Here is a 144,179-nt window from a genome sequence, read left to right as displayed (position 1 = left end):
TACAAGTAAACATTCCTGTAAATTTAAGACTTTTATTAATTGCACATATACAACTTGCCTATAACATTTTCATTCTAATTTCTCTTTTTAAGGCCGCTCAAATAATATATATTGCTTAACACTTAAATCCCTTCGCACTGCTGTGTCAGCGTTTTTTGTCTCGTAAATGTGCTGATCAAGACAAGCAGCGTACTATTCCATCCCCCCACCTCCGCAGAATGGGCACAAAGTTCTCCCAGTTCCAGCCTTCATTATCTGGGAGTGAAGTGCTGGAGTTTTAGAGGGGAAATAATAGATCGTTATTTGGAACACATGCATTTCATGTGTGTTCCGTTTCTACAATAATCTGTGTACACACATCGTTAAACAGAAACGTTTTTCATATTTTAGTAATAAATAACAAAATGTAGACAAACTATATAATGTGTGAAGCATGAAGTCCAAAGATCAAATAAACACTTTCACAAAAGGTTCAAGCATGATACAACAGTTTCCGTGGCACAACAGTATGAATTGCAAATTTGTAATCGAGACCGCGGTTCGATCCTGACTGCCTTGTATATTTACTGTTTTGAGTAGTGAGCTGCTTTTATTGTTAATATTATACAATAAACAGATACATTTGACTTGCGTCTGTAACAGCCGCTGTAAATTTATTGTATTTGTAAAAGTTAGCGTTTTTTTTTTTCCCCCACTTTTATTCTCTGTCACAATCACGATACAACACCCCCCGCAACCCCATTGCATTTTGGCAAACAGGAGGGGGCGCGAAATCTTCAGTTGTCCCCGGGCGCTGAAAACCCTAGCTATGCCTCTGCATTTCGGAAAACATTGTGGCACTGATGCAGCATTTTTTCATATTATTCATATTCATTCGCATATCATCTTGCAGTTGTAATCAGTGACCAGTGTTTTTTTTTTTTTCTCCTTCGGTCTTGCCCAGTCTCCACATTTTGGTGCATGGTGCTGTTTTTTTGTACTCCAGGACATGCAGAGGAAAGCATAGTACAGAGAAGGTCACTTCAGCGCTATATGCAGTCCATCCATCCATCCATTTTCCAACCCGCTGAATCCGAACACCGGGTCATGGGGGTCTGCTGGAGCCAATCCCAGCCAACACAGAGCGCAAGGCAGGAACCAATCCCAGGCAGGGCGCCAACACACTGCAGGACACACACACATACGCGCACACACACACACACACCAAGCACACACTAGGGCCAATTTAGAATCGCCAATCCACCTAACCTGCATATCTTTGGACTGTGGGAGGAAACCCACACACATACGGGGAGAACATGCAAACTGCATGCATGGAGGACCCGGAAAGCGAACCCAGGTCTCCTTACTGCGAGGCAGCAGTGCTACCACTGCGCCACCCGCTATATGCAATCATCAAATTGAAATGTTAACACTTCCCACACACCCAAGGACCGTCCTTCCTACATTTATGACATGTGTACCTGTTGCAATGTACACACTTCTCTCTATGCTGTGGTTCCTAGTACACTGAAGGAGCGCCTGACGCTGACTCATTTTGCTTTTCTGGGGGAAGTGGCTATCTTGGAAAAGAAGCTTGTCTTTGTTGCATCCTCCTTTTCCATTGCCTTTTCTTATAAGAAGCGACGACGAAGTTCCTTTGCAAGTTGAGCCATGAACACTCTTCTTTTCTCCGTGGACCTCATACATGCCTTGCACAGTACATGTGCGTTGATCACTGCCAAGTCAAGCTTGTTATAGCACAAGCAACCGGCCACCTGCGTGCTCCTGCTTGTACTGATTAAGCTCACACCTTCTGGTGCATGATGTCAACACAGCATGGAAATTGTTGTATCATCCTTGAACCTTTTGTGAAAGTGTTTATTTGATCTTTGGACTTCTTGCTTCACACATTATATAGTTTATCTACATTTTGTCATTTATTACTAAAATATGAAAAAATGTTTGTTTTAACGATGTGTGTACACAGATTATTGTAGAAACGGAACACACATGAAATGCATGTGTTCCAAATAACGATCTATTAGATAGATAGATAGATAGATACTTTATTAATCCCCAAGGGGAAATTCACATACTCCAGCAGCAGCATACTGATAAAGAAAATATTAAATTAAAGAGTGATAATGCAGGCATACAGACAGACAATAACTTTGTATAATGTTAACGTTTATTATTTCCCCTCTAAAACTCCAGCACTTCACTCCCAGATAATGAAGGCTGTAACTGGGAGAACTTTGTGCCCGTTCTGCGGCGGTGGGGGGATGGAATAGTAGGCTGCTTGTCTTGATTGGCACATTTACAAGACAAAAGACGCTGACGGAGAGGTGCGAAGGGATTTAAGGTGGGCCAGGTTTACAAGTTTTTTCGTAGGCTTTGGTAATTCTAGTGTTAAAATGTTGGTCTGGAGAAGTATGGAGAATATTTGGATACTTTTTAAATGGGGATTGTTGGTTTCAGTTTCCCTCAAACATGCATACAGCTAAAAGGTTATTGATGAACAGTAACACTTATTGTTTTTATCTACATGTTAAATTAAAAAATATTGCTTTGAAGGATTAATATTCACATAAAAATTCAGAATAGTTTGGTGTTTGTTGCTCACTTCTGTTTTTAAACCTTGTGAGTCATTTAATTAAGGTAATTGTTTTCAAAATCAGATTGCCTATTAATAAATTGGGATTCTTTCATCAGTGTGTTCATTCTAAAGGAAAATAAATGATGGTTGTGTGTTTGGGTACTATATTTTAGCTTGAGTTTGACTTTGCAGGCCAGGTTGTTACCCAGAAGTTCAGTATTTCTTCCTTTACATCATGTTTAATAGCCCATATAGTAATTAAGAGGTATTTTTTTCTTTTTTGGCAACAGTGTTTATTTATATGCCTGTTGTGATTTGTATTTGATCACAACATATTAATATTCCTTTCTTGTCAGTGCAAAGAGAGGATGCGTCCTGTAAAAGCAGCTTTAAAGCAGTTAGATAGACCAGAAAAAGGTCTTTCAGAGCGAGAACAGCTGGAGCATACAAGGCAGTGCCTAATAAAAATTGGAGATCACATTACTGAATGCCTAAAAGAATACACTAACCCGGAACAAATTAAGCAATGGCGAAAGTAAGTAAACCTGCATAATTTTTATTAAAAATGCTATTTTTATAAATCTATATATTTTATATTTAAGACTAAACCTAATATAATGAGTTTTACTGCTGCCTAGATCACAGTGCATCATTGTGATTTAAGTTTTTTTTTTTTTTTTTTTTAATTAACATTAAAGCAGAGTTGTCCCTATTGAGTATATGAATTTCTATTAATATACAACTTTAATCATTTTCTTCTAGAAATCTTTGGATATTTGTGTCAAAATTTACAGAATTTGATGCTAGAAAATTGCACAAACTGTATAAGCATGCTATCAAAAAAAGGCAGGAAAATGCACTGGTAAGTACAGAAAATAAAAACAAGCAATTATGATTATAATGTTTACTATTTTTAATAGAGGTGCAGCAACTGGGTTTCTTTTGACCTATTCCATTTGTCTTTTTTTTTTTTTTTTTTATGAAAATCTTTCAAGCTTAATTTTATTGCCAGTTGTTTGTACAGCCATTCCTTTTGGCATGTTAAAGAAGAATAGGGTGATAAAATTTCATTTGTTCCGTAGTTATTGAAACACATTTTACAGCTATGAGCACTCTTTAATTAACAACTGAACTTTCAAGTACAGGACCATTATTTTTACATGATTTGGGGCAAGTTGCTAGTCATACACTTTTTTTAAAATCAATATGAGTCTATCGATCAACCCATTTTATATACTAGTAAGTTAAATTAAACTGCTTATATATTACTTAGCAGTCAGAACTGGTTTCTGATTATTATATTCTTTTTCATTTCGTTGCACTGTTCTTTTTACTGATGAAGGCTGCACAGGTTGAAAAAACCAAAGATAATTTCCCTTTCTTCTTCGGCAGTTTCAAAGTTTCTGCCAAAGAATTCCCAGTTGGTGAGAACTTGTAAAAAGTTCTCTTATAGATATTTGGATTTGTTGATTTTGGTTTTGCAGTGTAGATGGGGCATTCTCATTAGATGCACAAATGAGTATAACTTCCTCCTTTCAGTCTGAGCATCAGTGGTTATGCACAAGCACCCTCTTGGATTAATTTGTTTCCCACCCTATCTTTCAGTGCCGAGGAGGAGACACTTTTTTTTTTTTTTTTTTTGATCAATGAAAATCTAATAAAAGTCAAATTCTACCATAACAAACTTTATTTTAATGAAATTGTTTTAACTGATGTTTTTGGTCCTGGCCAATTTCCTGTAGTGATGTTATTTAAAAAAAAAAGTTATTAAAGTACATTTTATATGCAAAATTCATTATAAGGAAGTTATTTCTCTCTATTATAATAAAAAAAAATCCTGGGATGAGATGAAACTTTTTAGCCTTAGACGAGATGTGACTTTTTCAGAGAGATACTTTCACGTCCCAAGCGACAAGACTTTGTGCCAAGAGATTTAACCATGCCCGGGGTCCGAAAACAAAAGACAAAGAGTAGATGACAAAGTAAAACGTTATAAAGAATTCAAAAACGACGCAATACAGCTGCAGGAAAGGTTAGAGATAATGAAAGTACTAAAATTCGAAAGTCTCAAAAAAATGATAGTAAAGATCGCATTAGCGCAAACAAACGGAATTTATTTCTCGTTGAAATAACGGAACAGCAGAAAGAGATTGAATATATTTTTCAGATTTAAACTTTAAGTCGGAGACTTGTAGATCATCTAATTCATGTTGCCATCAGGGAAAAGTAGTGTTTCTTCCCAATGAAGAGGCGTATCCGCGAGAATTACAATATTTGTTGCTTGGTGAAAGTGAAATCCACATACACGAGTGGCAGAGTCGTGAAGTGTCTGGCGCGTAGCACAAGCCGGTTGGGGTTTTGGGGTTGGCGACCGAATCAAGCAGGGGGCAAAGCCTACTAGTTTCCTTAAAAAAAAAAAAATGAAGCAGAAAAACATGCATATAGTTTTTTTTTTTTTTTTTCTTTATGTAGTTGGCTCAAAAATTATGATTCAGTAGCTCTGCTGAACAGCTAATTAAATGGCATGTTTGTCACTTGGTTTACTTGATAGTCATCATACACTTGCAGCAGAGCAGAGCTCGGTAAGGATTACTGCAGACTTGAGGCATTGTGGGCGTATCTAGGGGGCAGGATAAATGTCAATGCAATTTTACGTTGGCTGTACATATAGAGCTCTGGAGGTTTGCCAGAACTATGTTCTGTTGCTTATTTCCAGGTTTCTCAAGGTGTGATTTGATTTCATCGAGTACATTGGTCAGATTGATGATTAATTTTTGACTTGGCCTTCAGCAAAAGTGCAGACTGCTGAGCTTCCCTCATGTGTATGCTGCATAACCAGTTTTCAGCATGTTTATAAATTTGCTGAAATTAGATCCTATGAACACTTGCACGCCATATCCTTTAAAAAAAAAAAACAGTTTAAAGTCTTTGAGTTCTCTGTTTGCAAATTATATATATATATATATATATATAGATAATATATATATTTATATAATCTCCAGTGATTCCTATTTATGAATGTGACCTTCATTTACTAGAACTTCATATCATGAACTTTTTTAAAAAATAAATAAATAAATATGCGACTCACAAAAGAACAGACGGCAGCTGCTGGAAGCCGGTCAACCTGTTTGGCGAAGTCACCTGAGAGACGGTGTATATGGAGGTTAAGGGGCACACATTATGTACACCAAGGAGTACTGTTAATGTAACTCAAGCAGTGCTTGCTCTGGACACCTAGGGGGACATTAACCCCTGGACCATAAGGTCTAATAATACTGACTGCGCTATGGACAATGAGGGGTGCCATTAATAATAATAAGTTTGTAACTTCTTGCTATAGTTGATGCTAGCAAGAACAAAACGGACGTTGCCATTGAGTTCAGCATTCTGCAGACAGCTTTGTGCCGAAAGACCACGCTGTGTTCCAGTTCCATTATAATGAAATCCTTGTTAAAACAAGTTATTTTTTCAGGCCCTGGCACTTAGTTCTAACAGAATTTGACCTGTGTTACATCATTTAAAAACTATAGTTAACACAAACAAATGTGATCTTGCTTCTAAAGGATGTATTTTTGTTTTGCTTTACCTTTTAGGCAGCTGATCAAAACAACAGTGGTCAGAACACTCACAGCATTAAACATACAGGTAAGCCAGCTTTATTAGCTTAATTTAAGGTGAAAGGCTTAAGCAGAGTACTCTGTCCTGACTTTTTAGAATCACAATTGATGATTTTTGTGACATTTTATGACTTTAAAAATTTCGGTTAATCATGCAGTTATTTTTCAGTTTATATCTTTACTAATTATTATTTGAATACCGTTGAAATGAGCAGATGTTCCAAAATAACTTAATTGTTGATATAAATTTAAGAGATATTTGTGTATTTAAATAAGCAATATTCACCAATACAGTATATACACACTGCAGAGAAAAAACTGAATTCCAAACTAGGAGTTTAATTAAAACTAATTATCATTAAATATTGATAGTTATCATAGTTCAGATAACTTGTGTATTTTATAAATTTTAAAGAATAGAAGCTACTTCAGTGTGATTACCACTGACATGATCAGTAACCAAGGTTTGAAAAAAGAAAAAAAGACTTTTCAGTAAATTATAAACTGTTATTGCACAAGTGAAAATTGAGTCATATTGGTTAAATTGCTGGAAAGTAAATAAACCCAATTAGGAATTTTTGAAGAGACACAATAAAGATACAAATTGAAATAATCTGACACTTACATGAAACAACTTTTAAAAGAAAAAATGCTGAACTTGCTGCTTGAGCCAACATTTAACCACAGTTGTTTTAAGCAGGTGAAGTAATGTTGATTAGCTACATGTAGTTGGAGGTAAAAATATCTTACAAATTAATAAGAGGAAGATTTCTACAAACTGATAAATGGAATATTTTCTAGTTTATTTAAAAATGTTTTGGGCAGATATGTTATTTATTCTGATTTAAATCACTCAAATTTAACATTATTTAATGTTTTGTTTAAAACATACATCTTAAGGCCATTGTAATGGATGGCATGCAGAGACTGGCATCCTGGCCAGGGTTCAACAAGGACTGTTACCCTGCTGTGAGGCCGGTGCAATAGAAGGGACCTAGGGAGATGAGCACCAATAAATATTTTCTCCCCCAGTATGCTAGGTGGTGGCCTCCCTGGATTAGGATTGCCACATGGAAGCCTGCAGGCCATGCCTGGACTTGTAGTCCCTATTTTTTAGGACTTCTGATTGACCTGGAAGCACTTCCGTCAGGCTATGCCCTGGCACCGGAAGTACTTCTGGGTCCAAGAAAAAAGAGACAGCTCGATCTTATCCAGGCGAGTTGGAGGAAGGAGAGGAAGGATTTGTATTGGTTTATGTCACTTTTGGAGGCTTGGTGTAAAGTATTTGCTGTGAATAAATATTTCATTTAAACTGGAACTAGTGTCTGTTAGGTTGTGCCTGAGGTTTGGGGTGCTGCAACTCTTCCTGGTGGTCACACCATATTTAAAGTTAAATCCTTGTTTATTTACGACATTTTCACATCCTTCATTATAAGGGATAAAAAAGTACAATAGGCTTTTTAATTTTTGCTTTTGGTAGAGAAAAATTTGGCAAAGTAATTTCTCAAAATAGATAATGGCAAGACTCATGCTCGTACTACCTGACATTTTTGGTTTTTTTTTTACTTAGAAGTAGAAAGGCTGAAAGAGAACTCACACCATGATGACAGCAGTAGAGATAGCTACACATCAGAAAGACACCACTCATCTCACTACCATGATCATCATAAAGGCAGACATCCTGGAGATTCTTACAGAAAAAGTGATTTAACAAGAAAAAGACCATATTCAGCATTTAGTAATGGAAAGGATCATCGAGATAGGGATCACTATCGTCAGGACAGCAGGTAAGCTGCTTAGGGTAAGGGTGGGGTGGTGGTGATAATTTATCCTAATGATTAGTTATCAGTTCTTATTATTTATTTATTTTTAAATTTATAAATGCAGAGTTAGTCTCAATTTATTACGATTCAGGGTTTCAATGTAAAGTTTCCAATGTTTGTTTAAATGTGAATTGTTAATTTCACATTGGTTTACAAGTATGCTTAATATTATAATACAGTTACTATTTGAGTATGTATAGTTTTGTGGTAGATAGTAGATTTATTAGAGATCAAACTTTTTGAATAAAGTTTCAAAAATAAAGCAGTCCATTCATAATACAGTACTTAGCACACCTATTTCTTCTTATTAATGTCCCTGTCAGTTACTTGCGATTGGTTTATGAGGTTATTTCTATCTTCTAATTGCAGTGGTTTTGCTAGAAAATTTATGAAAATTTTCAAGAACTGTATTACTTCATAACATGCTACAATAGTCTTGTTCAAACTGTCGTTGTAACACTAATTTATCAATTTGGAACTTAAAATATGCTGTTCAGCTGTTAATATTTATTATTTAATTGTATACTCTACCATCTGTGTTAGTTTACCAGTTCAGCTGTTAATATTTATTATTTAATTGTATACTCTACCATCTGTGTTAGTTTACCAGTTTAATGTTAAAGCAATATCTTATCTGTTTGTTACAGGTACTATAGTGAAAACAAAGTCAGAAAGCTAGAAGATCACAGAAGTAGAGACCACAGATCAAATATAGAGGGAAGTAATAGGGATCGTGCTCCTGCAGACCATCGATCATACTCGGATCACAAATCTCATTTGGACCACCGATCTAGCTCAGATTATGGCCATCATAAACCTTCTCGAGAATACAGATATCATTCAGACTGGCAAATGGACCACAGACCTTCTGGAAGTGGGCCCAGGTCTCCATTGGGACAGAGATCACCGTATGATTCTAGATCTCCACTTGGACACAGGTCTCCTTTTGAGTACTCCTCAGACCACAAAAGTACCCCAGAGCAGATCTGGAGCAGTCGGAAAACATAACACTTGTAGAAACTTCAAAATGGAACATTTCTTAGCCATAAACAGCTGAACACAGTAATTGCCTTATGATGACTTGAAAATGCTGTGGAACAGCTACTTTCAGCGGTGTTTCTGCTGCTGTTCTTTCCAGGTTGTAAGGTGTAATATCCAATTTAAGAAGAGTTAATATTTTTATATTTAAGATAATGCTGCATCGTGTTGAAGTGTGGCAATTTTTTCTTTGCGCGTCTTTTTAATGATATTTGCTACTACACAACAAACTTGAACACTGCCCCTTCCTTCCCCTACCACACTGAATAGCAGAAAATAATCTGAATTTTTATGTGGTCTTTGGTTTATTTAAGACTGTTTTGCAATGAAGACTTTTTTTTTTTGGATGGAGTAAATGTTTGGAAACGTCTGACATTTATAATGCCTAAGAACATAAACTGGGTTTTCACAATGACCCAGAAGACTATGGCATACTTTCCAAAGTACCTGTTTACAGTGCATTTTGTGACCACATTGATTTTTTCATTAAGCTTGAATATTTAAATTGTGTACGTACAACTGTAAAATAGTCAAGATGTTTTTGTCAGTGATGAATCTAAATACTTTTTTAAAGAATATGTGCTACTGTAAATTATTGTAAAATAGTGAATTGAATGAGCTTTCTTTACTCTCAGGCTTTTTTGTTTGTTTTCTCTTTCTCCAACAACTCAGGCTTTCTTATCACAAGCATCAAATTTCATCTAAATAGTTTCACAGTGAATCCCAGATCAGAATGTAACACTGGAATATTAGTTACCCCTCTGTCATTGTATAATAGGTTTATTTTTTTCCATTTGGATCATTGTACAAGAAAATTTTAAAGAGGTGAGAGAAATGCATTATTATTTTCTCTTCAGAGCTATAATCTTATGCTATATTTAAATGGCTATTGACCAGCATCTCCACAAAAGGTGTACGTAATCAATTAACAAGGCTACAGTTTTGTAACATTTTCATTTGTCTTTTAAATATAGGCAATAATAACACATTCTATGCAGTTTTTAAAAAATATTTAGGGCAGAGATACTGTTAACAGGGCACTTGGATGCATATAGATAACATCTACATGGCAGATATAAGTTACACCAGTTTGCATGAATTTGGGTATGTGTGTGTGAGTGTGAGAGTACACAGCATATCAAGTTGGTAATGGACACTCTTCCTTAGTATTATAAATTGTTTCAAAACTTAAATTGGATTTTTGTAAGATGCATAATTTACATATATGTGCACATGTGAAATTCTTGGTGTGAGGTACCATTATCACATTTCAGGATTCATGATAAAACTTATTTATGATTTTTTTTTTTTTTTTTTTATATAAAGATCATAAGCCACTAAAATATATCTCAGGGATTAAAGTTAGTGCAAAACTGAGGCTGCTGTATACCAAACAAAGTGATCTAGAACGCATTATATGTACGGAAGTAATTTGATGCGTTATCAATGTTCTCTGAGTTGTCACTGTGAACTAAATTAAAAGTAATTAAGAACCAGGGTGAATCTTTGGAGTTCCATGGTCGTGAGAAGTAAATTATGAACAAATGTGCAAGTGTATTGTATTTTGAAATCACATTGGGTATTGCATCTGCAATGCAAAATAGAGATATAAGTCTTTCTAATATGGCTTGAGAAAACAAAACTTGCATTAAAATATCTCTGTAAATAAAATGTATTAATTGCAAGTTATTTATACATGTATTGTCAGATAAATTGACTTGGTGACCCTACAGTAATTAAAGTAGTTTTAACATTTAGTAACTGAACTTTTTTTTTTGTCATTTTGACAGGTTGTGTTCTAAGCTGCCTGGAGTTGGATGTAAGCATTATATTACAACACAGTTGTATCTCTACAATACATGGACATTTCAGTCCTTCAAATCAGGTGCTACTCTCTGAGAAAATGGTTGCACTGCAAATATAAAACGAGTAAGAATTCTGACTGTCTTCAAGTGTTGCTCCAACAATAATGCGTCTTCAGAGTATATCGTTTACAAGTAGTTCAGCAATAGTTTGAAGATGTGGTTAAGCATACTTAAGCACAGGCACTGTCTCAAACTTGGCTCCTGGATGACTGCACATTTTCACTCTGGCTAATTTCGAAATATTGCTGTTAATAAAACATGTAAGACAATTGTTTGACCAGTTAGTGCTGTGATTAGAAATATTGAAAATTATGGATGTTACTTTTTTTTTTTTTTAACCTGCAGAAGATTAGTAGTATTCAGTCTTTCTCGCTGATTTTTTTTTCCCCTCCCAAATATTTTTTGAAACAGATTATTTGTGATGGATACTAGGGATGTTCCCATCAGTTTTTTAAAGCTGGTGCTGATCACTGATTCCATGTTTCTTGATCGGCAGATACCGATGCAGTTTTTATTTTTCTCTTTATCCGTTTAAAAAAGTTTTTTCTCCAAACTCCTGCATAACCAGAAAAACATTTTTTTTGTCCTATATTAGTGTATTTTTATAATTAAACTGCAGACTAAAGGTGTTTACTGTTCATTTTTTGTTTACAAAATAAAATTCTGTAGGGTTATTGTTCAGTGACCATAAAATACTAAAGTACAATTTCCTTACAATACATATTTTAATAAAATATGTACAAAGTATTTATCCATAATACATATGGAATAAAAGGAAATAAAATGCTTTTCATAATTACAAGCTATCATAATGTTTAGTTTTTTTTTTTCTGTCATGTACCTATCTGAATCAAGGCTTAATTAAAAAACAGTTTTCACTGTTTCTCCAACAACAAATCTATGATATTTATTCTTGCACAATCAATTAATTGATATTGGCAATTAAACACTTCTTAAATGTACATATACATGCACTTACATGTTTAATCACTTTAATTCATTAATTGCACTACAGCTTTTTGTTGTTATGCTATACCATATTTGTACAGGTGTTTTGTTTTTATTCAGTGTATTAACTACACATTTGTAATTCTAGAGGTATACTTATAAATATGGATTACCATTTTAATTATGTAGTACTTGTTTCTTACCATACATATGCTGTATGAAACATAGCAACAAATAAATACGGTACAAAGCTTTTAAAAAAGTCTATTGTTTACTAAGCAGCAAATTCAAATTTGTTTTTTCTTTTTTCAAATAAAAGTGTAAGCTGCTGCATTTTAAACAAGCACACTGTCCATACTCAAGCTGTGCCCTATGTAAAGGACAAAATAGTTCTGAATTCCTTACAGTAGCTTTTTTTGCCATTTGTCTATTTGCATAGGACGACTTCTCCAATTCCCTTTTTTTTTTTCAGTTTATTATTCTGCTTTTCACATTCCACTTTCACATATCCTTCTTTAATTTATACAAGTCACCTCATGTTCACTAATAAAACAAACATCCGCACACTGCTCTTTGTTTATACTAAAGGAATGTTGATGCAAAAGGAAAAAAAAAAAGACGTGCACTGGCTCAACTATTATGTTATACCCTGCATAAAGGAGCACAACAACTAAATTACTGTAAAGCTTAGAAACACAGGGGATGAAAACACCTATTTTTGGAAAATCGGCTGATTTCAGTTGGTGGCCGATCAATCCCTAATGGATACGCCGGCATCCACAAATTGTTATTTGTATCCAATTTGTTAACCTGCAGAAGACAAAGAACAGTGAGTGAGATCAAATTTAGGCAAACTTGTTTGTTTAGCAGCAATAAATGAGACTTCTAATTAAAAAGATTGGCTGGAACAAAAGCATCCAGGTACTCCAAGTTGAGAACCCTGCTTAACTGAGTGATTGCTTTTTGTAATTTCGGTGAAATACTCTGTGCAAATAAAATAAAAAAAAAATAAAATATATATATATATATATTCGTTCACTCATTCCTCAGTAAAACTGCAGTGTTTTGACTGTTGAATTAGGAAAAACAGTTAGCAGATGCCCACTTGAATTCATACAATTAAAAGTAGCACATATAAAATGCAATTTTTTTGATGTGAACTTACTATCAATAGCTACCACACTATTCTTCCAGTAAATATCCTGGCTGTAACAACGGGAATTTGGCTTTGAAATTTTTAAAACAAAAGCAACCTTCAGTTCTGCAAAATTCTAAGCTTTTAGCAAATGTAAGAACAATGTTGTGTTTTCAAGTAAATGGCTTTAGATTAAGACAATTTAACATGATTTATATATATATATTTTCAACAGCACTACTTTTACGTATCTGTAAAATTTTTAAAATATTTATTCAGGCTTTCCTTTTAACCTCCTTCTTTCTGTACTTTGGTCTCTTTAAGTAATAATTATATATGTACTCTGTTCTCAACTTTTAGTACAAAAGTCTTATAACACTTCTTAATCTGAATTAGAATAAACAATTCAGTTCCTTTTAAACTTCATAATTCATACCCCACACCTTTGGAATAATGAAATCTTTGGGCATTTTCCAGCACTATTATGCCCTATTAATTTGCAGAGTTAACTGTACACTGTCAGATTACCCAGTACTTCAATAAAAATATCACTTCAGCCCGTACCTGAGGAACCCACTTGTTACAGTTGCACATTTTTTGTATGATGTTCTCTATTTTTGTAGATTTTACACTGTGCAGCAATTGTGGTGTGTTTGTACAGGTTAATAAGATTTTTCTCTTTCACTCACCACCTACCCACAGACTTTGGTTTGGTTGTCTGTACTGAGCTCTGAGCCTTATAATAATGTCAATGTTATTCGGGAAAACAAAGATGTAGGGGAACTAAAAAGCTTTTTTTAACTGTTTAGTTCCTTTGAGAAAAAGCAGATTAAGTGAACTTCTGGAATATCCTGATCTTCATCATACTTTGTGGTGGTCAGATTTTCTTCTAGGTTCTTGGGGTCATTATTGTCACACATACAAAGTAGTTAAATTTTGACATGCTCAAGTATCATGATTAATGAGAATAACTTCCATATGTCAAAACGTTTGTCTTCCATACCATAAATAATTATCAGCTTGGACCTAATTTTGCATAAGTGTGCACACTTTCTCACAGAAATACAGCAGGGAAGCTTTTTTTTTTTTTTTTTTCCCAGTTTTTGTGTTTTTAAGTAATTGTTGCACATTGTATCATGGCTCAATTTAAATGTTTAATGTGTTCATGGCACAAGCAGGACTTGCCAAGCTATTCCGTATACCACAGCACCAAAAAGTGACTGCGGTTTAGTTACTGTTTTTTAGCTAATGAATATGTAAGTGTATATGTAATGTATATTTGGTAATTTAAAATATAATGCAGTTGCACTGATTAAAAGAAAAATGTGAAATTCTGCTTTGCATATATTTGCAGCTTTGTTTTGTGTATTTCATGATGTCTTTAGGCTAAGTGAGCAGTAGCTCAAGAATATTTAATGCGGGGTGACGTGACAACAAAATCAGGACAGCTATGTTAAAAGCATAGGAGTTTTCTCATATAATGGAGTACTCTGCCCAAAAGAGCTTATCCATTCATTATTGCTGCACTAGTGTTTGGAATGCTTCATATGATATGCTTTAAAAAAAAAAAAAAAAGTCTGCAAATTGGAACTTGTGAAAATACACAAAAATGTTCTATTTGAATGCCCAGATGCAGAAAGAAAACACACATTTTTGGTTGATTTATTTTATTTTACAAGAGAAGGACAGTGATTTCCTAAGCATAAGAGACTGAAATTGCTTTACCAGAAGCCTGGGCATTTATTTGCCAGTGCACCAAAGTGGTCTGCTTCTTTGCTACCTGACACATAGACAACAACAATAGGGCGAAAGTCTTAAACTTCTGGGTTGTAGAAAAAAATCAAGGCAACATTTATTTAGGCTTTTGTCCAGCAATCCTCCAGTAATTAAGATTTTATATGTTAAATAAGGCGTCTGTCGTCTTAATTTTTATGAGCTCTTCTTTTCTTCAAACATTATATGTGCTGCAGCTTTCTTTGCTAGAAGACAAAATATGAAAAAACATTAATAGCTAACAAAGGATCTTCTGATCTTAAGTCAGTTTTGCCCAGGCCATAAATAAGACTATAAATGTATAACAACCTAACTTTCAATGCCCTCATTTGCAGGTAAAACACCAAAGTGGTAAAAATTATACCTTCACCTTCACCATAATTGGATTATGCTTACTATGTGGAATTAGTCTTGTTAAGCTCGGACATTTTGCTTTTCAGGACACCTACATGCTCATTTTATGGTGTAATTCCCCATCCCATAAATATATTTGTGTGGCACAGTTATTTTGAACATGCAGTCTATGGTACTCAAGGGAAGAATAAAAGGGAATTCTGTTTCTTACACTGATGGACCTCGCTCTATGGTATCAACAGTGTGTTATAGTTTATAAATGTGCACATTTAAGGAAATGCCCCTGCCATGTGCACATTTCAGATCAAGACAGACTCTTGCTTCATACGTGAGTAAGCTGATTTCACAAAATCTTAAATGTTTCCCATTATATGTGGAATATGCTACTGTTAACCTTGATATTGACTTTCATTGCACAGTCTTTGATAGATCCTCTGCAGTTGCACTTATTTTGTTTTTTCTACTCTTATTTAGTATGAAAGGGAAAAAAATACTATCTTGTAAGTACCTAATTAACTAGTATGTGCAAGTTAGTGTATGTTGTTTTGAGCAGTTACTCCAGTTAAGGTTGAGCTCAGTGTACACAGGCATCGGTAGTAACACTAAGCACCTTAAAAACAGAACAAAGGCTATTTTATAGCAATTCTGAGATGATGATATTCAGTTGGCAAATTTAATTTCACAAAGGTAGCCTTAAAGTTGGGGAAAAATAATTTACTTTAAAAAAAACACATATTCTCAGTAAGTGCTGAGACTTGCTAACAAAATCAATTTTTAAAAAATGCAACAACAGTTTTTATTGTATGCATAACTGATGATAACCTAAACAATACTGGTACTCACTAATTCATGTAGCACTACTATACAAATGTTTGATTTTTTTTCTTTTTTACTATTGATTTTAAAGTACTATTTTTCAGCTATTAAGCAGAAATGATAAGTGAATAACTTGAGTTACATATAACATATGTCCAGGTAGTTCATGGTGATCATATTTTCTGTAATTTGTTGATAGATAGATAGATAGATAGATAGATAGATAGATAGATAGATAGATAGATACTTTATTAATCCCAATGGGAAATTCACATTACACTGGGGGTAAATGAAATTCATAATGGTTGGTTACCTTTCAGCTTTTAGTTAGCCATCATTACAACATTACCTCTTAAGTAAACTATTCATTTCTATTAGACATTCAGTGGTCAAATATACATCCTTTCTTTTTTTTGTTTCTTTCAGGTTTACCATTACTCACAAAAGACAAGTCCACCCAACTGGTGGGTAACAGATAACTGGCTTAAAAAAAAAAAAAGTAAGAAGCTCATTTAGTGCATTTGTGTTACTTACATTCTCACTCAACATCTCTTTGCTTATGGAGACAATGAAATGTTAGGCTTCTACATCTTACAGCATGTTAAATATATCTCCCAGGTTTTTGTTATTTTTTGCAATGACACAACTGGTACTGCCAGTATTAGTTATGCAATTAGACAAGTAGGACAAAAAAAATGTTAATTGAAATTTCTGATGCAGCTGACTACTTCAACACTTGAATGCATTGTCTGTATGTGTGTGTATGTACATATATAAATGTTATAAAATATACATAATGATCCTGAATCTGGTCAAGGTTTTTTATAAATCAGCTGGTAGTTTGTTTCAAGCATCTTGAAAAACTTGCCGTATTTCTTCTTCAGACTCTGGCCGTCTCATTTACTTCTGTCTCACAGGACAGCTTTGTAGATTCTGAGATCAAGGCTGTGCAGAGGACATTCCATCTGTTGCAAAAATGCTTGTTTGTTTCTTTTGCTGAAGATAGTTCTTTATGATCTTGGCTATGTGTTTGGGTCAAAGTCCTACTGCACAAGTTTGGGACTGATGAGGTGCTTCCTTGATAGTACTGTGTGATGGATCTCCTTGTACTTCTAGGCTTTGGCGGATCCATTAATTTTGATATCAAAGTTATTCAAAAATGCAGTCCTAAACTTTGAAAGGAACACTTACTGTTCTTCATTGTTAGCTGCAGACACTCATCCATGCATTACTCATTGGCTCTTCTAAGGGTAAACTGTGTCCTGAGCTAGAAATCTCAAAAGTTTTCCTCATTGATTAGCACTCCAGTGCTTGTTTTTTTAGGTAGGCCTTTTGCTTGTGTTTCCACTCTGGAGGAGTGGCTTTTTTGCATTAAGAATTACATGATGACAACATCTAAGAAGACTGCTGGAAGATGTAGAGGAGTATATGCAAGTCCTAGTGATTTCTATGAACTTGAAACTGATAGCAGTACTGGATGACTTGTATTTCAAACGGTATGATGCACTCAATTTTCAGTGCCTACCAATCTTTTGGTCCTCGGTCTTGCCTGTTTCTTTGTTTTTTCCCCAGAAGAACCTGAATAGCGTGTTGAAACTCTGTGTGCTGTGAAATATTTACTTGGAAGAGACCTTATTTATGCAGGAAAACAACCTTGTGTCTTCTTGCTATGCTCACGCTTACTGTGCCATAAGAATTGTTACTGTTTAGACTTCAATTACTGTGTTTTTTTCTCCATAAGATGCACTTTGAAAACCCCCAGTAGAAGGGTGGAAATGTATATGCATCTTATGGAATGAATATTGCATCACAGACCGTGATGTGTATTTCCTTACAAAAGTAGACATCCAGGGGTAGAGGGTGACAATCAGTTGTTAATGGTGACAAAACTCACCGTTACGTTACAGGCATTTCCTCTCTGCTCTGCTTAATCCTTGCATGTGCTTGAGTTACGAAATGTAAACAAAGGCAAGATGGCATCGACATCTCACGAGGGAGCGAAGCGAGTGCCGAAAACAAAATACTCAGCAGACGATATTTTGCGCATTATCGCTGAGTCGGACTCTTTATTTTTTCAGTATCTGATTTTGTTGAGAGTGATCAGGAGTGAGGAACTGGCATCAGCTGATCAGACACCAGCTGTGCGCATTTGCGCAGCCAGTGCACCTACGGCAAGGTTCGTGTGGGAGGAATACCCAGACATTGATCCGTGGGAGCCAAACTGGCTACCAGACTTCACAAGACAGCATGGCTTGCTGTTGGACACAACAGATTACCAGCCGCTTGACTACCTCAGGCTGTTCTTTCCTGGGGCTGCCTTTCAGATACTGTCAGACGTGACAAACAGGTATGCAGAGCAATTGTTTGAATCGCGGGCTGTGCTTACACCGCATTCTCGTTTTTCAAAGTGGAAACCCACAACAAAAAGACGAGATGAAGGGCTTTGTGGCATTACAAACAGAGATGGGACTAGAGTGGCGATATAACTTCAGGGAACATTGGTCCAAATGTGCTTTGTCCCCTGATGACTTTGGACAGGTTATGCCGCGTGATGATAGGTACGTGCACCTGCAAAGTGAATGTGAGCAACTGAGCTTCATAAATTCTGACAACTAGTGAGGAGGAGTTCTTGGGGTTTCCATAAAACTAGAGTGCTTGAACCTTAGTTTCTCCTCATTTGTTAATGACAGTGATGATGGTTCTTAATACCTCTGTTGACTTTACATGGTTGAAGTATTATTCTGCTATATTTATTAAATATATTAGTACACCATTTGGTTCAGAATATTTTTTTTTTTGCTTTCCGCCTCTAAACCTAGGTGCATCTAATGGTCAGGTGCGTCTTAAGGAGCAAAAAATACGGTAATTATCTGCCACACATTCAGCTTTTAGTATGGCCGCCTCCGTCAGTATGATTTCCTCAACATCAGTTTCAGTCAATCAATTCATTTTGTCAGTGATTATTACCACCTGTTTGTTCATTTTGGTCTACTGGGCTATAGACAAAGTAGTCAAGGTTTTATCTGAAAAATGACCCATTACTTAATAAGCTGTCTTGTTTCATAAAATGACCCATTACTTAATATGCTGTCTTGTTTCATAAAATGACCCATTACTTAATATGCTGTCTTGTTTCATAAAATGACCCATTACTTAATAAGCTGTCTTGTTTCATAAAATGACCCATTACTTAATATGCTGTCTTGTTTCATAAAAAGATCTTTTGTGTAACATTTACATTTTTTAAAAGTGTTTAAAAATGTAAAGTTTGCTCTTTTCTACTGACACATGCAGATGACAATAACAAAAAAGCTAAGGTAAACTTATCTAACTTACTAATCTGAGATGAATATGTATTTTACAGTACTGCGCAAGTCCTAATCAGTATATGCTTCCTTTAAGTTAGGCTTTAATATATTTAATTATTTGTCTGGATGTTTTGGTGACTGTATAAAGATCTGGACTGTCACAAAGTTTTAATTTACCAAAGGACCTGTGGCAATTTTGATGCAGTTTTTCATTCATTTTATATACAAGCTCATTTTTCCCCATTTTCTGAGGGTTTAGAGCTAATTACTACATGATTTACTAGGAAGTACTGGAGTATCAGACACCTCCGTATAGTAATTCAGAAAATGGAAATGTAGTGATATTAAACTATTTGAGGAAGCCAAAAAGCGGTTTTCATTTAAAATGTGCATAAAGAAAGCAGTGATTTTAGGCATGTCTTACAGTATTTGTGGAATATATTGCTGGACTATCTAAACATTTAGAATAAAAATCCTGAGGTTTTAGGAGTATTTTTGTAATCTCACCTTCATTGGTAACAGTATCTGCAGCCCCTGCAGCCTTATCTTTCAGATCCTTTACCACACGATCCATGTCATGCTCATGTTTCAGAAAAAAGGGGCGAATGACACGAGTGTAGATCAGGATAGAGCCATTGGATGGTGTGGGGGCCATACACCATATCAGGAATGCACACTGAGAGAAGGGTGGAAAAGGTTAGAAACAATTAGATGGTGATCTGAGAAATACCTATTAATAGAAAATTTCTGAAAGTCAACAGTATTACAGATTAATAGTGGTTACATCCATCATTAAAAGAAGACTGTAGAGAGAAAATCTATATAGGTGATAGTGGTCTTGATAGTCATAAACATTATCGAGTACATCAGTGGTTACTTCTGCAGCAAGGTCCAGCCCAACAGAGACTTCAAGCCTAAAATTTAATTGTAAGAGGGATGTAACGTGTCACTTGGATAATGAACTAGCTCCTCCTGCTGGGTCAAGTTACCCATTTTTTGAGGCATTGACTTGATGATGCTACCAAACAACAAAGTGTTGCACAGCTAAAAAATAACTTGTGTATAGTAATATATACAGTATTTTACATATCTGGCATTCTTTGAAACATCACTAAACGAGTGCTTGGATGGCCATTGGGCCTAGATCAGCAAGACTTCCGTTTTTCTGTTTCCCTTAAGAATCTTAGTCTGAAAGAGTTTGTCCAAAAAAAAAAAAAAAAAAAATCATTTTGGGGTGGAGCATTCCTTTGAAATCCTGTTTATGAACCTTTCATATATACTTTCTACTAAAAAAAACTGAAGATTACTTTTTTTTTCTTGGCCACCACTACCAAGTACATGGAGGTAAGTAACGTAAAAAAAATATTGGGTGGAGGATTCTTTTAATATCTGTATGGACAAATATGTATGCCAACTTCTCGTCCTAGGTATGTGTCTCAATTAACTGTATTCTTCATTTTTTTATATTTTAGAGAAAAATAATTTCTTACTGCAGTAACTTGTTCAGAGTCTGCAACGTGTAAACCAGTGTTTCCCAAACTCAGTCCTGGGGACCCCCTGTGGCTGCAGGTTTTTGTTCCAACCAGCTTCTGTTTTTAATTGAACTCCTGGGCTAATTAAGTGATGTGTTATTTCCCAAGTTCTGTGTTTAGGGAACAATATAGAAATTAGAAAACTAAGTTTCTTAAAAAAAAATCTATATATATATATTTATATATATATATATATATATATATATATATATATATATATATATATATATACACAGTGGAACCTCGAGATACGATCACCTCTGTATACGAGAAATTCAAAATACGAGGAAAGTATGAGCGAAAAATTCAGATCTAAATGCGAGCATTGGCTTGCGTAACGAGCCACGAGCTAGGCTGTGGGTATAGCTCGCGGCTTAGCGAGGGGGCGTGGTAGCAGTAGCGAACCGCAGGGCGATCTGTGGTGTCTGCGTTTCTCACTTAAGTGCACAGGTGGGAAACGGCCCACATCCATGATTGTTCCTGTGGCTGATGTGCTGCAGCTGCCATGTCCTCCCCGCATATATAGAGAAGCGCGAGCCGGTTAAGGGGGAGAAGAAGTAAAAGAAAAGAGAGGAGAGAGAGCGCAGGCAGGCAGGCAGCAGGAAGTCGGTGCGGGAGAGCGAGCGAGTGCAGGCTCGCGTGTAGCTGAACAGTGAGCTGAGCAGGCGAGCCAAACAGCTGAAGCAGGACGGTGTAGAGAAGGTCAGCTGCATTAAGAGTGTCTCGCCTGTTGCAGAGCCCGCAGGTGAGACGCTAACAGAGAAGAAGCACCGGGGATTGTCATCTGTTTTTTAAAGACTGCATCCTTTTGACGTTTTAACCTCGTGTTAAAGGATTGTTATTCTTGTGTATTTTAAACCTCCACTTCACAACTGTTTTAAGGATTATTTATTTAAAGATTTATTGAATGCTCTACTGCACTTTGGACACCTGTTTTGATTCTTTTAATAATCAGTTATATTATTTACCAGTGTTATTTATTAAAGGTAGACTACAGTATATATAATTTATCAGTGTTATTTGTTAGGAAAATTGATTTTTATGTTAATATATTTGGGGTGCGGAACGGATTAACTGGATTTCCATTATTTTCAATGGGGAAGTTTGTTCTAGATACGAGAAATTCGCTATACAAGCTCAGTGCTGGAACGAATTAAACTCGTATCTAGAGGTTCCACTGTATTAAAATGCACCAAGCAATTATAAAGGAATAATGTATTTTTTTTCTTTTTAACAGTATTTTCATCTTGATTTTCATTCTACGTTTCTATGTCTTCTAATTGTTTAATTAATCCATTATTTACTAATTAGTGGGTCTGACTCTAAAGTAGTTGCAGCTTTTGATTATTCAGTGTTGTTTGCCTGGGTGCCTGCTCTGCTTGTTTTAAGTTGTCATTATTAAGATACAACGAAGGGGGAAAAACTGCACAGAGAAAGGGCAAAGTATAATGAAATCAACAAAAGAGAGTTAAGCATTTAAATCTATAGCAAAAGCAGTAATATTTCTAAATGTCTTATAAATGTAAAAAATCATGCTGCTATGTTTTTCTTAATGTCGAATAAAAGAAAGGAAAAAAAACAGCTAATTAAATGAGATCATTGCTATCAGGTGTTGTCACTGATTAGGAATCCGGTTGGAACAAAAACCTGCAGCCACAGGGGTTCCCCAGGACCATGTTTGGGAAACACTGATGTATACTGTGCTTCATTACACGCATCACTTCTATTTAACATAAGACCAATTGGTTTGCACGCTTGGGACACTTGGTCCTACTCAATTTAGCTATGTATTCAATCTCTGAAAAATCACTTCAAGTGACCAGCCAAACACAAGAATGAACATTTACAATCTGTAAATTATAGCTGAACTGTCAGTAACTTTACTGACTGGTTTTGACATTACATTTGTGGTTCATGTCATTGTGGTTTGTGTCCTATGAGGTTTTTCTCTTATTTTAAATAAATTTATAGGTAATTTATTGTCACAAATATGATCTGAAATGTTGTGTGGGCAGTCAGAATAAATGCTGTTGAAAGAGCTGGATCTGTTGCTAATAACATTATATCAGAGATTTAAAAAATGTAAGAAAATGTAATTGTTTTTCTGAATCAAAGTAAGCTATCCCACCTGCCTATGTTGTGTCCCAGGGAAATGTAGTCACCTTGGATGCATGTATATTTGTATACTATCAGCTTAAAGTTTTAGAACACCCCAATTTTTATTGAATTTAAGTAGCTGAAATCTAGTGAATAAACTGAAATGGTACAAAGTTAAACAGTAATCTACCACAGGTTAAATAAAATGTAGATTATCAAAAACTGTAAAAGGTAAATTTCAGAGTTACACAAAAAGACCCTTTTCAGGGAACAAGTAATGGGCTAACAGCTTTTCTGCAGAAAGTTAAGGTTGAAAGTTGCTGTGAACAGTTCCTTCAGGTGTCCCATTTGTTGATGACTTATAAATCCTTTGTATGTACACAGGCAGTGCTGGAACAAACTGTTGTTACACCCTCTGAATGATTATATGGACAATATGGCACTCCATGTTGCTATTATAATGGGAAGAAAGAAAGCAATTAACAAAGGAAGAAAAACCAACTACTATAACCCTTAAAAGTGTAGGTTTTTTAGATAAATTGCAAAGACGGTCAAGGTGTCCATGAGTACAGTTTCCTACAACATCAAAAGGAACTTGGAAACTGGTGAAAACTCTTGACAGGAACTGGTCTTGCAGACATAAAACCATAACAAAATCAGAAGACCGGTTTCTAAGAGCAGACAGCTATGTGATAGATGCCTCATAGGACAACAGCTTCAAGGTAAGCTGTGCAGTATTTCTGTTTGAAGTTGTTTATACTTTCTGTGCATTCATTTTGGAATATATTGAGACTGATGGTTCCTGGCTCAGGCAAACCTTTTTGTTTTATTTTTTTATGTTTTTTTTTTTTAATTACTTTGCTATTTTAATAATGGCATTCTTACTTCCAGTCGACTTGTCAAACCTTGCTGACACTTGCTTACTTCAATCGCTGCCCTTTAAGGCACCTATGACACAAGCTGTTCTAGGTCTCGTTTATTACACTTATCTGCGGGAATGCCAGCTGATCCAGCACCTCTAGCTCAAGGTCACTGGACCATAGTGGCTAGCCTGCACTGTAGTAAAGAACTGGAAGACCTTGCCCAGATGTCCTTTAGAATATAGTGTGCACAGTACACCAGCACTAGAAAAGTACCAAAAAAACCCAGTTTTAAAATGGTAGTTACCAGCATTTCAGGATTTTCTGTATCGAAAGTAAATGCCAGCTTTCCCCTCAATCCCCTTTTCCCTCGACGCTTGCTATTGCTGCTGTTTTGTAGACTTAACAAAATGAAACAAGATGCATTTATGTGATCAAAACTTCACGGCATATCAGTTTATTGCTGACCTCCAACAAGTGGTCTCAAAACTATTTCCCACAAAGAAGGAAGTAGTGATAATAGGGGACTGTATCATTAGGGGGATTGAAGCAGAAGTTTTAACACAGAGTCTTATACACTGTTGCCTTCCTTGTGCACAGGTAGAAGAGTTTCCTGATTAAGTAAAGTAGATAGGCTCTTCGCCACAGCACAGTGGACCATTGTCCATGTTGGAACAAATGGCATGCGTAAGGGGAGGCTGTTGGTTCTGTATTCCAGATTTAAACTGTTAGATGCCAAATTGAAGAGCTGAACTGACAAGGTAGTCTTCTTTGAAGTTTTGCCTGTGTCACGTGCCAGTCTAGTGAAAATTAAGGACATTAGAGGGCTTAAAGCATGACTCAAATCTTTGTATAGGATAGATGGGTATAGTTTTTTGGGAATTGGGACTGCTCCACTGTGACAGGTTATATTTGAACAGAAGTCCCACCAATGTATTGAGGAGGAATATGAGTAGGTTAGCTGAGGATTGTTTAAACTAGGGAATGTGGGGCAGGGAGTTTAGGACAGGCCAAGTTTAGAACCACACAAAGAAATGAACAGTTAATGTAACATCATACAAACAGTAATTCATTTTCTGGCCCAAAGTTAAACTGCCACAGTAGAATAAGCAATACATTAAATATTGCATTCCTTAATGCTGCCAGTATTAAGAGTAAAATAAATTAGTTGGAATTATATATAGCTGGGTAAATAACAAAAACTGTAACATAGATGGAGACACGTTTAGGAAAGACAGGCAAAACTAAAAAGGTGAGGGAGTCACCATTTATGTAAAACAGAATTTAATTTTAAAGTTTAATAATTAGATGGTTAACTACAGCTTAATAAGGATGTTTGGATTTGACTAGACAGCATTAGGGTCTGAGGCCTCATATAAGGATTGTTACAGATGACCCCCCCAATTAAGACAACAGTTTACATTTACAGCTTTTTGATAGCATTAAAAATGCAACTTTACAGGGTGAATATTATTATCATGGGGACTTTACAGGTACAGTAGCGCAATAACAAGACAGGACATAATTAGACATTTAGATATAATCAGTGACTTTAACACGGCATGTTAAAGCACCAAGTGGGGCTATGTCTAGATTTTGTATTCTGAGGATAAACTGGAAGAGGTAAAGGTGCTTGGGCCATTAGGATCTAGTGACCATAATATATTTCACTGTGTTTTGGCAAAGTGCATATTGTAAAACAAAAACAGCTGAGTTTAAATTTAGTAGGGCAAACCTGGAGCAGATGCAGCAAAGAAATATAAACTGGGTTAAGAACTTTTAAGTATGGAGGCAGCTCAGGAGAGGTAGGGCAGGTCTAAAAGTGTTTTACATATATCACAGGACAATTTCAACTGAAAATTTAGAGGCAGTAAGACCTTACAGAAAACTCTGAGGACAGCCGGAGAAGAATTTTGCAGAAAAAGAGAAAGATGACACAAAGAGATTCAATATCCATCCATCCATCCATTATCCAACCCGCTGAATCCAAACACAGGGTCACGGGGGGTCTGCTGGAGCCAATCCCAGCCAACACGGCACAAGGCAGGGAACCAATCCTGGGCAGGGTGCCAACCAACCGCAGGACACACACAAACACACCAAGCACACACTAGGGCCAATTTAGAATCGCCAATCCACCTAACCTGCATCTCTTTGGACTGTGGGAGGAAACCGGAGCACCTGGAGGAAACCCACACAGACACGGGGAGAACATGCAAACTCCACGCAGGGAGGACCCGGGAAGCGAACCCAGGTCCCCAGGTGTCCTAACTGCGAGGCAGCAGCGCTACCCACTGCGCCACCGTGCCGCCCGAGATTCAATATTTTTTGGTAAAAATGGTCAAAGATGAGGTGGAAAGTAATAGGAACAATAAAGATGAGAGAGAATATAAAGACCATGAAATATCAAATGCTTTAAATTTGAACTTAAGTTTATAAGCGTGAAGAAGTGGATAACCTTCCAAAAATAACAGATACCTGGTGACTTGGATATTGTATAGGGAGAAGTATTGTTTGGATTAAATAGGCTGAAAACTAAAGAATTTCCAGGTCCAGATAACATTTATCAATGACTGCTTAAGGGACTTATTGAGTACATACCTAAACCCTTGGTGCACATTTTTCAAAAATGTCTGCACACTGAGAAAATTCCTCGGCAAATATCCCATTGTATAAAAAGAGTGATCAAGCTAATCACTAAAGTAACAATAGGGCAGTAAGCTTAACCTAACATACATCACAAGTTAATGGAAGCAATTATTAAGGAAAAGATTGAGCAGCACATATCTAGTTTCACCAATATGCTGGAATTCTCTGAGAACGCAACTAAAGCATACTATGAGAGGTGCGTGATGATATTTGTTGAAAGACTTTTGATAAATGATCAAACTAAAATATGTTGGAATTCAGGACACTGTCTCTGTAAAAACTGGCTCAAATACAGGAAACACAGTAATGATGAGGGGCACTTTTGAAGAGTTAGGTGATGTTAAAAAGGGCGTTCCTCATGTATCAGTGCTGGGGCTGCTGCTGTTTTTAATATATGTGAACAATCTGGACAAGAATAAAATCAATGAGCTGGTTAAGACCGAAGATGATACCAAACCAGGTAGAAGGGCAGTTAATGTAGAATCAACTAAGTTGTTGCAGAGGGACTTGAAGAGCATACAGGCATGGGCAGATCTGTGGCAGGTAAAATAAAGTAAGTAAATGTAAAGTATTACATTAAGAAAGTAAAAACTGTTAGATTTGAAAACACAATGCAAGTACAGTTAAAAGTACAACTTACGAGAAGGAATTATAAGATTCGTAGTAGGCTTGTCACCTACTACATCCAGACAGTGGACCGAAGCATTCAAGAAAGTTAACAGGATGTTAGGTTATACAGTATGTCAGGATGTGTGGAGTACAAGTCAAAGAAGGTAATGCTTAAGTTATTATTAGGCACTAGGGAGGACTTGCCTGTAGTACTGCGTTCAATGTTGGTCTCCAATGAGGAAAATCATGACTAGGCCAATTCAGGGACTATGAGATATGAGGAGAGACTGAAATAGTTGAACATTTTCAGTTTAAGCAAACGGAGACATCATTGAAGTGTATACAATTATGAAAGGAATTTGTATATTAGATCAGAGTTGTTACTTTAAAATATATTCTGCCGCAAGAACACAATGACACAGTTGGAGACTTGTTAAGACGAGTCATCACATAAATACTATTTTTTCTTCATGCAAAGAACTATAGATGTGTGGAGAAAATTGCTGAGTAGTGTGCTAGAGAGTATGACTTTAGGGACTTTTACATCTCAGCTTGATTTTATTTTGGACAATCTTCGTGAAGTAGGATGGACAAGCTTCTTGGGCTGAACAGCCTGTTCTCATCACGATTCTCCTAATGTTCTAAAAGTTGTTCACCCACTGCTTGTTCCCTAAAACAGGCATTTGTGTATAACTCTGATAATGACATTATTTTTCTGTTTTTTTGTTAACCTCTGACCGTTTACTACTTACCTTTGTACCATTTGTGTTTATTACTTGGACTTGAAATAAATAATTCCAATAAAAACTGGTGAGTTCCAAAACGTTTTTTTTTACATACACAGTGGATGTTATTTTATACTTTACAAATACAGCATGTGTAATGATGTGTTCAGTATTCCAAGCCTTTCCAATAGGATGGTTACTAAATTAGAATAGATGGAATTTGGTATACAAAAAAACAATTACCTTCCATTTGGAGCTCAGCTAGGTGAAAAGGTTTGTTTAAAGATTTAATTCTGCAACCTATTTGTTTCCAGATTGGCTCCAGAAATGAGTGACCGAATTCAGTTTTTCTGACAAGGAAAAGAAACATTTTCTAGAAACCTTTTTTAATTAATTCCCTGCTCTGGCTTTTCCCGCTATATTTCAGCAGCACTGGGAACAGCCAAATGAAGTCAGGATGCTCACACATGCTTCAAATCTTCTTCTTGGTTTAACAAGTACAATTTACAAAAAAAAAGTGTGGATCCTGGGATAAGCGGTTTGGTAGCAATCAACTCCCTCCACTCTTGTTCCAAGGTTTATAATATAGAGGGGACATGGACAAGTTTTATTTTATACAGTCTTTTACTCCACTGCAGTATGTTTTTACATTTGCAGTCAAACACATTTTATGTAACTGAAGCACAGGCAACTTCACTGACCAAATCAACTTCAGGGCATCAGGGAGGCATCACATACTAGTCTCTCTTTTACTTAGTAAGTAACAACATTGTAAATGAGATCATTATCATACAGTTTATGAAACTTTGTAATTAGGTCGGTACTTTATGGTGATCAGCTTCACAGATCTAGTGTTTCAGGTTCAAATCCCATGCAAACACGTTACTTCATGTGGAGTGTGCCCTTTCTGCCATTGTCTGTGTGGGGTTTCCTCTTATATCCCCAAAGACATGCAGATTAGATTGTCTGGCAATTTAAAACTGACCCCAGTATGAGTGTGGTTGTGTGTTGGCTGGCGTCCTTCAACATCTGCAATAAGATGCTGCAGATGTTCTATCAGACAGTTGTGGCAAGCGCCCTCTTCTACGCAGTGGTGTGCTGGGGAGGCAGCATTAAGAGGAAAGACGCCTCACGCCTGGACAAACTGGTGAGGAAGGCAGGCTCTATTGTTGGCATGGAGCTGGACAGTTTAACATCTGTGGCAGAGCGAAGGGTGCTCAGCAGGCTCCTATCAATTATGGAGAATCCACTGCATCCACTAAATAGTATCATCTCCAGACAGAAGAGCAGCTTCAGCAACAGACTGCTGTCACTGTCCTGCTCCACTGACAGATTGAGGAGATCGTTCCTCCCCCAAACTATGCGACTCTTCAATTCCACCCGGGGGGGTAAACGTTAACATTTAACATTATACAAAGTTATTGTCTGGTTTTCACCTGCATTATTATCTTTCTTTAATTTAATATTATTTATTGTATCAGTATGCTGCTGCTGGAGAATGTGAATTTCCCCTTGGGATTATCTATCTATCTATCTATCTGAGTGGGCCTTGCAATAGACTGACATCCTATCCTGTACAAGACCATTGTGATCCCACCTTGGTTTAAGTGGGTTTGAGACTGACTGACTTGCATAACATGGTCCTTAAATAGTCCATTGAAGTACAGATCCCAGTTGTTAGTTCCAGTGATACTTTGTGTCATGCCGTGCTTTTTTTCAGCCAAATCATGTGATGGTGTTTATAGCTAAAGATCTCTGAACTTTATAGTGACACACTAATAAATTACAAGTGGCTCCACTTTGGAGTCAGCATTTAAGACAAGGCAGAAAATGCATTAGTTTACTATTGCCTCATGTGACTGGAAATGTTCATGTGACTTACTCTCTGTCAAATTTTATTTTTGCACAGATTATCACTGGTGCTCAGCAATAAGTTACCATTTATTTTCTTCTCGTTGTCTTTTCATACTAAGTAACCTTTCTTAGCCATGGGACAAGGCCTAGTAGTATATGCGGAGATGGTGCTGAACTGGCTTCCTGATGGCATCTGAGACACTTGACTACTTCTGTCCATTAACAGAAATTAAATATTTCCAAATTTCACATCAGAATCGGATTTCTATTCTTTTTTTTCCCCACTTCCTCTTAGCTGTAACCTTAAAAGTTACTAAGCAGGTTATATGTCATATATTCATTTTGTGTTTTTATTAACGTGCTGCTTTGCATTTGACAGTTTGTACAGAACTGGGAGCCTCTGTTATGAAAGACATTATTCAAAGATATTTTGAATACATAGGCTTTATCTCGGGGGAAAAATGCATTTTACTCCTGTATTTGAACAAAGACATGGCTTATCAACCCCGATAAGAATATTTTCCAGTTACTTGTTCTTTTAGGAATTGCAGAGTTTGGTGTCCTTCGGCTGCATGAACCTGCATTATCAGTTTTAATTCTGAAAGGTAATTCTGCATTAGAAGAAATTAAACAGGAATACTATACCTTGCCAATGTAGTAGAAGGGAAACCAAGACAAGAAGATGTCCGCAAAGAATTCTGCAACACTAAAAACTCCATATACCACCCAGTAGGTCAGCCATTTTGTGTCATCATCTTTGTTTATGCTTTCAATAGCTTTGATTCTAAAAGGCAGAGACAAAACATGTAAATTAAGTCTTGCACTAGCAAATATGCAGCAATTCTGTGTACATCACCAACCCAGAAGTCATACAGTTGGTACATGTTCCTCCAATCTGCAGGTTATCTGTGTCTTAGTATGAGTATCAAAGTACTGTTGGTACCGAGGCTCTTTGTAATTTTTCCTGTGCTTATATAGTGAGACGTAAAAGGTGAATTGTTCTTTGTTCTATTGCTATGTCTTTGTTACATCTCCAGTGGATTAAAACAGCTACCCTGAGTTAGTATTTATAAAGTGGGACAGCATGGTGGTATGGTGCACCACCTCAAGCATTCTGGGTTTAAATCACACTTTCCTTCACTTTTTTGTGTAGTATCTATATACAGATCAAAACTAAAAAGTGTAAAGCAGAGGTCCTTTATTTACAAAAACTCAATCAAAAAATCGGTGTCATCTCATCAATTAAACATAGTTCAGATGGTATACAATAAGATGAATAAAATAACTTTTAGCTCTCTGTTATCAGTCCCTCTACTCAATTCTAGGATTTTTCAGTCCTCCTACTCTTCACGTCCTTCTTTTTAACAATAGCTCAGAACATTACCAGCTGGTCAACATCCCAGTTAAATAACTACCTCTGGTGTCAACCTCTCAGTTTTGCATGGGATTGTTGCAACTAATTTCTGCCAATGTCAACTCTGTCCTCTCAAATAAGGAAACATGTCATGACAGTGGCTATGTGCCACAGGAACTCTATATTTTAAATGATCCCTGGTTCGCTACTGACTATAGACAGATGAACCCCTCTCTCTCTCTTTTTTTTTTTTTTAAATAATATTGGCCACTTTACTCAAACATGAAGCATCTCTGCTAATTTGCTTTTACCACTTTGAAGTTGTTAACTAACACAGGGAATCTAAAGTGGTTTTTTCGTTGGGGATCTATGCAGCGTGGCACTGTAGGCCTTCTAGAACCTTCAGGATGCCATCATACCCCTGCACCACACACATCTACAGTACTACCAAATTAAATCCTGTATTACATGGCCCATCATACCTCCCTAAAGAGATGCAGGTTTGGTTAATTAAGAATTTCAAACTGGCTACTGTGTGAGTGTATGCTGATGCCCTGATCTGGGCAGATTTCTACCTTGTGTCCAGTGCTGCCAGTGTAGATGCCAGCCCCTTAAGCCCTCAGTTGAACTTAGTGGGTTATATATGTGTGTATAGGTGTTTGAGGGAAAACTAAAACCCTGGCTTGGGTCACAACACACAAACCCTCTGATGGTCTTATAGGACCCGCCTGTTTTACAATCCTTTTCAAGATGCTTAAGTGACTACTTAGACTGGGATAAAACTGCAAAATGATTGACATTTTCTGACTATTTCTTGTATTCCTATACTCTTCCTACATTAACTTACTGCTTTTTTGTTTAAAAGCTATCACCTTAAAACTGCCTTTGCATAGTACTCACTTTCTTGCATTTCTTTTCACATTATGCTCCAAAGTCAAAAAAACATTTTTTATGACTTTTTCTTTGTCACTAGTCCACACATTAAGGTTAAAGTAAAACAAAATTACACACGATTTTGCAAATAATATAAAGAATTAAAATGTTTAGATTTGATTATTATTCAGCCAACTTTTTCAGACACTCCACCTTTTTCAGATCTTCCAGAATATTTTGGAATGCTTTCTATTCTTCAGTCTAAATAAGTATATTTATATCCTATGGTCTTAATTTATAAATAATAAAATTTGTAACAGTGAGCAGGAGACAGAATTAAAAACAGTGTTACCAGTGAAACATGTATAGCAAACAGTGGGATTTGCCAATGCATGTAATTGTTTGCTCTGAATGGTACATACGCTTCAAAATTTGCGTACAGAATACAATTGCTGGTTGTATGTTTTGCACAATTTGAGTAATGAAAAAAATGTTGACACTGTTCACAAAAAATGACTTTCTGAAAGAAATTGGCCTTCCACCATAATGAAATTGAACAATTCAGCCTCAAGAGTGAAATATCTGTAACTGTATTGTACGGAGGACAGATGGAATATCATCAAACATGTCAGATCTTCCCACAAACTAACTGATGATTACTTCCACTGCTCATGAATGACTTTTTTTTTTTTTTTTTTTTTTTTACAAAACATGGTGCATTAGACAGTAACCCTTGTAAATATAAAATGATCACAGTCTCAAAAATGCTTCCATCAAATTTTGTACACCTTTTAATCATCTTCAATTTTTACTTAATCTTTTTTCAAAAGAAAACCCGTAGAGTCTCTTGGGGTTTTTTTTTTTTTTTTTGTTTAATAAAGTTTTTGTCTTTTTACTGTTTTAATAAGGATGCCAAATCTGATCAAGATCAACTGGTCTGTTCACAGGTTATATGTGCCACAGATGCACACACAGACTCCTTACCAGAAATGGTCAAATCATAGTCAGAAATGCCTTAAACTTGGATATCTTTAAATTTCAGTCCATTGCAATACATTCTCTAGTGCTGTGCATTGAGAAATAAAAAGGCCATTAAAGGTGCTGACTTGAAAGTGGTGAGAAACGGTTGTTTTTATTTGGTCAATCTGAATAACCCTTGTTATACTTTTGCTTAAAGTATACTTTATAACCAAAGGTTTCTGAGACATGGAAGAGAAGTATTATTTGAGAGCAGAGGTGGGGGTAAACATTCTACGCTGTATACAGTAAGGATGAAACAGCCATTACTAAGGACACATAAGTATCACATGTTATTAGCTAACCCACTTTCAGACCTCACACAACATCAGCAAATGTGACAGGAACGCTACACAAAAACTTCCTTTTTTTACATTTGTCAGATGCAAAGTTTAATACTGCTACATTTGTATTACATTTTAGCTTGACGCTCTCAAACAGACAAAAATATGTTAATAAAAAAGTGTATCAGACAAGTGGTATTTAGCAAAACATTTTTTAAACCATTCTCCTAAAAAGCAACTCTAAACTCTAGACGAAACTCTAAGTCAGCAAGAGGATTAACATATCACAGAGTAATTAGCAATGAATATCACATATAATACAGTTCTGTTATCTGCAATCCACTGATGCAGACCTAATGTTGGCAGGTAAAAATAATGTGTAAATATACACATTATATGTATATGGATCAAACCAAGTTTTATAAACATTTATTCATCCTACACATAGCATATGCTAATGAAGCCAGAAATACTAATATATTAAACTGTTAACAATTTCCTAACACAATGGACATTGGATGTACAGTATCTCACAAAAGTGAGTACACCCCTCACATTTTTGTAAATATTTTATTATATCTTTTCATGGGACAACACTGAAGATATGACAATGTAAAGTAGTCAGTGTACAGCTTGTATAACTGTAAATTTGCTGTCCCCTCAAAATAACTCAACACACAGCCATTAATGTCTAAACCGCTGGCAACAAAGGTGAGTACACCCCTAAGTGAAAAATGTCAGCTGTGCACTGACTACTTTACATTGTATCAAAGTGTCATATCTTCAGTGTTGTCCCATGAAAAGATATAATAAAATATTTACAAAAATGTGAGGGGTGTCCTCACCTTTGTGAGATACTGTATCAGAAATAACATTTAACTAATTGACTATTTTTCTGTATACGAAACTTCTACTTGTTTTTTGCCAATGTTTAAAATTAATATTAGCTCACTGGAGCATCTTTCTTTAGAATATGTTGCTAACAATTGCCCATCAGTAAAATATTCCTGACACAGATCAGTTCAGTTCTTGGTTTTCCTACTGACTGACCTATCTTTTGTTGATGGTCATTGGAAAACTATTCTTTTGAATTCAAACAGTAATTAGTAGAAATTATAGGAATTTTGAGTATAAATATAATTTAACCTGCAGCACATTCTGTAAAAATGGTAGCTTCAAACAGATTTATAAATTACGCTTTGATTTGTAATGTTGTGCCGTTACAAAGTTTTGGAGGGTTTAGAACAAAAAACATTACACTCTGAATCGTTGTTTACTTTAAGTTATTACATACAGCATTGATGTTCCAAGCAATTAATTGAACGTGTAAGTACTGTACAGAAAAGAAGAGGTGAAAAGAAATAATACTGTGAACTATGTATAATGAATAGTTCCTCAAATGTTCCGTCAGCTGAGGACCCCTTTACTGAGCTTCATAAACTTTTAAACTGATCATGGCATGCCGCCGCTCCTGTGTTGTGCTGTACGCAGTGTACCAGCACTTCCCTGCATCTGCTTTGCAAACCAGAGTGTAGTGGCACATTGTGGTGTTAACCTCCAAGGGGACATCAGAGTTCTCTGCAATACTGAATGTATTTTACCACCCACTCAACCCACTTCTGTTCTTCAAAGTATATGTACGGTATGTAATCTTGCTCAATAATCCAAGGAGGTCAAAGCCCCCCTGCTCATATATCTGTATTTTATATTGCATCGCAAGTAAGAAAAAAGCCGACAGAATAGGGACTACTGCATGTTTTTGTCCTTGCATTTCGTTTCTACTCGTGGCCTTAACTTCTGTATACAGGCAAGCTCCATTTCTCTGCAAAATTCTTTCTCAGTGCTCACCCAAAAAGGACAGAGGGCCTTACTGTAGTCTACTCACTAGTACTATTATCAAACTATAAAAGAACACAGGTCGACTAATTTTCTTTTTTCCATAACATCACCAAATTTCAATAAAATTCATCAAAGCACCAGCTTCTGGCAATGTTCCTGAGGAATCTTAGCCCATTCCTCATGAGCAATGGCCTCCAGCTCACCAATATTGTTGGGTTTGCGTACTGCAACCGCCTTCTTAAATCCCACCAGAGGTTTTCTATGGTGTTCAAGTCAGGCGACTGTGACAGCTACTCTAGAATCTTCCATGACTTTTTCTGAAACCAAGCCTTTGATGGACTTTTTGAGGTATGCTTAAGAACACTGACCTGTTGGAAGGTCCAGTGACGCTTCAGCTTCGTCACAGACAGCATGACTTTTTATCCTAGGATTTCTTGATACTTGACTGAATCCATCTTGCCCTCCACATGCTGCAAGTTTCCAGTGCCAGAAGAGCCCCAGAGCATCACCGAGCCACCACAATGCTTCACTGTAGGCAGGGTGTTCTTTTCAGCATGTTTCATTCTTCCTCCTCCAGACATGCCGCTGATCCATAGGCCCATAAAGTTCCAGTTTCGTTTCATCACTCCACAAAACAGAATCCCAAAACTTCTGTGGCTTATTTATATGGTTTTGAGCATATTGGAGCAGAATTTTCCTGTGTTTTTGGGTCAGTAGTGGTGTATGTCTTGGAGTTTGGGCATGTAGACTTTCAGCATTTAGTATGTGCCTTACTCTGTAAACTGAAACTTCAGTGCCTGCTGCCACCAAGTCATGCTGCAGGTCTTTTGCAGTCACTTGATGGTTTTTGGCCACCTGCCACCTCCGACATCTAGTGGCAGCTGTTGATAGCTTTCTCTTTCTGCCACTTCTAGGTAGTGTAGCCAGTGTTCTTTTAATTCTGAACTTACCAAGTATGCCTCCAACAATATCTTTAGGAAAATTCAGTGCCTTTGATATCTTATTTTGTCCAATTCCACGTTTGCAAGGTAATGTATCTCTTAACTTTTTTGACAATTCTTTTGACTTACCCATCTTTCCAAGATGCAGTCAAACATCACTGTGAACACACTCCTAGCTAGTCTAGGAATTTAAAATGTTGCATCAGGTGTGCTTGAAACAACACCTGATTTACAAATGTGTACTCTTATGGGGTATTCTGTTCAGGACGTTGAATAATTCTGAGACTCTAGTAGTCATTAAAAGTGGCACTTTGTGTTGAATGTGGAGAAACCACTTGTAATATTAGTTGTGTTGAGCTATTTAAATTGATTTTGTTTGATTTGTTTATTGCAAACAGCTATACACACACACATATATACAGTATATACCAGTAACGGCGCACTGCATGATAACATGCAGTGAATACACTTGACTTGAGCATTCATAGTTTTCTTACTTTTTCACTGTACGTTTAGCATTCATTTGCTCAGAGGTTGATTCGCTTGCTGCTTCCTGAGCAGTTCTTCTTTTCTCCACCCTCGCGGCTCGCTTCTTCTCTTCTTTCGTCGGTATCTTTTCACGTTAAAACTGATTAACACTAGAATTACCAGAGCCTACAAAAAAACTCGTATGTCCGGCCCACCTTAAATCGCTTCTTAAATCCGTTCACACCTCTCCGCCAGCATCCTTTGTCCTCTAAATGTGCTGATAAAAGACAAGCTGCAGGCAGCCGGCTATTCCATCCCCCCACCGACTTAGAACGTGAGCGCACTTTTCCCAGCTCTTGCCTTCATTGATTATGTGGGAGTGAAGTGGAGTTTTACAGTGGAAATAATTGATCGTCATTCTAAAGTAATCTGTGTAAACACATTGTTAAAACAGAAACTTTGTCATATTTTAGTAATAAATGTTACAAAATGTAGTAGGCATAAACTATAGAATGTGTAAAGCCCGAGTTCCAAAGATCAAATAAACACTTTCACAAAAGCTTCAAGGCCAATACAACAGCTTCTGTGGCGTAGCGCGTTAAGATTTGCCTCTTAGAGCAAAACAGCTCTGCTGCCTCTCAAATATGAGTTCGAATCCCCGCTAGGGATAAAATGTAGCTTTTTTTTTTCTTCTTCTTTTTAACCTGAAACGGACATAAAATTTATAAATTGGTATGCACTGTCAGTTAATGAGATCGTTATATTTTCATGTGGGATGCTCCTTTTAAAATATTTTTTTTTAACAATTGAGACTGCAATTTAACAGTTATAAGGACAGTTGTTCCTGTTTTTTTAAGATCCATAACACACAGACAGACGAGCACTGCGTAATAGGGAGACAGACAGGCAGAGATATATAAATAAACAGGGAAGGCACATGTACTGAAAGAAAAAAAAAGATCAACGTGCGTTGTTGTTACTTAGAGAGTCAGATGGTGGGGAGGGGTGATGTTAGAGCACGTGAGCTCATTCAGTGCAGCAGGAACAACGCACGTTGATCTTTTTTCTTCGTTCAGTACGTGTGCCTTCCCTGTTTATTTATATATCTCTGCCTGTCTGTCTCCCTATTACGCAGTGCTCGTCTGTCTGTGTGTTATGGATCTTAAAAATAACAGTTATAAGGACAGTTGTTCCTGTTAATTGCAGTCTCAATTGTTAAAAAAATATTTTAAAAGGAGCATCCCACATGAAAATATAACGATCTCATTAACTGACAGTGCATACCAATTTATAAATTTTATGTCCGTTTCAGGTTAAAAAGAAAAAAAAAAAAAAAAGCAACATTTTATTCCTAGCGGGGATTCAAACTCAGGTCTGAGAGGCGGCAGAGCTGTTTTGCTCTAAGAGGCAAATCTTAACGCGCTACGCCACAGAAGCTGTTGTATTGTCTTTGAAGCTTTTGTGAAAGTGTTTATTTGATCTTTGGAACTCGGGCTTTACACATTCTATAGTTTATGCCTACTACATTTTGTAACATTTATTACTAAAATATGACAAAGTTTCTGTTTTAACAATGTGTTTACACAGATTACTTTAGAATGACGATCTATTATTTCCACTGTAAAACTCCACTTCACTCCCACATAATCAATCAAGGCGTGAGCTGGGAAAACTTCGCTCACTTTCTAAGTCGGTGGGGGGATGGAATAGCCGGCTGCTGGCAGCTTGTCTTTTATCAGCACATTTAGAGGACAAAGGATGCTGGCGGAGAGGTGTGAACGGATTTAAGAAGCGATTTAAGGTGGGCCGGATATACGAGTTTTTTCGTAGGCTCTGGTAATTCTAGTGTTAAGTCAGTGTTTGTGTTGCAATTGCTTAGTTCGTTTTCTTTAATTTTTCACTTAGATAGATAGATAGATAAGCTGGCACTTAAATCATTCTTGAGGCAGATTGAAGACTTAAGATATGAAGAGGTAGGGGAAGTTACGGTGAAGGTGGTAGGAGCGAGAACGCATGTGCCACATGACCACCCTGCTGGCGGCTGCCGAGAATTGATTCTACAATAAAATAAAAGTAAAATGAGGAATAACCTTGGAGGTCAGTCGTCACCCCGAAAGCGGATAGTAGCAGTTACGTAGTGTATGTTTACCAAATTTCAGGTCAATAGGTCAAACGGTTTGCGAGCTAAAGGTGATTTAAAATCCTAGACAGACAAACAAACAGCCACAGTAGCGTATTATATATAAAGATATATATACAGTGTGTATACACACACACACAAATGCATACATACATACTGTACATACAGAATGAGAAAGACTAGCTGTGTTACCTGGCTTCACCTGGGAAATTTCATATAACAATGGCCATCAGTTATAGTGCCATCGGTTAAACAAGTGTAGCGGAATGACTATGTAAATAAGTACTTTTCTGCATGTAATATTTGTATTTCTTTTTCTTCAATGGCTAATATTATTGGCAGGCAATGTGGTTGAGGCTTTGGACCTAGGACTTCAAACCTTGAGGTTTGAGTTCAAATCCTACTGATTAGGGTTGTCACGATATTGAAATTTTCAAGTTTAATGTGATACAAAGTATTCAAATTCAATACACAATGCAGCATATAATGTAACAAAGAATTAAATAAATTGTAGTTCTGTATGCATTAAAATCTTTACATTGATGAAAATAAAAGAATATTTTGTCATTAAAGCATAGAAAAAAATTAGAGTATGGCCCAATCTAAAAAGTAAAGTTTGCAACCACCCACAGTGATAATCTTATGGATTTGAATTTTGAGCAAGGTTGTTTCCCCAACAGCATAAGGAAACTGCAAAAAAAACGGCCCTGTCATCAAAGTTTTAAAAAAGAAAGAAAAAAAAAAAAGTCAAATCACAATCATTGCAGTGCTTTTTGTGATGCAGCTCAAAGAAAAATTCACCATGCTGCTGTATTCACACAGACCCCTTCCGTGAAGCAGCCATCACAGCCAGCCAAATCCAATCAAGTTTCACTTTAGTTACCTTCCCACAATTCAGTTTCTACTATACACGGAGTATATGAGCATATGCAGGAGTGGTACCATATTTTATTTACGTTTACTTATTTGGCTGATGCCTTTATCCAAGGCGACTTACAACATTTATAATACAATTGGTTATATTTCTTTTGGTTTTCCAATTGGAGCACAGGCAGGTCAAGTGACTTGCTTATGGTCATAGTGTCAGTAGTGTGGATTTGAACCCATGACCTCAGGTTTTGAAGTCCAAAGTCTTAATCACCACAGCACACTTATGCAAATAAGCACTAAACAGTCATAGACCTTTCCATTATACAGTAAATGTGATTAAAAAATGATTTTAAAATCGTACATAATGTAGTAATGAGCTACTGCAGCACGCCCTGGGCGAGGGTTTAAAATCACATAAGTGACAGAGCCCTATTTCTAAAGAATAATATTGCCTTTGAATGTCCAGTGCAGAACAAATAAAAATATGTCCAGACCCCTGTCTTAATGTGTTAAACATTTAACTAACTACAAAAAAGTCACATCCCTACTTCAAACACAACAGTTTACAGGTTTATACTGATTAATGTTTCTGTAATTTAGAAATTAGATACTATAAGAAACAGAACTGCAACTTTAGCCATTACCATTGGAGCCTCTCAAAGATCAGAATGAACCTGAAGTGCATTCATAATGTTGACTGTAGAATCAATACCATGAATAATGATCTGACCATTTTCAAAATTGTTTCAGTACTCAATTCTTCTCAAAATTTTGATAGTTTTGGCAGCCCCAGTACTGACACTAACTTCACCAGCCGGTGCTCCAATTCCAAAAACAAAAGAAATGTAACCAATTTTATCTGAGATGTTGTAAGTTGCCTTGGACAAAGGCATCAGTCAAATAATAAGTAGAAATAGTAATACAGTAATCCCTCCTCCATCGCGGGGGTTGCGTTCCAGAGCCACCCGCGAAATAAGAAAATCCGCGAAGTAGAAACCATATATTTATATGGTTATTTTTATATTGTCATGCTTGGGTCACAGATTTGCGCAGAAACACAGGAGGTTGTAGAGAGATAGGAACGTTATTCAAACATTGCAAACAAACATTTGTCTCTTTTTCAAAAGTTTAAACTGTGCTCCATGACAAGACAGAGATGACAGTTCAGTCTCACAATTAAAAGAATGCAAACATATCTTCCTCTTCAAAGGAGCAAATAAATCAATAGGGCTGTTTGGCTTGTAAGTATGCGAAGCACCGCGGCACAAAGCTGTTGAAGGCGGCAGCTCACACCCCCTCCGTCAGGAGCAGAGAGAGACAGATAAAAAAATCAATACGTGCCCTTTGAGCTTTTAAGTATGCGAAGCACCGTGCAGCATACTTAAAAGCTGCACACAGAAGGTAGCAACGTGAAGATAATCTTTCAACATTTTTAGACGAGCGTCCGTATCGTCTAGGTGTGCGAACAGCCCCCCTGCTCACACCCCCTACGTCAGGATCACAGATAGTCAGCGCAAGAGAGAGAGAAAGAAAAGTAAGCTGGGTAGCTACTCAGCCATCTGCCAATAGCGTCCCTTGTATGAAATCAACTGGGCAAACCAACTGAGGAAGCATGTACCAGAAATTAAAAGACCCATTGTCCTCAGAAACCCGCGAAGCAGCGAAAAATCCGCGATATATATTTAAATATGCTTACATATAAAATCCGCGATGGAGTGAAGCCGCGAAGGGCGAAGCGCGATATAGCGAGGGATTACTGTAGTATTAGGTCACTGGAGCTGCTTACTCTTGAACATGCTATACACAGTTGTCTGTGAGTAAAACATTCCTGGATTATAATGAATTCCTACTTTTTCCTGCTTTTCTCGGCCTTTGTTGATGGTCACTGCAACGCACAGTTTTAAAGGAAAGTGGATTCTTTTGAACTGAAATAGGTACTCATTATTATACACACTACTGATTACATATATATATATATAAAATTCTTTTCGCGTTTGAAACGGAAATTACGTATGACCACGCGATATGGAAATTATGTATGACCACAGAACATATTATAATTCAGGAACTAATCACTTTGTTTATGGATGACATTTTTATATCGTCGTTACGAATTGTTATTATTTGTGTGAGAGTTATTTTACTGATATTAAAAAGAAGTAAACACAAACACGCCAAGAAGTTTTATTTATTCGTCCACGTGACTGTCACGGAAACTGACACATTCTAACTTTTTTTTAGTTGGCAGTACTTGATAGTAGAAGACATGAGGAAAACAGCTTTGCGTCTTTCTACTTTTTAACTGCGCTGAGCTGTAAACAGCGGGTCAGGCAGTGTCCTCTCTTCTCGCACTGTTTGTGACACTTCAAGTGCCCCGTCAGCTCCTGGGAGAGTGGAAATCTTTGCGAATGAGTGTAATCGGCGCCATCGAAGCAGGACTCTATTTGTCCCTTAAGGTGAGTTCGGGTCACTAAAACCCCTCAACATTCAAGGTTGCTTTTGTGATCAATTATTTTAAGCAGATGGAGAGTTTACATCTAATAAGATGTACAGACCTCTTCATGTAAAGTGTTGGACTTGGGAATTGTTTGGACCTTCTGCTCGTTAAGCACGGAAGGGCAGCGTCCACATTTATCAGAATTATTTTTCTCTTAAATCACAGGCACATAGTGCAAGGTTGTCAGGCAGAAATTTGAACGATCACATAGAATATGTAATTTCTATACCACAGCAGTCGTGTAGCGCCTTTCAAAAGGGATCTACTACCGACAGATGACCCAAATACCTTTTAGCTGCTGTTAGTACTACTTACCTGTTGTGTTACACCTCCTTTAAAATGTAGTTTACCCGAAACCACTCCAGTAGTGCTCAATGTATCTTTACTTCTTAAAATGTTAATGTTTTACTGTTTAATAACTTATAGACTACATTTTATTTATTTACCCTTGCACTCCGTGAGCGATGCCACTGGGTAATCAACTAGTATATTATAAAACTGAGTAACACATATTATATGTATCATCTTCATTTGTTTATGCCATTCACTTCAGTACAGTATTTTTGTGTTTTTCGTCAGTTCTATGTAGTTCCCTTTTAAAATCCACAGATATGAACGTATGCGCAAAGCAGTGCTTGAAGTGGATATATATGAAAGTGCCAATACCTTATGTTAATATATTTCTTAACCACTGGCATCAGGGTGCCAGTGCTTGGTCACAAGCATACAAGGTTAAAAAAAAATAATAATAATAATATGCTGTTATAACTACTGACATGCACTGAAATCACTCCCTCTCTGGCCCGCTGAAGTACTCGATAGTGCTATGTGATATTTTTGCCAGTCTGCTCTTCCACTCGTGCTCCTCATTTCATTGTCCTCACAGGTAGTGCAGTGGTAGTGCTGCTGCTTTGCAGTAAGGAGACTTTGGAAGATTGTGGGTTCGCTTCCTGGTTCCTCCCTGTGTGGATAGCACTTTGAGTACTGAGAAAAGCGCTATATAAATGTAATGAATTATTATTATTATTATGGGGATCCCCCAAACCCTCCACTGCTCTCCAATTGCTTTCTATAGGTTGTCCAATTAACTTAATGTAAAAAATGGGTCCCAAAGTCATAAATGTTGAGAAACACTGTCCTATGTATTGCACTGATGTATTGACATGATGAGCAAAGAGCCCTGAGTATTTTCCGCCATTAGAAATCCCAACACCACTATATAAAAACTCCCTTAGAGTTTGCAGCACTGGAATCGAACAGCGGGTTTGTAGTTCCCCCTTAATGTTTTAAGCGCTGCATTCTGCAGTTTTCATTTGGGTGACCAGATGCCGGAGTTCGATGAAGCGGAATGGATTACCAAGATGACAGCTAGTCTATATTCCCTCTAAGTAGCAAGGGTTTACGGCCATGCACCTTTTTCAGGGTACCATGTAATACTTTTGAACTTCTGTAACACTCAATATTTCATGGGGAACCCCCTCCCCCTCATTCGTGTGTAAGAGCTTCATAACGCTCAGTACTCCACAGAGGACCCTCCCACACCTCGTTTGTCGTTAATGTGTGGGTTATTTGTGGCACAGCTCACCTTCCCCAGCTAAACGGCAAGTACCAGCACATGTTAGTAATATCATAATAGTAAAAGGGAACATTGGAGCCTCTGTGAATGCCAGCAGTCACCAGCAAAAAAACAGTGCTGGTAAATATTGTGTTTTGTCAAACCTTTTCTGTTTACAATGTGATCAAGTTGCTTTTCTCCTATTCAGGACACCGCCATGTCTTCAGTATTCCATCCACACTATTTGTCAATGGTGATATTTGTGTGGCCCATCAATCACTTCTACTCTGTCTTTCATAGCACAACAAAAAGCACGTAAGTTACCAAATTATTAATAAATATCGACAAAGTGTGCTAATTTTCTTTTTTCTATAACATGAAATTTAAACTTGTCAAGCCATTTTTGAGATTTTGATGTGTTCAGTTATTTTCTTGGTTACCGCTAAATATTGACATACTGTAATGTCCTTTTTTAGCAGATAACTACTGTCCTTGATGCACCATTCTGCCAAATTTCAGATTTTACAGCTAATCAGGAAATAGTGTTTTTGTTGATAAGCGAGTGACTCATTCAACTTTACATACATATAGATTATAGCAGTGACCTAAACAGTTTGTTGACCCAAACTGATTTACTAGTATCAGTTATTCACTTATTTTATCTGTGGTATTGGCCACAAAGACAATGGTTAACAAAAAGTTCCCAAACTAAATGAAACAAAACAAAAAAATATACATAAAACACCCTCCCTTCAGGCTGTGTACTCATAATGCTGGTATTAGTTACTGTCAATGATCCACACATTCATGAATACATTTACATGCCTCAGTATGCCACAACTGGGCACACCCAGGCAATGCTGAAATATGAAAAAATTGCATCTGAAGTATACTGCATCAACAAATGTAATTACTTACATTACAGATAAAAATAAACTAATTGTTTCTCAGTGTACTCTATCAGAATGAGGAATAGGATTTTTATTCACCTTACAAACTATTATTTATAACTATTATAGAAGACAAAGTTAAACACTATGAATCAATCTTCATTTTGACTTATTGTCATTCACCACATATGGAACAATGGTATTAATCCATTTCCTTAAGCCAGCGTAACCCAACCCAGGGTTAAAGGTAGCCAAAGTCTTATGCTGGTAGTTTTGGGTGGGAGACGGAAACCGGATATGGATGGGACGCCAGTCACATTGCACACTCACACTGGGAAGATTAAGAATTGCTCATTAACCTAAAACTCAGGAATAAAACCGCACATCCTTGGCACTCAGGAATTATATTGGATAGATAAAGAAACTTATTTTCATGCTCAGCATAAAATTATTGCATGGTTGATTGAAGCCTAGGCTTGAATCATTTTAAAGTTTGCACTTTCCCCTCTATGTCTGTATTCTCCAACTACTCTAGCTTCCTTCCACATCAAAAGACATGCACATAACCATTAACTGTATCAAACAGAACCCAGAAAATTAATTTATAAACTGTCTCAGGAATGTGTTGAGATTCGGTTGTTCTCTCTCATCCCAGATAACTGTGTATGGGCTCTTGCGCATAAGGTCCAATACCACCAACCACACAATTTACTCCTTCTAATGAAATGCTATACTAATTGCATCATTTTTTTCTAATTATTTACAATTTTACAGAATGCACTCTAATCGCAGACATTTGAGATGTAGTCAATACAATAGATGAGAAGCTGAAAAGCATTACACCATAACTGAATATACTACTTCATTTGTACTCTTTCCAAATGCAAGTCAAATATTTATAATTACCCAAAATGGATACCCACACTAGAAAGACTTTATCTATTGGTTGTCAAATAAATTTTATCATTATTCTGATTTTAAAGAATGAATGAATCAAAACACTAAGTGGAGAAATCTTAGAGCTACCCCCACTTACAGGGCATTTTGCTTTTCATTTCTCGAGTGGTTGATGGAAGTGTTTAGGGCAGCATATTACTAGTAGGACGGCACGGTGGCGCAGTGGGTAGTGCTGCTGCCTCGCAGTTAGGAGACCCAGGTTCACTTCCCGGGTCCTCCCTGCGTGGAGTTTGCATGTTCTCCCCGTGTCTGCGTGCGTTTCCTCCGGGAACTCTGGTTTCCTCCCACAGTCCAAAGACATGCAGGTTAGGTGCATTGGCGATTCTAAATTGTCCCTAGTGTGTGTGTGTGTGTGTGCGCATGCCCTGCGGTGGGCTGGCACACTGCCCAGGGTTTGTTTCCTGCCTTGCGCCATGTGTTGGCTGGGATTGGCTCCAGCAGACCCCTGTGACCCTGTAGTTAGGATATAGTGGGTTGGATAACGGGTGGATGGATATTACTAGTATACACATTTCTGCATTTTATTTATATAATGGTGCTGAGGTTTCACCCATTGAATGACAGTTGGTTTGTCAAATGGTGGGTGTGGCAATGCTCCTAACCTCTCTCTCTCTCTTTTACAGTCATTTTTACTATTCCAGAAGCTAGGAAAGATATCACTGGAAAGCATGTAAAAGAATTTGGTATACATTACGTGGTCTAACCCTGTAGCTGTCAAATTCTTTAAATGAGTACCTGATAACAACTCTAACAGTTTTGTAGCAGTGGCATAATTCAGATGGCAACAATTTTGTCTTTGAAGATACAGACAGCACTTTTATACTCCCATTCATCTTTCTATCCATCTTAACAGGCTAGACATTAAGTCATAAATCAATTAATAAGAAAATTGATGAATTCATTATAAAAAATACATGTTCATTAGACTGCACATCAAAAGATATTACTGTATATTAGGGTGGTCTTCTACAACTTGTTGGAGGTACTGTTTCTGTTCTTCTTGGTTTGTGATGGCCGAATTGAATGACTGAATCAGTGCCACCCCTCTCTCCGCTGCATCATTGACCACTTTCAGGTGTTTGACATTGTACTGAGCTGAAATATATGCTTCATTACTGTCCCATGAATCAGGATCGTCCACGAGGAAGTCCTGTGAAATCTCCATTCAAGTGAAAAACTTCCTTCTGTTATGTGATACAAAGTGTGCCAACCGGGTTTCAGCGATGCATCTTTCCTCAACTGTTGCTCGTACAGATGGATCTTCATCACCGTTCCTGTTTAGTGTAGCAACCAGTTCTCTTTTTTCTGTCACAGACAGTTGAGTATCAAAAAACGCAAGCCCAACAAGAGTTTCACTCAGGTACCAAAGATGGCGCGTTAAAGTCTGTATTGCTGCATTTGCAACTGTTCTGTTTACATCACAGTACATCACCAGGGCTTTCAGCAGCTGGCGGTTCATTTCGTGGAGCTGACGCTGGGGAGGTACACATGTACCACACTTTGATATACACCTTCACCACAAACATGTTGAACTGCTGATCTTCTGGGTTTCGCTTTCTGCAGACCATTCCATTTCATGTGCTGCTGTTTGATTTTATTATTGTACTTTTTTTTTTCCATAGGGATTCGTGCCTTCTGCCAGAACTGGATGACCTCTTTTGTTGTTGCAGCAGCACTATCCTGGACTGTTTTCTTCTCAACAGTATGCAAATGAAAAAAATTGACTTAGCACTTGTCTGTTAGAAGGTAGCTTACAGCCAGTAATGGTCTCAGAGAGTCCTCCTATAAGCCATACACCGTGTCAGATTGCCTTGACTTTTTACCTACAACTGATGTCATCTTGCATCTTTCACCTATACCTGTTATGCAAATATAACATCCATCCATCCATTATCCAACCCACTATATTCTAACACAGGGTCACGGGAGTCTGCAGGTGCCAATCCCAGCCAACACAGGGCGCAAGGCCACCTCAGTAACTGTAACATATGGTATTTTAAAACAGATGAACATTTCATTCAAGTTTAATCAAAATGGCCCCCAGGAAAACTGATTTGCACATTTCTATTCTGTACCACTTGTTTCCCAGTCAGGGTTAGCAGAAGATTCAACAGGCAGGAAGCAACCTGAAGAATGTGTGTTTTGTTTTGTTTTTTTTAAGATACCATGTACAGTAAATGATCACATGTCTAAAGCTGGTAACAGAACTGCATTTCTCCCCGGGACAAATTTGGCTTTTTACTGAAGCTCTTTAAATAAATACACACACACACACGCTGCTCTGAATACATATCAGAATGACTAAAACTTAAGAAAATTTTAAAAAGAAAACTTCTGACTTGACAGTCCCAGTGAGGCCTTGTACGGTTCTATAGCGTTTCTTGACACACTTTTGCTGAATAGTTCATTGGCTGAAAGTACTCAGTGTTAGTGTATCAGAGAAAGGATGTGCAGCATTGTTCATAACGGTTAACATGAATTTTTCCTTAGGATGTTACTAGATTTTTTTACAGCCTTATAACTGCAAAAGTTTGCCCTTTCTCAAATTATTAAAATGTACTTTCTGCAGCTACGTTTTTATTTTTTGCATCACTATCATGCATCCAGTGTTGCACTTATGTTCCAATTATATTTACCATACGCCATACCTTCATGGATAAGCACTTTCTTTTTATTTTTTATTTCCCATAATGTGGGATCCAATTTCTTTTCTGGAATTTCCCACATCTCCTTTGCTGTTTACCACACCACAAAACATGTTCAGTTCATTTCTCCAGGCCACATCATTCTCTAAGCCTTATGAGGCTTTTTCCTAGTCTTCACTTTTAAGTGGTTAAAGACAGTGACAGTGCTCCATGAACATTCAGCTACATTAGGTCTTTGTGTTTTTTTTCATTTTTTTTTAAAGTGTATTTTGATGCAGTTTCCAGATCAAATGTTGCAAAAGCATTTTCTTGCTCTCACCAGTTATCTCTATATCACTATCATGCTGAACACAGGCTCACACGTGACAACTTTCAATAATATGGGTTCTAATTTCTTTTCTGCAATTTACCACATCTCTTTTGCTGTTAACCATACCACAAAACATTAATTTCTCCAAGACACATCATTCTCTGAGCCTTATGAGGCTTTTTCCTAGTCTTCACTTTTAAGTGATTAAGGACACTGGCCGTGTTTTCCTTGAACATTCAGCCACGTTAGGTCTTTGTGTTGTTTTTTTTTTTTTTTTTAATAAAGTGTATTTTGATGCAGTTTCCAGATCAGATGTTGCAAAAGCATTTTCTTGCTCTCACCAGTGATATCTCTGGATCACTATGATGCTAAACACAGGCTCACAGGTGACAACCAAGAGAGATAACCCTACCATGGAGTGCAAAAGCATCCAGTCATGCTAGTTAAGAAAATATTCACATGTACTCCCAGATGGCCTTAAAGTGAAGAAGGACAAACAAGCTGTAATTGCCTTTATTACACTACTAGCACAAAGACTTATCTTGTACAACTGGAAGAATCCTAGCATACTTCTTTTAAGTCGGTGGGTAACTGATGTTATAAAATATTTGAAATTGGGAAAAAAAAATCTAATTCTCACTTAGTGGATCTGTTCAAAACTTTTTTTTTTTTTTTAAATCTGGCAGGATCTAATCATTAACATTTTTGACTAAGCTTTTATAATGGGGAATAGGATTCTCCTCCCTCTTTTCTACTCTTAAAACATTTTACTCTGGCTATTGAGTGCTTTGAGTAGTGATAAAAGTGCTATATAAATGCAAAGATTATTATTATTATTGGTCTTCCTTTCTTTCTCTTGGGTGGGGATTGATCAGAATTTATTTTTGTTAAGTTTTACTTGTTTGTATGGAATGTTACTTGGTTTTAATAAAATCTATAAAAATAATAGATAATATTCACATTTCTTAAAAATATAAATAGAAAGGTCATAATCCATCTAAAAACAACCTATTATGACAAAACCCACAGCACTAGGACTCGTTAATTATGTTGATAACATTGAATAACTTTATCACATTTATGCATTGTAGAATGGACAAATGGAGTTGGGTAGAATTTTGTTCATGGAATCCGTAACGTGAAGGTTTACTTTCTTCACCAACTAGGGTTTTTTTGTTTTCGCCATTTAACCATAGTACATGTTATCAAATCGGACACTGAATTTTATCATTTTAGCCTGTAGAGATTTATAAAATAGCAATTTTCCATTTTACCTGCTTTTATTATTGGCCAGAGCAAAATAATGCTGTCTTATATGATATTTAAAGCAAAACTGTAAGCACCAGCTAACACAATATCACATTTTTTCATTAATATTGTTTTGTAATATTTTTGGCTGGTAGTTAGTCATCTTTCAGTTTATTTTGTGCATGTTTCAGAACATTGATGCATTTACTTGTCTTGTTTCCTATTTTCAACTCCACCTATTTTTAAACTAAAGTTTGCCCTCTTGTAATAGGTTTTTACTAGTATGTTAAGTCTCCCTTTTAAAATGATGAGATTTACCTTAACAAAAGTTTGTGATGATTGCTGACGTGAATTTATAGAAGATAAAGGTGAAAATGACTTCACTACTATTTTAATGTCAGAAGATGTGTATTGCACTATTCCAAATTAAATAACATTTTTGTGCCTTATTTGAGCAAAGGATAAAACACAATGTCACAACCAGGTTCTGCAGTAAGGTCTCTGTGCAAGCCAGGTTCAGGAAACTGTTTTATATGGCACTTTACATCTGGTCCAGAGTATATTAAATTAATTTCTACTCGTATCACAACAAGACAAATGATTTACTGCTTGTGTTTGTGTAATTATTTTGGATTCAACTTGCAGGTAAAGTGAAAGACTGAAACCATGCCATAATATACAGACTTCTATCTCTTCGTTTTTACTAAAATAACATTAACTCATTCCACACAAGTGCCAGGTCCTATGTGCCCCATTTTGCAAGGCCAGAAACAAGGTTTTTAAAAATTGAAGGAAATAACTACACCGAAGCAATTGGTGTTCAGTTCATTTCAAGAATTTGCTTTCTTTGGTGCATGGAGCATACATAAACTTTTCTATTTTTCAGACCTTACACCCCCATCTTCATATGCTGTCTCTTCCCAGACAACAACACATTTCCAGGAAAAAGCAATCAATAATCAAGTCACATTCAAACTGACTGAATTATTAGGGACAACAATTACTCATTACTATATATATAATTTATATTCATATTAAACATCTTTACCTCTTACAGTTACATTAGGAGGATAAGGGCATGTATACATCTGCATCACATTATCTGTATTGTTTAAAGCACCAATATATTTTTTTCTGTGATTTTTATGTTGCACAGAGCAAGCAGCAGATCCTCAACACCTCGACCTAATGCAGACAATCCACCTTTTTACTAACATAGAGCTGGGCTTTCACACAGAATAAGATTACATCTTACTACTTACGGGTAAATAAATCTACCAGTTCCAAGAAAACATTATTAATTTGGTTGAATAAAAGTATAGCTGAAAGCACATTATAAATTCAAACTATAGGTCCAGCTAAAGATTTTTACTTTTAAACTGTCTCAAGGAGAAAAGGATGAGATGCTCTACATGTTTTTTTTTTCTTCAAAGCACAGTCTGCAAAGAGTTTCTTTAGCTAATCAATTTTTAATGCTGGCAAGAGAACACTGATGAATAATAAACACAAATATATTTTCCTTTTCAAAATCTACTCCCTTATAATAGCTAACTACATAGGAATCACGTGTTTTCCAGTGCATTAGTCACCATTTTACTTACTGATGCACTGCTTACGCTCTACTTAATACAAATTTCTATATACTCACACATTGTATGGAATCACTATTAACCATAAAAAGATTTCATCACTTCCTGGATAAACCACACATGCAGCATTATCATATATTTTCACAATAAAGATCCTGCAAGACTGGTGAAGTATTGCAATAAAAATCCTTTGCATGTGGATTAACTTAACAATTTACAAATATACAAGTGGCACTATGACCCTCATCTTAGAAAATGCCACAAAATGAAGACAGTAGCTTATTATAAATATCTGTACATCTGTGTGCCGTGCAGTTAGAAAATTAGCTTTTCACGACAATGCAGGAACTTGCTCTCTAGGTCTGTCAGTAAGCCTCCATTATATTGTACTGCCACATTTATATTAACCCTTAAAGGTTTGCACATTTAATATTGATGTCAAATATGTTGTGCTGGGTATTAATTCATACCCTTTGTCAGAAACCACTGGATGACGTATAGATTTTGTCACCACTGTAACAAACAGTTTTTCCCAGTAATGTCATAATAGGTAACTTAGGGCTAATGCCAGTCACCACATGCATATGTACTGTATTTCCAGCCTGGAGGCTATTAAACAATTGGTCATCCTAGGTAAAATTTAATTAACGAAAACGACAAACAGCTTTGTACATAACATAATATCGGACTGACTACTTTAGGTGTAGGTTTTGCAATCGCTGTCTCTGTAATTGACTTGCTTCGTCTTGTCTTTCAAGCAGGTAAATGTTATGCCTTTACCAGCAGGCACTGAACCTGATAAGGATTAAGGACTTAAACCAATGGATAGAAAGGTGAGTACTCACTATTTATCAGTGTTATTGTTACAGGATTAAAAGGGCAAATACAATCCTTATGATATGTTCCTTAGTCCATACCCACAAAATAAATTTCTCTACCTTGAGATGATTCAATTTAACCAGCAAGCTAACATTACATTGCTGATAGACATTGCTTTTGACAGCATGCCAGCATTTGCCTACATTTCGTATGCTCTAGCTCTTATTGGCAAAGGGAGGCTCTCTCTCTTTCTGTCAACTGTCACATAGCCATCAAGGAAATGGCTTGCTTTATGTGCACAAATCCACCTTGTTAACATAAAACGTTTCCAGTGAGTGCCAAGTTAACAAAAGCAAACTGTGGGTGGAGTAAACCACTTAATCAAAGAACAAAAATGGGGATCATCATTTGAAGAGCTGTTTTTAAGCAATTCAAGTTAGAATATAGAGCAGGTTTTTTATCTTTACCCTCTCCACCGTATGATCTCTTACTTTTAAATGTTAATCTTCATGAGAAGGGGAGAGATTCAAGGGTTGCAGAATCAGCTTTAGCTATTAAAAACCACACTCCTCTAATATTAGATCTAAAATGATTAACACAGGCCAGCTGTTTGATGAGAAAAAGAATACTTTAATCATACATTCATTTTTACAGGCCTCATTAAGCATCCTTTATAAAAATATTTTGATTAAACTGGCACAAGTTAAGCACATTTACTGTAAATTCTAATACATACTGTTTGAAAACTAGAGAATACTCAAGAATTTTCAAGTAGCCTACTATATGGAGTAGAGTAGAGAAGAACAGCATATCACATGTCAGAAAATTCCATATAATGAAGGCGAACCTGGTGAATTCCAGGGTAGCACAGTAGCATGAGATTAGTGCTGCAGCCTCATAGCCCAATGAAACTTGGTTTGTATCACAGGCTGCCCATAGTCTGGTCCGAGTGTACATTTTACATTGTCTTTGTTTATGTGAGGGTTTTTCTCCAAGCACTCTCGTTTGTCTGTTCTTTGACCAGCTTCTCAAAATTGTCCCAATGTGGAGGAGTGTGAGTGTAGGATTGGTCCCTGCATTTAATATGAAGCAGTACATATAGTCATGGGATAACAATGACTAAGAATTAGAAAGTGTCCTGAAAATAAACAAATGCTTCATTTATCCATCCCTTGAAATGGCATATCTGCATATTACCTCATAGGTTAAAGGTTTGGAAGCCCATTTAGCCTTTAGAATTGTGGATATATGCAATACATTTCCTAAGCAATGGAATCAATTTTTAACAGATATATATACCACGTTTTTCGCTAACTGAAAAAGCAATATGCAGCTAAACATTCAGGAAAAAAAACATCTATACTGGCACCTATCTCAGGAGAAACAGGAGAGAAAATGGCTGGTCAGAAATCTTAGAGTTCATTTTTAGGAGAAGCAAAGATCTACATCTACTGCCTGTTATTGTGACTGATTCTATTTATCAGGTTTAAAATCTCAACTCTTGGCCCATGTTCTGTTGTTTTATAACGGGGAGGCATTAAATCATTTGCATATTGATAAGCCTGCTGGAATATAAAACACATTGTGCACAAAACACATTCACCATTAATATGTTTTAACACAAACCGTGCTTTCTCGATCTCTGGAAGCGTTGTTTGTTAGCTTAATTCAACCACACTCAATAATGTTACAGTACCCTATGGTTGCACTAAAATAACTTTTTTTTCTAAGTTAGGACTGCATGCTGACACGTCAAGCTCACAAAACCGCAACATGTTTTTAGCCAATGCAACAAAAGTCTCATAAAGATGTAACTAATTCAGCAACTTACGAAATGTAGGATGGATAAACGAATCCAATAAGGTTGCAAAGAAGAGACGCACCATATCCAATGACGAGATACACAGAGATGATGGCAATGACAGCTGCAACACAGGAAAAAGTAAAAATAATAATTGTGACAACAACGTGGCGACCGAGTTTCAAACTCTGTAGATCTTAAAACACTTTAATAAATGTTCATTCAGCCACACTGTTGCCTTTGAATGAAAGAGAGCTGGGCGGGTGCTCTCGTAATTATTTATTTATCCCTTCTGTCATGACTAGGCGTAACACAGGAGGGCCAGGATAAGAGTAAAATCAGCGTGTTGGCTTATCTTGCATTTTGCATACCTAGAAAAAAAAATCAAAATAGTACTAGCTGTCGAGGGTAGAACTGTATTTTTTAGCTAAAGTGACAAATGACTGACTTCTCAGGAGCGTGGCTCGAATTCGATCACCACACACGGCTATTAATATCGTGCTGACACGCACCTCTCCGATTGCCCGATACAGAACTGGGCCTCAGCTCCGACTGTAGCTTACCTAAAGCAATGTACAACCGGCTCACTCCCGTTTTACTCTCGATCTTCTGCAACACATCAGTGACAACATTCTTCTCGTGCAAAAATTTCTCAAACCTCTCTTTCAGGGCTGCTGCCATTTTGCCTCCTCCTGTCGTTTTTTTTTTCGCACTGCTTACTCAGTCCTCCTCCGCAGTGGTAAAGCTTAGCGCAGCGCTCAGCAGGCTATGCAACCGTCCTGAACCGCCCTGAGCGCCACCTCACATATGAAGCCACGCCCAGCTTGCGCATATCGGCTGTGGCGACGTCAGTTCTGGTCATCCTCTAACGAAGGAAATGGCTTTTGGTAGGTTCGTGCGTTTTAGGGGTGATATTTATAAAATGGTTATATTCGCTTTGGTGCATATTTTAGGGGCAACAATAAAGAAACTGATTTTTATGTTCGATTTTTGAAATTTGCATAAAGGGAGTGTGCTTTTAATATAAAACCTACCCCCAGCCTCTTCTCTATTAACGTGCAACGCCTCTGCTCACCGTCAACAGAAATAGCCACTGGAATACACCTTCCCCAAATGTCAGGCAACAAAAATAGATCTATATGTCTATCTGTCAGTCTATTTATTTATTTACATTTTCGAGTGTTTTCGGGTGGGTGTGTTGAACTGTTTTCACTTCCGCAGTTTGGAATTCAGTATTTCACTGCCTTGCATCATTGGCTGGTTAATAGCAGCTCCCGAATGGCGTACATTGCAGTTGTTAACGCTGGAGAATTTAACCAATACGCGTATATCGATTTTATAATAACTTAGTTGGAAGTGAAAAAAAACGAATAAACCAGGGGTGATTTTGTATTTGTCACAGGGAGACAAAACTGGAATCGTTTTAAAAAAAAGAGAAATAGTATGGTGAAAGAAGGAAAGAGACACTCCGTCACGGACTGAAATGATGTGCTAAAGACGGAAGGAAGAGTGGTGAAAGAAAGGTGCTAGAATTTAAGAACTGCTTATGTACGCACGCACAGACGAGGGTGGATTTCCCGTTGTGAAAGGGAAAATGATGAAATGAAAAAGACAAACTCACAATCGTGTTTAAAGGGGGTGGGGGATTGACTGTGCATATTCATACAAATCGTAAAGTGTCAAATAATTTAGTGCAAATATTTTCTTCCTGCTTTGATGAATGAAAAGGCAGAAGGTGTAATAGAATGGTAGTTGACAGGGTCGCAAAAACAAAACGAAAAGCGCTATATAAATGTAATGAATTATTATTATTATTACAGTGTACATGCATACGGGATCCACATAGACCGACATATACTACACGAATGAGAAATGAGTTTTCTTGTCTTGCCGTTTTGTAGACTCTTTTATTAAACCTCCAGTAAACTTTACCTGTTCAGTACAGTAGACAGTGCCATGTCAGTAGCTGCATGATGCTTATATTGGTTCATTTGTAAATGACCTCCAAACCATAAATGATTTGCCGACAACATTCTCAAATATGTAGACTTTAGTGAATCTTTTTATTAGTGTTCAAATAATGCCTTTGTTTTAAAAACGACAGGTGACAAAATGCAAACACCTGACAAGCAAGCTCACACATTTTTGCAGCCATGAAATGCTGTCCACAAGGCATTTCAAAAGATGGTTTTGTTGACTAGTATATCTCAATCTCAGCCTTGATTATATACACGGAGTGTAAAGAAAGCCAGCAGCTTGTCATGACATCAGACCTCATGAGCAGCCTGTATTTTGCTTTCAGTGTTTAACCCATACATGGACCTGGGTACAACCTGAATCGTCAAAAAAATATATACAAAAGAGTGTTTAGACCTGGAATATACTAGCCATGGTCTACACCAGCAGTTCCCAAACTTGTTATTAACTGTGGAAAGAGCAGTGCATGTGTAACATTTCCGAAATGGTTTTAGAGCCACTTGAACAAAACGCACCGCTTGAGCAATGTCATCATCTTGATATGCTTAATTATCACTAAAAGTGAAATCTATTGTATAATGCAGTCACTGGCTTTTTCTGAAGAACTTCCACTAACACAACAAATCACTATCTTTTTGATGCAAATTACATTTTGACAGCCCACGTTCATCATGTCGTGTTGCCTCAAACACCCGTGTCTACAGCTCTAGGGGAAGGCAGTGGACGAGTGATATCATTGATAATTACTATGAGGATAAAGAGGAAACAATCGGCGAATGTACAGGCAGGAATATTTCTGTGAAACAGAAAAAACAAATTTTTTTTATACACATTAATAAATTTTGGGTCCCCCACAGCCAGTGGTGCCAGGTTAGCCTGTGGAAAATTCTAGTCAGGCAAATACTGTTATTATTCCAACCAAAAGCTGTGCTTCAGCACCCCCCTTCCTGCATCCTTGGCTGTAGGCCAGCGTATATACAGTAATCCCTCCTCGATCGTGGGGGTTGCGTTCCAGAACCCCCCGCGAAAGGTGAAAATCCGCGAAGTAAAAACCATATGATCATATAGTTATTTTTATATATTTTAAGCCCTTATAAACTCTCCCACACTATTATAAACATTTTCCGCACAATTATACAGCATAAACCCTTTGTATTCTCTTAGATATTAGGTAAGATTCGTTGAAATTATGTATGTATGTAAACACACTGTTTATATACAGTAAAACCTAAATATTATTTTAAAGATATCTAGCATCTCTGATATCACATATGTTACAGCCTTTACGACAGACAGGCCACCAGCAACAAATACGTACAATGCAAGAAAAATTGTATACAGTAAAATGTGTGTACAGTGACACTAAACTATGTACATGTAATAAGTACTGTACATAGAAAATTAATTATGGTTACTCACCAACAATGACACAACGACTTGTCCGATAACGATGAGTTTAATTTTACTGCACAACAAAGGAGAGCGTTACAGCTATTCTAAAGGAGCCTCTTCAGGCGATTATGTAGCACCGCCGTTGTTCTCCTTCCGGCAGTCTTCAATCCAAATCCCTATAGCAGATTCCATCCGGACTACCACCTTATTACATCCACTTACAACTCGTTTTGCGCCCTGGTTAAAGGACACTGCGGCCGTAGATCTTATATGCTTTTCCTCCTTTTTAAATAAAAAGAATCGTGGACTCATTGATGCCATAATGGCGTCCTACAGCGGTGTAGCTGTTCCCTGCCTTCAACATATCCAAAACTTTTACCTTTTCGGCAATCGTTAGCATCTTCCATTTGCACTTGGGCACGGCCCAAGAAGCAGTAGCAGGAGCAGATCGTTTTGGAGCCATAAAGGAGGACTTGACTATGCACAAAGATAAACAAAAAAGAGCACAAAAGTTAACTCTTTAGACAGCGAAACACGTTGATACTGAATGAGCGAGATGAGATTTCCTGGTTAACGCAGCAGAATAGAATTCGGTGCTCTGTCGCTGAGCCAATCAGCACACAGGAACTTAACTGCGTGCTCTGATTGGGTAGCTTCTCAGCCATCCCCCAATAGTGTCCCTTGTATGAAATCAACTGGGCAAACCAACTGAGGAAGCATGTACCAAAAGTAAAAAGACCCATTGTCCACAGAAACCCGCGAAGCAGCGAAAAATCTGCGCTATATATTTAGATATGCTTACATATAAAATCCGCGATAGAGTGAAGCCGCGAAAGTCGAAGCGCGATAAAGCGAGGGATTACTGTATTCCAGTCTTTATGTCTGCTTTCAACATGAACAGGCCAAATGTGAATGAAACTGACTTCTAATGTGTCTGCTTTACATTTTCCCTAACAGCATTATTTAGTTGAGGGTTATGGTGGTTCAGAGTCAATCCTGGCAGCACTTTGCATTATTTAGGAAACGGCCCTGGAGAAAGCAGCAGACCATTATGGGGCCCCTTGTACACACACTGCTCATGCTGGGCCCAGTTTGGAATGACCAGTTGTGTGTTTTTGGGGATGTTGGAGGAATTTTCTTGTATTAAATGATTCAGTAATTAAACAATAGTCATATTTGAAAAATATATTTTGTGTAGGCATTCATTCTTGAGAATGTTTGTTAAAAAGACCCTCATCTTTAAAGCAATTTTGAAATTCCTGATCTGTTTTATTAATCCGCTTCTCATAGAATAGGGTTACAGGTATAGAGGATTATTTTGGACAAAATTAAATAAATCGATATGCAAATAAATAAATGTATTGTGAAATATGAATATATTGCAACACCCCTTGCTCTGGACCCGAGAGAAATATGCACCTCAGGTGGTTGAGATCTGTCCAAAGGGGTGAGACTACCTCAGGAAGCTAGCATAAAAGTAGTTCAGCTTGAGAGGGGAAGGGTGAGGAGAAAGACACAGCACTTAGGGAGTACCCTGTGTGTATCTTCCCAAATATGTGTCTGCCAGCATGTGAACCCAGGCCTTGGGTTGACTCATGAAGCCAGGGGACAGTGTGTTATACAGGTTGCTTCTGGTCCCGGCTGGCGAGTATTAGCAGGCAAGGAGCAAAGCAGCTTTAGCACATGCTGCTCCTGAAAACCTGAGTTACTGTTTAGGGACACACACCCATGTTTGGTGTAAAATTGTTAATTCCATTCCTCCGTCTCTCGCACCCTCCTTATAACTTTACAATATATATAAATAAAAACACAATAATTTGTGATTATAAGTGAATGTGTCATGAAATGTGTTTTTGTTGCTTATTTCAACGTATATGTATTTAACTGTTTTTTCACCTATTTATTTCAGTGTCTTCCTCAAACAGCATGAAAAATGTCTTGAAATGACAACTGTTATTTTCAACATCAAAACTGAGAGGGCACTGTTTTTGTTTGGTGAATCGTCAGTAGAGGGGACATGCACAGTTGCAGCTTTGCTCATATTTGCATACGAGTCACAGAATTCCCAAGCCAAGCAAAGTGCAATATTTAGAGTTGTGACTGTGAATCTAGGGAGTATATAAATACAAAAAAATTGACCAGAATTACTGTACAAAGCAGCTACTTTAATTCCAGGAGCTCTGAATTTAGCATGCACTCAGGAGTCTGCATCTGAAGTGTCTGCCTATAAATGTAGCACCGAATATAAGATTTACATGCACTCTATTGACAATTTACCAATCAAACAACAGCCTTCCCTTTGAACTAGGGTGAAAATGACTTTTCATTTAAAGTGCATTTCTTGTTGTGTGTGATGTCATTAAAGTAAATAAATGAAAAAATAATCTATCTTAATAAAATGACCAGTGTGTGTGTCTGTCCAGTTGTGTCTCTGCCATTTCAAAAGATGACGCATCACATTATGAATCCCACAACCAATGACATTTACCAGACCTATGCATTGCATTTGTCATTCCAACAGATGGCGCCTAACAAGCTTTGTACTACAAAATACTTGTGATGCACCATCTGTTGGAATGGAAAATGCAATGCATTTTAGTATTACATGTATTAAAAATACATTCTAGTAGATGGTGCACTGCAAACATTAACGATGGGGTCTACAGTACATTGATTACTTAGAATTCAACTAGTCTTATACACGTAGCACAGCTAGTTAAATACATAAAGAAATAAGCAACAGAAAACACATATTAGATGACGCATTTATTTATACATGCTCACATGTCATTGTTTTTTATTTATCTTCCAGCCACATTACATGTCGAAGAAGGTAATAGATTAAATTTTAAAGTATTTAATATCTCTTGCCCTGGATGAACGTTCAGCAACATTTCTCTGTATCCTTGTATGTCTGAACCACTCTTGACCCTCCACTCCCTCTGTTGTGTGTGTTCCCGTAAAGTCTGCTTCTCAAACTCTGTCATTTCAAGTTGCTTTGCTTACTTCCTATTCATTATTATGCTTTCCATCTTTGAAGGCAAGTTTCAGTGTGCCTCTTATGCCTTTACTTTTCCTCGTATGTCTCACACTCACTCTTCCACTTTTGATCACCTCAACAAAGCCAAACTGACATGTCATCTTGTTCTGGGAGACTGGACACACACACACAGACCTTAGCATTTTATTATATACTAGGCAAAATGTTACATTTCACAATAACATTAATTTGCTAATTTATTTTTGTCTAAAATATTGTTCCATATACAGGATACTGGAACATTTCACAGCAGCAAAGCAAGGAGCCAACCTTGGAAAAGATACCAGTCATACATAGGACACAGTGGCACAATTGCCCACACTAAGCCATTTAATCAACCTAGTAGAGTTTTGCAGGACTTCAAGAAGGAATCTACTGTATACAACAGTAGGAGAGAATGTGTTACCGACAATTCCAGTGTTAAACTGTATGAAAGCAATTGTAGGCCCAATCTCAGGTCTCACTGCATAATGTTCAACTATGTGTTTATTGGCTTTTGCTTTTCATGTGCTAAAGCTGAAACAGTCCAAGATATCATAATCTGGATAAACATGTATGAAAATGGATGGATGGATGCTCTTGTTTTAGCTTGACCATTTATCTCCACAAAACCTTTTGAGAGACTAAAATATTGTTATAGCCTGTCCTGTTCTTGAAGAGTGAACAGGAAAGTATAAGGGGCAGTGATTTACACCTTGTGATGCCTCACAAAGTGTTTGTTCTATTCTACCTACAATGTTTAGACGAATCTGCTAGAAGGGGGTATGCAAGAGCAGTGCCTAGAAAGCAGGGATGGATCTTGACTTGAGGCAGAAATTAAATCTGAGTGTACTTCCAGACCAACCCCACTATCGGTCCTTCATAAGACACATGACCAGAATATCACCTTGTGAAGAGTATTAGAACTTCATTCCAAGACCTAAATGACATCCATCCTTTTGGACCTTTATTAACGAAGATTAAAAAATCATATTATTCCCTTTTTTTTCTCTGATGGTATTGTAAACATGTTGTTTCGGAGATTACCCCGTCTTCTCAAGCCTGATTGATGTCCTTCATCTTGATAGTGTGATTTACAAGGAGAAAGCCACAGTCGGGTAACCTAAGTACTATAATTCTGAGTAGAACCTTGAGAATTTCAAAGAAGACACTCCAGTCTAGACTCTGGGAAAGAAACATAAGCTGCTGAGATCATTTATTGTGTTTTATTATCTGTGTTAATTTAAAGCAGAAAATAAAAATAAGAATCTACATAACATCACCGGAGGCGTCCCTATTCAACCTAGTATTTCCAAAAGAGTTTTTAAAAAAAAAATAGAAAATGCAGAATGATATGGAAATCCAAACTGTTCCAATTTCTATTCAGAAAGGAATCTATCATTCTTTTTTGTAACAAAAAGAATTTCATTTGAAGCAACAGCTTTCATCACTTGCCCAAAGCATAAGTTACAATTGGAGCTTAATCCATCATATTGCTAAACTAAAACTGCAGGCCTTGCCAAAAGAACCTACCACAACCTGTTCTTGTACTTACATAACAACTGACACATTATACTTAACTAGTTAAGACATGCATCCATTGTTCAAATACTAACTAAACATGTAGAAATCTGTGTGAGAAGCAAAACATAATTATTCTCTTACCCTTTTAATTGTTTCCTGCTCTTGGTGACCCAATTGGGCAAAACCAGGTTAGGTTTTTCTGTTAATGTGTCTTTCAGTTCTTGGAGTTGAATTTCAGTATTCTTTAATGGTATGCTGTATCCATCTTTTTAATTTGTTATGTCTGCAAAATATAATTCCATTTTTTCCATCTTTTCTCATCTTTTTTTTCCCAAACCTCCCCATTCCAATAGAAGATCCAGTTGAGCCTGCCCCAGCAAAATTAGAAGTGGGAATCGACCCTGAATGATGCATCAGTTCATCCCCAAGCACAGGCATTTTAGTCCACTTTTATGTTACAGGTGCATCTTACAAATACCAATTGAATCTATGATGCTGGTGTAATATGGGATGAACATGCAGTCTCAACTCGAGATAATCTTGTTACAATTTTTGTTCATCTGTAAGGTGACAATGTTAACCACTGGTCTGTCTTGCCAAGCTTCTTTTCACATGATGCAAGTGAAAATATTTAGTATTGTTTTGATTATCGCAGCATTTAGTCACATTTGATCACTTGGCTGATTTGTCTATCATGAAGTCCATATTATACACATAGTCTTTTACACTGAGAAGCAATGCCTTAACTTTTCTTTTACTGTATTTTACTGTATGCCTTGGTTATCAATGCAATAGTTCTGTTTTGATTTCCTTGTCCTCTTTTGCAATGCCTTTTTTGTACCCAAGTTAAGTTTTTCATTTTACAAAGATAAATATAAACACCCTAAATGAGATGTGCTGTCTGCCTTCCACCATTCGCTTTCCAGCATACTTTAGGCTCTAGATGACTATGAGTGTTTTGAAAACCTCATTCAATCAATCAGTTCATCTTTATTTGACAAACAGCCTTTCACACTGAACCCTATTTCAAAGAAATCTACTACGAATATGCTTCAGAGGCTTTCCATACTGTTCTATGTTACCATGCATTATCCTTATTATAATGTCCCGCCTAGATCATTTTCCTCTTTAGAGATTATTTATTATCTGTTTTACAGGGTTTTCAGCCTTATTTGTTTGTACATGTGCAGTATGTTAATGATGCATGGCTTGATTATTTCTCATTACATTATAGCTAGAAGCTTGTGCAAGCATTCCTAGCTTGTAGTCAATGAAGAGCACTACACAAAAAAATAAGTGAATTGAACATATAGCATTTGCACATTATGGCCTTATCCATTCAGGAGCAGGGTTGTTCATGAACATAGAGAAATCTGTCGTTATTGACAGTGTGAGAGCAGTTATTTAAGAACATCTAGAGGACATGGAGATGGCTTGGTTGAGGAATTTACTTAGGATATTACTCCCCCTTCAGCAGCTATCCTCTCTAACACAGCATTGCTGGGACACAAACTCTGTAACTCTGTTAATCAGAGCTGCCATTTCCACTGCTGAACTAAAGAAGAATAAGTGGCCATGATTTCCAGTGTTCTATATTATATGTCTAGCAGGGAGCATTTGCTTCATGAATGAACTGGGCTCAGTGTTGGGAATCGCACTGTAGAAAGGTCATTCTGCTTACAATGCCACCCCAAAAACACAGTGGCAACAAAATAACCTCAACAACAACATAAATCATGGCACAAATAATAACTTTATGGAGAATATGGAGAGCAGTTAGCCCAGAAGTAGCTTCCTATGGCTTTATACTGTATAAAACAAAAATGAATACATAGTCAAGCAAAATGACTATTAATTTGTTTCTGCATTCAACATAATGTCATACTTCAAAGCAGTAAAAATAAAGCATAAACTATTACATTAGTGCACTATCCATAACTGTGTCCAGCAGGGAGCGTTTAGGTTTAATATCAGGAATGCACTGTGGTAAGGTAGTTCTACTGTGGCTACAGGTTTTTGTTTCAACCATTAGTCCTTTTTACATCTAATTGACCTCATTTAATTTGCAGGTCTTTTTTATTTCTGTTATTCTGCATTCAGAAAGGCACAGCACTATGATTTTTACATTTGTAAGACATTTAGAAATATTTGTATGTTTACTATTGCTTTAAATGCCTAACTCTTTTTTGTTGTTTTCCTATTAGTTTGCCTTTTTCTGTATACTTTGTGTATAGTCTCTTGTATCCTAATAATGATAATGTTAACAACAAGCAGAGCAGTCACCCAGGCAATTGACACAGAATGCTGAAAAGGCTGCTGCTTACTTCAGCATCTGACACACTAATATACTTACTAGTAATAATGGACTAAATAACCAGAACACTTGTAAAAGCAGAATGAACATCATGTAAAAACACCAAATTATCCCTATGTAACATACAAAAAATATTGGAAAGTCCTAATAAAAATGTACTCAACTTAGTTTAGTCATTTCTACCCCAACATACAGAAACTGGGAAATAATGCCTTGCTTAATTAGGCAACAGAAGTTGGTTGAAACAAAAACCTGCAGTCACATGGGGTCCCGAGGACTAAATTTGAGAATCACTGGCATAGAGCACTTCCTCAATGCCTCAGCAGTGGTAAAAAAAAAATCATAATTATAATAATTTATGCTTAGCTGCATTCAATAAAAATTCAGTATACAATTCCTGTCAGGTGCTACTGGGAAAACTCTGTTGGAACTCGGCAAAATGACTGCAACTGCAGCAGTTCAGATTCTCTATCTCTGTTATTTGAGGTGCTCTCAGTATTCAGCCGTTATCTTCTCCATGTGCTGTTGAAGTGTGCAGAAGTTTAAAGAGTGAAAGTTTATGCTTAAAATGCCCCAGGGCTGAGTAGGTAAGCTGTTTTGGTGCTCCACCATTTCTGGGATGCAGTGGTTACAAGGTTTTCAAGTGCTAGGGCATGGTAATGCCTTTTATAAATTTAAGATATTGCTTTGGTACAATAAACTCATTAGTCTTTTACTATGAGCTAGACAAACAAAGACACTGGAAAGAAAAAAACTGTCTCTGAGTGTCACCCAGCAGAGCTAAAGAAATACTTATCTTATAGTCTGAAACAGTATAACAGTGAAAATACAAAGCAAGACTGTATCATATATAAAAAGAAAAAACATTAATGTAACATAAGAATGAAAGAATAATATTTCTCAAGCAGGTTATGCATATGAATGGAAAGCGTATTACATGCACATACCACAGAATCTGACCTGATTACTGTGCTGCTCTCATAATGCCAAAGAAAACATGCCAAAATACACATGAAATGATAAAATATCTGCTTTTACCTCCTTATGTATATTAAGACATGAGTACTAAAAACATTTCATTTTCTCCATAATATTTAGAAAGCAATGTTTACATCCACTACTAATATCTTTTGAGATAACTATATCAGAAATACTTAACCTCGGGTTTATCAGGAAAGTCAAAAAATTGATACCAGTGGTTGAAAAAGCATTGCAAAAAGTTCCATCCATCCATCCATCCATTGTCTCCCGCTTATCCGAGGTCGGGTCGCGGGGGCAGCAGCTTGAGCAGAGATGCCCAGACTTCCCTTTCCCCGGCCACTTCTTCTAGCTCTTCCGGGAGAATCCCAAGGCGTTCCCAGGCCAGTCGAGAGACATAGTCCCTCCAGCGTGTCCTGGGTCTTCCCCGGGGCCTCCTCCCGGTTGGACGTGCCTGGAACACCTCACCAGGGAGGCGTCCAGGAGGCATCCTGATCAGATGCCCGAGCCACCTCATCTGACTCCTCTCGATGCGGAGGAGCAGCGGCTCTACTCTGAGCCCCTCCCGGATGACTGAGCTTCTCACCCTATCTTTAAGGGAAAGCCCAGACACCCTGCGGAGGAAACTCATTTCAGCCGCTTGTATTCGCGATCTCGTTCTTTCGGTCACTACCCATAGCTCATGACCATAGGTGAGGGTAGGAACATAGATCGACTGGTAAATTGAGAGCTTCGCCTTGCGGCTCAGCTCCTTTTTCACCACGACAGACCGATGCAACGCCCGCATTACTGCGGATGCCGCACCGATCCGCCTGTCGATCTCACGCTCCATTCTTCCCTCACTCGTGAACAAGACCCCGAGATACTTGAACTCCTCCACTTGGGGCAGGATCTCGCTACCAACCCTGAGAGGGCACTCCACCCTTTTCCGGTTGAGGACCATGGTCTCGGATTTGGAGGTGCTGATTCTCATCCCAGCCGCTTCACACTCGGCTGCGAACCGATCCAGAGAGAGCTGAAGATCACGGCCTGATGAAGCAAACAGGACAACATCATCTGCAAAAAGCAGTGACCCAATCCTGAGCCCACCAAACCGGACCCCCTCAACACCCTGGCTGCACTTGAAATTCTGTCCATAAAAGTTATGAACAGAATCGGTGACAAAGGGCAGCCCTGGCGGAGTCCAACTCTCACTGGAAACGGGTTCGACTTACTGCCGGCAATGCGGACCAAGCTCTGGCACTGATCGTACAGGGACTGAACAGCCCTTATCAGGGGGGCCGGTACCCCATACTCTCGGAGTACCCCCCACAGGATTCCCCGAGGGACACGGTCGAATGCCTTTTCTAAGTCCACAAAACACATGTAGACTGGTTGGGCAAACTCCCATGCACCCTCCAGGACCCTGCTAAGGGTATAGAGCTGGTCCACTGTTCCGCGACCAGGACGAAAACCACACTGTTCCTCCTGAATCCGAGGCTCGACTATCCGACGGACCCTCCTCTCCAGGACCCCTGAATAGACTTTTCCAGGGAGGCTGAGGAGTGTGATCCCTCTGTAGTTGGAACACACCCTCCGATCCCCCTTCTTAAAGAGGGGGACCACCACCCCGGTCTGCCAATCCAGAGGCACTGTCCCTGATGTCCATGTGATGTTGCAGAGGCGTGTCAGCCAAGACAGTCCTACAACATCCAGAGCCTTGAGGAACTCCGGGCGTATCTCATCCACCCCCGGGGCCCTGCCACCAAGGAGTTTTTTGACCACCTCGGTGACCTCAGTCCCAGAGATGGGGGAGCCCACCTCTGAGTCCCCAGGCTCTGCTTCCTCATTGGAAGGCATGTTAATGGGATTGAGGAGGTCTTCGAAGTATTCCCCCCACCGACCCACAACGTCCCGAGTCGAGGTCAGCAGCGCACCATCCCCACCATATACAGTGTTGACACTGCACTGCTTCCCCTTCCTGAGACGCCGGATGGTGGACCAGAATCTCCTCGAAGCCGTCCGAAAGTCATTCTCCATGGCCTCCCCAAACTCCTCCCACGCCCGAGTTTTTGCCTCAGCAACCACCAAAGCCGCATTCCGCTTGGCCTGCCGGTACCTATCAGCTGCCTCCGGGGTCCCACAGGACAAATGGGTCCTGTAGGACTCCTTCTTCAGCTTGACGGCATCCTTCACCGCCGGTGTCCACCAGCGGGTTCGGGGATTGCCGCCACGACAGGTACCGACCACCTTACGGCCACAGCTCCGGTCAGCTGCCTCAACAATAGAGGCACGGAACATGGCCCATTCGGACTCAATGTCCCCCACCTCCCTCGGGATGTGGTCGAAGTTCAGCCGGAGGTGGGAGTTAACATTTTTTATTTTTTTCAAAGCAGGTATGATACAAGTTAGAAGTAATCAATAGTTTCAATTGCTAGTCAAATCAGTTTTTATCTTTTAGCAAAAGACTAAGTGCAAACAAATAGTTAACAAATAACAGTTGGCCAGCCAACTAAAACACCAAGATCTCTAGTCAGATGTAGCCATTCTTACCCACTTGGGTCACCCTAAAAGTAATGTGCATTCAGTATACTGTGATCTCTTAGGGTCTCAGCCTGATATCTATATTAATGCAATTAGGTATTATAATAATAATAATAATAATAAATTTTATTTATATAGCACCTTTCTCATGCTCAAGCACCAAGACTATAATAAGCTTACTTTATGTTCAACTTGAAATTTTTAGGACAAATCAGTGTACAAAAGTGTCTCCTCAAAGTGGCCAGAACCATTTTCATCTTTTATCCCTCATCATTTCTTGTACCAGCCTGCATAACTCTGCCACATAGTGCTGTACATATGTCAAAGTATAAGACGTTTAAAATAAAATAACAGTCATACCCTAACAATTAGTAGGGACAGTATGGCAGCACAATGGCTCTCACTGCATCCTTGATGGGACCAATGTCTTGGGCTAAAACCTCTAACCTGGCTGTTGTCTATGTGAAGTTTGCATGCTCCTCCCATGTCTGAAACACTATAGTTTATTTTTTTCTCCTAGTATGCTGGTTAGATTAACTGGTGGTTTGAAATCAGCCCCAGTGTGTGCTGGTTCCTGTCCTTTGCCCAGTGCTGTTGGGATACGCTTCAAAGGAAAACTCATACAGATATGACTAAAATGATTAAATGTGCAAAATCCATGTAGACAACAACCAAGCACAGGATTTAGAACTAGGACACTTCATCCATCAGGCAGCACTGATAACCATTATGTCATCATGCAAACTAAAAAGTTAATGTTAGCGATGTAGTGTATTATTGTAAATGCTTTGCTATCTAGTAATATTTAAACTAATGTCATATTGAAAGTGTTAATATTTTTAGTAAGGATATATCAGTATTTCAATAAGGATTTGTTAAACATCACAATATATGATGCACAATGAAATAAACTTGGGGGCATGGTGGCGCAGTGGGTAGCGCTGCTGCCTTGCGGTTAGGAGACCCGGGTCCACCCTGCGTGGAGTTTGCATGTTCTCCCCGTGTCTGCGTGGGTTTCCTCCGGGTACTCCGGTTTCCTCCCACAGTCCAAAGACATGCAGGTTAGGTGCATTGGCGATTCTAAATTGTCCCTAGTGTGTGCTTTGTGTGTTGGTGTGTGTGTGTGCACCCTGCCCAGGGTTTGTTTCCTGCCTTGTGCCCTGTGTTGGCTGGGATTGGCTCCAGCAGACCCCCGTGACCCTGTAGTTAGGATATAGCGGGTTGGATAATGGATGGATGGATGAAATAAACTTCAATAAAAATGAATGTATTTTGTTACATTTATTCCAATAAGTATACCACACTTACCATTGATCAGTCTCACAGAGTTATATCCCTTAATCCATTTACAGATGCTGCTTAACTTTGGGCAGCTGAAGCCAACTCCAGAAGAACTGGCCAAAACTTTAGATGGGGTACCAGTCCAAAACTCAGCTACATGTTCAAGCACCTACCCTAATCTATACTGTTCATAGCAAAAGTTAGTCCTCTTATATCATTGAAAGATGCTGAGAAATTAGTTCACGTGTTTGTTTTCAGTCAACTAGATTACTGTAACGCAATCCTCTCAGGAATACCCAAAAAAGACATAAATCATTTGCAACTAGTACAGAATGCAGCTGCTAGAATCCTAACCTGGAAAAGAAAATCCGGGCACATTTCTCCAGTTTTGATGTCACTACACTGGTTACCTGTGTCATTCAGGATTGACTTTAAAATTCTGCTTATGGTTTATAAAGCCTTAAATAATCTCACCCCATCTTATATATCGGAATGTCTGACGTCTTATATTCCAAATCGTAACCTCAGATCCTCAAATGAGTGTCTCCTAAGAATTCCAAGAGCAAAACTTAAAAGAAGTGGTGAGGCGGCCTTCTGCTGTTATGCACCTAAGATCTGGAATAACCTGCCAATAGGAATTCGCCAGGCTAATACAGTGGAGCACTTTAAAAAAAACTGCTGAAAACACATTACTTTAACATGGCCTTCTCATAACTTCACTGTAATTTAATCTTGATACTCTGTATATCCAATTCATTATAATAACTATTCATGGTGGCTCTAAAATCTGTACTAACCCATACTCTGTCTTCTGTTTCCTTTTGGTGGTGGCACCACCATCTACTCAAAGCACTGTGATGTTCCAACAGTGATGGATTAAAAGCCAGACGTCTGCATGACCACCATCATCAAGTCCTTCCGTGAGAACTCTAAATACAAAGAGGACTATTTAATTTATTTTAGGTAGAATGCCCAGAGGGGACTGGGCGGTTTCGTGGCCTGGAACCCCTGCAGATTTTATTTTTTTCTCCAGCCATCTGGAGTTTTTTTTGTTTTTTCTGTCCCCCCTGGCCATCGGACCTTACTCTTTTTCTATGTTAACTAATGTTGTCTTATTTTAATTTCTTATTTTGTCTTTTATTTTTCTTTTCTTCATTATGTAAAGCACTTTGAGCTACTATTTTGAATGAAAATGTGCTATATAAATAAATGCTGTTGTTGTTGTTGCTCTAGTTCTGGCGGATACAGGAGTACCCAGAGGAAAGCCACTCATTCACATCGAGCATGTTCAAACGTCTCACAGACAATATGTGGCCTGGATAGGACTTGAATGCAGTCATCTGGAGCTATTAGGAAACAGCTGTATCCACCACAAATTTGTGCCATAGAGTACTGTATATTTTTCTAAATGTATAACATGTAAAGTAAATGACCAAAAAAACATGCATCATATACAGGAGATATGCTGTACAAGTATCGATATAAAAATACGGCATCTTTATGTATATATATTTTGCAATCATTCAACTTCTTACAGCCTATAAAATGCAGTATGCTACATCTCAAACTGAGTCTCATATATTACAGGACGCGGCTGTTTGAAAGCTTTGTCCAAGTCTTTTGGTGGAAGGTTGTTGGCGAATGTATACTGTTGTTTTATTTGTGTGAGTTACACAGTTAAACACAAGGCAGGGTAACAAATACCACTGTCATACAGCTACATGATACTTGATTTACATTCTTGTCTGCATGACGTTTGTGTGTTATCTTCTTATTCACCTAGCCTGTTCTCCAGGTTTTACTTACTCTCATTCCAGTGATGAGCAAGCTAGGGTTTTTTAGGCTAATTTGGCTATGCCTGAGCAAGGTTGCCCTGGAATGGCCTGGGGCCATAAACATGGCTGAATCCTGCTTTAAGCCTAAGGCTATCATTATTGGTTCTGCCTCCTCACATTCCTGTATTTGAATGAAGGAAATTTAGGGCATGATTTACTTTATGGATTTGTATAAGCTTCATTAAACCAAGTTTCATCCAAATAAAAGTAAATAAAATTTTATTTTTTTTGTATGGTACCCACTATTCACCTACACTGTTTCATTGCTTTATAATAGCTGTTTTGGTCATTTATAATAACAAAACATACCTCGACAATAGCTCAAACGTATTATTACATTCTTTCTCTTTCAACGCGTTAACCAAAACGACCCACTTGGATGTTGCCAATTCAGCATGAAAATGAGATGGTTTATAAAGACTGCCGTATAATTCGCCCTTGTGGGTCTGTATTTCTTCCAATTTATTTATACGGGCGATTTCGCTTATAATCAAAGGGCTAATATATTTGCCAAGTTTCATTCGAATTTTAGAACCGTGCGTTTCGTGGTTTATAGATCATGAGTAGATTCGCGCAACCGGCCCACAAATGGTACCCAGGAATGGCTTAATGACTAATCCGTTGAAATCAAATAAATCATTATTTCTAACATGCTAAAATACTTTCCAGGTATATAACGGAATAGTAAAAACCACTTTTAAACAGATTGTATATATTGCTTTCTCGACATTATTGAACTCACAATTTCTTGGATTGGATGTTTATATTAACATTTATTATAAACATTGCAAATATTCAATTCTGCTGCATAACCCTGTTGACTAATATATTTATTGACGATTCCCTGTGGTTCGAGATTGAGTGGGTCCCCGTCCAGTGTTGGTTCTTGCCTTTCACGATTAGCTCCAGCATATCATGATAATGAACTGGGTTAATGGTTAGTTAATGGATGGATGGTCATTTCAGTATTTCCTACTTTATATATGCACGAAGACTGCAAAGAGTGTTCTTCATTTTTAGAAATATTAGTGATCTTGGAGGGTTTCTTTATATTAATACAAAATTACTGCAGTATTAAAAATTACCCTGGCGTTCATATACGACTGTCCAACCCAACCACCAACTATTCGATTTTTCTGGCGGTTCACATCGTTCATTGTCTTATAAGAGCGTCACTGTGTTACTTCCTACGATTGGTTACTCAGGCTTTCTAAGCCTACCTTTCTGCCGTTAGGTCTTAAGTGATTGACGATCGTAAACGTCAATCAAGCAGTACAACACAAAGGCGTCGTGAGAAGAACGTTTCCTGGAAAAAGAGCACGCCCAATGTAATTTTAATTGGTTAAAGAGAATGCTCCCGCCCTTGCCTTTTTTTATGGTTAGTTAATGGTCGTGTCAATCAAGAATCTCCATCCGCCTTATGGTTTCGTAGTTACTTTCGCAGGGTCGCGCTGATGAATTCCTCAGTTTCGCACTTTAATTGTTTTAATATATTTAAATTCACATAGCTGCTGGATTATTTGCTTTTAACTACAAGCGGTTTTGTGAATTCGGGATGTTCTTATCCTCGTCATGGAGACTAAACGAGGGGAGATTCCCAGCGATGTATTGGACGACCTTTGCAGGTACGTTTTGACCATGCATATCTTTTTAATAAAACGTGGTGTTAATAATAAAAAGTGAGTATCATTCTGTTCAATTTGGGTGTGAAATAATTTATAAAGAAGATCAGTTATTTGTATACTGATTCGGTAGTCTTCCACAGGAGTTTTATTATCTGCATAATAATAGCGCAATAGCAATACCAACCTACCCCCCACCCCCCCGTTAATATTAGTTGCTTTTGTGTCAAACGAATATCGAATGCCGAGCCAACTTTGCCCAGGTGAGTTTTAAAATAACTTTTTTTTAGCGTTTTGCAAGACCTGCTCTGTTTGAGGAGGTCATTCGATCACTTTGAATGACGGTTTTTTAATTGCCCATGTAGTATTTTGCTCTCACGCCAAGGTTTAGAGTTGGTTTATTTTTGAAACCCAAAATACATCCGCTGTTGGTCATTTACGAGTATCTCCGATTTCAACAGGTAATTTTTTTATCGATTGAAGTTGCAAACTCATTTTAATATCACACAGATATTTTATAAGGTTATAGTGCCATTTTCCTTGAAGATAAAAAAAAAAACTCTTTAGCCTTTACGTCTCAGTTGTGCCCGTTCGGACACCACGGCCTCAGTTTCGATTTGATGTAAAGGGTATGGTCAGGGTGATGGCAGGGGTGAGAGAGTGACCTCCTAAAGCGAAGTGGCAACTAGTATGTAAGTAGTAGGTTCTAGTTTGTGACAGTTTCCTGGTAGACTTGATGTGTAAAAGAGAATGAGTTTGGTTGAAGCCACTTGACTTGATACTTCAACAAGGACTCTGCAACTGTCTTCAATAATATTTGTTGTAGTCTGGTGCAGATTGTACCCTCGAGGCTGAAGTTAGTTACTTATTCGGCTGGCTACTTATTCGCAAGCAACTACTGATTATTCACACAGCGTATGCCAACCTGTAACTTACTGTACGTTAACAAAACATTCTACAAATTGTATTAATTTATGTAATAAGGTCGATCCATAATTTTAAAGAAATATTTCACATTTTGGACCTACGCGTATACAAAAGTGTTGCATTTTGTTCCACCTTAATTTTAACAGTTATGAGAAACGACAGATCCCTATTTTAAATTGCAGTTGAGTTTTTCCCTGCCCACTTTGAGTACCTGAGTCAAATGGACTGGCAAAGGTGGCATACTCCCATGTCCAGTGAATGGTGTTTACTGTGATGTTTAATATAAAGTGTTTTTTTGTCTTTCAGGAAAAAAAATTAATTTCCCCATGGTGACAAATTCTATCTATCTAAAGGGTTAAATGGCAAATCCATTCTGGACACAGCCTTTCTTCCAGTAAATACTATACAGTCAAGCAGAATAGGTTGGCTTTTCTTTGCTAAATAATCAAATCTCTTTTTAGGTGTAATACGAATTGGTAGTGTAACTTAGTTTTGATAGTGTTGGTGTGAGTCATCTTGGGGTTAGATGTAGTCCGAAGGTAAATCAGATGGCACAGCTTTGCATGTAATTTTTAGCCATAGCCTTCGTTTACATTATCTTAAGTCCTGGTGTGTAATAGTAATTGCCTGTGGCTTCTAGTCACGTAATTTGACATCCCCAGTGATGCAGTCATAGCAGTCTGTGTTACATCACGACAGAATCACAAGGGTTGATTTTTCTCTTCACTTGCCAGCAATGGGCTGCAGTATGTACAAACCAAGTGAATGTGCTGTTGGAAGTATGATGCATACAATCTGAGCACAAGGAAAAGGGCTGTTTTGGACTGTTATAACAGAAGAGAGGCTTTTTAATTCAATGCCTCATGTTAATTGTATCACGACAGACTGGAAAAAGGAAATAGAGGTGCTTAGACTGTGGGTGAACTCAACATATCTGGGCACCTGGAAAGCATTTGTGCAGCCACTGGCATTTTCAGGCAACAAGTTAGTTGTTTGGTAAAGTTCAGCAAGTTTAAAGTTTGAACCTTTGTTGACAAGTCATGAGCGAGTATTGTAATCAACAATTCCTTGTAGTTCCTACTTGTATAATTTGACATTGCCAAAAAGACAAGATCTTTCAGCTGCAGTTGTCATTTAGTGTGTCACTGGCCTTAACTGTGTGATTTTTACATTTATTTACAGGTCGGTTCAAATTGAAAAATAGCAAAAGGAGAAGAAGGCCTCAAAGGAAATATTTTCTCTGATGACAATGTACTTGATGAATCATGTCATTTTTAAAACAGTGCTTTATGTATGAGTTACAAGACTGAAATAGCCAATTATATTCGCTCCTGTAACATCAGAGTAAAAGTTCTAATTACTTTTTAAAATTTGTACACATATAGCCAGTAAACATTTTTGACCTGCAAGACTGCATATGTTCATATTTACATTCTGCCAAATGTTTAGGATGTCCCTATGTTTACATTTGGGATCTGCAACTTTTTTTGAATCGCCAACCAAGTTTGCCCTAATTTGGAGAGATGGGTTGGAGCAGGGACCTTTTTTTCTTTTGGCATGTATGAATTTTAGTTGCATAATAAGAGCAAAAAAAAAGTATTCTGTACAGTGTAAAAGAATGAAGAATGAGCACACTTTCAAGTTAATTTGATCCCAATCTTTGTATTGTCTCGCCTAGCTGATCAATCTGCAGTTTGTTTGAACTTAGCATACTATTGGTTGTCAGGGGGGGAAAAAGGGATTAGCATGACTGTGCTAGAAGATTGATGCTCAGTTGGTAAATGTGACATACTCCATGACAAAAAGCTGAATAAGGTGATATTGGCTTAAGTTGCACACATACCGTACTTGGGGTTAGTATGTGATAAAACAGCTTTGAGTGAGGGGCAAAGTGAACTTCATATAAAACCATATCTGTTTACATAAATATGGTGAGCAATGCCAAGACAAGTTTTTTCAAGAAGCATTATCTAATAATGTGACTTACTGGTAGTCTAACATAGTGTCTGCAGCTTGTGTGGACCACCAGGGTGCGTACAGCCACCCTAACCCAACACAGACAGGCAGACATGAATTTGCCACACAACACACCTTTTATTTACACAGCACATGGTTTAGCTCACAGGGCAAGGTACAACACAGTCTCTTTTCCTCCTTCTTCTGCTTCTTTTTCTTTGCTGCCTCCATTCCTCTCCCAGCAAGCTTTGTCCACCTCCTCCTGTCTCTGGCTCTCTGAATGGAGTGAGGTGGCTCCTTTTATTCAGGTTCCAGGTGGCTCATCAGTATTACCTGAAATCACTCCCAGCTGTGCAGGCTCTACAGCTCCCCCTGGCAGCCCCCATTGAACCCAACAGGGCTCCGCCAAATTCCAGCTCCCGGCATGCCCTGTGGGAATCTGTGGTGCCACAGCTGCCCAAGGGGACTGCCCTCTAGCATCCATGGGGAGGTATTGCCTCACCGACGCACTCTCCCCTGGTCCTTCCATCCACGTGACATCCCGGCTGGGTAATGGCTGAGGTCGCCCATCACACTTGTCAAACGTTTTGTAAAGTGTAGATTATTAAGCTGCATTTCAAAGTAATGAAAGTTCATCCACTGAAACACAGTCAAATCCCAATGTTGCTGGAAGCTTTAAAAGGTCTTGGTGAAGTACTCAGTGCAACTATTGCATAATTGGAAGCCACTTCTTACGTTTTATTAATCATAGTGACAGAGTGGTGTCATGTTTTGTTAGATGTGCAAGTAAAAATTTCACTGCACTCTACATACTTGACATTAATACTACTACTACTATTATATGATTTGATCCAATATTGTATTGACCTCTTTTACAATTGATATAGTGGGTTGGAGAATGACTGACTGACTAACTGTTATGACATCATCCTGTGCAAGATCAGAAACCTTGTTTTAGGTCAGATGGCTGGAGGGAGAGGAAAAAAAAAACTAAGTTGAATAACAGTCTATTGATTCTGATGTTATGAGAATTTGTTGTAAACTCTGCATGTACACCTCCTTAGTTTTACAATGATGTCTATTAAAATTTGGAACTTCTCTGGTAGATTCACACCCTCTGGCTTGAGTTAGAGTTTTTGGATGTTATCAACACACATTTCCACCACTCATTAGCCACCTTACAATGCACTGAAGTAGTATATCTCTGTATGCATATTCATCTTAAAAAATTAAATATGCATTAGGGCAGATTGACCATGAAAATTTGCAAGTTGCAAGATACCTAGATTGTGAATCAAATTTTTTTTTTTTTTTTTGGAGGGGGATAATGTAATCAATGGCAGTAATGACGATGTTATTGACATTAAGGTTGACAGTTCTTTCTGTCCAAACATGATCAAATACTGTACCACACTGAAGAGCTAGAGGCAGCATTTCAGGCAAGGATTCACTGAAGTGTTTGTGTAATTTGTTCTGGTGTTTGACAAACTGTGGAAAACATTACTCTCTCCCAACATGAGATTTAATTTACTGCTGTTTCTTGAATGGTAATGCAAGTCATTTTATTTGCACTTACTATCGCTGTAGATGTTTTTAAGCTTGTGCTTAATATCATTCCGCATCCTCTAGCCATAGAGCCTCAACATTTTATGATGTTTTCAGTTTTTTTAACATCAAAAACTCACAGACACAAATGAAAGCAGGTTATTTGCAAATATGAAAAACGTTTCTGTTTTAACAATGTGTTTACACAGATTATTGTAGAAACAGAACACACATGAAATGCATGTGTTCCAAATAACGATCTATTATTTCCCTTCTAAAACTCCAGCACTTCATTCCCAGATAATCAATCAAGGCAAGAGCTGAGAGAACATTGTGCACGTTCTGCGGCTGTGGGGGGATGGAATAGTAGGCTGTTTGTCTTTATCGGCACATTTACAGGACAGAAGACGCTGACGGAGAGGTGCGAACAGATTTAAGGTGTACTGGATCTATGAGTTTTTTCGTAGGCTCTGGTAATTCTAGTGTTAAATACCACCCACTTCTATGCCCTTACCTCAGATGGTGTGTTCAACTGTCAATGCTACTGCTGCCACCTGAGTCAAAACTGCATATGAAAATGCACACAATGCTACAGTACTGCATCAACACATCTCGGGGTCGGGGGGGTGAAGGATTGGCAGGAATAATTTCTGAAAATGCTTTTTGCTCAAGGCAGGAGAATTTGTGTGTTAGTGCCAGAATCATGCTCATAATTTTAAATGAAAGGACAAAAAACAATGGCAGGCCTTTGTTATTGCCACTTTAATTCCATTATGGAAATGTGGATTGTAACTGTTTAACTTGCAGTTAATGAGATTAATTACTTTGTTATACTATGTCTTACACAGTCCCAAATAAAAGAGTGGAAGCTTTGTATTCATTCTCAGATTGAACATCTACAGATATCTGTCTGGGTGGTGGGGGAACCTCGTATGTGTCCAGAATCACGCATGCAGGAATGTGGGAGGAAACGGCATCACCATCAGTGGTAACAACCATTATGGCAATCAAATACTGAGGCAGGTGTGAAGCGAAGTGGCTGTTTGATTTGTATACATCGTAAAATGTATTTAATTGTTTCGATGCAACGAAATACAAAGCATGTCTCTCCAGTAATACAACATACACCCTCCGGCCAATGTAAAAATAAGTCTGATTTCACATAGGAAGCCTTAATGGTTGAATAAATGTAAAAAATGGAGGGACAGATTTGAACAATTGAACACCTAAAGTTTGTGAAATTTGAATTAATTTTACTTGTGTATTAAATATTGCTCTTAAATTGTTTTTTTTAAATCATCTAATGATGCAAATGCAAGCCTCACAATAGCAAATGTTGCAAGCCTAACAGAGTTTGAGAAAATGGACAAACCAGATTTTTAAACCATGTTACAAAAACAGCTTTAAAGAGTTTGAATGAAAATGTCCTGAATTATTTTGGAATTCACTAAATCAACAGTACAGATATAATAATTGAATTTTTTAGTATTGATTTTAATAAGTAGTTTTTTCAGTTACAGAAAAGAAAATGTAAGAGAATAAAATCGGAATGTACACATGGTAAGGTGAATCGGGTAGTCCATGATGATATCGTTGTTTATGAGCCCTATGTGGAAATCCTGTAGGTATAACTTAACCCAGATTTGCTGTTACACTGGTGGAATACTCATCTCTATCACAAATTAAATTCAAGTCTGGCATTGTAATTTGATATTTATGAATGCCAATACTAGTTGAATTGTACCTGGGCAACTACTTAATTGATTTGGCACTATTTTAAGTTTGCTGTTACAATTAGTATTTATATATTTTCTATTCCATAACAGAAAAAGGCACAGTATTGTTCATCTGAATGATAGAGGTACTTGTAATTACAAAGTCAATAAAGGAGAATTCTGTTTTTGCAACAGTATGAAATAGGTATCGAGTATGGTGAAATTTCACAGGTATTTGTATTTAGTACAAAAATTCTAGTATCATGACACCCCCAGTCTGAGAATGCTTACGGACATTAAAGTAAAACCTAATCCTATATCATATTCCTTTTTCCTTGCAGGTCAACTTAATGCTATCTGTGTTTTTATTGCGACAACAAGCAACCTAACATTTGATTGACAGATGCACCACTTAATTCATCCTTCTTTGTTTCTGAATTTGTAGGTTCAATGATAGTTTCTAGAAAATTGCTGAACAGTCAATAATAAGAACAAATATTGCAAATAGGAATCGATGTGTGTGCGTGTATAAATATGTGTACATATTTTATAAATGCTTCAAATACATATTGTATCTAAAGATTGTGTATAATTTACCATACAAGTTTTATTTTATATTTATTAGTTTATTTATTTTTGGGTTTTGTGTTTTTTGTCAATCGTGAGACTTGAATTTAATTTTGTACATAGTTTGAATTGCAATACACTTGACTTGCCTTTATTTTTAAATATACCCATTTCTCAGAACTAAGAATGTTTATAGACTATGTGCTTGCTGGCTGTGACCTTGTCACTGGAAAATGTTAAAAAGTGTAACCATATTTATCTGATTGTTACTGTTTTTGCTGGGCCATTTTCCCAGAAAAATCTTTTAAGGTTAGCAAGCTCTCAGTAATTTTAGTTTTTAAAGAGAGGTATGTTTTAATTTACTGATTTCATGTCTGCTGTTATTGGAAAAAGAATAAACATCTTGTGAATGCCTCTTATTTGACAATTGTTGCAGAGAATCGTATAAGGTTTTGCTGTATGCTAAAAACAGGAACCAAATGAGGGCAGTTTCAGTTATCTTAACTATATTTAAAGTGAATTATTACTTTGGGGAAAATAGACTGAAAACATCTTTGTCCAGTAATTGCCAATTGTTAGTTTAACTATATCAGAATTCCTTCCAAACATACAGGTGAATTCTGGATCTTGAGTAAGTATAAACAAAGGCAGGGTGAAAATACAAGGGAAACCAACTTGGGTAAATTTCCAGGTTGAAGCCTAGTATCATTCTCAATCAAGAATTACCCAGGTAGACATGAACTGGTCAAATCACACAATGCATCATGTATGAATCGTTAAGGTTCTTGTAGTCGAACCAGTCATAATAGACTTGGGCATTGTCAATTGGAAATTGTTAAACCCACTCACCTTTCAGACAAAGAATTGCATATAATATATATATATATATATATATATATATATATATATATATATATATATATATATATATATATTGTATAAAAAACAATGCAGTAGCATGTCTTTTGGTACTTGCTTCTTAATATTAATTTAAAATCAATAGTATTGAATTACATGAGGTCATTTGACACATTATTCAAAATAATAATTAATATACAATGAAATTATTCTTGCTAATATATGTTCTTACTTTGTGGTTTTTCTTCTTACCTATGGTCAGATGCTCCTATAGAATGCTATCTCATTTAAAATATCTGGGTATTCGTTTTGTGTCTGAGCTAGCATTATACCATTAAATTGTTGAAATGGTTCATATGGGAATTTCCAAAATCAAAGAATTTAATGAAAAATTTCCTTGAATGTTGTTTACGTTCAAATGCATCACACTGATTATCTACTGAACTCATATGTTAAAATAGTTTACATGTGTTCTCTTTTTCCTCATTATAGAATCAACTTTACTAAGTTAAATCAAAAATGACTATTTTTGTTTTTCTGTAGTCGATTCATTCTGCATATCCCAAGTGAGGAAAGGGACAACGCCATTCGAGTTTGTTTCCAGATTGAGCTTGCCCATTGGTTTTACCTGGATTTCTGCTTGCAGAACTCACCAGGATTACCTCAGTGTGGGATAAGAGATTTTGCCAAAGCTGATATCCTTTGCAATATGAGAGAATATTTTATGTATGTAGATGTGTATGAATGAAATGCTTGAGAAAAGTTTTAAATATGTTAAGTTTCAGGAAATTAATCGTAAGATGTACAAAATTGAAATCACAAAATTCAAAGACGCATTCAAGTGTTAATAGGGTTAAATCTTGGCAAAATTATGAAATGTTTTGAAAACTGGTTAAATAGCATAAACATGAAGAAACTACAGTAGTCAGAACATTTTCTTAAGGGTGAGCCAAAAAATGAATCCTCAATCTGATCACCGTGCTCGGCAAAGTGTAACCATACTTTGAGAAACCTGTAAATATGTAGCAGGTTCTAGCGATTTGGCTGTCTTCCTTGAAGAGGAAAAGCAGGGGTTCCCTAGACTAACAGCATGAACTGATAGGTCCCCAATCTTAAGGGAATAATAATTGGTCCTTTCAAGAACCATTAAACAATTGCTTGTGTCATTCCTTCCTCTGCATAGGTTTTTAGATATTTTGTGTGCTTTATAATACTGTACATTATATTTTTTTCTCATCAAAGTTTTCATTTTTAAATGGATTAGTTCAGACGCAGTTATCAATGTGTGTTCTGCGGAATGATCATATATACATTTTACAAACATTAAACAACTGAGCAACTAAAAGTAATGTAGAGATGTAAAAAATTAGGAACATAAGGGACTACAAATCAATGAGAACTGTTCGTTGCTGCCATCAGAAAATACATTTGTGATGTGATTTAATGTATGTGTATATGCACTTTACAGTCTATGTTAATGAGGTAGCCCTGGATTAACTATTAAGCAAAATAAGCCAATGCTTGGGATACCAAGGAAAAGGAAGAACCAAAGAGTTCTGTGTAACCATAATTTTTACAACTTTTGATCCATTTGTATGAAAAGAGTTTTGTTTGGTACAGATAATACTTTTTCATAAGAATATCTTTTAAAAATAAATAAATAAAAAAATAAACCTGTCCACCAATATCATTTTCTATAGAAGCTGAATTTTGAAAATTGAAAAGTGTGTTCTCGAAATCTCTTTATTTCACTAGTTTAAGAATTGTGAAAACTTTCTTTAGTAGGCTAGATTTTAGGTCGTGTTATGATAATCTCTGCTGAGCCAGTATTCAGTCAATGGATGTGTAAGTTTTCTTTGGTTTGTCTTTATACAGTTTGTGTTCGTGTTCATTGATAAGATTTGAAAGGATATATTAAAGTCTAGTTAGGTTTGCTTGTTTGTGCTTCATAGCGAAACCAGAAAATTGGAAATTATAGCTCTTTAAATATTTTTATTATCAATTTGTTTTATTTTTTACTATGTAACCCACACAGTAGACAAATTATGTGTAATACTAGTTGTGTGTGGTCTTCGTGACATAAAACAACCTGAAGAGACTCTAGCAGTTTTACTCTATTGGTGAACTGAGGCGTCAGCTAAGTGGGCCAAAACAGGTTGTACCTTGTCCGAAACAAATGTGTAGTCGAGTGCAGCTGTGGCACAATTGAGCGGGGTAGGCTGGAACCTGTCCTCGGGCAAATGTACGGTAGGTCATTGTGTGAATTTACAGTGTGCATGTACCGCAAAGCTGAGTTTGTCTACTTGGGTTGAATGAGAAGTGAGGTGCATGAAAGCGCTGAACAAATTTAAAAGTGCATTAATGCGCAATCTTGCCAAATACAAGTCACACTTGTATAAGCCTCTAAATCTTCCATAGAATTCACACCAACTCCCATGGCAGTAGTTGAGTGTGAGCAGAGCAGACTGTGCTGTACACAAATGTCTTTCATCATGAGAACTGAGGTGTGTGCAAGCACCGAAAAAATTTAAAAGTGCATGCATGTGCCTTCTGGTGGCAGTGGTTGAGCGTGATCAAAGCAGACTGCTCCATATATACACACACATAACACAGTTCTTTTGTTTATATATGTGTAATATGTTCATTTATTTATTATGGAGCCCCTCAAGGGATTAAAAAAAAATAAATTCTCTCATGGTCACGATATTTTTGAGTGTGCAAGCAGTAGTGTTTCCAGGATACATGTACATATTTCCAGTAGAACTGTTCTGCTTTTGTAACTGTTTTAATTGTGTGGCTGAGCAGGGAAGTTGACATATATGTAATTCACAGACATATTTTTTTAAAATGGGTCTTCCTATACAGACTTTGTGTGTATGCTTGTAATCCTGACTTTGGTGCATCTTTTCAAAACATCATTTGAAACTAATTCTGAGCTCTCAAGGCTTGTTTCACTAGAAGAGTTACAGTGATGCTGAACAAGTGGTTGTGCTTATACTGATTGAGCTGAAGTCAGCTCAGTTTTAAACATTGTCATATTTGTTTGTGTCCCTTTCGGAGCACTGTAATTTCTTGTTCAGTTCATCTTACTTTATTATTTTGCACCATACAGATGTTTTGGTATTACTTCAGTTGATTAAAATGCTCCCTGTGAAAATAAACATCACAGTAGAACTCTCCTTTGTTAACCTATGAAACTGGGCCAAGAAGCACCTAAACTGATTGCAGTCACAAAAGTATATGCATATAGATTATGGCATGATATATACCATAACCCTGATAATTTTAATCATTTTGTGATATAAATCGTTGGCTAAACCTTTCGTGCCTATATATAGTGTGTGTATATCTATATATCATATGTGTGTGTATGTATCTACATGAGGGACGTTCAAAAAGTTTCCACGCTTTTATATTTTCGTTGGAAATATTGAAGATGGGAGGAGTAGTAATTGAGCATTAAAGAGTTGGTACGATGCTGGGAAAATTGCATCGCAAACGAAGGTGACCATGTAGAAAAGTGATGTAATTTATTTTTGAAATTCTTAATAGAGTTTAAAAAAAAAAAAAAAAGTGCAGAAACGTTTTGAAACATCCCTTGTATGATTGTGTGTATGTATGTATGTACAGTGGGTACGGAAAGTATTCAGACCCCCTTCAATTTTTCACTCTTTGTCATATTGCAGCCATTTGCTAAAATCATTTACCCTAAGTTCTTGTCTGTAAGCCGGACTCATGTATTAGCCGGAGACCAAAAATCATACGAATTTTTAAAATAAAATCGTATCATAGATAAGCCGGACTCATGGATAAGCCGAACGTACTATAACCTATAACTAATAGAAGGGAGGGAGGTCAGTGGTCTCACTCGCGCCCATTTAATTTCTTTAAGGGGGGAGAGAGTGTGAGATATTGGCGTCTCTCTCACTCCCCGCATGGCGCGGTTGGAGCGGCCGGAGCGCGTTCTTTCTGCTCTGGGCGTCGCCGAGTCAACACGAGCGCGTAGCGTCATTTAAATTGTGATTTTATATGTAAGGCATATTTAAATATATATCGCGGATTTCTGCGGACAATGGGTCTTTTAATTTCTGGTACATGCTTCCTCAGTTGGTTTGCCCAGTTGATTTCATACAAGGGACGCTATTGGCAGATGGCTGAGAAGCTACCCGGCTTACTTTTCTGTCTCTCTTGCGCTGACTATCTGTGATTCTGACGTATGGGGATTGAGCAGGGGGGCTGTTTGCACACCTAGACGATACGGACGCTCGTCTAAAAATGCTGAAAGATTATCTTCACGTTGCTATCTTTTGTAAAGCTGATTCCTGAAAAGACATGCTGCACAGTGCTTCGCATACTTAAAAGCTCGAAGGGCACGTATTGATTTTTGACTGAAAAACAAACTCTCCCTCTCTCTCTCTTTGTCTGCTCCTGACGGAGGGGGTGTGAGCTGCTGCCTTCAACAGCTTTGTGCCGCGGTGCTTCGCATACTTAAAAGCCAAACAGACATATTGATTTGTTTGCTTCACTCCTTTGAAGAGGAAGATATGTTTGCATTCTTTTAATTGTGAGACGGAACTGTCATCTCTGTCTTGTCATGGAGCACAGTTTAAACTTTTGAAAAAGAGACAAATGTTTGTTTGCAGTGTTTGAATAACGTTCCTGTCTCTCTACAACCTTCCTGTGTTTCTGCGCAAATCTGTGACCCAAGCATGACAATATAAAAATAACCATATAAACATATGGTTTCTACTTCGCGGATATTCTTATTTCGCGGTGGCTCTGGAACGCAACCCCCGCGATGGATGTATAAGCCGGACTTATGTATAAGCCGATATTCTATTTTTTCATTTTCACAACTTTTTTCCTTAGATAAGCCGCGGCTTATAGACAAGAACTTAGGGTAAATTAATTTTTTCCCTCATTAATGTACACACAGCACCCCATATTGACAGACAAAAAAAAGAATTTTTGAAATTGTTGCAGATTTATTAAAAAAGAAAAACTGAAATATCACATGGTCCTAAGTATTCAGACCCTTTGCTCAGTATTTAGTAGAAGCACCCTTTTGAGCTAATACAGCCATGCATCTTCTTGGGAAAGATGCAACAAGTTTTTCACACCTGGATTTGGGGATCCTCTGCCATTCCTCCTTGCAGATCCTCTCCAGTTCTGTCAGGTTGGATGGTAAACGTTGGTGGACAGCCATTTTTAGGTCTCTCCAGAGATGCTCAATTGGGTTTAAGTCAGGGCTCTGGCTGGGCCATTCAAGAACAGTCACAGAGTTGTTGTGAAGCCACTCCTTCGTTATTTTAGCTGTGTGCTTAGGGTCATTGTCTTGTTGGAAGGTAAACCTTCAGCCCAGTCTGAGGTCCTTAGCACTCTGGAGAAGGTTTTTGTCCAGGATATCCCTGTACTTGGCCGCATTCATCTTTCCTCGATTGCAACCAGTCGTCCTGTCCCTGCAGCTGAAAAACAACCCCACAGCATGATGCTGCCACCGTCATGCTTCACTGTGGGGACTGTATTGGACAAGTGATGAGCAGTGCCTGGTTGTCTCCACACATACCTCAGTGCAAGAAACATGACAGCCCGCATGGAGTTTGCTAAAAGGACACCTGAAGGACTCTGAGATGGTGGAGAAATAAGATTCTCTGGTCTGATGAGACCAAGATAGAACTTTTTGGCCTTAATTCTAAGCGGTATGTGTGGAGACAACCAGGCACTGCTAATCACTTGTCCAATACAGTCTCCACAGTGAAGCATGGTGGTGGCAGCATCATGCTGTGGGGTTGTTTTTCAGCTGCAGGGACAGGACGACTGGTTGCAATCGAGGGGAACGATGAATGCGGCCAAGTACAGGGATATCCTAGACAAAAACCTTCTCCAGAGTGCTAAGGACCTCAGACTGGGCCGAAGGTTTACCTTCCAACAAGACAATGACCCTAAGCACACAGCTAAGATAACGAAGGAGTGGCTTCACAACAACTCTGTGACTGTTCTTGAATGGGCCCAGCCAGAGCCCTGACTTAAACCCAATTGAGCATCTCTGGAGAGACCTAAAAATGGCTGTCCATCAACGTTTACCATCCAACCTGACAGAACTGGAGAGGATCTGCAAGGCGGAATGGCAGAGGATCCCCAAATCCAGGTGTGAAAAACTTGTTGCATCTTTCCCAAGAAGGACTCATGGCAGTATTAGCTCAAAAGGGTACTTCTACTAAATACTGAGCAAAGGGTCTGAATACTTAGGACCATGTGATATTTCAGTTTTTCTTTTTTAATAAATCTGCAACAATTTCAAAAAATTTTTTTTTTGTCTGTCAATATGGGGTGCTGTGTGTACATTAATGAGGGAAAAAATTAATTTTAAATGATTTTAGCAAATGGCTGCAATATGACAAAGAGTGAAAAATTGAAGGGGGTCTGAATACTTTCCGTACCCCACTGTATTTGATCTCTATTCGCCTTTTAGTTATTTTCTCCGAGTAATAATTTCTCTTTTTTTGCGCTAATGCGATGTTTACTTTTTTTTTTTGACACTTTCGTTTTTTTCTGCTTTCATATTCTTTATATAGCTCAGCATGTGTTTCACACCTATGTTTTTTTGGGGTCTTTTGAATTCCAGTTTTCATTATCTCTGATCTGATAAAGTCATTAAACACATGTCTCACTGACCTCATTTAAAAGATTCAGCATATTTGGACTCGAAAGATTCCAAATAGTGTTTTTACATAAGTTCTGAAATAAAAGTGAAACTAATGAAATAGCAACAATTCAAAGAAAAAAAATCTTGAAAGTGTGTCCAGAAAACCAAACACGGGGGTTGGTGAGTGAAGCGAGCAGGGGGCAAAGCCCCCTAGTTACAGTGGTGTGAAAAACTATTTGCCCCCTTCCTGATTTCTTATTCTTTTGCATGTTTGTCACACAAAATGGTTTCTGATCATCAAATACATTTAACCATTAGTCAAATATAACACAAGTAAACACAAAATGCAGTTTTTAAATGATGGTGTTTATTATTTAGGGAGAAAAAAAATCCAAACCTACATGGCCCTGTGTGAAAAAGTAATTGCCCCCCTTGTTAAAAAATAACCTAACTGTGGTGTATCACACCTGAGTTCAATTTCCGTAGCCACCCCCAGGCCCTGATTACTGCCACACCTGTTTCAATCAAGAAATCACTTAAATAGGAGCTGCCTGACACAGAGAAGTAGACCAAAAGCACCTCAAAAGCTAGACATCATGCCAAGATCCAAAGAAATTCAGGAACAAATGAGAACAGAAGTAATTGAGATCTATCAGTCTGGTAAAGGTTATAAAGCCATTTCTAAAGCTTTGGGACTCCAGCGAACCACAGTGAGAGCCATTATCCACAAATGGCAAAAACATGGAACAGTGGTGAACCTTCCCAGGAGTGGCCGGCCGACCAAAAATTACCCCAAGAGCGCAGAGACGACTCATCCGAGAGGTCACAAAAGACCCCAGGACAACGTCTAAAGAACTGCAGGCCTCACTTGCCTCAATTAAGGTCAGTGTTCACGACTCCACCATAAGAAAGAGACTGGGCAAAAAACGGCCTGCATGGCAGATTTCCAAGACGCAAACCACTGTTAAGCAAAAAGAACATTAGGGCTCGTCTCATTTTTGCTAAGAAACATCTCAATCATTGCCAAGACTTTTGGGAAAATACCTTGTGGACTGATGAGTCAAAAGTTGAACTTTTTGGAAGGCAAATGTCCCGTTACATCTGGCGTATAAGGAACACAGCATTTCAGAAAAAGAACATCATACCAACAGTAAAATATGGTGGTGGTAGTGTGATGGTCTGGGGTTGTTTTGCTGCTTCAGGACCTGGAAGGCTTGCTGTGATAGATGGAAACCATGAATTCTACTGTCTACCAAAAAATCCTGAAGGAGAATGTCCGGCTCCATCTGTTCGTCAACTAAAGCTGAAGCGATCTTGGGTGCTGCAACAGGACAATGACCCAAAACACACCAGCAAATCCACCTCTGAATGGCTGAAGAAAAACGAAATGAAGACTTTGGAGTGGCCTAGTCAAAGTCCTGACCTGAATCCAATTGAGATGCTATGGCATGACCTTAAAAAGGCGGTTCATGCTAGAAAACCCTCAAATAAAGCTGAATTACAACAATTTTGCAAATTTGAGTGGGCCAAAATTCCTCCAGAGCGCTGTTAAAAGACTCATTGCAAGTTATCGCAAACGCTTGATTGCAGTTATTGCTGCTAAGGGTGGCCCAACCAGTTATTAAGGTTCAGGGGGCAATTACTTTTTCACACAGGGCCATGTAGGTTTGGATTTTTTTTTTCTCCCTAAATAATAAAAACCACCGTTTACAAACTGCATTTTTGTGTTTACTTGTGTTATATTTGACTAATGGTTAAAATGTATTTGATGATCAGAAACATTTTGTGTGACAAACATGCAAAAGAATAAGAAATCAGGAAGGGGGCAAATAGTTTTTTCACACCACTGTATATAATAAGAAAGTGTCCCAGAAGTCTATTTTTTTAATTTTCATGGTAAAAATGTATCACTTCTGTTGAAGTTGTTTATACATTAACTGATATAGAAATTGTAGTTTGACAAGTATTTACTGTACAAATGTAATGTGTAATTTCCACTTTATGTATACTGTGTTTAAAGACAAAAACCAAAAACACATTTTCTGTTCTTTATCAGACTAAATAGAAATTTGCAATAACTTAAATACTGTATGTACCCCATTGCACATAAGTAAATGATATTAAGTTTTAGGATTAATGAAAGTGTTGTCTATGTTCTTGATAGATTGATATTTTTATAGAATTCGCTGCTATGTAAGAAAAGCTTGAAATTAAGCAAATGAAGCACCAAGGATTTAAACATTTGAAAGAAATACTTACCTGCTTGCACACAAAAAACAAATAAGTATATACTAAATGTACAGGAGATATACTAGTGTGATAGCAAACTTATCATTTGTTAGTCAAGTACATTCAATAAACAGGAATAAATATACTTGTATGTTGTGGATTAGCAAACACCTTAACATAGAATTTAATTTAATATGACTCCTACCAATATCATATTGAGTGGATAGTATAAGACGATTAAAAAATTACAATATAATGGTCAGCATAGTAGATTTTCTTTTGCCAAATTTTGGACCTTTAACATCCTTCAATGATGGTGGAATTAGTGTTTAAAGATGACAGAAGAAAAAAATATTAGTCTAATAATGTTAGTCTAAGCTTACAAATACCAGTGGGGACTGCATTTTCAAATGTCCATTACCTGGCAATCTACTGGTGACTAATGAAACGAACAAAACAAATTCTTAATTTGTGGTAAGGGCTCACGTGAAGTTTAAACCTGGCCTAATGATGACTTGCTTTTCCTTTCTGAATAAGGAAATTGTAACTGTCCTATCCGTTGCCTTCCATGTGGGACTGTTATGCACACTACTCCATGTGCCTTAAGTGTGCTCAGTAATTCTCATTCCTTCAGTTACTACAATTGAGTTGTTTCTGATATCCTTTCGCTGGTCCTCCATCTACACACTTGTATTACAGATTCATAGCATTAAGTGACCAACATTTTTCAGTTGCAGAATATGAAGTTTTTATATCAATTAAATGCTCAGAGGATATACTATACTGTACTCTCCTTAGATTTTTTAAGAATGTATTATGCTGCATCATTGCTTAAAACATTGAATTTTATTGTATCTCCGTTTGCCCCTGAAAGACTGACAGGCTCAGTTTGAATTGTATGTTGCAGTTTAGAATCAACCTTAAGAATTTTTGGATGTGAAGCCCTAATTGTACAGCTGTCATAGACATGCACATTTCAGGAGTGGATAGTATAGTTTTTGGGCATTCCAGAAAATTATTGTGAAGTATAAGATTACATCAGGTGATGGACCAATCCCAAGGCATGTGTTCCGTTATAATTAAGGAATCGAAACCAGCCTGAAAGTAATTCCTATAGTTGAAAGTTGTTTTGATTTGTGTTCCTTTATATTACAGAAGTTTTTCATATTGTGTTCTCATTTGCTTCCAGTTGTTTCCCCTTAACAAGGGTTTCTTTTACTGTTTAACCACTGTCCGTTTTTTACTGCCTCAAGGAGAAGATGTTCAGACAGTTTTAGAGCAGTGGAAGGAATACAAAAATGGGAGTTCCCACATTTGGTGCAATTATTCTTGATGAAACACTTGAGAATGTAAGTAAGCTTTTGTATATGCTTTTAAACTCAATTTTATGACACTGTACATGTAATTTAAACATTTGGTTGCAAGTGTGTACCATAATCTAAATCAAATTATTTGTTTATCTAGGTTTTGCTTGTTCAGGGTTATCTTGCCAAGTCTGGCTGGGGTTTTCCAAAAGGAAAAGTCAATGAAGATGAGGCTCCCACATGACTGTGCTGCACGAGAGGCAAGTAAAGGAGAAGTATATTACACAAAGGAGTTAGTGTACATTTTTGATACAGTGAAAAGTCTTTATTTTTTTATTTTATTTTTTTTTCTTGTACCTTTTACCTATAGCATTAACCCTACCACAAAATATTTCAGATTGTAGCAAGACATAGTAGCAAGATAAGCTATTAAACAAATTAAGGCTGCAATGTCTGCTAAACGAGCATTATTTAAAAATTCTCCTTGCTTGTTGTTTCCATCATCACATGTAAACATTTATTATTTATAAAAAATATCCATAGGATGTTCATTGGAAATTTTTCACTTTTTCAAAAGCAACCTATTAAGTAATTGTACTCAGTAGGTTACAAATTGTGTGTGCATTAATGATCCATCAAAAAAAAACAATACCTTACAAGTTTTGTGCAACAGACACACAAATGAGTTCACTCAGAACATTTATTCTGCTAAAAAAAAATACTCTCCTAATTGTTTCAGGCATTGGAGGTGAAGTATGAGAAAACATTTACACCAAGCTCAATTCACAGGTGGCATTTAGTATCACTTTTCCAGGGCGCTGCTTTCTGGCAAGTGGAGCAGTCATCAGCAAGTGTACACTTATTTAACACAGAATGTGGGAAGAGTCCAGAACCAATATCTTTAAGATGTGTGTGCCCTTTTTAACATTAAAAATAGGATTTTGCTGAGCTGCATGCTCTGCGCATTTGGCAATCTTAACTGCAGTAAAAAAAAAAAAAAAATATTTTCTTCTGAAAACCCCACCTTCTTAACCGCAGCTGTGCTTAAACATATTACTAACAAATACACAAGTGAGACAACATAAACAAATCAAAATCATAACTATCAAATAATAATACTGGTTGGACTCAGTTTCTCTGCAATCCATATGAACATACCACTGACAATATATACCCATTAACACTAGAATTACCAGAGCCTACGAGAAAACTCATAAATCTGGCCCACCTTAAATCCGTTGGCGCCTCTCCGTCAGCATCTTTTGTCCTGTAAATGTGCCGACTAAGACAAGCAGCATGCAGCCTGCTATTTCCATCCCCATCGTCGCAGTTCACAAAGTTCTCTCCAGCTCATGCCTTGATTGATTATCTGGGAGTGAAGTGCTGGAGTTTTAGAGTGGAAATAATAGATCGTTCTTGGAACACCATGCATTTCATTTGTGGTCTGTTTCTGCAGTAATCTGTGTACAACATTGTTAAAACAGAAACTTTTTCATATTTTAGTAATAAATGTTACAAAATGTAGGCATATAAACATAGAATGTGTGAAGCCTAAAAGTCCAAAAGATCAAATAAACAACTTTCACAAAAGGTTCAAGGAAAAAAAACAACAGCTTCCGTGTGTAGCGGTAAGATTTGCTGACTTGTATCGAGAGTCCCGGGGTTCAATCCCCGACTGCCTCCTTTATTTGCCGTTTTCCCAGTAGTGAGCTGTCTCTTATTGGTTAATATTATACAGTACACACATACATTTTGTTGTGTCTGTAACAGCCACTGTACATTTATATGAATTGTAAAAGTTACCCTTTTTTTTTTTTTCACTTTTAATTCTCTCAGTCACGACCATGATGCATACTACCAAGCCCCCACCCCCCCACTCAGGGATCCGACGCTGTTACTTTTTGTCTGAAACTGGGGGAATAACTGTAGATGTGAGTTGGTGTTTTGAGGCAATGGAACTGGACATTCTCTGATCTGCATGGATAAGACATAGGTATATATGATATTTGGAATAACTCATGTTTAGTGACCTGGTACATTCGGAAAACATTTGTGGCACGGGTACAACATTATTCATATTATTCATATTCATTCGCATAACATTTTGCGGTAGTAGATAGTCACATGACCACGTGTTTCGCGTGTTTTTTTTTCCCCCGATCGTGCCCAGTCCCCACATGTTGCTGTATGGTGATGTTTCTTTTGTACTCCAGGGACATGCAGAGGAAAGAATAGTACGGAGGTCAGTTCAGCGCTATATGCAATCATCAGATTCAAATGTTAACAGTTTTACACACATCGCAAGAACCGTCCTTCCTACATTTACGACATGTATATCTGTTGCAATGCGCACACTTCTCTCTGTGCTGTGGTTTCTTATTACACACCTGAAAGAAAGGCAATATATGTGACATTTTGAAGAAATCATTTTATGACCTGAATAGTACCAATCAAAAAAAAATCATTGCACTAAAGTAATATTATTTGAAAATGAACAGCGTCAGATCGGGTGTGAATTTATGATGGCGCTGTTACTTAGAGTCAGATCAAGAGACGCGGGCGGGGCAGGGGGTGGGGTTGACTGGTGTTAGAGTGTGATTGTGATTGAGAGAATAAAACTGAAAAAAGCTAACTTTTACAAGTACATAAGTTTATACCCAATGTCCCATATATTTATCTCTTTCTTTTTTTTTTTTCCGTGCTGCGCAATCACGTAGTCCGTGATTTCTACACGCAAAATGTTATGCGAATGAATATGAATAATATGAATAATTTTGCATCTATGCCACGATGATTTTTCCGAAATGTACTATACAGGGTCATAAAATGAGTTATTCTAAATATCATATTACTAGCAAAATACCCGTGCTTCGCAGCGGAGAAGTAGAGTGTTAAAGAGGTTATGTAAACATATATGAACATATCTACATATACACATCTACATATACATATATATACATATATATATACATATACACTCCATATATATATATATATAATATTATATACACACACATACACATATATACATATACACATACATACATAGTGCGTTGTAACACGGGGCTGTGATTGTTACATGGGAGGGAGATGACAAATCACAGCTTCCTGATTTCTAATCAGGCCTGTGATTGGTGCTTTGACGGATGCCCAGATCCCACAGTATGTCCCCTAGGAGAGGCTTTAGGCAAGTGTAAATTGAACAGCGGTGCTGCAGTTTAGCTTTATAACCTGTTTTTAAGGCTTATTGGACTGAAAGGGGGCTTTCATGAAAAAAGTTAGGGCTTTGGCTACAGGATACACCCCCTCCACAAGGTAAGGAAGTAAAAATAAAGGAATATATTTCTGTTTTATTAAACCTTTAAGTCTGTATGCAGGCGGTTATGGTGGGCGCAGTGAAAGGGTGCCAGTCAGGAGACCCAGGTTTGCTTCCCTGCGTGGAGTTTGAATGTTTCTCCCCGTGTCTGTCTGGGTTTCCTGCGGGGTACTCCCGGGTTTCCTCCCACAGTCCAAAGACATGCAGGTTAGGGGTGCATTGGCGATTCTAAATTGTCCGTGGTGTGTGGGTGTGTGCGCCCGGTTGTTTCCTGCCTTGTGCCCTGTGTTGGCAGGGATTGGCTCCCTGTATTTAGGATATAGCGGGTTGGATAATGGGATGGATGGACATTTGTATGCATAGCCCCATTTCTGAGGCTTGTCAGTTCAAATCCTGGTACTGACACCACTGTGTGACCCTGAGGAAGTCACTTCACCTGCCTGTGCTGCAAAAAAGTAAAAGTAATGTAACAAAGTGTACCTCAGATGTTGCAAATTGCTGGGAATAAAGGCATAAGTCAAATAGATAAATATGTATTACAGTAATCCCTCCTCCATCGCGGGGGTTGCGTTCCAGAGCCACCCGCGAAATAGGAAAATCCGCGAAGTAGAAACCATATGTTTATATGGTTATTTTTATGAATGTCATGCTTGGGTCACAGATTTGCGCAGAAACACAGGAGGTTGTAGAGAGACAGGAACGTTATTCAACACTGCAAACAAACATTTGTCTCTTTTTCAAAAGTTTAAATGTGCTCCATGACAAGACAGAGATGACAGTTCTGTCTCACAATTAAAAGAATGCAAACATATCTTTCCTTTTCAAAGGAGTGCAAAGCAAGCAGTCAAAAAAAAAAATCAATACGGCTTTTTGGCTTTTAAGTATGCGAAGCACCGCCGGTACAAAGCTGTTGAAGGCGGCAGGCTCACACCCCCTCTGTCAGGAGCAGGAAGAGAGAGAGAGAGAGAGAGAGAGATTAGGCGAGAGACAAGATAAAAAAAATCAATACGTGCCCTTTGAGCTTTTAAGTATGCGAAGCTCCGTGTGCAGCCTGTCCTTCAGGAAGCAGCTGCACACAGCCTCCCCCTGCTCACACCCCCCCTACGTCAGCGCAAGAGAGAGAGAGGAGAGAAAAAGTAAGCTGGATAGCTTCTCAGCCATCTGCCAATAGCGGTCCCTTGTATGAAATCAACTGGGCAAACCCAACTGAGGAAGCATGTACCAGAAAATTAAGAAGACCTATTGTCCGCAGAAACCCGCGAAGCAGCGAAAAATCCGCGATATATATTTAAATATGCTTACATATAAAATCCGCGATGGAGTGAAGCCGCGAAAGGCGAAGCGCGATATAGCGAGGGATCACTGTATACACATAGGAACTATTCATTTATTTTCAGTTAAGTCATCTGCAGCAAACTTTATAAATGAGGGGTTTCTCCTTTTTACGTAGTGCAAACTGTTTCTTCTTCATTGAGGTTTTTCTCTTGGAGAGCTTTTTTCATTTCATTGAAAATTAAAGCAGCAGCTGCCAAAATATGTAGCTTTCTTATTAATTTTTCAACATTGTGTAAAATAACTTTATAAAGTAACAAAGGTTTAAATACTGGTTATCCTTTTACACTAAAATATTACTAAAGAGATACAAAAAAAGTAAAATGCATATGTTGTTTTTCTTTAAGGAGATTAAATATTACTGAAGAAAGAAAAAAAAAAACTAAAACAGCCAAATGGGGCTATGCATACGAACTTAAAAGGTTTAAATAAAACAGAAATATATACCTTTATTTTTACTTCCTTAACTTGTGGAGGGTGTATCCTGTAGCAAAGCCCTAAGTTTTTTCGTGAAAGCCCGTTTCAGTCAATAAGTCTTAAAACAGGTGTAAAGATATTGACAATAAGCTACGCAAACCCACCAAGACATGGAATCGTTTAAATCAAGGCGCGAGTGGAAAAACACCATCCCATACTATTAGTTAACGATTAACACATTTCTATATGTATTGTAAGCATACAATACAAATGATAATATGTTGCGCTTATTTATCTGGTGTACCGACATTTTTGCACGTTTAAACGGCTGAAATCCAACGTGGTTTGCATTTACCTTTTTAATAAAAGACGAGCTTTTAAGCCTGAGAAATCACCCCGTAAATGCACACATTTAATTGCACATCTGGTAATATGTATGCTTACACAGTATTAAAAGACACTCAACAATTAACGTCATTTACCTTCGTTCCCGCGTTTGAGTCGTGCTGTAAATCTCTTCCTTGTTTTCAGTTCACGTGATTACGTAGGAGGCGTGATGACGCGATACGTGACTCCGCCTCCTCCATTAGAGTATATGGACAAAAAAGAGGTTCCAGTTATGACCATTACGCGTAGAATTTCGAAATGAAACCTGCCTAACTTTTGTAAGTAAGCTGTAAGGAATGAGCCTGCCAAATTTCAGCCTTCCACCTACACAGGAAGTTGGAGAATTAGTGATGAGTCAGTCAGTCAGTCAGTCAGTGAGGGCTTTGCCTTTTATTAGTATAGATACCTATGTGTTTTATCCATCCAGATCAGAGAATGTCCAGTTCCATTGCCTCAAAACACCACTCACATCTACAATTATTCCCAGTTCAGATAAAAAGTAACGGCGTCGGATCCCTGAGAGTGGGGGGGTTGGTGGTGTAGTATGCATCGTGGTCGTGACTGAGAGAACAAAAGTGAAAAAAAAACGGTAACTTTTACATGTCCTATAAATGTACAGCGGCTGTTACAGACACAAACCAAATGTATGTGTGTACTGTATAATATTAACAATAAGAGCAGCTCACTACTGAAAACGGCAAATATAGGAGGCAGTCGGGATTGAACCAGGGACTCTTGATTACAATTCAGCAAATCTTCCCGCTACGCCACGGAAGCTGTTGTATCATCCTTGAACTTTTTGTAAAAGTGTTTATTTGCTCTTTGGACTTCAGACTTCACACATTCTATAGTTTATGCCTACATTTTGTAACATTTATTACTAAAATATGAAACAGTTTTGTTTTAACAATGTGTTTACACAGATTACTGCAGAAACGGACCACACATGAAATGCATGTGTTCCAAATAACGATCTATTATTTCCACTCTAAAACTCCAGCACTTCACTCCCAGATAATCAATCAAGGCATGAGCTGGGAGAACTTTGTGACGGGTGGGGGGATGGAATAGCAGGCTGCTTGTCTTAATCAGCACATTTACAGGACAAAAGACGCTGATGGAGAGGTGCGAATGGATTTAAGGTGGGCCGGATTTACGAGTTTTCTCGTAGGTTGTGGTAATTCTAGTGTTAACAAATTCTAGTAAAATTTCACAACTGAAGCTGAGTTTAGTTCAGTTGGTTTACAGGGGAAATTACATTTATACAAAAAAATCCCATTATTTCTACAAATTACTAATTTTAAATTCAGAATAATAGTTTCCTTTAAAATTGTGTTTTTAAAATGATGACAAACAAAACCCAATGTCAGTCAGTAGGAAAAGCAAAAATTGATGTACAGCAGTAATGTTTTATTCATGATCAACTGTGTATGCATTGAAACTTTGGTTTTAAAAAAAAAAAGTATGTTTTCATTAAATGTATTCCACGTAAATAAGAGGTTTAAATCACAAACTGAGAGTTTTAACGTCTCTGTCTTTTTTTTTAAGTGTCGGTTCTTAAAATTAATATTAAATAGTAATTTGCATAATGCAAGGATGATAAAGCATACTAAAATTTGTTTTTTATTAATTTCCATGTTAACCTTGTATGTATTAGCTGTATCTAATGAATACTTATTGAACAAAGACTAATGTTAATATGTAATGCACATGTCATTTATGTCAGACTTGTAACAACCAAAAAATTTAGAGAATGTGGATTGATGGATTGATTGAATAATTCATTCATTCGTTTATTTAAGGTCTTGGAGGAGACTGGCTTTGACATTAAAGACCGTATATGCAAGGATACTTACATTGAATTAAAGATCAATGATCAGTTAGCACGTTTATATATAATCCCAGGGGTTCCAAAGGATACAAGATTTAACCCTAAAACAAGAAGAGAAATAAGGGTATGTGAGTCTAACAGATAATGTTTTTGTTTTCATTGTGCAAATGGGTGTGTTCTATTTTTAATTAATTTTTATTTATTATTAGAATATAGAATGGTTCTCAATAGAGAAGCTTCCTTGTCATCGGAATGACATGACGCCAAAATCCAAACTTGGGCTTGCGCCAAACAAGTTTTTCATGGCAATTCCTTTTATTAGGTAGGTTGATCTGTGCCATGTGCATTTTTCTCAACAAACAACAAAATAACATTTTTGCTAAATTTTTATTTGCCTAGACATGACAGCACCATATCAAAACATAATATTCCACCTCCTAAGCTTTTATATTTAGTGTCTGTTCTATTTTAAAGGTCCTAATAGATTTGGCAAAAGTGAAAGCTTCCTTAGACCTCATCTTGCTTATTAATACCTGCTGTGCAGTTGTATCTTAGGATAGATCCTTTTCTCTGCTCTGAAATGCAAGGCGAATTTGGTCATTTCTGTTGTTAGCCTTTGTTGTCCTGATACTACTGGAAGACATTTAAAGTATGCCGTAGCCTTTAATATAAAGCATAGGTCGTCTGTTTTCTACAAATTCATCACTTAAGGCTAATAGAATTATTACTGCCTTTTTGCTCATTTACTGAACATTGAAAGCTGTAATTAGTTACATTTTAGACATTGTTACAGTTTGTGTAAAATCCCTAGATAACTACAAGAACTTTTTGAATAAATTTTTATATAGTTTGTATAGCAGACTTTTAGTTTTTAAGTCATTCTGTAAGGGGAAATATTTGGTCATCATTGATAAACTGAATCCAGCAAATAAAGTACTCAAAGAGTCTATGGATACGTTATTCCATGTGCTTTGTACAAATATGTAAAATTTTACTCTGCCTTCTTTTGTTTTTTGCTGCTTTTATTTTTGCAAGACCCTTAAGAGAGTGGATATCAAAGAACTATGGAGAGTCCTCTGACAGTGATAATGGTCTGAATTCCTTGATCAGTACCCCATCAAAACCTCACATGGACAAAATTCGGTAAGAGATATTTTTTGAATCATTTTATTTGTGAATATTGTTACAAGCTAAAATTAATTTTGGTACATTTTAATCATTTAGTTTGTTTTCAAAATTAAACCTACAGATATTTTATCTATCTGGCATTTCTTTTTTTAACACTGAGTAGTAGAATTATTTGTCTCAAACTGCTTTTTGTTTAGAATTAAGTGGTTGCTCAGTTATCTCTACTGATGTTTAAATCTGGTACTAGACATTTGTTTCTTGAGCCTTAAGTTTTTCCCCACAATTCCTTAAGGTCATGTAACAACATTGTAATACAAACATCCATCCATTTTCTGGATTGGCTTAGACCAGTTTAAAGGTGTTTTTGCACCTAGTTCATTTGGAATAACTCCCCATAAACTAGTTTGTTGAGGTAGATATAAACATACCAGTAGCACTCTAGCAAGGAGCAAAACAACCTGACCAAGACCTTTTAGAAACTATTGTCATGCTGTGGTATCGAGTCACTCCAGGAGAGATTTATGTGTGGCATGATTGTGTTCTGACACTGAACAGATCTAACAACAGGAAATATTGTGAATTAGGGGAAGAATTGTGCATGCAGCGCTGTTGGCATAAAAATATAAATGTACAAATGCAACACAAATCGCATACAACCACTCACACAAGTACCAATTAACCAGAGCAGACCTAGCACTTATTCAATTTCTGAACCTCTTGTGTGAGAACAGAATGGTATTTTTTTATTTCTACAAACAAAATTTTGTTGTTTTGCATCTGTTTTCAGGTATCTGCAGGTTTCTTATGTTAGATGTACAGTTTGTGTTAATTTGGTTGAACATAAATGTTTTCCTGAAACAAAAGAAACTGGCATCATATTCACCAGTGCAGTCAATTTGACATTGGCAGGTGCTGAATTTAAGTTAAGAAAGTACATACATTTCTGGAAATCTCCACAGTGAAAGTAAATAATTCACTTAAATCTTGCCACTTCAAATTCAGAATCAGTGCTTTAAAATTTACAGCAAAATTAATTAAATTAATAACTTCTCCACATTTGGCACTTTGAATTTAAAGTCAGTGATTAAAGGCTGCATGACCGGTGGGAGCTCTCCTTCAAAAACAAGTCACAAAATGACTCGATCAACACCTGAATCAAATAGGGCAGGTACTCAGGCACTGTTCAAGCTCAAACAAACCTATAAAAGCTCAAATAAAATATCTGTAATGCACTCTTGTATTACTGGAGTATTACTGATTGATTTATTGTGCTTAGTAGTGTATTCTTTTATAATAACATCTGTTTTATTGCAGAACAGATAGGTCCACTGACCATTTTGTTTTTGTAAAGGTGGCACTATAAATATTTACTTTTCAGTCAATTGTATACTGAAATACTAATTCACCTTATCAATGTTCCTATGAAGATATTTTGACAGACATTTTTAGTAGCTAACATGTTTTGGTAGCATACTTGCAAGAAGAATTTTGGTGGTAATCAGTAAAAGTTATGTGCTTAGATACAACCACTATGGATTTCATTGGAAAAAAATATCAGTTTAAGTGATTTGAGCTTGCTCATATGGAATGACAACACCACCAAATTGAATTCATATGCTTGAAGATTCCTTATCTTCAGTAGAATTTTTTTCTAGTTTTGAACAGACTCAGTATGCGTTTGATATGAATGAGTTGGTGAATAATTGTGTGCCCAGGAGTGAATAAGAGAGAGTAAGGAGAGTGTGTGTTTGTGAGACTGTAAATTATAGCCTGGCCCAAGGAGTATTTGCTATGAGAATTTGGATCCAGGTCAAATCTATTTATGACCTTTGCTATATATGTTACCTCTTAAGTCACATAAGACCTACAGTAAAAACTATTTTAAGATTTCTAATGGTCTTTTAATTGCCTTTTAAACTCCGTTGTCTACCTCTGTTTAGTGGGTATATGTTTATTATAATGTGGGGGGTTTGGTTAGCTATTGTCTGAAGGAATGACTCCCCTTTTTTATTACTGTAATGAAACTCTTTGAACAAAACAACAAAGATGTGTCTGTCTGTCTTACTTTTCTGTTTACCTCTCCAGACCTGAAAATGAGTAACCACAAAATAATGAAAATACTGCTTTGTTGTGAGAGTATAATTGTCCAAAGACTAAAATAAGAGCTGGCAAAGTGCATCTGCAGGGGATTGGGTCCAGGGCCCCCTTCAGATACCATATGCCATGGATGCTCGGGTCGCTTATGTGAAATGGTATAGTATTTGCATATAACCTACACACATCCTCCCATATACTTAAAATCATCTCCAGATTAGTTATAGCACATAATACAATTTAAATGATGTGTGTTTTATACTGTATTGTTTAGAGAATTATGACTTCAGCAAGCAACCTGTCACTTTTCAAAAGAACAAACATTTTTGTTTTCTTGTCAAGACATACCACTTTACCTCCTCTTAGCTGTTGAGGGATTGCTTTGATCGCTTAATTGCTTTTTAGAAGACATTTTTTCACAGAAACAAAGGTTGCACACAATGTAACATGGCCTCACAGCGCCTTACATTTGGAACTGTTCACTGAAAATTTTTCTTTTAAAGAAATAGAGGACAGGACTTGCCGCTGTGTGTGTTCCTGTCAATAATAAAGGTTTTGTTGGTTGAAATTTTAGTATTACATTTGCAGTGTATGGATTACCTTGAGGCGGTTTGTATGTGTCCAAGCCATTTATAGCTTGCACAGATTTTTGCACATGCGCACATATAGATAACCTTACCTATGTTTGAAGTTGGTGACTACGCCAGGTGTTTGCAGGCTGATGGGAGAACTCACTTTGATTGGCTCACTCAATTAAAGATGTCCGATTTCAGGTTAAACGTTTTGGTAAGAGATTGTTTAGTCTGCTCTGTTTTAATGTTTTTTTTCCAGAATATGTGTATGTCTTTTGTGTTTTGTTAAAGAGATGCAGTATTCAGTTACATAAAAGTGGCTAATAAAAAGTCAACTACAACCTTTAAATGAAGATGTCATTTAAAAACGCAGTCATTCATGAAAATTTGATTACAGTAATCCCTCCTCCATCGCGGGGGTTGCGTTCCAGAGCCACCCGCGAAATAAGAAAATCCGCGAAGTAGAAACCATATGTTTATATGGTTATTTTTATATTGTCATGCTTGGGTCACAGATTTGCGCAGAAACACAGGAGGTTGTAGAGAGACAGGAACGTTATTCAAACACTGCAAACAAACATTTGTCTCTTTTTCAAAAGTTTAAACTGTGCTCCATGACAAGACAGAGATGACAGTTCTGTCTCACAATTAAAAGAACGCAAACATATCTTCCTCTTCAAAGGAGTGAAGCAAACAAATCAATAGGGCTGTTTGGCTTTTTAGTATGCAAAGCACCGCGGCACAAAGCTGTTGAAGGCGGCAGCTCACACCCCCCTCCGTCAGGAGCAGAGAGAGAGAGATCTTTCAGCATTTTTAGACGAGCGGTCCGTATCGTCTAGGTGTGCGAACAGCCCCCCTGCTCAATCCCCATACGTCAGGATCACAGATAGTCCGCGCAAGAGAGAGAGAAAAGTAAGCAATCTAGCTTCTCAGCCATCTGCCAATAGCGTCCCTTGTATGAAATCAACTGGGCAACACCAACTGAGGAAGCATGTACCAGAAATTAAAAGACCAATTGTCCGCAGAAATCCGCGAACCAGCAAAAAATCCGCGATATATATTTAAATATGCTTACATATAAAAACCGCGATGGAGTGAAGCCGCGAAAGGCGAAGCGCGATATAGCGAGGGATCACTGTATTATGGCACACGGTGACATCATCAAAGAGAAGTGGAAAGGGATAGAGTTCACACTGTATCCCTGTAATGCTCTTGAAAAACACAGATACATTCTCTGGCAATTATGTGAACATTTTAAACTAAATTTTTATTAGTTAAATTCTTTCTTTATAGCTATTAAAAATAAATGCAAATGATGGATTACAGTAGGTGTGTAGGAGCCAGTTTGATTGTATAACAACTGCAACAGCAAGAACAGAAGATAGCCAGTCTAAGCTGGAAAAATCATAGCAGTGTTTCTATTCAGGCAACTGTTCTGTAAATATAAGATCCATCAAAAGCTTGTGCAGGTACACCCTATAAAAGGGAAGCCTTTCCAAAGCTGCCTTCTGTTCAGTACGCTACTGACAGCTGGCTGAGTAGCAAGCCACAAGAACCAGCCAGGTAAAGGCTAAACTCAGTTTAATTACTCCCCCTCCCCCCACTTACAGTGACCTTAATATTTATTTTATTGAAACTTCTTGTTTTAACCATTGTGTGTCAAAGTACCAGATGGATTGCTATATGGATAGAAAACATTACTTGATTAAAAACAAATAAGAAAATGAAAGGAGTTTCTAGCCAGTAGTCATTTTTGCAAGCCCAGAATGAAGCTGACAGCTGTATTTTTTGACTGTGATGGCAATACGGAGTTTTGTAGCAATTCTAAGTCAACTTTGAATATTTTTTAATCTAGTTGTATGTAATGCACTTTTTAAAAAGCTATGTGTTAAGTTGCCCGTGTAATTATTTTAAACTTCGGTCATGAGCAACGTGCAGCATACCTGCTCACCTTCATGAATTAATGAATACAGTAATCCCTCCTCCATCGCGGGGGTTGCGTTCCAGAGGCCACCCGCGAAATAAGAAAATCCGCGAAGTAGAAACCATATGTTTATATGGTTATTTTTATATTGTCATGCTTGGGTCACAGATTTGCGCAGAAACACAGGAGGTTATAGAGAGACAGGAACGTTATTCAAACACTGCAAACAAACATTTGTCTCTTTTTCAAAAGTTTAAACTGTGCTCCATGACAAGACAGAGATGACAGTTCTGTCTCACAATTAAAAGAATGCAAACATATCGTCCTCTTCAAAGGAAACAGAGAGGAAAGCAAACAAATCAATAGGGCTGTTTGGCTTTTAAGTATGCGAAGCACCGCCGGTACAAAGCTGTTGAAGGCAGCAGCTCATACCCCCTCCGTCAGGAGCAGGGGGAGAGAGAGAGAGAGAGAGAGAAACAAAGTCAAAAATCAATACATGCCCTTTGAGCTTTTAAGTATGCGAAGCACCGTGCAGCATGTCGCTTCAGGAAGCAGCTGCACACAGAAGGTAGCAACGTGAAGATAATCTTTCAGCATTTTTAGACGAGCGTCCGTATCATCTAGGTGTGCGAACAGCCCCCCTGCTCACACCCCCTACCTCAGGATCAGAGAAAGTCAGCGCAAGAGAGAGAGAGAGAAAGTAAGTTTGGTAGCTTCTCGGCCATCTGCCAATAGCGTCCCTTGTATGAAATCAACTGGGCAAACCAACTGAGGAAGCATGTACCAGAAATTAAAAGACCCATTGTCCTCAGAAATCCGCGAACCAGCAAAAAATCTGCGATATATATTTAAATATGCTTACATATAAAATCCGCGATAGAGTGAAGCCGCGAAAGGCGAAGCGCGATATAGCGAGGGATCACTGTAGATTGATTGTACATGAATAGTTTAAATATATGTCACTTAACACACCTGGACATGTGTTTTAGATCCATCTGTCCAGCCACCTTCTAAACCCTCTTATTCAGAGTGGGGTCATGAGTATAAAAATAAAATACATATGAATAGGTAGTTGTGTTTTTGCATAGTATTAAGTAGTGCTCACAGGGTAATAACCCTGTCCTGGGTATGACTTAAACTGCATCCATTCCATCAAGTGGTTCTTTAACCTGCTGGGAAAACTTGGGGGATGGTGGCAGGATTGGCACACCAGGCACTGTAAAAACTTCACACAACTTCGAAATGGCAGACAGGACTCCTTTCTGCTTGCTGTGGGAGTAGTTGTGTTTCAGCCGCCCTAAGGAAGGCTGCTTACATTATGAAGGGAATGGTGGAAAGCCCTCAGGAGCCTCATCCCTGGAAGAGCTGGAACCGCCGGAGAGCTTGTGAGATCAGGCTTGTTGGGGATCGGAACTGGTGTGGTGCCGAGGCGTCACCTACTGAACGGTAACACTTGGATCCCAGTATGAGGCGGCCCATCCAGATATGTGCATGGAACATTTTGTGTATCCGGCATGGTGATCATCTTCCTCTGCTGTTCTAGCACCCTGAGCCTCATTGTTGGATTTGGTACTTCAGTACTGGTGGTGCAGTGAAGGAAACTGATCACATCCTTGTGGGCAAATGCTGGAGGTTCCTACAGGGTACAGGGTATACAGTTTGGAAATTCTGACCAGACTTTTTGCTACACTGACAATCCAGTTTAGGACTAATAGACTTGCACCTACTAGGAGAATGAGGCTGGACCTGGGCCAGACTCCAAGATCAGGCTGATTCTAATGAGTGTGCAGACAGTGTATGTGAGGAACTTGCAGACTTGCAGGTGACCGATCCTAATGTGATATGATCCTCTGTCTGCGGAGAGATGGTCAACCTCGTTGAGAGTTTTACTTGCCTCGGCAGCAACATTCATGTCTCTGGTGCCTCTTCCTATGAAGTCGGTAGATGGATGGATAGATAGATACTTTATTAATCTCAAGGGGAAATTCACATACTCCAGCAGCACCTTACTGATACAAAAAACAATATTAAATTAAAGATTGATAATAATGCAGGTAAAAACAGACAATAACTTTATATAATGTTAACGTTTACCCCCCCGGATGGAATTGAAGAGTCGCATAGTTTGGGGGAGGAACGATCTTCTCAGTCTGTCAGTGGAGCAGGACAGTGACAGCAGTCCTGTCGCTGAAGCTGCTCTTCTGTCTAGAGATGACACTGTTTAGTGGATGCAGTGGATTTTCCATAATTGATAGGAGCCTGCTGAGCGCCCGTCGCTCTGCCACACATGCCAAACTGTCTAGCTCCATGCCAACAATAGAGCCTGCCTTCCTCACCAGTTTGTCCAGGCGTGAGGCGTCTTTCTTCTTAATGCTTCCTCCCCAGCACACCACCGCGTAGAAGAGGGCGCTCGCCACAACCATCTGATAGAACATCTGCAGCATCTTATTGCAGATGTTGAAGGACGCCAGTCTTCTAAGGAAGTATAACCGGCTCTGTCCTTTCTTACACAGAGCATCAGTATTGGCAGTCCAGTCTAATTTATCATCCAGCTGCACTCCCAGGTATTTATAGGTCTGCACCATCTGCACACAGACACCTCTGATGATCACGGGGTCCATGAGGGGTCTGGGCCTCCTAAAATCCGCCACCAGGTCCTTGGTTTTGCTGGTGTTCAGGTGTAGGTGGTTTGAGTTGCACCATTTAACAAAGTCATTGATTAGGTCCCTATACTCCTCCGCCTGCCCACTCCTGATGCAGCCCACGATAGCAGGGTCATTAGCGAACTTTTGCATGTGGCAGGACTCCGAGTTGTGTTGGAAGTCTGATGTATATAGGCTGAACAGGATCGGAGAAAGTACAGTCCCTTGTGGCACTCCTGTGTTGCTGACCACAATGTCAGACGTGCAGTTCCCAAGACGCACATACTGAGGTCTGTCTTTAAGATAGTCCACGATCCATGCCACCAGGTATGAATCTACTCCCATCTCTGTCAGCTTGTCCCTAAAGAGCAGAGGTTGATTGGATTGGAAGAGAATGGGGGTCATGAGGCCGCTGGAAAGGGGTGTGTGATGCTCCTGATATCTGTGAAAAAGGACGAAGGTCCCAGTCTTTAGAGGCCTGGTGCTTCCTGTTTTGCTATATGGCTGAGAGACTTGGACACTATGCAGTGACCGGAGGTGAATACTGGACTCCTTTGATACTGTGTTTCTTGGAGAATCCTTGGGTACTGCTGGTTTGACTTTGAGTTGAATGAGCAGTTGCTTGCAGAGTCCAGAATGAGGCACATTACCTGCATTGTGAGGGAGTGGCAGTTACAGCACTACGGCCATGTGGCGCAATTCCCTGAGGTTGATCTGGGTCGCATAAGGACCCGAGCAAGTGGACGCCCATGTAACAACTGGCTATGACAGATATATGGTCTTTTCCAGAGAGTGGGACTGAACTGCTTCTTTTGCCTGGGGGTTGCCAACCGGGATCCCAAGCTGTTTCGTTGTGTGGTGGGTATGGCAGCGCACTGTACCATTGCATGCTTCCCTACTTGACCTGACCTGACAGGGTAATATAATTCAGATTGTTTGCTTACAAAGAAGTTTTTCTCAAGCCAGCAAGGTTCTTTCAAGGGTGGATTGCTTACCTTTCTCTGTAGGTGGGGTTCCTGACAATTAGGCTGATATCAGTATCCCTGAAGCACACTGTTTTTAAGAAATCAAATAGTACAATTATTAATAAACACAGATATTATAGAAATATGACAACTGCTTATATTATCAGCTTAAAAGAACACTTGACAAATGATACAGACAAACATATAACATTCAGGAGACTGGCTATTCTTAATTTTACCAAGTTTTGTGTGTGGCATCTTAGTCCACTCAGCCATCCTCTGTTGCACAGCTTTTGATGAAAGTGGGCAAAGCTGTTAAGCTCTGACATGAGGTTCTGTCTCACAATTAACAGCTTTACCTGACGTGCATGGGAGATATGTTCTGCAAAAACAAAAATGAAATTGCAAATGGGGTTATTTTCATTTTTGCAGCATTTTTGCATGAAGACTTTTAAAATGAAATTGCAAAAGAGATTGCATTTTCAGTTTAATTTCAACAGAAAATACCTCCCATAGACATAGCCGTTGAGTTTGTTATAGTAACAATTGTACACAAGAATACGGGTCCTTAGCTGTGTAGGGTTTTAATTTATCTTGGCATAAACACACAGTTGTTAAGCTTTAAAGGATGCTGTATGCTGTTTTGTGTCAATGTCCCAGGTATGAATAGAGAATTTGTGCTGCAGTGTACTGTTTACGTTTGCCAAGTGGTCGATTATGGTCTATTGGGTGGTGGTGTGTTGTGTTACTCTGGTTGGAGGTAGGCTCACAAGTATTTCTGATAGGTGCTGAGCTTCCATCTTGAAATAATGTTGTCTTTAATTCTCCTTAAGAATGGAAGATGGATCTAAGAGCAAGTTCAGTGCATCCAGGAGATTAGATTCCAGTCACAAAAAAGTCTTTCTTGCTTAAAAAGCTTCATGCACCAAATAAATAGAAAAGATATATGTACCTAGTTTGTAAGGGATTCTGTAGCCTCTGCTGATCAATCAGTCTTTTCCATTTGCACCTATAAGCAGAGACTGGATTTGTGTTTTTGTGCCTATTACAGTGAGTCAGAATTCAACATGCTTGTACAAATCTAAAATTAATGTCCTTTTGGTCTGAAAAAATCTGCAGACCAATCAGTTCATCCTTGATTAATTTTATCAGATGAAATTCAAAGCACATTTATGAAATGTTTGTAAAACTGCAGTTTAGTCATTCTTTTTTAGGTGCGTTCGAATATAATGTGAATAAGCACTACTGCGATAGCCATGTTTGCCTGTCTGTCCCGCATGAAACATCTCTGCCCTCTATGGACCAGTTTTGTTAGAAATGTGGCACACTTATTCTTCAAAAATGCTAAGTCATAACAGGCAAGTTAAATGCCCTTTCTAACTGTAAAAGTACAAAATGCAATGAAGGAAAACAAAAGGTTAGATATGAAGTAACCTGTCTATCTAATATAGTTTGTCAGTGCATAAAATATTGTTCTACAGAAACCTTTGTCGCAGCATATTTACAACAATGAACACACAACTCCAACTGGGACAGCTGTCCACATTAATAACAGGTTGGACTGGTTTCGGAACACAGAGGAACTATTTAAGAAACAGCAGAGCAGCTCTTTTTCCTTAGGAGAATATGTTCCTTTAATTTGGGAAGTGACATCCTTCACATCTTCATCTACATTTGGTCTGAAAATACAAGCACATCACTTATATGGAGAAGCCCTGACTGACATCCACTGCTGGTTTGGGTTTGGGTGGAGTTTATGTTTAACCCCATTCCGAAGTTTCACTCATGTTCACCTATTTTTGACAATCTTGCCCTTAATGTTGGGGTCATCCGATCACTTTCCCTGTGTGGTATAAGGTGGGTATCTGTACATTAGGTGATATTTATTATTCCAGTGGCCTTTAAACCCTTTTGGTTATTATGCAATTAATTCTCAATTCCACCTTTTTCTTCGAAGTCCAGGTAAGATCAACTATTAAAGCAAAGGGCGTTGTTCCCTTGCCTGTACACCCATTAATAAATTTGCCTTTGTACTTAGTAGTAATTCCAGACCTGTTTCTGAATTTTATGCTATGCTGCATAATCCATTAGCTAATCAAAATGTTTGCAGACGGTTTTGTTGTCTGATGCTGAGATTTGTTGGGATACCATTTTTGACAGCATAAAGGCCTCCTCCAGAAATCCAGGTTATCAGTATGTGCAGTTTAGATTTGTTCATCATACATATATCACACAACATAAGCCTTTTTTTCTGTGTAGGGCTGATTTCCCCAGACTGTAATTTCTGCCCATCTAAGGTGCCTGGCACCTTTATACATGACTTTTGAAAATGGCCTAGGGTGGCTGAAATGTGGAATCTTATTGCCTGTACATGCCTGTATATTCAGATACCTGTATCCCCACAACTACTGATCTTACTGGATTTCTCCATTTATCTTTTGTCAATGTTTCTGCTATACAAATGGGTTATTTCCATCACTTCTATTCCTTTAAATCTTCTACTGGTGTGTCATTGGAAAGATCCAGATAATGTATCCTTTAGTCACTGGAAGTTTTCATCTTATAGTTTGACTAGGGGGCTCCGCCCCCTGCTTGCTTCGCTCGCCAACCCCTGGTGTTGGGAATGACAAAGAGCGCGATGTATGAATGAGATATAGAATAGTGTGACGGTGTAGATGATGCAAATAGAAAGCAAACAATAAAGTGTGTGGCACAGTGTAAGGTTTATTTGAAAATTTCTTTGTACACGCCGTTTAAGTGTAAAAGGTAATTCCAGCTCAGAACTTGTAAGGTCAATAAAGATGGTTATTGTTGTGATCAGAGTCAAGTTTGTCAGAGCTTAGAAAGAGTTGTGTCTCTCCAGGAAGTAATGGAATGACTTGGGTATTTATGTTTTGCACATTAATATTTTTTGGACCTAATATAGTGCGTTGTGTTAAAAGGGGCATTTGGTCTAATGAGATTGCTGTTCCAAATCTCTCTGTAACTAAGTCGTCGCAGATAAAGGCTTGAGGAATTGTAATAATATGTGGCTGAAGTCCATCTGTATTGGTGAGTGTACCATCTCTCAGTTGTAATAAGCAATTGTTATGATTTGGTTCTGGACATCGTATCTTTTTTACTAACTGTATCTTTTGAAAGCAATGCCAATTGTCTGCGTATTTTAAGGTGCACTGAACAATAGCTGAGTGCAAGGCATCTGGAAGAATAGCTAAGCACTGTCTAAAATCTCCTCCTCATAAAAGTACCTTTCATCCAAATCGAATATTATTATTCATAAACGTTTGTAGAAGTTTATGAATGGTGTTGAGTAAGTGACTTCATGCCATTGTACATTCATCAATAATTAACATTTTTTCAAGACGGATGTCACGTGCAGTGCCACCGTTAATGTTCATAGTGGATACCGATTTGTAGGATCTAATGCAGTTGATAAAGATTTCACTTTCAGGTACATCGTTAGTTAGAAGCTTTTGTAGATATTCAGTATATGAATGTAAAGAAGGCAGTCTAATTTGACCCTTTTGACAACAACGTGTAAATGTATTACTTGTATTGCCAGTTGTTTCTTCAGGGAAGTGAACTGAATGACAATGATTGCAAATGACATTCATTAATCCGAATGAATTTTCCTGGTGTATATTTTGCTTGTGCCGTTTGAGAGGCGCGTTGTTGCATGTGTAGTATTTGGGACGTGTTGTTTTGGAGCTGTAATCGATTTGCCTGTGCTGTGTGAAAAGCCTGTTGTAGCCTTCCTTGCCGTTAACGTATGTCTGAGATGGGAGGTGTTTCGTTTTGAATCCGTGACTGTTGCGATGCAGCACTTTGATTGATAGCTTGCGTCATGTGGATCTAGGATGTAGATTTGTGCATATTTGCGTTGTTGATTTGTTTCAGGGTGCACTGTTCCAATGCGATTCAGTATTTGTGCACATATGCGAAAGCAGTATGGGCCATTGCCTTTTGGTGGCCTGATATTTACTCCGTTAGATGCAAAAGCAAATGAACTATTGTAGGATCTAATGCAGTTCATAAAGTTTTTACTTTTAGGTACATCGTTAGTTAGAAGCTGTAGTTGAGCTTTGCGTTTTTGGAGTCGAGACATTTTTTCTGGGGCGGCACGGTGGCGCAGTGGGTAGCGCTGCTGCCTCGCAGTTGGGAGATCTGGGGACCTGGGTTCGATTCCCGGGTCCTCCCTGCGTGGAGTTTGCATGTTCTCCCTGTGTCTGCGTGGGTTTCCTCCGGGCGCTCCGGTTTCCTCCCACATTCCAAAGACATGCAGGTTAGGTGGATTGGCGATTCTAAATTGGCCCTAGTGTGTGCTTGGTGTGTGGGTGTGTGTCCTGCGGTGGGTTGGCACCCTGCCCAGGATTGTTTCCTGCCTTGTGCCCTGTGTTGGCTGGGATTGGCTCCGGCAGACCCCCGTGACCCTGTGTTCGGATTCAGCGGGTTGGAAAATGGATGGATGGATGGATGGACATTTTTTCTTTTAGAAATATGGATAAGTAATAAGGAGTATTGCACTCACTGTTAATATGGAGCCTTTTCTGCGGTTGAACGGTTAATAGTGCCTTATTGTAAGATCCACCTATGCTACATAGCCGTTTATTTTGTTGTTTCTTTCGTGTTCGTGTGTTTGTTCCTGTTATCCTTTCCTTTTCGTTTTGTACCCGTGACCGTGTATTCAAGACTTGTTTCTTTCTCAGCATGCGAAATATGGATAAGTAATAAGGAGGATCGCAGTCACTGTTAATATGTTTCCTTTTCTGCAGTTGAACGGTTAATAGTGCTTTATTGTAAGGAGATCCACCTATGCTGACACCTATGCTGTCTAGTGTGAAGGTGTTGACGTTCACTTTAGAATATGTGGCTTTGGGTGTCACTTCTTATGGATGTGTGTGTGTGTGGGGGTGGGGGGGTGAGGATTGTTGTTGCGCGAGCGTCTTCTTTCTTTTTGTGTTCCTGTGTCTTGTTGAATCCCCCTCTTTGTGTGTGTCCCGTCCGTTGCTTGTAGGGTCTGTGGGGTGGTTTTGTTGTGTTCTTTTTTTTGTGTTCCATGGGCTTGTTGAATCCCCCTCTTGGTATGTGTCCTGTCCGGTGCCTGTAGGGGGGGGGGTTGCCTGGCTGTTGTGTGCGAGCCTCTTTTTTTTTTTTGGGTCTAGTTTCGTGTGCAATGTGTTTCGTGCTTTGCCTGCATTTGACTACTTTTTTATGTGCCTTTTCCTTTTTTCGGTGCTCCTTGCGCGTCATTTCTCCTTTTTTGTCTTTTTTCTGTGCTCACTCCTTTTTTCTGTGGTCTTGTCCGTCTGTCGCGGCCCCTCATCCGCCTCTCGCGGCCTCTTTTGTCCCCCTCTCGCGGCTCCTCTTCCTCCTCTCGCGGACTCTTTTTGCGCCTGCGCAGTACGTCTTTTTGCAGCTACGGCCCATGGCCGGATGTGCCTGCGTCCATCATCCGGTTTAGCATTCTCGGTTAGTAATATGGATACTTTATGAAGGCTCAACTTTGAGAATTAATGGGGCATCAGACAATGGCATTAGAAGGTGGGAGGCGATCACAAAGGATATCTAAAGCCAACTGTGCTGTGTTTAAGGTTTTTTTTTTTTGTCCCCACTTTTCTCTATTATTTTGCATAATATGGATAATTGGTGGTTTGCTGTCACGGGTGAGTGGACATTCTGATATTTACGACCTCTCTCTTACCTTTCTAACATTCTTAAGTTAATTATTTTTCAAACAACGTTTGTAATTTAAATTTCTTTGTCTTATCTGTAATTTTATATAGCATATACAATACTGTGCAAAAGTTTTAGGCAGGTGTGAAAAAATGCTGTAAACAAAGAATGCTTTCAGAAATACAAATAATGATTGTTTATTGTTATCAATTTACAAAATGCAAAGTGAGTGAACAAAAGAAAAATCTAAATCAAATCAATATTTGGTGTTACTACCTTTTGCCTTCAAACCAGCATCAATTCTTATAGGTACACTTGCACAAAGTCAGGGATTTTGTAGGATTATAGTCGGGTGTATGATCAACCAATTATACCAAACAGGTGCTAATGATCATCAATGTCACACGTAGGTTGAAACACAGTCATTAACTGAAACAGAAACCGCTGTGTAAGAGGCTTAAAACTGGGTGAGGAACAGCCAAACTCTGCTACCAAGGTGAGGTTGTGGAAGACAGTTTCATGTCATGGCAAGATTGAGCACAGCAACAAGACATAAGGTAGTTCTACTGCATCAGCAAGGTCTCTCCCAGACAAAGATTTCAAAGCAAACTGGGGTTTCAAGATGTGCTGTTCAAGCTCTTTTGAAGAAGCACAAAGAAACGGGCAACGTTGAGGATCGTAGACGCAGTGGTCGGCCAAGGAAACTTAGTGCAGCAGATGAAAGACACATCAAGCTTATTACCCTTCGAAATCGGAAGATGTCCAGCAGTGCCATCAGCTCAGAACTGGCAGAAACCACTGGGACCCAGGTACACCCATCTACTGTCCGGAGAAGTCTGGCCAGAAGTGGTCTTTATGGAAGAGTTGCAGCCAAAAAGCCATACCTCCGACGTGGAAACAAGGCCAAGCGACTCAAGTATGTATGCATAGGAACTGGGGTGCAGAAAAATGGCAGCAGGTGCTCTGGACTGATAAGTCAAAATTTGAAATATTTGGCTGTAGCAGAAGGCAGTTTGTTCGTCGAAGGGCTGGAGGTACAATAATGAGTGTCTGCAGGCAACAGTGAAGCATGGTGGAGGTTCCTTGAACGTTTGGGGCTGCATTACTGCAAATGGAGTTGTAGATTTGGTCAGGATTAATGGTGTTCTCAATGCTGAGAAATACAGACAGATACCTGTACTTCTCCATCATGCAATACCATCAGGGAGGCGTATGATTGGCCCCAAATTTATTCTGCAGCAGGACAGCAACCCCAAATATACAGCCAAAGTCATTAAGAACTATCTTCAGCATAACAAAGAACAAGAAGTCCTGGAAGTGATGGTATGGCTCCCACAGAGCCCTGATCTCAATATCATCAAGTGTGTCTGGGATTACATGAAGAGACAGAAGGATGTGAGGAAGCCTACATCCACAGAAGATCTGTGGTTAGTTCTCCAAGATGTTTGGAATAACCTACCAGCCGAGTTCCTTCAGAAACTGTGTGCAAGTGTACCTAGAAGAATTGATGCTGTTTTGAAGGTAAAGGGTGGTCACACCAAATATTGATTTGATTTAGATTTCTCTTTTGTTCATTTACTGCATTTTGTTGATTGATGAAAATAAATGATTAACACTTCCATTTTTGAAAGCATTCTTTGTTTACAGCATTTTTTCACACCTGCCTAAAACTTTTGCACAGTACTATGTTTTCCATTTTTCACGTTACTATATATCATATCTTACTCTCAATAAATAATTGATCACAAAAAAAAAAAAAATGAAGCATCGACTGTCTTCCCACATGGAAAAAAATCTTTTCAGGCTTCTCACATTAGAGGTCATCTCTTGTTAAAACAGCAGTAGAATATATCTTATTTCTCATTGGTATAAGGTAGAGGAATTCTTTTCACCAGTACTCTCATAAATGCATAGTTTAGAAAAGAGCTGAACCTGTGCATAATCAGCACTGCTGTTTTTTCGGTTTAACGTCAAGTTTTTGTATGTTAGTACATGGTTAATTTTATCTGTGAAAATTTGCACACTTCTCATCTTGGATACCAGAAATAGTTATCTAATGGCTAAGGCTTTGAACTTTAAAATACAGTCTGATCTTCAACTCAAGCTCTGTGTTTGAGCCCTAGGAAGTTTCTTTAACTTGCTTGAACTCTAGTTGTTAAAACTATGACTGAAAACTTGTGATGCAACTGTTTTGTAAATCACCTTAGAATGAAAATAGAAATGATGCACCAAGTTCAGTTACCAGTGACTTGCACGTATGGCAAAAATAAATCATTTTCTGAAGTCTGTGCTGTTGTTTATGCGTATACATCATCAGCTTTTAAAATATAATTTTTTTCTTTTCTTTGATAGAACAAGAGCAAGGCAAATCCATGCATTTACCAATGGATCTCCAGTAGACCTATGGGGGAAACCAAAACACTCTCAAGTGAAGACGTTTCATCAGACCAATCATGAGTCACCATCTTTAAGACATGTAACAGACAGGCTGAATTTATGCTTGGATAAGGTAATTAAAATTTTTGTATTTACCACCAGCCTAATGGCTTTGACGTTTACCTCAAAAAATGACTGATATTGATGTGTGGTTTTAAACAAATAAAATATTTACAAACAGAAATTTATCAATTCAGAAATATACAGAATGCATGTGATGTGCATACAGAGCACAAAATTACCACATTAGTACACCAAAAGCACTAATACTATAGACCCACGAGCTGTTCCTAGTTAGGTCGCTAGCCCGACTATCCAGAGGTATAGTACTGCTCTAGTACTACAAAGAGCTTCCTTCCTTGCCTTATATGCTTGTTTCTTTCTATTTACTCCAGCTGTACATCCTCCTTCCAAATTAACTTTAATCTAGCACACCTAAACACTTACAAAGAAGTGCTGAAATTTTTCTTACAACTACAGCGCCAATATGCTGATATGTCTTCATTCCTGAGTTGTGCTTTGTTTTAAATTGGCAGTATTATGTTCCAGAGGAGACAACAACCTCCAAATGTGTCTTACTGTCTTTCAGCGGATACATGGGGTATGGATTTGCCATAACTATGTTAAGTTTTTGTATATTTTATTTATATGTGTTGTATTAATTGGAAGACTAATGCTGTGTCTCTATCTAATGTACAATGAGTACCTTAATAAAATTATTTTCTTGTCATTTTGTGTGGATTGTATTTCTTCATCAGTAATATAGAATCAATGAAGTTTTTATTGGTTTTTTTTTTTTTTTTTTATTTTTTTTTTTTTTATACAATTTATACTACTACCCTTAGATATTTTTTTTTCCTTAAACATTATGTCATTAACTAGGAGTTTCTAACCACCAGGTCTCATAAACTGCAGCAATGAAAAAATCACAAGTTGAAATATCTGTCAACCTTCAGCTCATATAATATATAAAAGAATTAAAAGTGAACGAAAAAAAGACATTTAAATAAGAATTTGAAAATTAGTCAGACAGAGGGGGAACCCTGGCTGAACCATAAGGGCCGGGATATACTTGTCGCTATGCAGCACATGCACTTGTGAACGCTGCTGCTACACAAACCGTGTACTGACTATACTCGCGCATGTACTTTATGTAAATCTGAAGGATTCCACCAGGTGGCAGTGGGAGAAATCATGGTGAGAAAACAATGTCCGGTTTCGCAGTGTTGTGAGATGAGGGAAGAAAGATGTTGAAGATAAAAGTTCTTTACATTCTGATGCTGTTGTGAAGGTGCAAAAAAAGAAAAAGGAAAAAAAGTCGGCAATAGAGACACAGAAGATCATATGCGAGACCTTTAAGTGTATAGCGTTATTACGACAGGGAATATACAATGTTTGTATTGCTAATGTGAGAAATGGATGCAGGAAAGCACCACAAATGCTTTCATATGTCAGCGTTTAAGTTTGATGATTTGCTTCACTGCATTGAACCATTCATCAAACAACAAATCATGCACAATGATCCTGCTGGAACTGCGATGTGGCTTGCCATCACACTGCTTCTTGCAACAACCGAATTCCTTCTTTTTTTCTTGGACATTTTCCAATTTTCACAGTTGTACCTGTCTTGGATTTGCTTCCATTTCGTCTTGTATATTTCCTTGTCCACTTTCAAAGAGCTGGAGACTTGATGCCTGCTATTCTGACAGGCATTTTTGTCACTATGCTGATGTTAGTAAACAACGATGCTTACGTCACGTACAAAAACTTGAACCCACTGTGCCTCCCAGATTTTTGCGTGTACTGCAACTTATGCAGATGTCTCATTAATTTCTTACAGTGTGCTCAGAGGACATGTCAGAACAGTACTGGGAATGTGTGGCAGCCATGATGTGTGCAGTAGTTAGCTATAGCTCACATGGTACAGTTGGGCATATTTTTGTATAATTATTCAAAGGTCTGATTCCTCTGAAGCCATTATGTCCTCTTTACAAGAACTTAATGTCTGGAGGAAAAGTTTAATTTTCAGTGGCACAATTTGCTTACTATAAATAGCTTTACTGGTTTGTGTGCTGGTCTAATGTACTGTGTGTAATTATTTCTGATCTGTAGTATTTAGGCTGTTGGCATGCAGCATGAGCTTCCTATGTAAAGTTTACTCGAAATACCAAAGTGTGCTTGCTACAGACATTTTTTCTAGCTTTCCAGCACAAACAATAGAATAAAGTAAAAACGATTTAATAAAATGTGGATGATGTCTTTTATTCTTTATATGGTTTGGTAGGGATAGTGTTGCAAAGTTGACTATCCCAAATAAAGTAAACAGTATGTATATGCTGAGTAGCAATTTGTAGTACCTGAATGGATTGTTTGCAAATTAGGGGGAAAAAAGAAACTAAATAGTTAGAAGCTATACCTTTTGGGCATATAGATAACAAGTTCAGTGTGTGATAAGTTCTTCAAAAAATGAAAGGAAAACCTCTCAATTTCATAATTTTCCTAGCAGAACCTTTTTACTTTGTTTAAAATCATTTTTAGAAGTGATAGGCATGTGAGTTTCAAGTGATTGTTTTTATTAAAGAACTAACAATCGAAATATAAAATGCTGCTTTGAACTGCACAATATTTAAAAGTTGAGTATGTTGCAGTAAACCCACAAGTCAAACAGAAGCAATAATGGTATTTTTACATAACCAAGGTTGCCTTCTTTCAGTTAAATCATAGGTTTATATGTTGTCTTTTCCCTTTCATTAGTAAAATATGTGATTGCTCACCTCAGCTTAAACGAGTGCAAAGTGTCACAGCTGAGTGAATCTGTTTTTATCAAATAAACCCCCCTAAGTTTAGTCATGTACATGGTAAAAAATCTCCTTACCATTGAATAGCTGAGGTTCAGAACATTCCAGTGATAATGTATAGTTATCTATGAATGATCATTCATACTACATGTCACAGCTGTGCATAATAGACAGAAAATTAAATGCGTATGTAACAGCTCATTTACACACAAAGCTTCTGTGCATGGGTATTGTTGGGTTAATGCACAATAAGAGTTTAAGTTTGTACTGTTTTCTTCAAAAAAAAAAAAAAAAGTAAATATATGGTTAGGAAAGTCCGAGAAATGTTACAAAATATTAGTGATGTGGAATATGAAGACTTTGAGTTGCAGTTCTGATTCTATTGAGATGGATGCGTTAGCTGAAAGACTTGATGCTTCACTTGATTTGTAAGTACTGCTTATAGTATAACTTAGAAGCGTCTTAGAGTTCAAGCCCTTTGAGTTTAATTACTATATTCCGATGTTGTCTGTTGCAAATTCTTGCTATGTTAGTTTTCTAACCACTGCTCTTCCAGTTTAAACTTCTTAATGTGCTAATTATGTACTATTAAACTGTACCTGCTTCCATTGATCAAATGTCAATGAATCACATTGTGCAAACTTGGTAACAGGGAACCACTCTTCAAAGGAATGTATTTGTATGGCACCATGTCATGCCTCCACTCGCAGTTTCATGTGGATAACCCCCCCCAATCAAATGTGTCTGAATTGCACCGCATAAACATTCATGGAGAAGTGCTCTTCGATCAAATGTATTTGTACTACACCTTGCCTTGCCACACCACCACTCACAGCTTCATGCGGGAGATAAACCCCACCCCATCCCTTTTTCACTCAAATGTCACTGTTACACTCCACTCCTTCTGAGAATGCCAGTTTTTGACTTGAATGCCTAAAATGTGCTGTTTAGGTTGATTGGCCCCTGTGTGAATGGTTTAGGTATATGTACATTATATGCCTTGTCCAGGGCTGGCAGGATAGGCATTAATCCCAGCACTGGAGGAAGCTTGTATAAAATGTATGTATGTACTTAGTTTATTCCAGATGTGAAATGTAAGAAAGAAGCAGAAACAACAAAATAAAAAACAAATGAACACACAATAAACCTTTATGAGGTAAAATAAATATAAATTTACTAAATCTTTGCTGGGCAACTGCAACAGAATGCAGTAGTTCACAAAACTTCTTCTGCCATCTAGTTTACAAAATGTAACGTTTCTCGGTGTTTAGTGATAAACAGAAATTGTTTCAAGGACTGGAATGAAAAATTATTTTGAAAGTAAAGATTTGAATGAGTACATAATTATATGTGCATAGTTACAAATTGTTTACTTCTTGCTTCAGAATGACATAATGGATATATATCTTATATATAAATGTGTAAACGTGGAAGTGTGTGCATCTGTCTGTCCGGCCTAGAAGTGCGAGGCTAGAGCATGAAGCTCAAAGAGTCGGCAAGACGGCCCCAAGTTAACGGGTCGGAAGAAGAAAGAGGTACGAGGCTACAGCATGAAGCTGAAAGAAAGCGACTCTGTCGCCAAAGTGAAACTGTCGAGAAAAGACAAGCGAGAGAAATTTGCTTACCCACTGATAGACAAGGGGGAGCGAGCACATCTGCAACACGAAACCGCCGATATTCCACTTCAGTTTTCTTGTTGCCCTTGTAGCCTAACTTAATAAAGATATCTACATTTAGACTGTCACCATGGTCTTTAATTATTATTTGTAGAATATTTATTTATGGGAGACTTATGAATTTCAAAATATATTATTTAACCTTATAATGTGCTCCTTATAGATGTAGCCATCTTTAAGTGTTTTCTTTATATTGTTAGAAAACTAATTTAATACACAGTCTCTTACTAATTTGTATATGAGCAGTTTCACTTCACTTCCTGTGAGCAATACAGTGAGTATGCATATATAAACCACTTTTATTTTTTGAGAAATAACTATAATATGAGTTTACAGACTTTGCAGCGAAAAGTGTCCTCCCTAACCCCCAGCCCCCATATAGGATGTTGTCAGTTTTGGAAAATGTGCCAAGTTGAAAACTTGTTTTTATTTCTAATAGAACCAGAGTCTACGATGTAACAATAAGAAACTGTTGCAAGACTCTCCCAACCCAAAGAAAAGAGCAAATGGTCTTACAAGTCAACAAGCTAAGCCTCAGCACTCAGTGGTGAGTTTACATTTACTTTATACAATTTTTTTTTTTTATTATTAGTCAGAGTCTGAATATTTTGTGAATGTACAGGTTTAGTACAGATTACCATTTGTATCTCTATTCTGAATGGTCCATTAGCTATGTACTTTTAAGTGCTGTTGGACTTTTCTCCCCAAACCCCCAACCCCCCTGGTATCCCCGTTCTAAAACTGTTGATAAAGTTTAACATCTGAGATCTGTATTTTTGAAATCGCTTGTCTTTGAACCCTTTTAAAGGATTTCAGTGCAATTTTTTATTTATTTATTTAGCATATTTTACAGTAAGGGTGAGCAACACGGCAAACATTTAAATCATGATATTAAAAATCATTATGGTTACATTATATATGGCACAATCTATGTGCATATTCTTTTCAGACTGAATCCAGTTTATATGCTTCAGTTGGTCCAATTTTTTAGGTTAACAGTGGGTAGTTCTGCTGTGATGTTTCTTTTCTTATGGGCCATTTTAATCAACAAAAGTAATAATAATAATGTATTTTGATTATGTAGCACTTTTTCCATGCTCATAGCGTTTCACAATTTAAGAATGAACATCAGGAGGAAAAAAGCAGAATAGTGTTTAATGTCTATTATTTTATAAATTAAAGATAAATACAGGAAAAACACCAAGCTTTGAATTATAGTAACAGTCGTCAAACCACAGTAAAATTCAAAACTACAAATGCTACATAAAAACCCTGAGAAAATAACAATTTTTGATACAAATGCAGATCATCCAGATATCCTGGACAGGGAGGTCTATTGAAAGGAAGGGTCAGAATGTCAGGGTAAATTAAATACCTTCCTGAACAAATGAGTTTTAAATTGTTTTTTTTTTTTTTTGTTTTGTTTTTTTTTTGATGAATGGAGTCAGATAATCTAATTTATATTTAAACTGTCTTAATTGTACAAAATAAAAAATAAGAATTGAACAAGAAATACATATATATTGCACATACCATTTAACACTAGAATCCCTGAAGCCTACGAAAAAACTTGTGTAATTCCTACCCACCTTAAATCCCTTCGCACCTCTCCATCAGCGTCTTTTGTTTTGTAAACGTGTCAATCAGCACAAGCAGCCTGCTAGCCCATCGTGCCCCCCCCAAATCCCCCACCCCCCCTTTACGTAGCTCAACTCGGGCAAAAAGTCCTCCCTGCTCAAGCCAAGGCTCCTTATCTGCGTGTGAGGTGCCTGGGGTTGTATAGGGTAAATAATACAGTATATTGTTATTTAGAATACTTGCATTTCATGCATGTTCCTTGTTTACAAAGATCTGGGTAAGTGTAGGATGAAAGGAAACGTGAGGCAAGAAATGCTGAAAACATACCTAAAGCAGATGCTTTTTCCATGTTATACTAATAATGATATGATATGTTTAATGTGTGAAGACTTTAGTCCAAATATCAAATAAACGTGTACTTTTTTCAAGAATATAACCAAAGAAAAAAAAAAAAAAATTCAATTTACATGTTGCTGTACACAATGATTTTAAAAACCCAAGCTCAAATGTCAATTTACAGGAAGTTAACATGTATTCTTGAATGGCGCAGTGGTAACAATTGCTGCCTTATAACCCAAAGGTACCAGGTTCGAGTCTTGGTGCTCCTAGTATTGAGCTGCTGCTATTATTATTACTCTAACTTAATATAATTAAAACATACATTTGATTTGAGTCTGTAATACCCAGTGTAAATTTTGGCTACTTGTAAAAGCGCATGGTTTTTTTTATTATTTAGTTTTATCCTCTCAGTGACGTTCATGTGGTACAATGAACTTGCCTATCCCTCTCTGAGTTGATGGTATTTATCTCCATTCTTTTCACAACAGCAGCGATGACCACAGTGGGTGCTGTGGCTAACACCTGCTCAGAACTATTTGTTGAACCGGCAATCAAAGATATGATGTCCCGTGATCGCTGTCAGACTGCCATACGGCATTTGCGCATTGACAACAAAGTCACCCGTGCTGAACGTGTAAAAAATGACAGATTTGCTGCAATTTTGGACATTTGGCAATGTTTTGTTGAGAACTGGGTTTTGAGTTACAACCCAAGGCAAACACTTTCCGAGTCTGTGGTCATAAAGCTTATGGAGCCGTTTCTGGACAAAAGCAGAACCGTAACAACAGACAGCTTCTTCACAGAGCAGCACAGCACTGATAAGGCCATACAAGTATCCTTGCTTGAGTCAGGAAAACTAAATTTTGTTACGGATTCTAGTGTTAAAAGGTGACTTGATCCCCAGGCTAATGCAGCTTATCAGTGACGTTAGATGGTGAATGACAAATATTTTGTTTTCCTAACCCACTTACTGGAGGCAGGGTCAAAGGGCAACCATAACTTATCCATTTAAATAATTATCCATTCAGTATTATACATAGCCTAAGCAGTGAGATTCAAGCAGCATACAAGAAAAGTGGTGGTGTGATGGTTCTTATATGCTCTTGTGGATAGTGCTTGAAGTGGGCCACTGCTAGCAGTGTTCAAAACCTCAGGGAAACCCCCCCTTCCCCTCCCCACCCTTAGATCAAATGGCAGTTTATTATGGTGCTTGTAGATACAGGAGGACCCCCACCCCACTTCAGTATCATATACTAATATACTGCAACTCCAGCCTCCATGGGGGTACCACACCCCAACCATATTGTGTAAAAAATAGTAAGGAATTGGGAGGAGGAACAAGACACTGACTAGAGTACTGCCTGTAATTTGTTTCAGGTTCAAGCACTTCTTGCAGGCAAATAAGAATGTGATTGCACTGTGTACACAAGGTAGAAAATCTAGAATAAACTGGTTATACTAATTATCAAAGTAGAAACTTGTACTTTTATATATATATATATATATATATATATATATATATATATATATATATATATATATATATATATATATATATATATAAAAAAGCCAGTACTATTGTCCTACTGCATGCATATTATTCAAGCTTACAATACCAATCAACTCCCTGCAGTATGCGTTTTTTGCAGCTTTTCGTTTGCACACATAAGAAAATATGCACTACAGTAATCCCTCCTCCATCGCGGGGGTTGCGTTCCAGAGCCACCCGCGAAATAAGAAAATCCGCGAAGTAGAAACCATATGTTTATATGGTTATTTTTATATTGTCATGCTTGGGTCACAGATTTGCACAGAAACACATGAGGTTGTAGAGAGACAGGAACGTTATTCAAACACTGTAAACAAACATTTGTCTCTTTTTCAAAAGTTTAAACTGTGCTCAATGACAAGACAGAGATGATAGTTCAGTCTCACAATTAAAAGAATGCAAACATATCTTCCTCTTCAAAGGAGCAAAAAAATCAATAGGGCTGTTTGGCTTGTAAGTATGCGAAGCACCATGGCACAAAGCTGTTGAAGGCGGCAACTCACACCCCCTCCGTCAGGAGCAGAGAGAGAGTGAGAGAGAGAGACAGATAAAAAAATCAATACGTGCCCTTTGAGCTTTTAAGTATGCGAAGCACCGTGCAGCATAGTTAAAAGCTGCACACAGAAGGTAGCAACGTGAAGATAATCTTTCAGCATTTTCAGACAAGCGTCCGTATCGTCTAGGTGTGCGAACAGCCCCCCTGCTCACACCCCCTACGTCAGGATCACAGATAGTCAGCGCAAGAGAGAGAGAAAGAAAAGTAAGTTGGGTAGCTTCTCAGCCATCTGCTAATAGCGTCCCTTGTATGAAATCAACTGGGCAAACCAACTGAGGAAGCATGTACCAGAAATTAAAAGACCCATTGTCTTCAGAAACCCGCGAAGCAGCGAAAAATCCGCGATATATATTTAAATATGCTTACATATAAAATCCGCGATGGAGTGAAGCCGCGAAAGGCGAAGCGCGATATAGCGAGGGATTACTGTACTGCCAAGGCATGATAAAACAAATCATTATTTTTTAATTTAAAAAAAAAAAAAAAAGTCTTTTTTTTTTTTGTTCAGAAGATGGTTGAAAGAAAACAACTGAGGACGCTGTGTTCAAGTAGCATTTGTTCAAATCCATTTTATTATGAGGCATATTTAATTATAGAGTTTTGTGCCAATACAACATTGTGATTTGTAGTCATTTTAAATGAACTTAGAATTAATCACCTTTGAGTCAATATAATAACACTAGTCATTTAGCCCGTTACAATAACGGGCGCTAGAACAGTAGTGCATAAACATTAGTAGGAACAGTCTATATTAAATGGCAAGGGACTTTGACCTCATTCTTTTTGTTGGTCGTATTTTTCTTTCTTTCAGCCTTTCTTTTGTTGACGTTTACTTGCTGAGCTGACCATTCTTCGTGGGCTGCCGCCGTGTATTGTGTGTCTTTAATTTTCTGTGACTAATACTGTCTTGTACGGCTCTATTCAATAAGGGCGCGTAGATAATTTAGTTGAAATGGCTCTGGAATATGTGAAGAGCAACAGGTGCAGATCTTTATTTACGCGCTTCTTTATTCGCTGCGCCCAATTGAGGTTGTCCTTTTGAGGCTCGCCTTTTTGTGTGCGCCCTTATTGAAGGATACCGTCTTGTACGTCCGCTGGCTTGTACGTCCGTAATATACCTTTAATTTTCTCTGGCGGTAATACAGGCGTGCGCGTCGGTAATATGCCTTTAATCTCCTCTGACAGTAATACTGGCTTGTATGTGGCTGTAATACAGTGGTGTGAAAAAGTATTTGCCCCCTTCCTGATTTCTTATTCTTTTGCATGTTTGTCACACAAAATGTTTCTGATCATCAAACACATTTAACCATTAGTCAAATATAACACAAGTAAACACAAAATGCAGTTTGTAAATGGTGGTTTTTATTATTTAGGGAGAAAAAAAAATCCAAACCTACATGGCCCTGTGTGAAAAAGTAATTGCCCCCCTGAACCTAATAACTGGTTGGGCCACCCTTAGCAGCAATAACTGCAATCAAGCGTTTGCGATAACTTGCAATGAGTCTTTTACAGTGCTCTGGAGGAATTTTGGCCCACTCATCTTTGCAAAATTGTTGTAATTCAGCTTTATTTGAGGGTTTTCTAGCATGAACCGCCCTTTTTAAGGTCATGCCATAGCATCTCAATTGGATTCAGGTCAGGACTTTGACTAGGCCACTCCAAAGTCTTCATTTTGTTTTTCTTCAGCCATTCAGAGGTGGATTTGCTGGTGTGTTTTGGGTCATTGTCCTGTTGCAGCACCCAAGATCGCTTCAGCTTGAGTTGACGAACAGATGGCCGGACATTCTCCTTCAGGATTTTTTGGTAGACAGTAGAATTCATGGTTCCATCTATCACAGCAAGCCTTCCAGGTCCTGAAGCAGCAAAACAACCCCAGACCATCACACTACCACCACCATATTTTACTGTTGGTATGATGTTCTTTTTCTGAAATGCTGTGTTCCTTTTACGCCAGAGGTAACGGGACATTTGCCTTCCAAAAAGTTCAACTTTTGTCTCATCAGTCCACAAGGTATTTTCCCAAAAGTCTTGGCAATCATTGAGATGTTTCTTAGCAAAATTGAGACGAGCCCTAATGTTCTTTTTGCTTAACAGTGGTTTGCGTCTTGGACATCTGCCATGCAGGCCGTTTTTGCCCAGTCTCTTTCTTATGGTGGAGTCGTGAACACTGACCTTAATTGAGGCAAGTGAGGCCTGCAGTTCTTTAGACGTTGTCCTGGGGTCTTTTGTGACCTCTCGGATGAGTCGTCTCTGCGCTCTTGGGGTAGTGGGAAGGTTCACCACTGTTCCATTTTTTTGCCATTTGTGGATAATGGCTCTCACTAATTACTTCTGTTCTCATTTGTTCCTGAATTTCTTTGGATCTTGGCATGATGTCTAGCTTTTGAGGTGCTTTTGGTCTACTTCTCTGTGTCAGGCAGCTCCTATTTAAGTGATTTCTTGATTGAAACAGGTGTGGCAGTAATCAGGCCTGGGGGTGGCTACGGAAATTGAACTCAGGTGTGGTACACCACAGTTAGGTTATTTTTTTAACAAGGGGGCAATTACTTTTTCACACAGGGCCATGTAGGTTTGGATTTTTTTTCTCCCTAAATAATAAAAACCATCATTTAAAAACTGCATTTTGTGTTTACTTGTGTTATATTTGACTAATGGTTAAATGTGTTTGATGATCAGAAACATTTTGTGTGACAAACATGCAAAAGAATAAGAAATCAGGAAGGGGGCAAAATAGTTTTTCACACCACTGTATGTGTCACTGTATTTTGTACCTTTAATTTCCTCTCGCAGTAATACTGGTTTGTATTTCCGTAAAACGCCTCTAACTTTCTCTGACAGTAATATCGCGCATCGCACCGTGCCCCGCGCATGCGCACTTCACCAGAAGACACCCACACACGGACACCTGGACGCACATAGGGATTTTATATATATATAGATTATTGAATACTGCTAAGTGTGCTGAGAAGCAGCAATCTGTGAGACAGCAAATCTAACTCCTGTGTCCCAAGCCAAAATGCCCGTGCACCATTTCCCCACCACCACGTGTAGACACTTTCTGCATAACAGCCAGTTATTCGTAATCCACAGGAATTTGTCCATCTCTTGAAAAATGGAGGCGATGGTATCATACTGTGAAATATCATGTGTGTTTTGAAATGATGAAGTGATCCTATTATTATTAAGGCTAAAATGAAACCCTGTTCAGTTTTTTTTTCATTTTCAGGTAAAGTATGAGTAAAAATCAGACAACCACATTACTGGTAAGAAAGGTAGGATAATTAGGAAATGTAATTCAGGACAGAAGAATAAAAAAATAAACAACCTGAAAGATATCCTGCTTTGTACATTTGGTGTTATTGGTAGTAAAGCTTTAAAGAGGAAGAGAACCGATTTAATTATTTCAGTTTTTTAGATTTTAGCAAAGATGAATTGTCATAATTCCTTCCTTTGAATGTTATTTGAAAAATACTGTTTCGGAAGCATGATAATTGATTATTAATAGTGGTACTTTATACAGGAACATTTGAAAAATGCTTAGATTATTTATTCAAAGACTGTGACAATGACCAGAATACATACATGGTAGATAGGAGGGAGTGTTACTAAATGCTTAAATCTATGCTTGCAATCATTCGTAATTTTAGTAGTCTTTTTTCCAATTAATCAATTTAAATAGTAATAGTTTTTCTGTTTTTTTTTTCCCTAACAAATGATTTTAGGCATATACTCAACTTACCAGACTTAAATTAACTGTTTTTAATGTCCTTTTATCTTTATTTAATGTATTTAATTGTCCTTGACAACCAAAAATACTTATAAAAAAATAACTATGTGGCAGCAGAAAAAATGCTTCTAAAATGGGGAATTTGTTTTTTCAGATTATGCATTCTGCCTTAATTTTTTGCTTGCAGAAATAAAGTTAGAGCATTATAATGCAGGACTAACTTTCTCCATATGCTTGGAATGAGTTCTACCTACTGTAACTTGTATTGCAGGATGTTGCTATCTTGGCAGAAGTGTAAAAACAACTTATTTCATTTATACCATTGGGTGAATACCAATTACATTAATTACTTTATATATATATATATATATATATATATATATATATATATATATATTATATATTATATTATATTATAATATATATATATTATATTATTATATATATATATATATATATATATTATATATATATATATTTATATATATTATAATATATATATATATATATATATATATATATATATATATTATATTATTATATATATTTATATTATTATATATATATAATAATATATATATATATTATATATATATATTTATATATATTATAATATATATATATATATATATTATATATTATATATATGAATTTGACTTTAAAGAGCATTACAAAACAAAATGAAAAAACTGAAATTACAGTGGTCTGTGGTCTGATTGACAATTTTCTTTAGTGGTGCAGCCATAGCTGTATTAATAGTGTATATTCTAGGTGTTAGTGGTAATGCACAAAATGCTGAAAATAATTGTGTTAGTCTTTACAACATATAGTAAATAATGCTTTACATACAGTACGCTTGAAAAGGTACTAGCGCAGCTTGAATTTTATTTAAATAAACAAACAGAATTTAAAAAGCAAGTGTCCTAATATTAATATGCTTAAATATGTATTATAAGCAGAGTTTATCTATTATATGTGAAACTTAGCATTAAAGAGCCATCATTTAGGAACACAATTTATATTTGGAACAAAACTTAATTTACTTCACCACTATAAGTTGTAGTCTGTTTTTTTTTTCTCTCTCTAAGGTGATTCATTATATTTAATCTGCGGCTGTTTGTTTTTGGCATTTTCTGCCAACCTAGCAGCCAATGTGGACCCAGGCAGAAGACTTTGCTGTCCTGAAACTACCTGTTGTCAAAGTAACTAAAAAGTCCATTACAGAAATGACATAAGATAATAATTTTTCATTGCCTTTGATAAGAAAAGAAACCACATACTCATTGCTTACTATGATATTTATTTAAATATTTCAGCATAGAATAGCCATAAGTTGGATTTCTCGGATCTAAGGTGTCTCTCATGCACCACTGTCAATGAACAAAATAAGCAGACATTATCAATAAACACAAAAGTGACAACTGACCTAAAAAAAAAAAAAATTGGACATCTAACCATATTACAGTATATGGTGTCTTACATCTTACTAGACTTGTGTAACCCAATTTAATACTTTATAGAGAGGGGCATCATTTTAGTACAGAGGGTGGGTTTGTGAATTTGGTTTTATGTTTTTAAATGGCCAGTACTGGGATAAAAAAAAATCACCTTTGCATAGCTATCTAGACTGTCAGTTGCCAAAAGACTTTTTCAAAAATGACCTACCAGACAGTTGTTTTTATCAGGGAGTCTGAAACATTAAATAATTATCAATATTTTGACTGTAGACTGAACTTGCACCAGACCATTTTCCTTCCCCTTGCAGGTGGTGACTGCACATGGCAGCTTCACACATCATGTTAAGGTTCAAGAGGACCACTCCCAGGCCGCCTCCTAAGAGTTGTTTCCATGGCCCTGTTCCAGACAGAGATCTCTTAGAATCATGTTACCTTTCCCTGTTGCTGTTTAGTGCTACCGCTAAAGTGTCTTGTCTCCCCTTCCCTGTTTATAATTATCCTGACTAGGATATCAAGGTATAGCCATAGTTTGGAGAGAATTCAGCTGGAGAATTTACATCTTTTTTTACATTAATTATTCAAACAAAAGATTTAAGTTAAATCTGTTACTGATAAAGACACGAGTTTCAATGTAAAATAGTCATTTAAGATAAAAAAAACAAAGGCTTTGAAGTAAAGTAGTTCTCCTTGCTAATCATGCTGCAGGAGACCAGCAGGAACACTGTAGGGATTTTATATTTTGACTTGCCTGAAAATATTTAGGAATTTCATGCAAGTCAGCTGGAACAGGCTGCTAGGAATAAATTGGTTTGACACATCTAGCTCCCTTTGTTGCTGCCAATGCCCTTCCTAGGATGAGTGAATTGATAAAACACAGCATTTAACTCATGACAAACAAAAGGTAGAGCTCTCACAAGAAACTCTGAACCAATTATGATCATTTTTTGTATGCAGAGTGTTCTGAGAGGTTCTTTAAAAGTATTCCAGATTACAGCTTTCTGTGGTATGCTTTTGAAGAGTACTTTGAAAAGGAATATGTATTTCTTCATCGTATTAATGAAAAAATGCTTCTTTATTATAAAAATGCTGTGTAATTTAATGACTGCTATTTTATTTAGAAATCTGAGAGAAAATTTCAGCCAAGAAAACTGCAGGACACTTTTGAAGGCAAGTGATTTTATTCTTGTTTACTATACCTTCTCACACTTGCAGTATGTCAGTTTAACTTATGATGTGTGTTGCATCAGATTTATTTTTACATTATCATCATTTGCTATTTGCTTGTTGTTTCATGTATCACAGAGTTTCAGTTTTCACATATGAAACTTTACAGTGTTTTTTTTAATGACCTTTCTATAGTAGATGTGTGTTAAGCATGCAGCAAAATGTATCCAGTTTGGTATAGTATTTAAAAAAAATTTTCCTGGTCTAAATAAGATAGATACTTTATTAATCCCAATGGGAAATTCACTTTCTCCAGCAGCAGCATACTGATACAATAAATAATATTAAATTAAAGAATGATAATAATGCAGGTGAAAAACAGACAATAACTTTGTATAATGTTAAAAGTTAACGTTTACCCACCCGGGTGGAATTGAAGAGTCGCATAGTTTGGGGGAGGAACAATCTCCTCAATCTGTCAGTGGAGCAGGATAGTGACAGCAGTCTGTCGCTGAAGCTGTTCTTCTGTCTGGAGATGACACTGTTTAGTGGATGCAGTGGATTCTCCATAATTGATAGGAGCCTGCTGAGCGCCCTTCGCTCTGCCACAGATGTTAAACTGTCCAGCTCCATGCCAACAATAGAGCCTGCCTTCCTCACCAGTTTGTCCAGGCGTGAGGCGTCTTTCCTCTTAATGCTGCCTCCCCAGCACACCACCGCGTAGAAGAGGGCGCTCACCACAACTGTCTGATAGAACATCTGCAGCATCTTATTGCAGATGTTGAAGGACGCCAGCCTTCTAAGGAAATATAGTCGGCTCTGTCCTTTCTTGCACAGTGCATCAGTATTAGCAGTCCAGTCTAATTTATCATCCAGCTGCACTCCCAGATATTTATAGTTCTGCACCATCTGCACACAGTGACCTTTGATGATCACGGGGTCTATGAGGGGTCTGGGCCTCCTAAAATCCACCACCAGCCTCCTTGGTTTTGCTGGTGTTCAGTTGTAGGTGGTTTGAGTCGCACCATTTAACAAAGTCATTGATTAGGTCCCTATACTCATCCTCCAGCCCATTCCTGATGCAGGCCACGATAGCAGTGTCAATTGCAATAGCAAAGAGTGAGTAACTTGCTCTGTTATAACTAAAAATAGTAAATCTTTTAATGAAAAATTGAATATACGGTCATATGAAAAAGTTGATTCTTTTGATTTTTGTTTATCATTTGCTGAGCTTTCAAAGTAATCAACTTCCTTTTAATATATGGCATGCCTTATGGAAACAGTAGTATTTCAGCAGTGACATTAAGTTTATTGGATTAACAGAAAATATGCAATATGCATCATAACAAAATTAGACAGGTGCATAAATTTGGGCACCCCAGCAGAGATATTCCATCAATACTTAGTTGAGCCTCCTTTTGCAAATATAACAGCCACTAGACGCCTCCTATAGCCTTTGATGGGTGTCTAGATTCTGGATGGAGGTATTTTTGACCATTCTTCCATACAAAATCTCTCCATTTCAGTTAAATTTGATGGCTGCCGAGCATGGACAGCCTGCTTCAAATCATCCCATAGATTTTCGATGATATTCAAGTCAGGGGACTGTGACGGCCATTCCAGAACATTGTACTTCTCCCTCTGCATGAATGCCTTTGTAGATTTTGAACTGTGTTTTGGGTCATTGTCTTGTTGGAATATCCAAACCCTGCGTAACTTCAACTTTATGAATGATGCTTGAACATTATCCTGAAGAATTAGTTGATATTGGGTTGAATTCATCCAACCCTTGACTTTAACAAGGGCCCCAGTCCCTGAACTAGCCACACAGCCCCACAGCATGATGGAACCTCTAACAAATTTGACAGTAAGTAGCAGGTGTTTTTCTTGGAATGTGTTGTTCTTCTTCTGCCATGCAAATGCTTTTTGTTATGACCAAATAACTCAATTTTTGTCTCATCAGTCCAAAGCACTTTGTTCCAAGATGAATCTGGCTTGTCTAAATGAGCATTTGCATACAACAGGCGACTCTGTTTGTGGCATGAGTGCAGAAAGGGCTTCTTTCTCATCACCCTGCTATACAGATGTTCTTTGTGCAAATTGCGCTGAATTGTAGAACGATGTACAGATGCACCATCTGCAGCAAGATGTTCTTGCAGGTCTTTGGAGATGATCTGTGGGTTGTCTGTAACCATTCTCACAATCCTGCGCATATGCCACTCCTGTGTTTTTCTTGGCCTGCCAGACCTGGGTTTAACAGCAACTACTGTGCCTGTGGCCTTCCATTTCTTGATTACATTCCTTACAGTTGAAACTGACAGTTTAAACCTCTGAGATAGCTTTTTGTAGCCTTCCCCTAAACCATGATACTGAACAATCTTTGTTTTCAGATCTTTTGAGAGTTGCTTTGAGGATGCCATGCTGTCACTCTTCAGAGGAGAGTCAAAGGGAAGCACAACTTGCAATTGGCCACCTTAAATACCTTTTCACATGATTGGACTCACCTGTCTATGAAGTTCAAGGCTTAATGAGCTAATCCAACCGATTTGGTGTTGCAAGTAATCAGTATTGAGTAGTTACATGCATTGCAATCAGCAAAATTACAAGGGGACCCAAATTTTTGCACAGCCAGTTTTTCACATTTGATTTAATTTCATACAACTAAATACTGCTTCAATAAAAATCTTTGTTCGGAAAACAGCCCAGTACTGAGATATTCCTAGGAAATGAAAGGCATACCACTGTTATCTTTTTTGTTGAAAGTAAATTATTATGCAGGCTGAGAGGAGTTCCCAAACTTTTTCATGTGACTGTAAGTATTCCATTTCATAAAGCTACCAATACACAGTTCTTGTACTGGTATTACTTTCAGAGGCAGCTTGGGATTATGTTTTGCGAGTGATGCAGCAGGGGGGATATGTGCTTTTTTTATGTGCTGTGCACTTTAGCATTCAGAATTTGCATGGTCTGTCACTAAGTAGCTGAGCTGTGGTTGCTCATAGATGGTTCCACTTCACAATAATAGTACAGCTGACCAGGATAGATCTAGCAGAGCAGAAGTTTCACATACTGACTTGTGCCAAAAGAGGCATACTATGACAGTGGCATGTCTGGTGTCACTGAGCTCTACAGTATGACCCCATTCTACTATTAATGTTTATCAATGGAGATTGCATGGCTTAGTGCTTGATTTTATACACTTGTTAACAATGGGTGCGTTTGAAACACCTGAACTAAATAATTCGGAGGGCCATACTTTGGCCATATAGTGTTTAAACAGAAGGCTAACACAGTGGCCTGTGAATGTTTATGTATTTACTGGATCTAAGATACAGTACCTGTATATCCAAGTTATACACAATTGAAGAAAAAAATATTAAAAATTCATTATTATTATAATGTGAAAACTTTGTAAATTAAGGCCATTAACACCATAAATTTGAAAGCATTAGTGTTTTTTTAATTATTATTTAAAAAAAACCAAAATCTATTTACATTTGTTCTTTTTTTAATTTACAAATTACTTTAAATACATTAGAGAAAATAATGTAGCAGTGTAGCTATTTTAACTATATAGGGTAACCTTTTCGGAAAAAATGGGTGCAGGTATTGTATTTTTTTTAATAGTTCGTTTTGACATTCATTAAACAGTTTATTTTTACAATTGGAGTACAGTCAGGTTAAGTGAATTGTTGAGGGTCACATTATGATTTAGGGGTGGAAAGTAAAACCAACAACTGTATACATTAAAGCTTAAAGCCTTAGTCAATATTCAGTACTGCCTAGAGTTTAAATAATAATCTGCAGGAGTTCAGGTTAAATTCTGAGTTTAGCTATTGTCCTTGTGAAGTCTGCATGTTCCACTCATCTCTGTATGCCTTTTTTTCCTAGGTGCTGCTGTTTCTTCCACATCTTAAAGATAATAGTATGTGCTTAGGCTTAGCAGCATCTAGAAATTGATGCTTTAAGCATTATTGTGTGCATGATTGTGTCCTATGATTTATAGGTCACCCAACTAGAAGCAATCCTGCACTAAATTAAGTAGATTATTATGAACCTGGATAGATGAATTATTACACGTACTTGTATGCATTTTAATTTTTTTTTGTGCAGCTGCTTCTGAATTAATACATATATCTCTGTCTGTATTTTTATAAAACATTTAGTTAACAACAACTATTCTGTTCCACTTGCAGAAGCAGTGTTAGATGTTTGCAGCTCCAATGATGAACAGCAATCTGACCATACTAATGGAAAATCCAACACCTGTAATGGGGACTATGAAGCCATTCTTTCCTCCAAATCTTTTCTGAGCTTCAAGTTTGACCACGATGCTATAATGAAATGCTTTGACCTTTGACATACTGAATGGCAGACAACGAGAAGGATTGTTGACACCAAGACTTTCTTTTGCAAAAATGCAAGCCTTTGTCTCTCAGGTGTTTAATGATACGCAGGGATAACTCAAGAATAATAATTGGAGATACTGTTCTGCCGGAAGGGCGTTGGACAACTCGGATGCATTAGCACTGTAAATGCAATTCAACTTTATGTATGTAATACCTTTTCAGTATTTGTAGTTTTTGTTTGGTTCCTCATGCTTCCAGTAAACAATACCACAGGCTATTTTAACTTTTTTCATTTGAATATATGGAGTAAATACAATATACATTTGTTTAAAAATGTTGCTGTTCAAAGAAATTAGTGGCTGTGTTCATAATTGTTAGATAAACTCTCATGAATCAGCAATAGCAGTGGCAGTTATTACCTTTATACTGCAGTACTTGTTTTAGTTGACTTTGGTTTAAGAAAAGAGATTACATGCATTTGTTAAGTCATTAATATTTTTGTACTGGCCATATAAAAAGGTACCATCTTATATTTATATTCTTTAATATCATTGAAAAGTAATGTCTCTTTAATGGCCTTTCATAAACCTAAAAACAAAAAGGGTGTGGGAAGCATATCATTGAATGTTTATTAGCATGTCATAACAAACTGAATTTTCTTGGGGTGATCAAGTTTATAGTAGGCTTTAGTAATAACGAATATAAGTACATGTTTTGCTGCATGTACTGGGCCATATCATTTGATATCTTGTATCTTTTGCGGAAACGCAATCAATTTTTTAAATTTTTTTTGTCAGTTTAAACAAGAGGTAATTCTTTGATTAGAACAACAGTTGGGAAACAAAAAGAAAACCAGAAGAGCCTAGTTAATGAAAACTAGGTGCATTTTATTTAAAGCAGGAAGTGAAATCCACACCATATTAAAGAGTTACCTTGGTACTGTTTAATGGGAATATTCAGGCTGATCAACAGCAGAGCCTTGAAATACACTAAATACTTTGTGGTGTTTTATTGTTTCACACATACGATTTATACAATTTTGGCAACTAAAGACATCACATATTGATATATTTATACTGTTACTTCTCAAATGTGATAAAGCAAATTGGTTTGTTTGCTTCCAGTTTAAAACAGTGCATATCGTGCATACATCAATATCACTTGCATTTGTCTTCATTAATGTGTGATATAGACTGGGAAAATAAGTTTAGACTTTTATATTTTTATTTAAACAATATCCAAAGCTTACTAGCAGCACCAAAGAGAGGAGATCTTCTGAAATATTAGCTCAAAGGCACATATTAGTACTTGTCTATCATTGATTGTAATGTTGTAAATTTAAAACATGCAAGCATTTGTATTGTTAAATAACATAGCATGGGTTGTTAAGTTTTAATTTGAAGTTCTGAAAAGACCATCTTAAAGATGTGGAGATAGAGGTGTCTTAAGCTGTGTTCGCATGATTTTGGAAAGATATTAAATAAGGGTTTCTGAATGAGTAATTCCAGGTAAATGCCCTATGAACTGGGAGCTTCATGTCAGACAATTTGGAGAAAATTAAGCCACCAGAATTCTCTGAGTTGTTTACACAACTCTGACCTTTCCTCTTAGTCACTTGTATAAAATAAAAAATATAATCTGCTCAGCCTGAAATTACATTTTTGTGATTATATTGCATTTGGAGCAAAGTGACATACATTTTAATATGGTTAGTTTGTTTTTTATTTTCTCATGAAAAATATGCAGTTTATCTTTTTATTGTCTTTTTCTAGAAACTAAGTATCAAGTCATAGTGACTTTGGCATTACTTTAAATTATTCAACCAGAAATTCACGTGAACATCACAACTCAAAGCTCTGAATACACCAATAACATGTGAATGCAGCATTAATCTATTTGTTATATTAAAATGGCTTTGTCCAATAAACAGACCGGATTCACTCACTGATGGAAAGGTTTGATCTGGTAGTCAAAATATAGGCTTCAGACCTATGTTTTCAGACTGCTAACAACAGTGTCTTTAAGATAAAATAAGGTGCAGTCATGGCCAAACATTTTGAGAATAACACGAGTGTTGGTTTTCACAAAGTTTGCTGCTTCAGTGTATTTAGATCTTTTTTTCAGATGTTTCTATGGTATACTGAAGCATAATTACAAGCATTTTATAAGTTTCAAAGGCTTTTATTGACAATTACATTAAGTTTATGCAAAGAGTCAATATTTGCAGTGTTGGCCCTTCTTTTTCAAGACTTCTGCAATTCACCCTGGCATGCTGTCAATCATCTTGATGGCAGCCCATTCTTGCATAATCAATACTTGGAGTTTGTCAGAATTTGGGGGGGTTTTGTTTGTCAGTATACCATAGAAACATCTGACAAAAAGATCTAAAAACACTGAATCAGCAAACTTTGTAAAAATCGATACTTGTGTCACTCTCAAAACTTTTGGCCATGACTGTATGCTTTTATCTGTCAGACACCATTTCAGCATGTAAGAGATTATGAAAGTTGGGGACTATTAATTGTAACTAATATGTTTATTGAAATTGTTGATCAAATACTCATATGCTGTGCCTAACTAGCAAATACGCATATTAAGAGTTCATTACTCAATAAAAATTGCTAGATATACTGTATATGGTTTAGGAATCCTTTGGACTGTAAAATGTTAAGTAGTTAGGTATAATAATACACTTCACGGGAGTAGGAGGGAATAGAATAGGTCAGTTTCATAGTTAATTTTATTGTGGAAGCATTTTGGTTTTCCTAACTATTTTTCCTATTGCACTGGACTCAAAAGTGAGATGTAGCTGATTTAAACTGGATAGATCAGAATCTGAGTAGCCCACAAATATTCATTTTAGAATGAACTTTTTGATATTGAATTATGGGTTACTGATGGTTTTTGTTGTTTGTGATATTAACAAAAACACACACCTTGTACATATAGAGCTGAGTGAATTTCCTAGACTGCCATTATTTTAGTCAGCTACAAGCGTGTTTGTTGTTTTATTTTATTTTGTATTTAATCTAAAATTGTTTTTATTGGTTGCTTATTTTAGTAGATGCTGCTAAGATGAATTATAAGTTAAAGACTTTTGAAGTCTCCTTTCTCAAAAGAAGTGGATGCACTTGTGTGTCAGATCTTAGGTAAAACTGGATGTTTTAAACTAAGATGTAACATGAAAGAGTCTCTGACACTTCTGTTCATGTGGTACTTAGAAATATTATACTGGCCTTTTTACAGTAGCGTACTGTTTATTTTCATATAGTTTTCCAAATTAACTGTGTGTGTGTGTGTAGATAGATGTGTGTACACTGTATATGTTTTTGTGTGTGTGCGTGTGTGTATGTATATATACACACACATACATATACATACGGGGTGGGCAAAAGTAGGTTTACATTTGATCGTATGGAAAAAGAGATGCAGAATATGATTATTACAATAGGTTTATTAACTTTATTAATTCATAAAAATGTCACAATGGCACAGAGCACTTAGGTACAATGTCATAAGTGCTCAAATTGCCTAAAAGATACATATATTTCGCTTACTCACAACTGTAAACCTACTTTTGCCCACTTCTGTGTGTGTGTATGTGTATGTATGTGTGTGTGTGTGTGTGTATATGTATGTGTATATATATATATATATATATATATATATACTGTATTTGTTTAAAATTGGGTTTTGGCTTCTCCATACCTTTTTGAAGTACTGCAGAATGAAAGCCTGTGAATGTAATTTTTATAACAGGACTTTAACCATAGTTTTGGTATTTTTTTTTCTTTTTAATATTAAACACATAAGATTGGCTAAAGAAATTGATGTTATACTTCTTTTTTCTCATTTTTTCTTTTTTACAGTATTCCTAAAAACAGTAGTTGGCAGTTTTGTAATTCCTAAAAGGAGTAAGTGCTGTTGCACTTAAAGTGCGAAAATCCATTAACTGGCATTGCACTTTTGAGTACAAAGCACTGATTTTTATGTTAAACATTTTTTGCAGTTACAATTGCAAAGTGTTTGATTTGTTTCCCAAAGAAAAGTTTCAAAATAACCCTACAGTTACAAGAATATCATTTCTATATCCATTTTGCTAACTTTTTTCCCCCTTTAACTGTAAATTCCACCAAGAGAAAAATGTACATTTTGAGACTTACAGATGTTATAGTTCCCTTTCAAAAGATTGCTTTGTCTTCTGTAGTAGGTTCTGAGCCCAGATCCCAGTGAATCAGTCAGCTATAATCTTGCTGTTCAGTATATGGCTTTGTGTCCCTACAAATTTTTGAACCTTACTTTATTCTCTTTCTGAAGTAATTAGTAATTCTTAAATTATGTTTTTCTTGTGGCTTACGGCAAAGGGGGAAAATATGCATTGTATCATGCATCATAGCAGGCAATAGTCTGTATCATATTTCTATGCCATGGCAAATGTGCATAAACTGTAATTTATTGGAAGTGTATTGTTTAAGAGTAATGGTGAACAATGGCAAAAATATAGCATTCAAATAATTTTGTGAATGTATTTTTTGCTTTCACTAGATGCATTACTTTGTAGTATGTTCTTGTAGGTGAAATTCATACTCACTTGTTGCAACAGGTGTTGCATTTTACAAGTGAAATCTTCTACATGAAGTTTATATTAGAAGTACATTTCAGAAATGTCAATAATAGGCCTTTTTTGGTGCTAGAAATGTACACATCAGATTTGGGACCCTCCTATAACTGCTGACATCCATTTACACTTTAAGAGAATTTTACAGGGTTCATTATAGAGACCTGGACATAGCCAAGGTTTACAGCAAGAACTGAGGAATATTGGGCTGGATAGGAAAATAAATATTTTAATAAGCTTAATTCTATCATTTGTGTGCTCTCTTCACCAATTGTAGTTCCTTAGTAGGTTTCAAGGCTATGAATATTTTTCCTTCATGGCTTTTGTTACATTTTGAATTTCTGCAAGTACTCTCTATCCCGTGAATTAGAGATGAACAATCAAGGCTGCGTGTAGTTTTTTTTGATTTTGTGATACGTCCTCTGCTTTTGGTTCTATGGTTTCAACAGCATGTTATTGTGAGTACGTCAGTGACCTGTCATTTCATAGATTTTCTGTTGGAAACAGTTGTGAATTTTCATTATTGAATGAGTTTTAATTAAGTATGTTAAATTTTAATTTTTATCTGCTTTCCTAAGGGAGTCAGTCAAGTAAAATAAGTACATAATAAGTGAATTATACCATTTGTGCATTCTTTTGTTTAAATGAGGTATTTCTTTTTTAACTGATACTTGCTTAACATTTACCTCTTAAGTATTGACTACTCACAACATTCTAGCATTGAGCTAGCAAATTATAAGTGTTTTAAAGGAGAACACGTTATACATTTTCCATGTGGTCATGGCATTCAAAGAATGGAGTAAAAACCTTCACAAGTGGGATATTGCATAAGTTACATTCCAAGAAACAAAGCAGCTGATAAAGGACTTTGTGATGTTAAATATCCATTTTTATAATGCAAGTATGGTCAGACACCAGCAACAACATCATTTATTTCTATAGCACAATAGAAGAATAATAAAAATTAAGACATTATGAGCAGTAATTCAGTCATCAGCTTCATTTTAGGTGTATGTCCCTCATCCAAGCAGGACACATTAAAAGAAGAGTAGAAACAAAAAAATCACTCAAACCATACAATGCCACCTCTTCTATAACTAACAGAAAGTTATAGGCATGAGATGTCTTACAGCTCAAAATCGTGTCGTCTTTCAACTTGCCCCAGATTGCACCTTCAGATGTTATGAATCATGGTTTTGTACTTTTGAACTATGCAATCTCCACTTTGAAGTAGATTTGTTATTAGATTGCTTGTTTTGCTGAATTAAAAGAATTCTTAACCGCCTTATATTACATACTGACTTAAGAATGTACTATGTTATCTCTAAAATTGGGGAAGAGTCAAGCTACCCAGTTTAAAAATGTGTCGCACTCTCTTGGATATAGTTATTGTTTATGCATCACCCTGCTTTTTGATGTTTAGGCTTTCCTTCATTAATAATTTTCTTTTTCTCCCTTCATCACAAAGTTTGTAATTGTAATTGCCTGTAATCTTGAAAGGGAAAAAAGTGTTGTGTAAATAGTATAATAGAGACCTAGCACAGAAGAAGGATTAAATTCCTCCTGGGAATGCCTGGGATTCCCCAACAAGAGCTGGTATCTGTAGCTGGGGACAGGGGAGTCTAGGCTAACCTGCTTGACCGACCACCACAATCCTTACGAGGAAAAGTGGTCTGAGATGAAATAAAAAGATTATGTATATATGAAATTTAATGTTTTAATTAGAAAGCAATACTAAATTTACTAGTAAAACAGAGAGAAGAAATCTGTATTCCATGCCATCTGTGTATACTGAAGTGCCAGAAAGTAGACAAGGAGTGAAATTGACAGTTTTGTTTTTTTACGCAGCCACTTGCTTTTTTGGAAATTACGGGTGGTGTGCGGCTACCGTGACCCTGTGTTCGGATTCAGCGGGTTGGAAAATGGATGGATGGATGGATGGAGTAGATTGTTTGTTTGTTTTGTTGCTCAATTTAAACAAATAAGTCATCTTCTATGAAGATGCCATTCCATGCATCTCATCAGTGAGATGCATTATCACAGCAATAGGCTGTTTAAACATAAAGTACTTTTGCACATTTATGAGCATTAAACCAAACCAAGTGAGGGTTGGGTTTGACACAGATGGGCAATTGTAAAAGTGGCATTTCTGTCAGGATGGGAAAAAGGAGTTTTCAACAAATAGCTGCTGAAAGATTTGTACTTTCTATCCATTCATTTGCTTAACCCATTTATTCAGTTCAGTATCATGGGGAGCCAGAGCCAATCTTTTGTGCAATGGGGAACCGGTCATGGATAGGACACACAACTCAGCTTCATTATTACTTTTTTCAGTGGGCACATTTTATTTCTTCATATACATACTCTTATAAATCAGAACTGTTAATTTCTGTTCATGTTATGGCATAAAAGCTTCAGCCAATCTGTTAATCAGAAGCTAATTCTGGTGTAAGTGTTCTCAGGAAGTTGACATGTTTTAGAGTTTATGTACTCAGTATGTATATTAAGAATTTATTGGGAAGTTTACCAGAGTTGTGTGGTTACTCCATAAAGACAAATTTACTTTAACTGGTCACTAATATTTTTTCTGTTTTTTAAGTGACAGGCACTGAAAAAATTCAGGTCCAGGTGACGATGAAAGACCTTCTACTCTGTATACTTGCACATTTGGTTTTTGGAATTGAACACCTCATGTTTAACAGCAATTGATATGCAAAGCCTGCAATGAGTACTTGAGAGACTGCTGATTTGTTCACTATGTCTTTGATTTTTCTAAATACCTCTGAAAGCAAAATTGAGATAATTCAGGAATCACAGTCTTGACTTGCATCCGCTTCAGATAAGAGTTGGGTGTTTACCTCTGATTAAGGGATTGGATAAAATTAATCTGACACTGATGTGATCCTCTCTGAAGAATTAAGCCAACCTGTTCAGAGAGAATTTTAAGATCATTTCACAAAGAACAGGGATGTTTTGAGAACTCACTTCACCTGCATAAAAATATGTTGTATAATGTACTGAACTTTAAGGATAATATTTTTTAATATGCTTTCGTAGTATCAAGGTAGTGGTAGGTGTTAAAGTCTCTATTCACACTCAAATTGTAAAACATTAAGTTTGTCATAAACAAAACCATCATGACCAAGCACCTTATAGACAGAAATGTAAAGCTCTGCTTCTAGTGGAGTGTATTAAGTGTGAACCCTTGACAATTTTTGAAATCACCTACTTTTATGTTTAAGGCATACATTTTTATTTATTTTTTATCATTCAAGAGAGAAACAATCATGTTTTAAGGATACATAGAGAAAATAAAGCATACATTCTGGTTTGGTGGTTCAGTCTGCAAGAACAGGCTCAAAAAGTTATTGTAAACTTTCTCTGTCTTTTTTTGGGGGGGGGGGGGGTGAAAATTTGCATAATGACATGTAATTGTGAAGTTGAATTAACAAATATAACAAACATTCCCTAGGAATGTTAATATACAGTATAATAAAAAGTAGTATAAATGAAACTTATAGAAAGTTTCATAATTACTGGTTACCTAATTTCATAACTGGTAATGATAAATTGGTCCAAAATAATTTGTTCAGGCAGTTAATTAACTTTAGGAGACAAAATTCTTAAGGACACTAGTATGTCTGTTTATTAAGTAATATACTGAAAAGATTTGCCTCTTATGTTTCATGTTATGGAACATATGCATCTTTCATTTAGCTAAAATATCAAAAGGAAGCAATATGGATTTTTTTGTCCATGTTGAGAACTTGTTTTTCATCTAAAGTCATCTTGTTTGTAATATCTCTTAAGGAAGCAGGTTATCCGTTATTTCAGCTGTAATGACCTTTGTGTTTGTTTGTTTAGTTGAATCTCTTCTGTCTTCTGACAGAGAAATGTGTCTGTCTTTATTAGAGTGCCAAGCGCGTAGTTACCTGCTTGCAATAAGGATAAACATGGTGCATAGTATAGACCACTTTAATTTGTTTGAATTTTTTAAGTGCATTTTTCTTTTACTTAATGTGTTTTTTTTTTTCTACTTGTATTTGAGCCACTTATTGTCATTGTAATTGTTTTAATATTTAGTTTATGTTGCATTCATTTTCACTTCAGTTAAACATGCAAAAATTAGTAAAATGGGTCTGTGATGAACCTTGGTAACAGTTGGTTTTATCAGTATATTGAATAGCAATATGCATTTCAAGTGCGTTGCCTTAAAGTGTAAATATAAACACAGTCTTTTAAATGTTGTATAGCATGTTTTGGGTAGGTATTGCTAATAGTTACTGTAGAGTAGGATGTAGAATGCCCATCTGTTTGTAAAAGTTTTTCAAAGTACCTTAGATTGTTATTTACCTGAGAACTTCCAACATAAATAGCGCTTCTCGGTAAAGATAAGCATTTGAAAACAAGTAATTGATAGGCTGCCTTCAGATTTAAACCTATAAAAGCCTTCTTATATTCATTTTTTAAATGCATTGAGTGCATATTTGGAATTAATTTCTTTGGGTGGTTAAACTTTACCTAGTGGTGAGTTCTAATAAGCTACTAGCTGAGAGAGATGGCATTGGAGTTCATTTTTATGTAACAAGATTGTTGCACTGGGTCTACAATCACCAGTTTAACAAATGACATTTATCATTTTACGGCTTGTACACAGCTACAAACAGTTGATTAGTATAATATGTTTATTCTCATTCTGATAACACAGGCAATAGACTTATTTACATTAAAATGTTTAATGAAGAATTACATGTTTATTGTTTATGATGTTGAATTTGGAGCACCTTTATCATTATAGCAAGCATTACATAAATAAGTTTTTTTGTTTTTTTTTTTCCTATATTTTTTTTTACAATTTTTAGATATGTTTACATGCTTTTTAATTATCCACTGTATGTGACTGGTGAGCTGTTCTTCTAAATTTGTTTGCAAAAGGATGTCCAGGTAATGGATACCACTGGATGTAAAAGTTTTTTTGTTCTATTTCTATAATGGACACGAAATATAACTGTGCTTGGTGCCATCTACGGTATCTTAAATTTCAGTTTGGAGATGAAAATTTTTCATTTGTCTGCATGGAGTTTGCATGTTCTCCCCTTGTCTGCGCGGGTTTCCTCCGGGTGCTCCGGTTTCCTCCCACAGTCCAAAGACATGCAGGTTAGGTGCATTGGCGATCCTAAATTGTGCCTAGTGTGTGCTTGGTGTGTGGGTTTGTGTGTGCATGTGCTCTGTGGTGGGCTGGCACCCTGTCCAGGGTTTGTTCCTGCCTTGCGCCTTGTGCTGGCTGTGATTGGCTTCAGCAGACCCCCGTGACCCTGTGTCAGGATATAGCAGGTGGGATAATGACTGACTGACTAGTAGCCGAAAGCTAGCTTGTTAAGCCAGGCTAACAGTTGTTTCTTTGAAGGACAAACATCCCAAAGTACAGTTATTTGGGTTTAATTACACTTATGATAACAGTCTGTCAGAAACTCAGACAGCAAGACATGGGTTCTGATCTGAGCTATATTCTAATAAGTTAATTTGAGTGAAAATAAAAATACTGTTCACATAGAAAGTGCTTATTCTCAGTCTTTCGCATGCATTTTTGTCCATTGGTTATTGGTTATTTTTAAAACACCATAATAAATGGTATTAGAACAAAATATTTCATTTTTCTTTAGTGACTTAAGTATATTCAAAGTCACAACAATGAATGAATGATTGATTGTTTTTCTTGCTTTCAGAGTGACTACTATGACTGTTGCATGTTCCTGGA

At 37.3% G+C, this 144,179-nt stretch overlaps 3 protein-coding genes across 4 annotated transcripts in view; 2 read left to right on the top strand and 1 right to left on the bottom strand.

Annotated features, from left to right (window-relative positions):
- Positions 1–11,201, top strand: part of chd1 (chromodomain helicase DNA binding protein 1) — a 236,842-nt gene extending 225,641 nt beyond the window's left edge. For both annotated transcript variants that reach the window (XM_051929867.1, XM_051929866.1), the window contains 5 exons: positions 2,935–3,113; positions 3,341–3,440; positions 6,175–6,226; positions 7,769–7,985; positions 8,669–11,201. In XM_051929867.1, coding sequence (XP_051785827.1) covers positions 2,935–3,113; positions 3,341–3,440; positions 6,175–6,226; positions 7,769–7,985; positions 8,669–9,029 — 909 coding nt within the window. In that variant the 3' untranslated portion in view covers positions 9,030–11,201. The remainder of the gene's footprint in view (positions 1–2,934; positions 3,114–3,340; positions 3,441–6,174; positions 6,227–7,768; positions 7,986–8,668) is intronic.
- Positions 11,202–14,657: 3,456 nt separating this feature from the next.
- Positions 14,658–54,450, bottom strand: reep5 (receptor accessory protein 5). The gene is made up of 5 exons (XM_028805284.2): positions 54,245–54,450; positions 53,712–53,805; positions 30,230–30,368; positions 19,766–19,934; positions 14,658–14,986 (listed from the first exon to the last, which is right to left on the bottom strand). The coding sequence occupies exons 1-5, from the start codon at positions 54,360–54,362 to the stop codon at positions 14,937–14,939; spliced, it is 570 nt and encodes a 189-aa protein (XP_028661117.1). The 5' UTR covers positions 54,363–54,450; the 3' UTR covers positions 14,658–14,936.
- A 17,462-nt stretch (positions 54,451–71,912) lies between these two features.
- On the top strand, positions 71,913–134,080 carry dcp2 (decapping mRNA 2). Its single transcript, XM_051929870.1, is given in 14 exon segments — positions 71,913–72,149; positions 80,258–80,409; positions 89,809–89,825; positions 89,827–89,883; positions 89,885–89,938; positions 90,054–90,128; positions 90,130–90,153; positions 97,148–97,300; positions 97,386–97,498; positions 98,212–98,319; positions 114,527–114,683; positions 119,524–119,631; positions 129,409–129,457; positions 133,651–134,080. Coding segments are annotated over 14 exon segments (1,284 nt in total). The 5' UTR covers positions 71,913–72,096; the 3' UTR covers positions 133,815–134,080.
- Positions 134,081–144,179: the final 10,099 nt, after the last annotated feature.

This window comes from Erpetoichthys calabaricus, chromosome 7, assembly GCF_900747795.2.
Source record: "Erpetoichthys calabaricus chromosome 7, fErpCal1.3, whole genome shotgun sequence".
Classification (NCBI taxonomy): domain Eukaryota; kingdom Metazoa; phylum Chordata; class Cladistia; order Polypteriformes; family Polypteridae; genus Erpetoichthys; species Erpetoichthys calabaricus.
Note: the sequence above shows the minus strand (reverse complement) of the source record. Positions and strands in the feature narration are given on the sequence as shown.

Bases quoted from the DNA above. Each gene is read 5' to 3' on its own strand.
- reep5 (XM_028805284.2), bottom strand. From the start codon at position 54,362: ATGGCAGCAGCCCTGAAAGAGAGGTTTGAGAAATTTTTGCACGAGAAG. The intron at 30,369-53,711 runs GTAAGTTGCTGA...TCTGCCTTTTAG, and splicing joins GTTTATCCATCCTACATTTC to AATCAAAGCTATTGAAAGCA. The intron at 19,935-30,229 runs GTATAGTATTCC...CCCTTCTCTCAG, and splicing joins CCTTCTACTACATTGGCAAG to TGTGCATTCCTGATATGGTG.